General features: G+C 42.5%; 1 protein-coding gene and 3 non-coding genes across 8 annotated transcripts; all 4 read right to left on the bottom strand.

The window, feature by feature from the left end:
- Positions 1–659: 659 nt before the first annotated feature.
- Positions 660–113,250, bottom strand: Ubap2 (ubiquitin associated protein 2). Of its 5 annotated transcripts, none has more exons than XM_042696335.1 (29): positions 113,167–113,250; positions 87,276–87,415; positions 59,859–59,936; positions 57,520–57,630; positions 55,341–55,494; positions 51,706–51,783; positions 48,079–48,133; positions 46,089–46,192; positions 41,611–41,676; positions 35,916–35,968; positions 31,986–32,053; positions 28,488–28,677; positions 24,551–24,761; positions 21,757–22,031; positions 20,662–20,831; positions 18,264–18,477; positions 15,903–15,945; positions 12,841–13,024; positions 11,920–11,989; positions 7,361–7,556; positions 6,719–6,810; positions 6,375–6,422; positions 3,026–3,104; positions 2,620–2,825; positions 2,346–2,445; positions 2,148–2,255; positions 1,945–2,012; positions 1,670–1,861; positions 660–1,582 (listed from the first exon to the last, which is right to left on the bottom strand). In XM_042696335.1, exons 2-29 carry the CDS (start codon positions 87,372–87,374, stop codon positions 1,487–1,489), a joined length of 3,408 nt encoding a protein of 1,135 aa, XP_042552269.1. In that variant the 5' UTR covers positions 87,375–87,415; positions 113,167–113,250; the 3' UTR covers positions 660–1,486. The 5 variants fall into 5 exon arrangements, with proteins under 5 accessions (XP_042552269.1, XP_042552250.1, XP_042552259.1 ...); XM_042696316.1 differs by having other exon boundaries at positions 7,361–7,586; XM_042696325.1 differs by having other exon boundaries at positions 35,916–35,971.
- LOC122124439 lies at positions 13,674–13,751 on the bottom strand. The gene has a single exon (XR_006150554.1). It is a non-coding gene; the product is annotated as a small nucleolar RNA SNORD121A (small nucleolar RNA).
- LOC122124428 lies at positions 28,291–28,371 on the bottom strand. Its single transcript, XR_006150547.1, has one exon. It is a non-coding gene; the product is annotated as a small nucleolar RNA SNORD121A (small nucleolar RNA).
- On the bottom strand, positions 103,642–103,721 carry Trnaa-ugc. Its single transcript has one exon. It is a non-coding gene; the product is annotated as a tRNA-Ala (tRNA).
- Positions 113,251–144,179: the final 30,929 nt, after the last annotated feature.

The following is a 144,179-nucleotide window of genomic DNA, read 5'->3' on the forward strand; positions in this document are numbered from 1 at the left end:
CCATTTTGCTTACAAGCCTACTCTGAAGTTGTGATTTAGGATTGAAATTAAAGGCTGTAATTCTTGGAGTAACATTTTCAGACCCTAACATCACTTCTAACATGCCTCCTAACATCACTCATGAATCATCTGTCTCACCAGAGCCCCTGACTGGCAGTGTACACTATTTGGAGATACAGAGAATAGGTACACCATAGTTCTTAAGCCTGTGCTTACTCCAGGTTTTAAAGAGGTTTGGAAAAGAACTTACCCTCTCCTAGCAGTCCTATTGACAGTGCCTGATTCCCACCCCCTCCCCAGTTCTGGGGCTTGAACTCAGGGCCTGGGCACCTGTCCCTGAGATTTTTTTTTTTTTTTTTGCTCAAGGCTAGCACTCTACCACTTGGGCTACAGGGCCACTTCAGGCCTTTTCTGTGTATGTGGTACTGAGGAACCAAGGGATTCATGCATGCTAGGCAAGTACTCTACACTAAGCCACACTGAGCTGAATTGTCAAGACAAGCTGTATTAACTTCCATTAACAGTGTGGACCCTGAAACTTTTGTCTTTTCAGCCATAACATTTGGGCTGAGAAAGCCCAGCAGAGAAGGAACTACCCAATAGGCTTGCTAGGAAATTCCAGGGTGCCACCCCCTCAGCCATACCACACAGAGACGAAGCATGCTCTCAGAACTTTATTAGGTGGAATCTGGGCAAGGGGAAACCCCCAAAACAGTTGCCTACCTGGTGCAGGACAACTGGCATAGAGGAGCCTTTACTTGGAGACAGGCTTTCACTGAAGTGGAAGCAGATCTTTGATTCTTTTTTCAAAGGGGAGCTGACTGGATGAACATCTGAGACCCAGTTTGAATTATTTGTAAAATGGTCGGCCAGAAAGAGGCAAGTCTCTAGGGATAGGACTGGACCAAGCAGAAGCCCTGGGTTTATATGTTGGGTAGGGGATCATCTCTGCTATTCCCAGATCAAGATTTGGTGGAAGAGGGACCTTGACAAATGACAAAAGGACCAGTTTCTCAAAAACAGAGGTATAAAGTAATTACAGAAGGGAGAAAACAAATAATGGTTCACAGGGAGATAAGTCGTGATTCTTCATTGGTACCTGACCCCAATACTCAAACTGCCTGAACTAGTCCTCCAGTGGCTGCTGCCCCTCGCAGCTCCCAGGACAGGGGCCATATGGAATGCCTGAAGGCAGAAGAGCTGTAGGGGCTTGCTTGGCTGCAGTGAGGAGGGGTCTGCATTAGGAGAGCAGAGTTGGCTGCCACCTGAAACCATACCCCCACTCCCTCAGGCTTCTATCACATTTACAAATACATACATAAATTACATTACATACAATAGCAAGTCTGGGAGGCAGGCTCCCCGTAGAGGCTCAGCTGACATCGTTTACAAGTCTCAAGGGCACTGGGCTCCCAGAAATGTGCTCCGTGTGCTCTCTCCTGCCGAGGGTAAGCCCTGCCCCAGAGCCCACCCTTTCTTCGGGGGTCTAATTTGTCCAGTATGGTGAGTTCCCATAGGTAGGTTTGGAAGCTTGAGACTTGGGCTGCAGGGAGTTGGGCTGGTTGCGTTGACCCGAGCCACTCTGAAGAAGAAGAGGAAAAAAGGCTGTCAGAGCAGGAGGAGGAGCCCCAGGCCAGGGCCAGGAGGGCACCTGCATCACTGCACTCACCTGGGCATCCTGCGGAAGGTGGTGGTGCAGCAGCTGTGAGTGAGGCTGCTGGTGGGCTGGCAGGATATGCAGGAATGGTGGGGGTGCATAGCCAGCAGCTGCTCCAGGAGCCAGGGCTCCTGTGGAGCCCAAGGCCGAGGGTAGGCTGAAAGGTGGAGGCGTGCCTGCATGAAATCCCTGCTTGTCAAAGGTCTGCCAGGAAAAGATGACAACATGATGATCAGATTGAGCTATACTTGGATCGACCTACCTGCCCACCTTGGTTCATCCCTCACCTGTGTCTTGTTATAGACCGAACCAGTCATATCAGGGAGGCCAGTGGCACTTGAAGATGCAGATGCTCCTAGGAGGAAAAGTAGTTCCTCCTTTGGCATTTGGACGCAGCTCCAGGGCCACTGCGGTAGCCCTGCCTGACACAGGGTCAGGAAGGAGATGACTACTCCAGCATTTTATCTTGGGAAGCAGGGATAAACACTACCTTTGCCAGGCCCAGAACCAGCGGACTTGTTTGGTGCCTGTGATGATCCGCCATAGCCACCCTTGGTGTAGTCTCCTGCGGCTGTCCCCTGGGCTAAGTCGTCATAACCTAGCACAGCAGAGTGGAAGAAGCTAAGTGTGGCTAAGCAGTCCTGCCCTGCCCTGTGTGTGTGTGTGTGTGTGCTGGGAGCGCCCTTACCAGTGCTGTAGCCATGCTGGCCATAACCACTGGCCTGCTGGAAAGGGGTGGGAGGGGTGCTGAGGTTCACACCATGCTGCTTGGCAGAGGCTGGCGGGACCTAGTGGAGAAAGCAGATGAGTGCAATGTATGTTGGACATGAAGACAGATGGGGATGGTCTAGATGAGACGAAATGGGGTCATAACGCCTTCTTCCGCACTTTGCTTCCAGGATCTGTATTACAGGTCCTGGTTTTTAACCTTCTAGAGGGGAAGGAACTGCACAGATACTCACAAACATAGTGGGCCCATACTGGAAGGCACTGGGCATGCTTGTATAATAGGGGAGGCCGGTGTAGCTGTAGCCAGGTGGCAGTGCAGGATTCAAAAAGGGCTGCTGGGCTGTGTGGTGGGCCTGGGCTTGGCTCTGCTGTGGCTGAGCTGGTGTGGTAGGGGGTGCAGGAGATGCAGAATCACCTCGGCCAAACTTTGTGACATCACCTGGAAGATAAACACTGACCCTGTATGACCAGAGAAAATTCCAGCCTGGCTCCTGCAAACATAAGCAGGTCTGGCTATCAGCGTCCATATGGGCAGCTTAAAACAAAACCAAACACTCAGCACTCTGCCTTCCAGCCTCCTGTGGTTAGCTGCAGGCCAGCCCATACCCTCCCGCGCTAAACCACTGAAGTCCCACTAACCTGAATATGGATTATTAGCTAGGCTTCCATCTCGGCTGGCAAGGGCTGTGGGTGCAGCAAAAGGAATTCCATAATAATCCTAGGATAGATAAGGAGACTAATTGGGCAAGGGTGTCACCTCATTCTCAGCAATAGTACAGACAACTGTAAGTCAACGGTACCCACAGGGCTATGGCACTTGGGAGTCCCCTTGCTGACAAGCATGTGGACAGACAAGCCCTTTGGCTCACATCTATGGTATACCATGGCCAGGTACTTGATGAACATGACAGGCTCAACCAACTCTACTGGCTTTTCCTGTGTCAGAAACTCCATAAAGAGCAGCCAGAAATGTTGCTGAAACAGAATAGACCTGAAAAAGCAGATCAGAGAGGAAGAGCCTAGACAGTCTACAGGAGGACAAGGAGCAGTGCCAGATAAGACACCCAGGGCTGGACTCCCAACTGACCTCCCTACATTGCTATGGCAGCACACTGACGCTGTAGTGGACTGGGTTAAGAACGGCAGGCACGACAGTTTGGAGTCAAAAGCCAAAACAGTGGAACCTTGAAGACAGGGGAACTGCCCAGAGCCTTGCCATCTCGGGCTTTGGCAGTTTAGGACACAGCTAGTGTCTGAGTCACAGCCAAACAAAATTCGTCCTTGGAAGCTGGGCGCCAGGGGCTCACGGCTGTAATCCTAGCTACTCAGGAGGCTGAGATCTGAGGATCATGGTTCAAAGCCAACCCAGGCAAGTAAAGCCCGTGAGACTCTTATCTCCAGTTAACCACCAAAAAACCGGAAATGGCACTGTGGTTCAAAAAGAGTTCAGGGACAGCACCCAGGCCCAGAGTTCAAGCCCCATGACTGACCACCAACCCCCCTCTACACCCCCCCCCAAAAAAAATTCCTCCTTGTTAGGAATGACACCTAAATCCTTTGGCCATGTCTATAGGTCACCTAGGAAACCTAGAGAATCCCCAGCCTCAAACCCCAAGAAGTGGCGGGACTGCTGAACCGCATGGGTCTCCTGGGAACACAATCGGAGGCAGCCCAGGAGGAGGAGCCTTTTCACAGAAGAGAAAACGAGGCACAAAAATAGCAAAGGCTATGAAATGACTCAATTAAAAGTTTCATATCTCAAATGTAGATTCAATGGAAGAAAAAGCAAAGGAGTCCTATGAATAAAAACAGAAAACCAGAAAGAGCCCCAAAGGCAGCCTGAATCCTTGCTGGCACCCCACTGAGTAGTTCTTGGGGGCTTTTCATGGCTGCTCTTTAGGGGTTCTGAGGAGACCTGCTGGAGAGCCAGCAAGGCCACAGACAGCCTCTTGCCACTGAAGATGACTCTAGAAGGTAGAGAAAAAGAGGGTCCCTCCTGGTACACAGCATTGTGGGCCTGGCAAAGGACAGGTAAAACTTCACTGGGGAGAAAGCCCCCTTCCTCTGGAACAGAAAAGATGACATCTTGTGGTCCAACTGTCTCTGATGTGACTTTGGCTTTCCTAGGTTAGACCAAGTGCTTCATCCTCGTCAGCCAGGGTAATGTAGCAACCCTAGACCTACACAGTGAGACATCAAAGTGAGCATTCTTTTAAATGAAGATTAGGTACATTAAAGATGGTCAGTTCCAGCTGAACTTGCTTAAAAGTTCAAGGCCAACCTCAGCTTCTCCAGTGGGAGAAGAAAAACAAACATACAGATATAGATATATGGAGAGAGAGAAAGAGAGAGAGAGAAATAGAGTGAGAACACGAGAAAGAAAAAATTGGCTATGGAAGTGGTGCTGTGGTTCAAGTGGTAAAGTGCTAGCCTTATTTACAAAGAGGCTCAGGGACAGTGCCTAGGCCCTGAGTTCAAGCCCCATGACTGACAAAAGAAAAAAGTTGGCTTAAGCAAAGCATTAACAATGGACTGTAGATTTCTATCAGTTTTATAGAAGTAAAATGTTTGGCTGAGCAGTGGTGGCTCATGTCTGTAATCTTAGCTACTCAAGAGGCTGAGATGTGAAGATCACAGTTTAAAGCCAGCCCAGGCAGGAAAAAAAGTCCATGACACTCTTATCTCCAATTAACCACCAAAAGCCAGAAATGGAACTGTGGCTCATGTGATAGATCACTACTCTTGAGGACAAAATCTCAGGGACAGCATCCAGGCCCTGAGTTTAAGTCTCAAGACTGGCCCCCACACAAAAAAAGTATGAAAAAATAGCTCAAATACCAAGAAAGGTGGAATGAAAATATGTTCTTGAAAGGATTTTATTTTTTTTTATTGTTTTGCTGGTCATGGGGCCTGGACTCTGGGCCTGGGCACTGTCCCTCAGCTCTTCAGCTCAAGGCTAGTGCTCTACCACTTGAGCCACAGTGCCACTTCTGGCTTTTTTTTTTTCGTTTTGCTTATGTGGTGCTGGGGAATCAAACCCAGGGCCTCAGGCATGCAAGGCAAGCGCTCTACCACTGAGCCACCTTCCCAGCCCCTTGAAATGATTTTATATTATACATAAAGTGTTATAACAAAAAAAGACATGTAATGAAAAGCCCAAAACAAGCTCTAAGAAAATATATAGAACAGATGAAACAGAATAAAAATAGAAAGCAGATAGACTTAAATCCATTTCTCTGAACAATTACGTTAAATCCAAATGGTATGAACAACTCCAATTCAGAGACAGAGACAAGGAGATTAAAAAAAGAAGAAGAAGCAAGAGATTTAAAAAGGCAACAAAAAAGGCTTGACTGGTGGCTCTCACCTGTAATCCTAGCTTCTTGGGAGGCTGAGATCTAAGCATTAATGTTTTAAGCTAGCCTATGCAGACAAATCCATGAGATTCTTATCTCCAATTAACCAGCATAAAAGCTGGAAGTAAAGATGTGCTTCATGTAGTAAAGTGACAGCCTTGAGTGAAAAAGCTAAGCAAAAGCATGCATGAAGCCCAGGGGCTGGGAAGGTAGCTCAGTGGTAGAGCGCTTGCCTTGCATGCCTGATGCCCTGGGTTCGATTCCTCAGCACCACATAAGCAAAAAGAAAAAAGCCGGAAGTGGCACTGTGACTCAAGTGGTAGAGCACTAGCCTTGAGCTGAAGGGCTGAGGGACAGCGCCCAGGCCCAGAGTTCAGGCCCCATGACCTGACCCCCCCCCCCCAAAAAAAAAAGGGATGCCAAAGAGCTACATTATAGTAAGAGGTCCAGACTCAAAGGCCTTCAAGTTTCCCAGGAATAAGCGCATAATACTCATCTAATGAAACTCCAACCATCCCAGGTACACCACCAGTGGTGGTCAGGGTATTCCACAGGCCAGTGATCCTGAAGACTTAGCAGGGTAGCAGTCAAGACCAACGGAGGGAAAGACCCAGTCTAAATGGCCAACTCACCATGGGCAGCCGAGACTGCAGCATCTGGAGCTCATCATAGCCATAGATCTGCATGAGAACCAAAAACGTATTAGTGACTACAACCTACCTACCAACATCTAGGAAGTCCATGCCCATCAAGGGGTCAAAACAAAGTCAGAGGCATAAGTCACATGCAGAAATGGGACTTGGATCAGCTACTATGTGATCTGGCCTAGATGAAGGAAGATGCGTAAGGAATCAGAGGGGTAGACAGGGAGTGAAAAGCAGCCCAAGGTGGGCCCCCTTGGCCCAACCCACAACCCCCTCAGGCTCTACTAGGTGCCAGCCCCTAAGGCCAGCCAGAAGCTCCACTGGGCACTCACCGGGTAGGCAGGAAGCAGTCCTCCAGGGCCCACGAGGTACTGGTTGTGCAGCAGGGGAGGCACCCCTTGAGGCAGGTTTGGAGGTGCTTTGCCTGAAGAAGGGAAAATGAAATGAGGTGGCACAATCACCACGCAAGTGAAAATTCCCTGGCTGCTTTGGGAGGAGGCACAGGTCTCTGAGCTCACGGCTGGTGACAGTGCTGCTCCAAATGTGCCAGCTACAAGGGCAGGGCAGGGCCTGGGGCATGCGTAGGTTCATGCTAGGAAGTGACCCAGGGAAGACACAAAACATAAGTCACCATATTTTGGATGTTTCAAAGCAAGAGAGACACATTCTCTTGCCCTCCAATGCCAAAGAGCACACTGCACTGAATAAACACCCCCATAAGAAACAAACGGTTTCCTCACAACAGAAGGAAGTCATGCAGTTCTGCCCACTATAACAGTCTAGGTCTGGTGACAGACAATTGGTCACATAAAATGACCAGAAGCAGCCCATGCTAGCATGATCAGCTTTACAAGGTCAATAAATACAATGGCTAAGACAGGGCAAGAGTGAGTGTGGGATCTTCTGCTGGACAGCCTCCTACAAAGCCAAGTTTGTATATTTAAGGGAACCAGAAAGGCTCCTGGGGCACATACCTGAGGTCACCAAGGGCGTGGCCCTGGTGCTACTGCTGGGTGCGCTCACAGTGGTCCCGCCCAGGCAGAGGCTGTTCACAGTGCTCATGCTCCCAGGCAGGCTGACACCCGAGGACTGGGCACTCGAGGCAGAGGTTGCTGCCGTTGAGAAGGTGACCGAGGACTGGAGGGGAGGGGTGCTCTCCACACTGGCATGCTGGCAAAACAAAAGCCAGGACACATGGATCTAGAGGTAAAGAAGAAGATGCTGGGAGAGACTGGCCAGGCCTTTGAGCCTGCAGTCTCAAGGGAGAGCAGGCAGATGATGATGCCAGGGACTCAGGTCAGAAGCTCTATGCTCAGTGATCATTGTGGCCTGTCTACGGCCAGATTTGGGCATCAGGACTTACAAAGTAGAACATTAGGATCACTAACACTGAACTGTGATCAATGCCTCTAATCCTGCAAGTTGCTCGTGCTTTGGTATCTGAAACAGGGCACTGGAATACTAGGCAAACTTCAGACCATAAATGAACACAGACCACTTAAATATGGAGGGAGAACTCACCTCACAGACCAACTGGTCTCACAGGTGGTAACCTAGCTCAACCCATAACCTTTGGACTTCCTATTAGACTTCTTGATACTTTAGCCTGGAAACCACAGGAAGCCATGAAAAGCTTTTAATTGCAAACCTAGTAACAGCCTAGAGTCTGGATGTGCTTCACAGTTGCTACCTAAAAGGGTATAGCTAATCACTGTGCCTGTTTAACAAGATCAACCTGGGAAGGGCAAAATTCAGCAGAAAGTACCAGGTCTGCTTTCTGGAAGGGCATCAAGCACTGAGGTTGGTGGAAAAGAGGCACCAGATTGGATAAAATCCCAAAAAGGTAGGAAAACACCATAAGACCAACACCAGTCTCTATACCAGATGGTGTGCTGTACACAGACACTCCCAGAGAACATGAAGAACATGAAGACCCTAGAAGAAAGGGTAAGGCTGCCGCTACTCAGTCCCTGTGCATATCCCACCACCTTCCTCATTAAGGAACAAGCAGAAATGATTCTCTAAGCTTAAGCCAGGTGAAAGCATGATTTCCGGAGACTCTTGCTCCTTCCTTGCAGAATCAGGGTGGGGAAGGTCTCATGAGAGGCAGGTGTAGGACACATTGTTCTCTTAAGCTCCTAAGTCTCAAACTTCTGTAAGAAGCCAGACTGTCACCCCAGACTACCTGTCACAGAAATAAAGAGGTCTCTCCAAGGCTCAGAAGAGTTACTAGACATGCAACCTTACACAGAAGGAAGAAAAATTCTCCATCCAGAAGAGAAGCATCTGATTGCTGAGAAGTCATTCAGAAAGCTTTCCCTCACTGATCTGCACAGGGCCCATCTCTGCCCCTCGCACTGTGAGGACACCACACCCAGGCTCACCTGACTCATACCTGTTGGTAAAGGGCCCACTCAGCCTGCCCTGGGTAGCTAGCTCCCCAAGGAGCAAGTGAAGGAGAAAACAGTGAGATTTCCTTTATAATTCTAGAAAGATCTAAGGTACACTATGAAAGAAAAGATATATTTGACTACATTAAAAAGACAAACAATGATACGGCAAACATAAGTGGAATATATGCACCTTTCACCAAAATTGACTACTAGTATCCCTAATTTCAATGTTCTTAAGAGATTAAGGACCAAACACAAAAATGAACCTAAAAATATAAACAACTCACAAAAAAAGGAAACTCAATGTCTATTTAAATGTCCAAATGTAAAATGTAATATAAGTATAAAATATAAAATGTCAAATTAAGTTAGTTTAAAAAGAAGGCTGAGGGCTGGGAAGGTGGCTCAGTGGAAGAGCGCTTGCCTTGCATGCCTGAGGCCCTGGGTTCGATTCCTCAGCACCACATAAGCAAAAAAAAGAAAAAAGCCGGAAGTGGCTCCGTGGCTCAAGTGGTAGAGCGCTAGCCTTGAGCTGAAGAGCTGAGGGATAGCGCGTAGGCCCAGAGTTCAGGCCCCACAACTGGACCCCCCAAAAAAACAAAAATAAATAAAAAATAAAAAAATAAAAAGAAGGCTGATATGGTGTGGTAGTGCACAACTAAAATCCAAGCTACTAGAGATGCAGAAACAGGCAGTTTTGAAGCAAATGTGGGTAAAAAAGTGAGACTCTTAACAAAAACAAGACGGGCATCATGGTGAATGTCTATCATTCCAGCTACTTGAGAGGCAGAGATAGGAGGACTGTGGCTAGGAGAAAGTATGAGACTTTACCTGAAAAATTAAAAGCTAAAGGACTGGGGACATAGATCAAGTAGTTAAGTGCCTGCCTAACAAGAACAAATTAAATTCAAACCCCAGTACAGAAAAAGAAGTAGTATCTCTATCCCTGAAGGGCTATTTTTTTTTTTTACTACAAATTGGAAAAATGCCAACATACAATGAGACCACTTTAAGAAAGCTGTGGAATAAAGGCATTCTTATGTGGGCTGCCTTTGAACTTCTATCCTTAGACCTCAGCCTCCTGAGTAGCTGGGATTGTAAGGTGTGAGTCATCAGTGCTCATTTTTTCTTATAGAGTCCTATAAGAGTCTCATGGACTTTCCTGCCTAGGCTGGCTTTGAACCATAATCCTCAGATCTTAGCCTACTGAATAGTTAGGATTACAAGAGTAAACCACAAGCACCCAGGCACATTAATTTTTGGGAGGCATATTTTCATGAAATTAAGGGCAGGGAAACATTCAGATCACACAAAGATTTAAGCATAGCTGATGACAACTTGGGGTTCTTCATATCAACTGAGCTACAGAATGTTATGTGTGGAAAATAATTGTTTTTGAAATTCCTTTTAATTTTCAATATACATATATATTTTTATCACATTTGGTCAAAACTATATTTAATAAATGTGCAAATAATATAGGCTTACTATACAAGGCAACACTAGCATCAAGACAAAAAAAAAGGGAGGGGGCTGGAAATGTGGCGTACTGGTAAAGTGCTTGCCTAGCACGCATGAAGCCCTGGGTTCAATTCCTTAGTACCACATAAACAGGAAAAGCTGAAAGTGGCACTGTGGCTCAAGTGGTAGAGTGTTAGCCTTGAACAAAAGAAGCTCAGGGACAGTTTGCCTAAGCCCTGAGTATCAAGCCTCAGGACTGGCAAAAAAAAAAAAAAGCCAACTGTCAGTGGTTTGCACATGTAGTCTTAGCTTCTTGGGAGACTGAGAACAGGAGGAGGATGGTTTGAGGCCAGCCAGAGAAGAAAAATTTTAGACCCTTTCTAAATCTAGGTAGGGCTCAGTATTATATCCTGTTACCTCAAGTTACATGGGAGGTGGAGAAGGAGAGTCATGGTTTTATGCTAACACAGTGTACAGTTCACTACAAGTACAAGAGCAGGAGGCTCCCAGATATAGGGCTGGAGTCAGGGAGACAGCTCCTCAGCACTCATGGTGAGGGTGGCATGACCAAAGGCAGAGGCAGGCATCCACACTGTGCTCCATGGTGAAGATGGCATCCTATGTGTTTTATGAGAAAAGATCATGTTTGGGATTTTACTTAGAAGACTGGAATTTGAAAGCCACAATATTGGAAGGATCAGACACAGAGATAGAATTGCCACCATCTTACTTTGCAATTGATTCTTTTACTATCTTCCTGCCTCTCAAATGCATCTCTAACCAAATCCTGCCTCCTTGTGGACCTGCTACTCCAACTTGCCTGCAGCCTTGTTGCCCAGGAGCCAGCATTCTGTTGTGGCCCAGCGTTTCCTGTCTGTGCTAGCTCCTACCCACCTCCTCTCCATTCTACACCATTCCTACCTCATCACCGGCCCAACCACATCCCCTAAAACGATGCTTCAATTTCACAGATCAAATTACAGTTCTTAGTTACGAAGAGAAACCATGATCTGGGGTTACTCTTTGTACACAGAGGACACATCCTAGCTGACACCTCCACTTGGAATGTCTACTGACCTGGCTTTCTGCTTGACTTTTTGCGCCCCCCGCCCCTTCAGATTTCCAAGCTACTCAGGAGACTGAGATCTCAACATCAAGATTCAAAGCCTGCCTGTGTGAGACTCTTATTTCCAATCAACCAGCAAAAAACCACAAGTAGAGGTGTGGCTCAAGTGCTATAGTGCTTGCCTTGGGGGGGAGGGGCACGGGGAAAACAGCAAAGTGCTAGACCCCAAGTTCAAACCCTATTGGTGTCACATGTAAGTAATTTTAATGAAACATGCATGAACATAAAAAGCTCTACCCTATTGGGTAGGAATATCTCCTGTAAGGAAAGAGGAACACAGTAAGCTCTTGGGTACAAGGCTCACTGCTAAAGCCCTCCTGAGAGCACATGGGTCTGAGGCGGTACTTCCAAGGAGTCAGACCTCAGTAAGCAAGCTGGCTACCACAGAGCCCAGGAATCAGCACATAGAACCATGGAACTACATAAAGACACCTCAGCTAAGAGACTCCAGATTGTCTCAGATCTTCAAAATGCATCAACTAAAGCCTCAGCTTCACATGGGAAACTGCCAGTGTGCCAGGGAGGGGGCGGGGCGGGGCCTAAGGATACTTACTGTGTGCGGTGTGCTCGAGGAGCGTGCTGTAGGCACAGAGGAGAGGCTGCTCTGGTGGCTCGAGAGGGAACTAGAAGACAAAAGAGAGGACCAAATGTCCACTCAAACAAGCTTCTCCACACGAGTCAGGTCTCCCTGGCTTGAATGGCTACAATGAAGCTTATACCCACCCTGGGGAAGCCTGACCTTCAGACCTCCTGCCCTCAGAACCTAGTGACGAGGTCCTGGTGTTTAGGAATGACCTAAAGGATCCCTTGCCATGAGATTTGATGTATCCTGGCCAAAACTTCCACAGGCAAGTTCAGAAAACAAGAGATTCCTTTGCTCTCACAGAGATAAAAGGAATAAAAACAGTATCACACTGCCAACTCTGCCATGCTTGATTAAGAGCTCATAAAATGACGCCATATGACAGAGTAAGAGCCTGATTTCTCATCATGTCCAGAGGCCCGTCCCAACTAAAGGGGCTAAAAGAAACTGTACACTGAAGATATAGGTAACAAACAAACCCATTTTCCTACATCTTGTTCTCTGGAGCCATGGCAAGTGCAAGTCAGACCTCTGCTCAGAAATCCAACCTCATTCTTATTCCACGTCACAGTAACCTGGCTGAAAGCTGGGGACAAGTTAGGCTTATAGCATCTGCCTGAGGTCCAAGGAAGTACAGGAGTCCAAGGCCCCAACCCTTCCCAGGAGACCCAGAGCTCTATTGCAGCAGAGGCATTACAAGCAGTTAGTTTTCACATCTGGTACTTTTGAGACCTGGCCAGGCTCAAACCTAAACTAGGGTACTAAGGAAAAAGTTCAAAACATCATGTAAGGGCCTACAAATGGATTCTGTTCATGGAAACAACCCTTTGAAGGGGTTCAAGGACTTTGCCCCAATGTACTTCTCACTTTAGGCCCACAGTTCCTCCATACCTGCTAAGCTGAGAGAGGGAACTGCTGGCCAGGTCACCAGGCTGGGACAAGGAGGGCAAAGTGGCAGTGTGCTGGGATGCAGAGGGCAGAAGCGCAGTGCAGGAGGTGGTGCTGGGCAGGGAACCCACAGATGGGAGGGTGGAAGGAGGGTCTGTTGTCTTTGGAGCTGGAACGGATGAAGTAGCTGTAAGAAACAAATGCATTGAGCTCCTGAACCAACACTGATTATTGGAAATATGCTCAGTATCTTTGACATGTTAGGCTCAGATGACATATATAAAGTTATGTAACCTAGGACAATTCCCAAGCATATCACCAGATGGCTCCATCTCTGCCAGACTGTACTACTGAAACTGTGAGATGACTGGACATGCAAGATTTGAACCCAAAACAGGCAATGACATTTTAATAATTATTCACTGTCCTGTGAACATACCTGTCCCACCTACCGACACCTAACATTTGCAGCAACCAGAAAGGAAAATAGATGCTGAGACAGGTACACATAATTACAAGCTAAGGCCAATTTTCCTCCAAAGGCTCAACAGAGAAGAGTGCAGAGCTGACTAGCAAGCCACTCCATGGTGCTTTCATCTACCTCGCACCAATGCAGATGGGTATCAGCTCGGAGCAAGTGGGCACGAGAATGCAGTGTCCACACTGTGGAGATGTCTATAACTGCCTATAATATGCAGAAAGAAAACATGTTGCTGCTCGATACCTACTTCCAAATGCCCTGCAAGAACATCCTTGGAATGTGCTTCAACAGTTTACTCTCAAGGCACATAAACAATTTATTGGATTTCAGAACAGTCATGGACATAACCTGACTGGTGAGAAAGACTCAGCTTCATTTTGTCCACACATAGAATTCAGATATGTGCTTGGAAGAACATCACTGTCTTTCCCTTCTGCCAGGCTCTATATAAGCACCAGGGGCAGCACTCAACAGGAAGAACAGGAAGCAGCAGGCCAACTGTCTTTAGGTCAATTCTTGAGTCCTTTGCATTCCTAAGTCCTCCCTCTCACTGACAGGTTATTCTAAAGATTAATTTGGTTCTTAGACAATCAGATAAAGACAAAATTGCTGTACTTGCCTGAATTTGGGGATGACCTGACAATAAGCCCACAGTAAGACTCCCTCTCAAAGAACAAGAGATGGGAAGGAAGGGGAGGAACAGATGGCAGAGAGTACTGAAAATAAAAACCAATCTTAGTTGGTCAGGGTGGCTCACATATGTAATCTCAGCTACTTAGGAGACCAGAAAGATCGCATTTTGAGGCCAACCACAGACAGATGCACCAAGGGTTGGGTGCTGTGGCTCAAATAATAAGGTCCTGAGTATAAATGTCAATGCCACTTCCCAAAAAAACAAAATAATTAAAAATAAACCCAAACTATCTTAGTTGCATATGTTTTCTAGATACTTCATATATTTATTACCCCACTTAAAACTTCCAAACCATTTAGGACCTCTCTATATGTTCTCAACCCCATGACTGATCAGAAGAAATTTGTCACCATAGCTGCTGGAGGGAGTTGTCCCTTAAATCCAACAAGCTCAGCACTCCTCATCTCTCAAAACAGTTCTAACAGCCTAGCATTATCATCAAACACAAATTCTGGAGATTTAAACCTATCATTTCAACTGCAACGGAGGATTACCCTGGTCTAAATATCTCTATTCATACTCTATATCCCCAAAACTCTATTTAAAAACAAAAACAAAAACAAAACAAAACAAAAAGACAATTTGCCTTGTGAAGGTTAAAATGTGTTTGTGACTTTAGTAAGTATCACTATCTCACAATACTGTAAAATTTGTGAAATTTATGTAATCAATCTCAATTAAAAAAATTATTTAAAAAAAGGCTTTAGGGATCGAGGCGTGGCTCAGTGATGAAAGTGCCTGGCTATCAAGGTGAGCAACTGAGTTCAATTGCCACTACTGGGGAGGAAGAGGGGGTGAAGCCATCAAGAAACAGGCTTCCATGCAAGCAGATGTCTGTAATCCTAGCACTCAGGGTAGGAGTGTCACAAGTTCAAAGCCAGCCTGGACTACATAGTGAGACTCTATCTGCTTCTTCCTCCCCCACCTCAAAAAAAAAATCTGGCTTCTAGATCCACAGGGGATATCTATTTGCCTTACTTAATGATAAAAGAAAACTACTATAAACAAGCACAGACAAGCTAAAAACAACTAACAGGGATTCACCTGAGGATTCTCCAGTAATCACTGAGCTGTTATAGGTATAGAAGAAAGGGATCCTCATTTTCCTGTGCAGCATCCACAGTAAACAACACTTAGGTCTCTTCCTAAGCAATAGTCCTTCAGGTCTTGTAAACAAAAAGCACAGTCATTTTCTGTACTAAGGATAATTTCTTCTGTAGAAGTCCTTGATTATTTTAAAACATTACTGATGTGATAGCCCTTTCACCAACTTGGAATCTGTCTGTCAAAGCATCTTCGAAATGAGTAACATATATTGCACTGTGGCGCAGTCTAATATGGCAGAATAACAGAAGATCACCTCCGTTTTGTGGCTGTGATATTTCTACTATACTACCAGCTATAATTTGCTCACATAGGAACTTCATGCTAACTTTACTGATTTTGCCACAGAAAGAGGAGTGAGTCTGTCTTAATTTTTTTTGTTGTTGTCGTTCCAATGAAGTGGAAATATATGGTGGCATATTCCTGTTTTCTCAGGCAAGAGGATCTTGAGGCTAGCTTGGACTATACAGTAAGACCTGCTTCAAAAAACAAAAAAAAAAAAAAGAGGGGGCTGAGGCATGGCTGAAGTGGTAGAGCACATCCCTTGCAAGCCTGAGGCCCACAGCTTAAACTCCATTATGTCAAAAAATTACTTAGGTACTTAATTAATAGGGTAGAGAGAAAGGAAAGAGAGAAGTTTCCAAGAAAAATACAAAAGGGCTGTTTGGTTGGTTTGTTTTTTTAGTTATTCAATTGGCCAATTGGTATTTTCCTCATTATATCACCTACATCACCATGTTTCTTTGATTGATTCCTGCCAGCCATATAGTTAGCTGATATACTCACTAGTGTCTAGTGTCTGCTGACTTCGTCCACCACCATGGCCATTCTACAAGGAACAGAAGAGAAAGTAAGTGTACCCATGTACATACCCACATGATTACCCAGATGATTACTGGGATCTAGCAGTAATCATATGAAGTACAGATTACTGAAAAAACAATTCTGTTTTATCCTACAAACAACAAACTCTAATAAATCCCAAGGAGCTGACATTATTTGTTGTTTTTTTTTTTTTTTTGAGGGTCCGGTTGTGGGGCCTGAACTCTGGGCCTGGGCGCTGTCCCTCAGCTCTTCAGCTCAAGGCTAGCACTCTACCACTTGAGCCACGGTGCCACTTCCAGTTTTTTCCTTTTTGCTTATGTGGTGCTGAGGAATCAAACCCAGGGCCTCATGCATGCAAGGCAAGTGTTCTACCACTGAGCCATCTTCCTAGCCCTGCTGACATTATTTGAAAATCAGATTTAGTTTTGGGGAAGAGGACATAGCAATGAAATAGTCTTTTAATAACTATTAAAATATCCAACTATATAAGGAATATATACCCATTAAAGAACATAGTACCTTTTTTTTTTTGCCAGTCCTATTGTTTTAACTCAGGACCTGAGCACTGACCTTGAGCCTCTGTGCTCAAAGCTAGTGCTCTACCACTTGAGCCATAGCACTACTTCCGTTTTTTCTCAGTAGTTTATTGGTGGTAAGAGTCCCATGGGCTTTTCGGCCTGGGCTGGTTTCAAACTGTGATCCTCAGATCTCAGCTTCCTGACTAGCTAGGATAACAAGAGTGAGCCACTAGTGCCCAGCTGCACCATTATATTTAAATCACCAGATACCTTTATTTGTCTCATGCAAGTTCTGCCACTTGTACAAGAAAGAAAATGCTAACCAAATGCAAAAAATGTAACTCCCATACTGGGAATTAACAGGTTTGCTTGCATGTTCATTTGGCAGTACTAGGATTTTTTTAATTTTTAATTTTTGCCAGGCCTGGGGACTGAACTCGGGCCTGGGCACTGAACTCAGGGCCTGGGCACTATCCCTGAGCTGCTTTTTCCTCAAGGCTAGCACTCTACCACTTGAACCACAGTGCCACTTCCAGCTTTTTCTGTTTAGGCGGTACTAAGGAATCAAACTCAGGGCTTCATGCATGCTAGGCAAGCAGTCTACTATTAAGCCACATTCCCAGCCTCACAAAATATACTTTTATGATAACTGCATAAAATATATTTATTTTTATAGTATGTGTACCAGATTAAAAAAATCAAAAGGGATATGAAACAATATTTATCACAGCTGAGGAATATTTCACTTCACCTTGAAAATAATTTTAAAAATTAAAATGATGGACTAGTCTGTGGTTTAAGTGATAGAACAAGCAGGAGGCCTAGATTCAATCTCCAAGACCACCAAAAAAGTTCTACAAACCGTAACAGCTGGAGATGCAGCTCAGTCATACAGTGCCTGCCTTGCATGAACAAAGCCTTCAGTCTCTAGCACTATAAAAAATAAAGTACAACAGATGGACAGACACAACAGAGGGCTGCATGCTTCTAGGAGAAGAATGTAGAAGTTCAAAACACTCAAGTATCAAGGGTCCAGGGAAATCAGAATCAATAGCTGAAAACAGAATGAAATGGGCAGTGATGTGGACAAAGATAGCTTGAACTAAAGCTAGAGCTGGGACTGAAATATCCTGGAGAAGAAGGGGACTGACGTATAGATAGCAAAGGGCCTGATTATGCTTCAGAAACAGCATACCACCAGCACTGTTAAAGAGAACTTTTTGCAATAATGGAAATACCTGTTTGCATTTTTTTGTGTAAGAACTACTATTAATTTACTCATTCAGTCTCACTAGCTTTGCCTCACCTAGACTTGAGCTTACAATCCTCTGACCTATACCTTTGATTTAGCTAATATGTGTGTATGTAGTTCTGGGCACACATTCATTGTTCAAGCTGGAGATGTCTGCTATAACCAACCTCATGCATTACAAAGATTTTACTCAAATGGCTGGTCAATCTACAAAATAAAAATCCTATCCAAAGGCATAATGCCTAAACCACAAACTAACTTTTTTTTTTTTTGGTTGGTCATGGGGCTTGAACTCTAGGCCTGGGCGCTGTCCCTCAGCAATTCAGCTCAAGGTAAGCACTCTTCCACAGCACCACTTCTAGTTTTCTTGGCGTTAATTGGAGACAAGAGTCTCACCGGGACTTTCCTACCTGGGCTGGCTTTGAACTGTGATTTTCAGATCTCAGCCTTCTGAGTAGCTAGAATTACAGGTGTGAGCCACCAGCGCCCGGCTACCACACACTGACTTTTAAAGAGGATATCCAAAGAGGAGAAACTCAGAAAACTACTTACTGTGATGGTTCCAGGAGTTGACTCCGATGGACTTACAGAACTTTGGTATGCGATCCTGTTGTGCACAGAACTCTGGTCATAGGAGGAAGACGTTGTTACTGGGCTAGTAGAGCTCAGGGCTGAGCTGGTCAGACTAGAGGAGGTAATGACTGAAGTTGTATAGGTGGTGTTCTGTACAGCACTGGTCATTGGTAAAGAGGTATTCAAAGGATCACTAAAAACAGTAAAGGGTATGGAGATAAACATTATGCCATTTGATTTAAGTAAAACCACAAAATCCATTTATAGTCATCTTCTAAATTAAATGAACATATAACACATTTATATTACTATGTGTTACAATTCAATTTCAAACACACACACACACACACACACACACACACACACACACACACACGATCCACCTGATTTAACTAACAAGTAGAAATTGTTAAAACTCTAGGTAACTTTGGATTTGAAAGGGATTAAATAGGCGTATGAAAACCAGAGAAGTAGGCAGGGTGAGATAATCTAGGAATACCCAGAACCAAAGCCAAAATACTGTATTTCTCTCTATTCTGTGTATGTGTCTGGAAGTCTATGCACACATTTATGTCCATGCTGGAGATATCTGCTACAACCAAATGCATGAACTCTTGCCTCTGTATATGGAAACACTAACTGATAATACCTCAAATCTGGGATTTTTATTTGTAAAATTCCACTGGCTGGGTACAGTGGATAACACCTGTATTTCTAGCTACTCAGGAGGTAGAGATGGAGAGGATCAGAGTTCAAGGCCAACTAGGGCAAAAAGTTTGAGACCCTTATCTCTACCAACAGCTATCTGAGTTAAGATATGTTGGAACTGGAAGTGTGGCTCAAGGGGTAGAGCACCAACTGTGAATGAAAGGCTGAGTGAGGTCCTGAATTCAGACCCAATACCATCACCAAACCAAAATATACCAAATAAAAGCAATAGCTGGGCCTGGTGGTGGTGTCCTTGTCATTCAAGCTACTCTAGAAGCCTAAATAACAGAATTATAGTCCAAGACAGTCCACATCTACTCAAAAAAGAATGAAATCAAAAAGGGCTGAGAGTATGGTTCAAATGTAAGAGCCTAGTGGAGTGCGAGTTCAAACTCCAATATGTACAAATGTATATAAATTCCACTGGAGAAAAGATGTGCAAAACTTGAGCTCTTCCCACATTACTGATAGGAGTGTAAAATGCTGCAGTTGTAGAAAAAGCAAGTTATTCAAATAGTTAAAGATACAATAACCATAGGACCCACACATTCTGTTCCTCGGACATGTTCAAAAGAATGGAAAGCACACAAAATGCATAACTGAATGTACCCAGCAGCATAATTCACTATCATCAGAACAGGAAATAAACCAAATGTTTACCAACTAATGAATAGATAGGCACAATTTGGTAAGATGTATAATAATACTTTGGCAATAAAGTATAAAACTTAGCTGGGGCATTGGTGTCCAGGCCTGTAATCCTAGCTACTCAGGAGGCTGAGAGCCAAAGATCACAATTCAAAAGCCAGAAAAGTTTGTGAAATCCAGCTCCAAAATAACCAACAATTGTCAGGTACCGGTGGCTCATGCCTGTAATCCTGGCTACTCAGGAGGCTGAGATCTGAGTAAGGATTGAGGTTCAAAGCCAGTCAAGGCAGGAAAGTTCCTGAGACTTTTCTCTCTCCAATTAATCACAAAAAAAGCTGGTAGTGGCACTATGGCTTAAGTGGTAGAGTGCTAGCCTTGAGCAGAAGAAGCTCAGGGACAGTGATCAGAACCGGAGTTCAAGCACCAAGATTAGCAAACATAATAATAAGTAACAACAAAAGGCTGGGCCAGAAGCATGTCTAAGGTGGTAGAGAAGTACCAAACAAGCAAATATAGCAACCATGAGACCCTAAGTTCAAACTCCAATTTCAGGAAGGAATAAACCTTGAGAACTAGCGTGTAATGTCCAAATTAGGCAAATCCTGAGATACATTGTCAAGAGATGACAATAAATAAGAAATTCTGATCCCAATTTTTTTTTTTGGGTCCGGTCGTGGGGCCTGAACTCTGGGCTCTACCACTTGAGCCACAGCACCACTTCCGGCTTTTTTCTTTTTGCTTATGTGGTACTGAGGAATCGAACCCAGGGCCTCATACATGCAAGGCAAGCGCTCTACCACTGAGCCACCTTCCCAGGCCTAAATAAGAAATTCTGAATGTATGCTATAGGTTATGGGGGGAGGGAGGAGAAGTCCTAGAATTAAAAATCACTGATAGCTTCACATACTCATTAACACAGGATTACACTATCTCCAACAAGGAATTTCTTAGGACTGTTCTGTTGTTTTACAAACTAAGAACTAAAGTCAGTCAAAATAAGAAAAGTAGTTAAGTTTTGTACCTTACAGACTTCGAATATAAGCTGATGGGAATTTGATTACTATTTTCACTATTTGCAGATGATCCAAACTCAGAGAGAGAAGGTTCTGTTCCAAATTCCAAGGCCCCAAACTGAACATTTAATCCTGTGATGTCTGTTGAACCAGGCATTTCCACTGCAGAAGCTGGAACCTGAAAAAGTAGAGCTGTCATGTCAGGGACAGAAGTCAAGGACTCCAAATCTGAAAGCATGCACAAAAGTAACTGGGTTCCCTGGCTACACTGGCAGAATCAGGGAGTGAGAGACTAAGAGGAATTTATCTTTTAAGAAATGAGTGAAGGGAAGAGTAAAGAAGAATTAAAGGGTCACAGGGAGGTAGAGCGCTGGCCTAGAGCTGAAGAACTCAGGGACAACACCCAGGCCCAGGGTTCAAGCTCTACTAACAACAACAACAAAGAAGTTTTCAAAGGGTCACAGGAGTAGATGTTGATGTTATTAATGTAATGCTTCTTAAACAAATGCCAGCTGAATTGTTGTAATGGTGAGGAAGGAGAATGGATACAGAGTTGACTATTTTCAGGGAAATATCAATTTTGAAAACATTTGGTCAAGGAACCACACATTCTCCAACTACAGGAGAAAGCAGCATACAGAAGACCAAATGCTTTGAGCCAGATCATCAAGTTTATATATATGAATTAAGATTCTCCGGCTCTCAGTACAAATCTATTTCCTCAAATACAAACCTAACCACTCAGAAAGGGCTAAATCCTCATAAAGCAGCAATCTATGTTTTGTTTTGAACTCATGGAAGTAGTGGTGTTGCTCAAATGGTAGAGCTTAAGCCACGATTTTAAAAAAGGCAAACAGGTGTACCAGGCCACCCTGAGTTGAAGCCTTAATACTAGCACAAAAAGTTAAACAAACAAACGAACAGGTCTCACTATGTAGCCCAGGCTAGAACTCTGTAGTCCAAGCTGGTTTTCAACTCTTGATCAGCTGGGGTTACAGTTATGAACTACTATACTTAGGTTAGCAATGTGCTTACATCACATTGAGACTTATCTCACTACAAATAAATCCTCTAGGACTATGATTCCATGATAAAATTCTCACCTTAGAAGCTGGAGGTATGCGCCGCTTCGGGAGTTTGACGTGTTTGGGCTGTGGTTGGTGAGCAGATATGGAGATATTTTCCACAGCTGTGTTAGGAAGCTGCAAGAGTTTGTTCACAGTGGAGGTACTGTTTCCAGGTGCTGAATCTCGATGTTTTGCCTGAGAAGGAAAAGACTCCAAACCAGGAGGAGGAACACTGACTGTCTGGGTCTGGTGCTGTTGTCGCTGGCTCATTTGGCTAAGAACTGGGGACGGTTCAGGCTGAGATTTAAAATCTAGGAAATATGTAAAGCAACAAAGAAAAGTAACACTGTATTATTCTGTAACAAGAATTTTGAACTTCTTATATTGTTCATGAAGGGCTACTTCAGTATAAGTTCCTATAAGTCATCTTCTACTTGAATCTCAACAGGAGAGGGGAGGTGAAAGGTGGGAGAGAGGAAGAGAGAGAGAGAAAGAGAGAGGGGGGAGAGGGAGAGAGGGAGAGGGAGAGAGAGAGGGAGAGAGGGAGAGGGGGAGAGAGGGAGAGAGGAAGAGAAGGGAGGGAGGGGGAGGGACAGAAAAGGAGAGAGGGAGAGAGAGAGAGAATAAATCAAGTTAGATAATGTACTACTGGTACATGGGAAAGGATGCCTGAATTGGTTTGCCCTTACTCATCTGCACAGAGGACATATAGTTTATGCTAAAGTAATAGTGAAGTGCTATTAGTCAACAGAGAAAGGATTATGTTTTGTTTTATGATTGCACAAAACTTTAAAACATTATCTTATTATTTTGACTGATGTTTAAAAGTTGTAAATGTACAATATAATGAATATATTCTTTCTCTGTAACAAAAAAAAAATACAGACATCTTAATGTATTCCTTAATTTCTCAAGTCATTTTAATTTTCAGAGACTGTTCCACATTAATATGGAAAAGCTACTTCCCTCATATTTACAACTACATATAAATCAAGGAACTGGATGTATTTTAAACCAGTTCTATATTGTGTGAGTTCAAATTTTCCTGCCTATGCCTTAAAAAAATATGGAAATTGATATATTTGTATGTCAGATCTTTTTTTTTTAATCTAAGTACAACTATCCCTGTAGCATCAATTGCTAAAAATACATACCCTGGTTCACAGAGTAGATATTTAAAATTTTAGCAAACACTTCAAAATTGCTATATATAAGTAGGAAAACTACCTTTTAAAAACACTCTAGGGGGGCTGGGGAGGTGGTTCAGTGGTAGAGCGCTTGCCTTGCATGCCAGAGGCCCTGGGTTCAATTCCTCAGCACCACATAAGCAAAATGAAAGAAAAAAAAAAGCCGGAAGTGGTGCTGTGGCTCAAGTGGTAGGGTGCTGGCCTTGAGCTGAAGGACAGCGCCCAGGCCCAGAGTTCAGGCCCCACGACCGGACCCAAAAAAAAAAAAAACACTCTAGGGCTGGGAATATGGTTTAGTAGACTAGTGCTTGCCTAGCATGCATGAAGCCCTGGATTCAATTCCTCAGTACCACATAAAAAGGAAGAAAAAAAAAAGCCAGAAGTAGCCCTGTGGCTCAAGTAGTAGACTGCTAGTCTTGAGTAAAAGAAGCTCAGGGACAGGGAGTAGGCCCCGAATCAAACCCCAGGACTGGAAAAACTAAATAAATAAAAATAAAAACACCAGTTAGAAGCCAGTACCTATAATCCAAGCTCCTTAAGGGACTGAGATCTCAGGATCAGGGTTCAAAGCCAGCCTGGGCAGCAAAGTCCATGAGACTCTTCTCTATAATTAACCACCAAAAAGCTGGAAGTGGAGCTGTGGCCCAAGTGATAGAGCACTAGCCTTGAGACTAAAAGCTCAGAGCAGCGTGCAGGCCCTGAGTTGAAGCCCCAGGACTAGCACAAAAAAATTGAATTAAAAAATAAAATGATAATGAATGAACATAACCATCATTTCATATACTCAAAAGCTCTTTTTTTTTTTTTTGTCGATTGTGGGGCTTGAACTCTGTGCCTGGGTGCTGTCTCTCAGCTCTTCACTCATACCACTTGAGACACAGTGCCACTTCTCAAATGTTCTTTCAAATAGATTTTGTCCATATTTCATAGAGCTTTCTCTCTGTTTTTGGCCTGCTTGTTGGCCTATTTTTCACTACTCCTTTACATTAAGAAAGGTAATCCTTTGAGCTGGGAAAGTGGTTCAGTGGTAGAGTGCTTGCCTTGCATGCATGAGGCCCTGGGTTCGATTCCTCAGTACTACATAAGCAGAAAAAGCCAGAAGTGGCGCTGTGGCTAAAGTGGTAGAACGCTAGCCTTGAGTTCGGGCCCCACGACTGACAAAAAACAAAACAAAAAACAACTTAATCCTGGGTTTGGAAAGGTGGCTTAGTGGTAGAGTACTTGCTAGCACCCATGAGGTCCTGGGTTCAATTCTACATTAAAAAAAGAAAAGAGATAGAGAAAGAAACATAATGCTTTATCTTTGGTATAATTTTAAAACATGTTTTTTCACATTTTATCTTCTGACTTGGCTATGGTGTTTTCTTTCACAAAAGTACAAGTGTTCTAAAAGAAAAAAATGTCTCTGAGCTCAGTGCCAGTAGTTCACACCTGTAATCCTAGCAACTCTGGAGACTGAGATCTGAGGATCGTGGTTCAAAGCCAGCTCAGGAAGGAAAGTCTATGAGACTCTTATCTCCAATTAACTACTAGAAAAGTGGAAGTGGTGCTAAATTCACTCTAATGATTATAATTCAGTACTCTACTAATAATAATTTAGCATGTCCACAATTATGGGCACCAGAACAAAAAAGTATACTTACCAAAATGATTAAGGACTGCAGACTGGGATACTGAGGGCTTGAGGTCCCAAGATGTAGTTGTGGGGGAGCTAGTACTATTCTGTTGTGAACTTGGGGTGGCAGTAAACTGGCTCAAACTTGAAGTATTCAACTGATCCAAAATCTGAGAACTGGTTAGGTTTGTAATTTTTGATGGTGCAAGCTCTCCAAATCCTGAGCCAAGGACGGATGACTTTAAAGAGAAATAACAGAACAAATCCTCAGGAATATAGATAATGCCTGGCTCACATCATCAAAATATTTCCAGAAGTATTTTAAAGAGTATATCTTGGAACATCTAAACTAGTAAGTCACATTTTAGAAAACACTACATGAGGGCTGGGAAGGTGGCTCAGTGGCAGAGTGCTTGCCTTGCATGCATGAGGCCCTGGGTTCAATTCCTCAGCACCACATAAGCAGAAAAGGCCAGAAGTAGAGCTATGGCTCAAGTGGCAGAGAACTAGCTTTGAGCTGAAGAGCTGAGGGACGGCGCCCAGGCCCAGGGTTCAGGCCCCATGACCAGCCAAAAAAAAAAAGAAAAAGAAAAAGAAAATACCACGTGAAGCCAGCACTGGTGACCCATGCCGGTAATCCTAGCTACTCAGGAGGCTGAAGATCATGGTTCGAAGCCAGCCTGGGCAGCAAAGTCTGTGAGACTCTATGTCAATTAGTCACCAGAAAACTGGAAGTGGTGCTGTGGCTCAAAGTGGTAAAGTGATGACCTTGAGCAAAAACAACTTAGGGACAGTGCCTGGGCCCTGATTCAAGCCCCACGACTGACAAAAAAAAACTAAAATACCACATGAAAATATGATTACACTCTAAGAAGAAACTGGAAAATCAGCCACCCTTCCAGGTTCTAACATGAGTTTTAAAAGGAGCAGAAATATCTGCCATAGATTTGAAGGAATTTTTTTCAAGTGATTTTTTTTCAAAATCACAATTATAAATCACTTTTCTAAAACTAACAAGGAATGAAAGTAAATGACAAAGACATGCTTGACAAGCCAGAACAAAACTGCATCTGTCACCATAGTAGTCATCTTTTTTGTTGTTGTTGTTGGTTGTGGGGCCTGAACTCTGGGCTTGGGCACTGTCTCTCAGCTCTTCAACTTAAAGCTAGCGCTCTACCACTTGAGCCACAGCACCACTTCCAGCTTTTTCTGCTTATGTGGTGCTGAGGAATCGAACCCAGGGCCTCATGCATGCAAGGCAAGCACTCTCACTGAGCCACCTTCCCAGCCCCTGGTCATCTTTTTTGTGTGTGTCAGTCCTAGAGCTTGAACTCTGAGCCTGGGCTCTGGTCCCAACTTTTTGTTCAAGGCTATCACTCTCACTTAAGCCACAGCTCCACTTTTTGGTTTTTGGTGCTTAAATGGAGATAAAGAGTTTCATGGGCTTTCCTGCCTAGGCTGGCATTGAACGGTGATCTTTATATCTCAGCCTCCTGAGTAGCTAGGATTATAGGCGGAAGTTACCAGCACCCAATCATACTGATCATCTTTAATGATTACAACAGAACAGGTCAGATCTGAGGTCACATTGTATATCAAATACAGTATATATTAATTCCCTATATCAAATACAGGTCACAGAGCTTAGCTAATATTCCAAAATCAGACAATGAAACACACAGGTAATTGATAAGCAAGTATCTTAAAACACCAAACATGTCTGGAGCTACTCAGGAGGCTGAGATATGAGGATCAAGGTTCAAAGCTATACTGGGCAGGAACATCCATGAGATTCTCTCCAATTAACCACCAAAGTGGTAGAGCACTAGCCTTGAGCTAAAGAACTGAGGGACAGCACCCAGGCCCAGAGTTCAAGCCCCAAGACTGACCAAAAAACAAACAAACAACAACAAAAAGCCACCAAACATGCTCTGGAAAAATTAAGTACACAAAAAATAATGCTACTCCTAACTCCTGTATTGTCCTAGTTCATATATATAGATCCAAAAAGACAAGTAGTAGCACAAGCCTAGCACTCAGAAGACTCAGCAGGAAGATTACAAATTCAAGGCCAGCCACTGCTACTCAGCAAGACTCTGTCTCTAAATAATAAAATAAGGATCCAAAAAGAATGAAAGCTGACAACTAGAAAATACAGTAAAAAAGGAATGGCCCTTTTACATCTCAGTACCATTCTGACAAATTTGTTACCAAAATGATACTAGATAGCCAGGTATTGGAGGCTTATACTTGTAATCCTAGCTACATAGAAGGCCTTGTACTAGCACCAGTGCCTAGAAATAGAGCTCACTGGTAAAATATTTGACTAGTATGAGTTCCTTGGTTGGATCCTTAGCACCAGAAAAATTAAAAAATAACAACAAAATACTTACAAAAACAAACAAACAAACAAACAAAACCTCTTCCAATTCACCTAGGATAAAAACCAGAATATAAACCAGGCGCAGGTGGCTCATGCCTGTAATCCTAGCTACTCAGGAGGCTGAGATCTATAATCACATTTCAAAGCCAGCCTGGGCAGGAAAGTCCTGGTGAGACTCTTATCTACAATTAACCCCAAGAAAACCAGAAGTGTCACTGTGGCTCAAATGGTGCTAGCCTTGAGCTGAAGAGCTGAGGGACAGTGCCGAGGCCCAGAGTTCAAGCCCCATGATGTACCAAAAAACGAAACAAAAGAAAACAAAAAAACAGGGGCTGGGAAGGTGGCTCAGTGGTAGAGCGCTTGCCTTGCGTGCTCAAGGCTCTGGGTTCGATTCCTCAGCCCCACATAAGTAAAAAGAAAAAAAAAGCCGGAAGTGGCGCTGTGGCTCAAGTGGTAGAGTGCCAGCCTTGAGCTGAAGAGCTGAGGGACAGCGCCCAGGCCCAGAGTTCAGGCCCCGTGACAGGACCAAAAAAAAAAAAAAAGAAAGAAAACAAAAAACCAGAATATACTGTTTTCCATAAGAAGTAAGATCAAGGAAATAAAAATAATTTTATTTTGTCATTAACATTGAAAAACAAGGAGTATTCTAGTTGTAAGGAAATCCAAAATTGCTTCACTGTTCTACAGCTACCTTTTCACAAGCTAGTCTCTAAGCTTCTATTCCCCTCAGCTTAGCTTCTCATTCTTCTCTAATAAGTTTCAGAAATTCTTTCTGATGGGAGTCTAACTCTCACCAGGAGTTTGTAATAAATACACACACACAATTGAAGGACATTGTTTCAATGAAAACACATTCAAATATAAGAACCTCTCTTTTACTGTTTGTCACTTTAAAAAAAAAGAGCCTTTATTTTTTGGAATGAGAACAAAGAAAAGTACAAAAACACAAACACCTAGATAGATGTAGAATTAGTTCTGTAATAAGTCAAGACTGACAAACAGGGCTGGGAAGATGGCTCAGTGGTAGAGCGCTTGCCTTGCATGCATGAGGCCCTGGGTTCGATTCCTCAGCACCATATAAGCAAAAAGAAAAAAGCCGGAGGTGGGTGCTGTGGCTCTAGTGGTAGAGTGCTCAACTTGAGCTGAAGAGCAGAGGGACAGCACTCAGGCCCAGAGTTCAAGCTCCATAACAGACCAAACAAACAAACAAACAAAAAAAACAACCTGACAAACATTTGGATTTAGGTCAACTAAAGATGTTAAAAATAGGGACACATTGTTAACAAATCTGAGGGGGAAAAGTCATTAATAAAAAGGATTTTCGATTGGAGTGACTATTCCTTGAAAAAGAATTCAATGCATCATGAAGAAATATTTTTATTTTGGTCCAGGAAACTCAGTACTTAAATTCCACATAGAATCATCAGATATGTGCTTGGAAATGATCACATCACTGTTTTCTGGACTGATATCTATTGCAGTAATTTTAGTATTCATAGTACATAAGAAAAGGCTTGTATCATATTGTTGACTGTAATAGGTATATTCCTTAAAATCTCATACTGAAAGAAAAGTGAGTTACCAGACTCTGAGGAGAATAAGAGTTGGTAGTGGTGGAGTTGCCAGTTCCTGGTGTCATCTTATTATTGTGTTGAGAATTTGTGAAGACAAGGGCTTGGCCAAAGCCCTGCTGCTGGGAGGTTTCAAAGGAGTTGACTTCTGAGGGCTGACTGGGAGGAATGGGCTTCTGGAGCAAGGCTACTAGGTCGATACTACACAGACAAAATACAAATGAGAAACAAGTCATGAGCAACAAATGAATCTGAGAGGCAAATTAAAATGAAGTAAACCTAACTTAGAAATTACCAAAGTGAGCAGAAACTTTGGAAAATAAGAGTTTAAGAGAATACCTCAATCACCATAAAAAGGTTACAAAGCTATATAAATCAAATCATGGATTTGAAAAAATAAAAATATATTCTTAAAAATTTGCAGGAAAGCCGGACATCTGTGGCTCATGCCTATAATCCTAGCTACTCAGGAGGATGAGATCTGTGGATCGTGGATCGCAGTTCAAAGCCAGCCGGAGCAGGAAAGACCGTGAAACTCCTATCTCCAATAAATCACTAGAAAAGTGGCCCTCAGGCTCAAGTGATAGAGCCCTTGAGTTGAAGAGCTAAGGGACACCCAGGCCCAGAGTTCAAGCCCCACGACCGACAAAAAAAAAAAAGAAAAAGAAAAAGAAAAGAAAGATTATGTTATTTGCAGGGAAATGGATAGACCTAGAGCAAATTATGTTAAGTGAAGTACACCACGCTGAGAGAGATAAACAGCACATATTTTCTCTCATATGAGGAAGCTAGATCTAAAAAAAAACAATAAATTATACCTAACTCTAGTTATTCACACAGTGAGACAAAAGGAGGATATTTTTAGGGGAGGAACACAAAGGCACAATGCCTAGGTTATTCGGATTACATAAAATACTATTTATTGAAATGAACTCCATGATTTGGAAACAAGGTTTTATTCTTTGTGTTGTTGTATTATTTTATTTTTGTCTTGTCTGTTCATTTGTATATAAGAGGGGCACAGAAGTGGAGGGACAAGGGGTGAACAAATGCAGAAGTGGTACTCACTAGATACTATGTTGAAAATGAACTAATAAAGTTTACAACTTGTGAGTAGAGACCACAGGGAAAAACTGGGAGAGAGTGAGGAAAAGGGTGACATTGGCCAAAAAGAAATATAGTTTGTCTGACTTATGTAACTGTAACCTCTATGTACAAATCATTTATACTAACAATAAAAATATTTACAAAACAATGTTAAGTAAATTTAAAAATTAATTAAACTTAAAAATGTTTCTGAAGGGCTGGGAAGGTGGCTCAGTGGTACAGCGCTTGCCTTGCATACATGAGGCCCTGGGTTCGATTCCTCAGCACCACATAAGCAAAAAGAAAAAAGCCAGAAGTGGCGCTGTGGCTCAAGTGGTAGAGCGCTAGCCTTGAGCTGAAGAGCTGAGGGACAGCACCCAGGCTCATAGTTCAGGCCCCAAGACCGGAACCAAAAAAAAAAAAAATGTTTCTGAAGTTTGGCTTATTTATTTAGAATATTTTATCACATTTGTTACTTGGAACTAGAGTTTCCTAAATTTTGCTAAAACAGAGTGAATCTATATTCCCAGGGAATGAAAAGCTCAGCTATGCCAGAAGGCTCGGTAATTCTCACATTTATTTTAAATATTCCTACAAGTTTTATATTCTATCGTACAATATACTTGAGCATGTGTGTAACTAATTTTCTTCTGAAATATTTAGGAATAAAAGCACAACAAAATAACAAAGATTATGTTAACAAGAACTCCTAAAATATCCCTGGAAAAGGATATTCTAATTTGAGAAGCATGGCCTAACACCTTAAAGCATGACAAAGACATAAAAGCTATAGCTAAACACTACCTGCCATGTGAATGAGATGCTAACCTCTTGTAACAATTCTCCAAATCTAATAGACAGACCTGCAAGGTACACTAGATTACCTAGCAGAGTGCTCATGAATCCTTTTCAAAAACCTGTTTTCTTTTTTTATTATTTTTTTCAAAAATCTGCTTTCTAACTGAAAACTCTTAGCATTCCAGTGAGAAAGGCAGATTCTGGAAGTTGAAATAATTCAGGATTCAATTCTTTATACAAAGCAAAGATCTAACACAGAGGTCCTATTCTTAAATATTGCCATTCTCATTCTCCAGGAGCCACATTAAATTCACGAACTAACATTTTAGACCCAAAGATAATGTTCTAATTTATATCCTAATTCCAGGAATACAAATCCCTAAACTTTGTAATTGTATTTGATTGCAAAAATTGCATTACTGAGCTGGGTGCATGACTCAAGTGGTAGATGCCTATTAAACAGGCAGTAGGTATCCAAAATAGATTTACATTGAAGCATATTTGTTAAGGGGCTGGGAAGATGGCTCAGTGGTAGAGCGCTTGCCTTGAAGCATATTTGTTAAAAACAAAAGTTGCATTATCACCCAAAACCTGAGCAAGTTCTAATCTAAAAAGTTGATAAAACATATATATGAAACAGTACTAACTGTCTTCTGGAAAACAAAAGAAACTAATGACTTTATAGTTATTAAAAAAGAAAAGAGTCGGGCACTGGTGGCTCACGCCTGTAATCCTAGCTACTCAGGAGGCTGAGATCTGAGGATTGCGGTTCAAAGCCAGCCCGGGCAGGAGAGACCATGAGACTCCTATCTCCAATAAACCACCATAAAACCGGAAGTGGCGCTGTAGCTCAAGTGGTAGAGCGCTGGCCTTGAGCTGAAGAGCTGAGGGACAGCACCCAGGCCCAGAGTTCAAGCCCCACGACCGACAAAAAAAAAAAAAAAGAAAAGAAAATTAACCTAGGAAACTCACTAGATAATAAATACAATGGAGAAGGTAGATATATACATCATTTTTTCTTTCCCTATAATGAAATTTTATGTAAGTGTGAAAAGGGAACAAGGAAACATATGACAGGACTGGTTTGGGAAAAAGGAACGGGGAGGTGGGAGAATGAGAAAGAGAACTATTATGACCGAAATGTAATATATACATAAATAGACTTGTTAAACCCCCTTTGTTAAATTAAACCCTTCATGTTAATTAAAACATGAAGATAAACAATAGGTTTACAAAAATAAAAATAACCAGTAAATAAGTTAGGCTGCCCAACAGCTAACCACAAAATCAATTGCTATTTTTTTTTGTTTCTTTTTTTTATTGTGAAAATACTGTACAAGGGGTTACAATTACATGGGCAAGATAATGAGTACATTTCTTATCAAGCATTGTAGCCTCCTCCTTTGTTTCCCCTTCCAATCCGTTCCCATCCCCCTCAATTGCTATTTTAAAGCTCAAATGGATATCACCAACTAGTGAAGCTGTTAACTCTCTAGATAGAGATACTGTGTTAGTCTTAGTTAAAAGGAAAAATAAAGAGAGACCCAAAATGCAAACACATTTCCCAAGGCAAGAAATTTTAATTATGCTATGAATAACAATACAAAGATTGCCAAAATGTTTACCTTTGTCCAGGTGTGATGTGATTCTCCGCTGGAACAGATGAGGCAGTGAAGACTTTTGTTTCGGAAAGCTGTATAAAAAGTTTTTTGAAAACTTTTTGAAAAATCTTACTATAAGACCAAAATTTTCAGTCATCTGATAGTTCATGTATCACCTAAAAGATAGTCACCTAGAGGATATTCTAAAGGAAATGAAATATACAAAGGACCATGACAAGTAATTTTCTTCAAATGGAGTTAATTTTAGGTCAATAAGCTAACAAGTTTGACTTCATTGGCTGAGAATCAGTAGCTCATACCTGTAAATAATACTAGTAACCCAGGAGGCTTCAATCTGAGGGTCTAGATTTGAAACCAGCCCAAGCAAAAAGCTTGCAAGACTTGAGCAAAAGAGCTGGACTGAAAGTAGGGAACTGATGGCTCACACCAGTGATTTAGCTACAGGATTACAGGATTGATCTCAGGAAGCTGAGATCTGAGGATTTCATTTCAAAACCAGCCCAAGCAGGACAGTACATGATACTCTTGACTCTAATTAAAAAGGCTGAAGTGGCTGGGCGCTGGTAGCTCACGCCTGTAATCCTAGCTACTCAGGAGGCTGAGATCTGAAGACTGCGGTTCAAAGCCCAGGTAGGAACATCCGTGAGAGTCTAATCTCCAATAAACCACTAGAATACCGGAAGTGGTGCTGTGGCTCAAGCAGTAGAGCGCTCGCCTTGAGCTGAAGAGCAAGAGCACAGGGATAGTGCCCAGGCCCAGAGTTCAAACCCCAAAACCGACCAAAAAAAAAAAAAAAAGGCCAAGTGGAGCTGTGGCTGAAGTGGTAGAACACCAGCTTTAAGCAGAAAAGGATAAAGGACAGTGCTCAGGATCTGAATTCAAGCCCTAGTACAGGCACAAAAAAGAGAGGGGGGGGAGATTGCCTGGAGAGGGGGCTTAAGCTAGAGAGTTCAAGCCCTGGTACCTGGTTCCATCAAAAACAATTAAAAAAAAGAAAAAAAGACTTCGTCAGCCAAGCACAGTGGAACACATTTTAATCTAAGCCCACTGGAGGAAGCAGTAAGAGGCTTCCTGGTAACTAACCCAGGGAAACTTAGGAAAACATTGTCCCTAAAATTAAAATTAAAAAAAAAAAAAAAAAAAAAAAAACCATCTCACATCAGGGAAATGCTAAGAATGAAAACAACACAGTGAAACCAGGCTTCAAGTCTTAGTCTCAGCCTCAATTTGTTACTATACAAAATAAAAATAACACAAAAAACCAAAAGTATAAAACTTTTGGAGGCTGGGAAGGTGGCTCAGTGGTAGAGCGCTTGCCTTGCATGCATGAGGCCCTGGGTTCGATTCCTCAGCACCACATAAGCAGAAAAAAAATTTTTTTTTTTTAAATTTTGTTTTATTTGAGAACATACTGTACAGAGGGGTTACAATTACACGGGCAGGATAATGCATACATTTCTTACCAAGCATTGCAGCCTCCTCCTTTGTTTACCCTTCACCTCCCTTCCCAGCCTCCCCCCGCCCCCCCAAGAAAAAAAATTTTTTAAAGCCGGAAGTGGCGCTATGGCTCAAGTGGTAGAGCGCTAGCCTTGAGCTGAAGAGCTGAGGGACAGCACCCAGGCCCAGAGTTCAGGCCCCACAACCGGACCCCCCCCCCCCCAAAAAAAAAAACTTTTGGAGAATTTCACTTTTTCAACTGATGTTTTCTTTCCCTAAACTCAGACATTTGTATTCTACTGATAAGTGGTGTATATTGCTTTATTTTTTTTTTAATTTTTTTTGTCAGTTGTGGGGCCTGAACTCTGGGCCTAGGTACTGTCCTTCAGCTCTTCAGTGCAAGGCTAGCTCTCTAGCACTTAAGCCACAGTGCCACTTCCGGTTTTCTGGTGGTTAACTGAGGAGTCTCACAGACTTTCCTGCCCAGGCTGGCTTTGAATCGCGGGCCTCGATCTCAGCCTCGGAAGTAGTTACAATTACAGGAGTAAGCCACCAGTGCCCAGCTTTGTATACTGCATTTTTATTATCATGTTTCTTTTATTTTTTAATTAATTTTATTGAAGTATAGCATTTACAGTAAACCTCAAAAATGTTCAAATTAAATAACTGCATATATACATACATATCTCCCTACCTACATATATACACAAATACACATGCTACTGTGAAACTTTCATCACCAAGGTAATAACCTATTTCATTGTGTATGGGGTTTTTTTTGTTTGTTTTTAGTCGGTGGTGGGGCTTGAACTCAGGGCCTGGGCACTGTTCCTAAGCTTCTTTTATTCTAGGCTAGGCACTCTACTACTTGACACAGTGCCACTTCCAGCTGTTTCTCTTTATGTAGTACTGAGGAATCGAACCCAGGGCTTCATGCATGCTAGGCAAGTACTCTCCCATTAAGCCACATTTCCAGCCTCAAACTTTTTTTCTTTTGGTCAGTTGTGGAGCTTGAACTCTGGGCCTGGGCACTGTCCCTGAGCTCTTCAGCTCAGGGCTAGTGCTCTACCACTTGAGCCACAGCACCCACTTCTGGCTTTTTCTGTGTATGTGGTGCTGAGGAATTGAACCCAGGGCCTCATGCATGTGAGGCAAGCACTCTATTACTGAGCCATCTTCCCAGCCCTCAAACATATTCTTTACTCCTCAGAAGTTTCCTCTTCAGCTGAGTGCTGGTGGCTTACTTCTATAATCCTAGTACTCAGAAAGCTGAGGTCTGAGGACTACAGTTTGAAGCCAGCCCAGGTAGAAAAGTCCATGAGAATCTTATCTCCAATTAACAACCAAAAGCCAGAAGTGGAGCTATGGCTTGAGTAAAATAGTTCAGGGACAGTGCCCAGGCCCTCCCTGACTCTAAGCCCCAGGAAAACCCAAAACAAAGTTTCCTCTTGTTCCTAAGTACATTATTCCTACCATTTTTTGTACCTCTAAGCATGCATAAATATGTTTTCTGTTGTTTTAGTGTGTATTTTTTAGAATTTTAAATAAAAAAGTTAAAGTATGTAATCTTTCCTGCTTATTTTCCTCAGTACAATTATTTTGGAATTTCTGCATACTGAATGAACTCCAGACAATTGATACAAATGAAGGGTGTTTTCTTTTTGTGTGTGTGTGCCAGTGCTGGAGCCTGAACTCTAAGCCTCATGCTCTCACTTGGCTTTTACACTCATAGCTTCACTTTCAGCTTTTGCTGGTGAATTGCAGAGAAGTCTTGAGGATTTGTCAGCCTCCACTTATTTTGAAAATCACAGTGTGAGCCATTGGCACCAATGTCTAGAATGGGTACTGAAATGCTAGAAATGTACTAATGAGGCAACATGATAACCCAATAAAACTATTATTCAAATATTCCTATAGAACTAGGAGCTGGTGGCTTATGCCTATAATTCAAGTTATTCAGGAGGCTGAGATTTGAGGATCCTGGCTCAAAGCCAGCCCTGGCAGGAAAGTCCATGAGACTCTTATCTCCAATTAACCACCAGAAAACCAGAAGTGGCATTGTGACTCAAGTAGTAGAATGTTTGCCTTGAGTTGTGCCTTGAGTTGAAGAGCACAGGGACAGTGCCCAGGCCCAGAGTTCAAGCCGCATGACTGACAAAAAAAAAAAAAAAAGATTTTATTTAAATCTGGCGCGCGCGTGCGTGCGTGCGTGTAACGGTACCATAATGGAACCCAGGGCCTCACACAGCTCAGCAAAAACTCTTCCATTAAGCCCTATCTGCTCATTGTTACGCAGATACTTTAAGACCAAATTCAAAAAATAAAACAGAAAATACTCTTCTGAGAGACATCAGCTGAAAAAAAAAATCCATTCTCTAAGAACATGGCTAGGACAAATATCAAAAAGATGAAACAAATGTCATCAGGCTTTTCCCAAGGACAGATACCCCATAAATACCAAAGGAAAGATGGCTTGACCTGATATCAAACACTTACATCTTCAGTCCAGTCTTCTGCTGTCCACTCTTCCACAGAATTCTTCCAGGCACCTGCTAAAAACAACAATCAAAGTTTATAACACAAAATCAAATGTCATTTTATTCCCAACAGTTTTTAATTGTACACTGGGAATAAAAATTGTATCTCATTAGCAAATAATTTATAATCCAAGAAATATTAAATTCATAATCTATTTTCAAAAAGTCCGTCACGTTTTCAAATTCAACTTAGCTAATATTAAAAATATAAACTCAAATCAATGTCTTAAAATGACTTTACCTCATCTACATAACATCTAAACAATTCTGCCACAAGTAAGAAACTATGGACATATCACTTAATGATGGGCTAATACTTGTGAAATATATTAGTTGGAATGGAACAACATCATTTTAACAAAAATCTACCATAGGTCCTACTTCAGATTAGTTACTGAGTTTATAAAATTCACAGACATGATCTTCTTACAAACTATTAGTTCCACCTATTTCAAGAGAAGACAAGACAAGTTGGGAGCTGGTAGCTCACCCCTATAATCCTAGCTACTCAGGACACTGAGATCTGAAGATTGTGGTTTGAAGCCAGCCCAGCCAGAAAAGTCCCCTTGAGACTTACCTCCAATTAACCACGAGAAAAACCAGAAGTGGTACTGTGGCTCAAAGTGATAGAGCTCTAGCCTTGAGCAAAAAAAGCTCAGGGATAGCACCTAGGCCCTTAGTTCAAGCCCCAAGACCAAAAAAAAAAAGACAAAGACAAAGAGAAAAAGGAGAGGAAAGGAGGTAGTGAGAGAGAGAGAGAAATTTAAGTTTGAAAAGTATAATGGAAGCTAGAATATAAGATTTTCAGGAGAAAAAGATGAAGGCCAGGAAACAGGCAGATATACAAAGGGATCTTTCTTCAAGGAAAACAAGTATTGGGTATTACCAAAACCTACATTCAAATATCATAAAGTTTCAAATGTACATCTTTTCTTTTCTTTTCTTTTTTTGTCAGTTGTGGAGCCTGAACTGTGGACCTGGGCACTGTCCCTCAGCTCTTCAGTTCAAGGCTAGTGCTCTACCACTTGAGCCACAGCACCACTTCCGGCTTTTTCTGCCTATGTGGTGCTGAGGAATCCAACCCAGGGCCTCATGCATGCAAGGCAAGCACTCTACCACTGAGCCACCTTCCCAGCACACATTTTCTCTGTTTTTAAAACAAAATAAATAATAGATGTTATTATACATTTTCATACATGTATTTCATTTACTTTAATCACATTCACCACCCTCATTACCTGCTTTTTTTTTTTTTTTGGGGGGGGGGGGGGGTAAGTTGTGGGGTCTGAACCCAGGTCCTAGGTGCTGTCCCTGAGCACTTTTGTTCAAGGCTAGCACTCTACCACTTTGAGCCACAGAGACACTTTTGGTTTTCTGGCGGTTAATTGGAGATAAAGAGTCTCATGGACTTGTCTATGCAGGCTGGCTTTGAAACATGACCCTCAGATCTCAGCCTCCTGAGTCGCTAGGATTACAGGTGTGAGCCTCTGTTGCCAGGCTCCATTACCCTCTTTCCTTCCCCTTCCCTTCCACTCTCTTCCTCTTCTGAAATCATATATTCTCCCAGACTTCCACCTTTTCTCTCTGCTGGCTTGAACTCAGAGCCTGGGTGCTGTCCCTGGAATATTTTTTCTGGAGTTGGGGGGCGGTTATATTTTGTTTATATGGTACCATATGGTACCAAGGAATCCAACCCAGGACCTTATGCATACCAGGCAAGCACTCTACCACTAAACCACATTCCCAGCCCATCTCTGAGCTTTTACATTCAAGGGTACCAATTGGGCTATAGCTCCATTTCTGGCTATTTGGTGGTTAATTAAAGATAAGAATGTCATGGGGAATTGGAGGCATGGCTCAGTTAGTAGAGCACTAGCCAATGAGCGAAAACTTCAGGCATCAAGTTCAAGTCCCAGTCTCTGATCTAAAAAAAATAAAAAGAATGACATGGATTATCCTGCCTGGGCTGGTTTCATACTTCAATCCTCATATCTTAACCTCCTGAGTAGCTAGGATTACAGGTATGAACCACTGCACTCAGGAACCCGAGTACATTTAAATGCAGGTAGGAGTTGGGTATGGTAACACACACTTGTAATCCCAGCACTCAAAATGCTAAGAAGCAGGAGAATACTGAGCTTGAGGTCAGCCTGAAATATACATAATAAGTGCAAGTCGGGCCTGAGCTATGTAATGAGAACCTGCCTATAACAACAAAATTTTTAAAATTTCTTCCTCAAGAGAAGAAAGAAAAAATCCAGGCAAAAGAATAGTGCACACCCTACAGGGAAAAATAAGCCAACAAAGATAGTTGCAAGCAGCAGAAATGCAACATGATCTAGTGATATGACAAGAAATAGCAAGAAGAGCCTCATGTTAGGAGGAAGAGGCAAATTACAGTAACCTGCCTTACTTGTACATGCTATGAAACCACCAGACAGACTTTTAAAAGCATGTAAGTTCAAGTCCTTAAATGACTTTGAACTATTCAATTTTTACAATAAAGATTTTATCTGCTTTGCTGAATTTTAGATCTGTGGACCTATACCCCAAAGTAGATAGGAAAACATTAATGACATTATTTTCAATTTTAAACAATGGATGTAGCTCAATAGTAAAGCACTAGCCTAGCAGGAATAAACTGGATTTGAGGGCTGGGAAGGTGGCTCAGTGGTAAAGTGCTTGCTTTGCATGCCTGAGGCCCTGGGTTCAATTCCTTAGCACCACATAAACAAAAAGAAAAAAGCAGGAAGTGGTGCTGTGGCTCAAGTGGTAGAGCGCTAGCCTTGAGCTGAAGAGCTGAGTGACAGCGCCCAGGCCCAGAGTTCAGGCCCTACGACTGGACCCAAAAAAAAGAAAAAACAAAACTGGATTTGATTCCTAAAGTGTTAGGATTCAAATTAATAAAAAATTTGAGATGAATATTACTATAAAAAAAAAAAAACTTGGGGCTGGGAAGGTGGCTCAGTGGTAGAGCGCTTGCCTTGCATGCATGAAGCCCTGGGTTCGATTCCTCAGCACCACATAAGCAAAAAAAAAGAAAGCCGGAAGTGGCGCTGTGGCTCAAGTGGTAGAGCACTAGCCTTGAGCTGAAGAGCTGAGGGACAGCGCCTAGGCCCAGAGTTCAGGCCCCACGACCAGAACCAAAACAATAAATTTTAAAAAAAAACAAAAACTTCAGAGCTGGGAAGGTGGCTCAGTGGTAGAGCGCTTGCCTTGCATGCCTGAGGCCCTGAGTTCGATTCCCCAGCACCACATAAGCAAAAAGAAAAAAGCCGGAAGTGGCGCTGTGGCTCAAGTGGTAGAGCGCTAGCCTTGAGCTGAAGAGCTGAGGGACAGTGCCCCCCAAGCCCAGAGTTCAGGTCCCACAACCGGACCAAAAAAAAAAAAAAATCTTCATTTACTAGTCTTAGGAAAATATTAACTAGTCAATGGGAAATACTGGAAGCATTTTTCAGTGTGTGCGTATGTGAGGGGGAAGGGGGGGAGTTGTCGGTTGTAGGGCTTAAACTCTGAGCCTGGACACTGTCCCTCAGCTCAAGGCAAGCACTCTACCACTTGAGCCACAGTGCCATTGGAGGTAAGAGTCTCTCAGGGAAGTGGTGCTGTAGCTCAAGTGGTAGAGCGCTTGCCTTGAGCTGAAGAGCTGAGAGACAGTGCTCAGGCCCAGAGTTCAAGCCCCATGACCTACCAAAAAAAAAAAAAAAAAAAGAGTCTAGATTCTTTCCTGCCCAGGCTGGCTTTGAACTGCGATCCTAAGATCTCAGCCTCCTGAGTAGCTAGGGTTACAGCCATGATCCACCTGCGCCCAGCTCTCAAGTGTTTTTTGTTGTTGTTGTTGTTGGTCATGGAGCTTGTACAATGGGCCTGGGTGCTGTCCCTCAGCTCTTCAACTCAGGGCTAGCACTCTATGACTTGAACCACAGTACCACCTCCAGCTTTTTTCTTTATGTGGTGCTAAGGAATAGAACCCAGGCCAGGGCCTCATGCATGCAAGGCAGACACTCTACCACTGAGCCACCTTCCTAACCCTCTGTGTGTTTTTTAAACTCTCAGTACAGAGGATTAATCATAGAACCTTATCCATGCTAGACAGGCCCCAGTACCACTTAACTCTATATCTCCGTCCATTAAGTCTAAACTATGTAAATTCCTTTTTTTTTTTTTTTGGTTGGTTGGTTCTGAGGTTTGAACTCTGGGCCTAGGATAGCTCAAGGTGAGCACTCTACCACTTAAGCCACAGTGCCACTTCTGGTTTTCTAGTAATTAATTGGAGATAAGAGTCTCAGACTCTTTCTTGCCCAGGCTGGCTTTGAACCGTGATCCTCAGATCTCAGCCTCCTGAGTAGCTAAGATTACAGCCATGAGCCACCAGCACCAAACTTACATAAATTCTTTAAGTAAAACATTCAGCCCCCACCCCCTAGATAAGTCCTGGCCCAGAATTGGGCTGCCTCCCCCCCCCCCCTCCCCCTTTCCTTTTCAGCCATGCCTCTCCACCATGCGTAGCAGGGGAGCAGTTCGGTAAATTAACTTCTCCTGCCTGAATAGCGCGTGGCTACCTAATGAAACCTACCTATTTAATATACCTTACATATGGTGCTATGACTCGGATGGGGTTTTTGAGTTGGAAATGTTAGAATTTCCTAACCACCTCTTTTCTGTGAACTGAACTGCCTTGAGACACCACTCGAGACTTCACCAATACCATTGCTGCCTTCACATCCACATCCACGCCACTTCTCTACTCTGGATAACATCCCCTGCCCAGGATACCACTTGGAAACATATCAAGGCAATCCTGTTCCTACAGGCAACCAGATACATCACTTACACTGCCGTGCCTTGCCCAGCACAGACCTGCACCCTAAAAACCCAGCTCCAGGGACTCCTTGATGCCCCAGTCCAGCAGGAAGTAGCCAGAAGCCCAATACAGCCGTTACCTCTGGTACCTGTAAATATTTCTGCTATCCCTTCCTCAGGTTACTATGATCCTAAAGCAGGAAAAGTCTTACTCCCTCTCCTCCAGGATGTCAGGAGTCAGGTACCATGCTATGTCTCCAATCCAAGACAGAAAAGGCAATTTCAGGTCTTTGATAGCCCCTTCTGGGAATCAGTCCCTCCATGGCATATTCCTCTCTTGGGCTACTAACAACAATTTTTGCCTTTTATTAATTGTCTTGCATTTTAGATAACTATTGTAATGGAAAAAGGAGGACCTTTGCCAACCACTGTCAAGCAGAAGCTTCTTGGACAGTACTCAGCTGAGAAACAAAACAGGGACCCCTGACTACTTCGCCCCTTTACAGCAGGAAGTAGCTCCAGAAGAAATGACCTCTGCCCACACCCCCTGGCCTGGTACCCCCTATTTTTATTAAACAACAGAGTGGGGAATGTTAGTATTATGCTCACCTTTGGTCCTCAGCTTCACCCAGACCTGAGCTCCTCCCATCTCTGGAGTTCCTGTCATACAGCTGGCCCCTCCCTCTCTCTGCCCAGATCCACCTGGGCTCCCATCTACCTCACTTCCGACCCTCAGAACCCTCCTGGCACCTGGATGGTGATGGAGGCCATGTGTTCCCTCTTGGGGGAAATATAGCTCCTCTAATAAAACTTATAATAATCTTAAAAAAAAAAAAAAAAAACATTCATACCTTTGACTCCATAAGAAGTTTTATTTGGCAGATCTTGAGTTATACTGTGAGCCTTTGATACCATTTCTGTAAATCAACACAAAAAGGAAAATTTGAACAGTCAAAGCTAAGTACAGTATCACTTCTCATCGATAATTTACATTTCTATTGTCAGCAAGATCCAAAAATATTAAGGAAAAAAAATTCCAGAAAGATATAGAAGAAACAAAAAGACAACCACATTCACATGACTTTCATGATAGTAAAGTGTTTGAATTGTCCCACTGTATTATTATTGCTCATTTCTTACTGTGTCTTATAGTAAAGTGTTTGAATTGTCCCACTGTATTATTATTGCTCATTTCTTACTGTGTCTTATTTATTTTGTTGTTTTTTAGGGGGTGGTACTGGTGATGGTGATGGCCCTGGGGCTTGAACTCAAGAGCCTGAGCACTTTCCCTTAGATATTTTTTTTGTTCAAAGCTAGTGCCTCAGCAGCACTACCAGCTTTTTGGTAGTTAACTGGAGTTAAAGATCTCATGGGAATTAATTGCTTGAGCTGGCTCCAAACAATGATCCTCAGATCTCAGCCTCCTGAGTAGCTAGGATTACAGGCATGAACTAACAGTGCCCAGCTCTGTGCCTAACATAAACAGAACTTTATCATGGGTGTGTATAAAACACAAGATATATGATTTGGTTCTGTGTGCAGTTATAGGTATCCCCTTATGGGGGAGTCTTAGAAACGATCCCTCACAAACAAGGTGCTGGCTCTACTGCATATTCTATGCTACTATCCAAGGACAAGGAACCTGCAATCCACTCTATGAAAAATAACTGTAAAAAAATAATAACAGAAGGGAGGGAGGGAGGGGATGGTAGGGGGAAAACAATGGAGGGGGTAACAATGTTCAAGAGGAAGTGTACTCATAACCTCACTCATGTAACTGTGACCCTCTGTATAGTAGCTTTACAATAAAAAAAAAAAAAAAAAAAATAATAACAGCTGGGCGCTGGTGGCTCATGCTTATAAGCCTAGCTACTCAGGAGGCTGAGATCTGAGGATCGCGGTTCAAAGCCAACCCAGGCAGGAAAGTCCGTGAGACTCTTATCTCCAATAAAAACCACTAGAAAACCAGAAGTGGCACTGTGGCTCAAGTGGTAGAGCGTTCTCCTTGAGCTTAAGAGTTCAGGGACAGTGCCCAAGCCCAGAGTTCAAGCCCCACGACCGACAAAACAAAAAAACAAAAACATAACAAACAAAAAAAACCCCACTGTACTTCAAGTTAGGAAGATTGTATCTGCTAGCTTATGAACATTCACACTGCATACTCTGCAACTGTTTTCATTTACCACTAGAGCCTTCCAATCTATTTCAAAGACCCTATTTTTTCACAAATTATTTGTGAATAATATTGTGAAGATGTATCACTCTTTCTAGTTTGGTTAATGTGCTTTCCTCACATGAAGAATGGATTTTTTAGGCTAGCTATACGGTAACATACATCTGTAATTCCAGTAGCTGGTGAGGGCAGAGATCAGGATCACAACTTGGGGCCAGCCAGGGAAAGAAAATAACAAGGCCTCCATCAAAAAAAAAAAAAAAAAAAAAATATATATATATATATATATATATATATATATATATATATTGATGGGCTGGGAAGGTGGCTCAGTGGTAGAGCACTTGCCTTGCATACCAGAGACCCTGGGTTCCATTCCTCAGCATCACATAAGCAAAAAGAAAAAAGCCCGGAAGTGGCGCTGTAGCTCAAGTAGTAGAGCGCTAGCCTTGAGCTGAAGAGCTGAGGGACAGTGCCCAGGCCCAGAATTCAGGCCCCAAGACCAGACCCAAAAAAAAAAAAAAACCAAGAGAAAAAGAAGGATCTGTTGTCAGATTTGGTGACATACATATAATCTTAACTCTTGGGAGGCTGAAGCAGAATACTGAGTTTGAGGCCAGCCTAGACTATATTTAAAACAAGGTATCAAAATCCCTACCTAAGAAGAAGGTGGTATCAAGGGTAAATCTATACTAGATACAGTAGCATACCTATAATCCCAGGATGAAGCAAGAGAATCACAAATTTGAAGCCAGCCTGAGAGACAGTGTACTACTATGTCTCAAATCAAAATAAACAGACAACCCAAAAACACCACCACACAATGCCTGTGCTAGTCACATATATAATCCCAACTACTCGAGAGACAGAGATTGGGAAGATAGAGATTTGATGCCAGCCCAGACAAAAAATCAGGCAGGTCCTACCTCAAAAAGTATGAGAACATTCCTGTGGATCCGGTAAAAAAAGTAGGAGAAAAAAAAAAAAAAGGCAAGAGAATCATAATCTGAGGCCTGTCCAAAGCAAAGAGAGACTCTAATCTAAAAAATAACTAAAGCAAAAGGAACCAGGTACATGGCTCCAATAGTAGAGTATGGACATAATAATCAAAAGACCTGAGTTCAAAGCAGAGTCATAAATAAATAAATAAATAAATAAATAAATAAATTCCAGTAATCGTAGCTACTCAGGAGGCTGAAATCAGAGGATTGCACTTCAAAGCCAGCCTGGACAGGAAAGTCTATGTGACTCTTATCTCCAATTAATTACAGAAAAAGCACAAAGTGGATGTGCTGGAATTACAGGTGAACACCAGATGCCTATCTAAAATTCACCATTTAATCTGGGCACCCGGCCCACACCTATAATCATAGCTACCCAGGAGGCTAAAATATGAGGATTGTGGTTCAAAGCCAGCTCAGGCAGGAAAATGCATGATACTCATATCTCCATTAACCAATAGAAAACCAGAAATGTGGCTGTGACTCAAAGTGGTACAGTGCTAGAGCTCAGGGACAGAGGCCAAGCCCTGAGTTCAAGCCCTATAACTGACTGAAAATAAAGTAAAATTCACCATTTTAGGTAAACCAAGCTCAGAGAGACAAATGATACATTTTATCTCTCATATGTGGGTTATATCTAAAATACATGATAGCCGTGCAGTAGTGGCTCATCCCTATAATTCTAGCTACTCAGGAGGCTGATATCTAAGGATCGTAGTTTGAAGCCAACCCGGGCAGGAAAGTCTGTGAGACTTTTATCTCCAATTAAAAAAAAAAAAAAAAAAAACTTAGAAAAAGCCAAAAGAGGTACTGTCACTCAAGTGATAAGAGTGCTAGCTTTGGGGGCTGGGAAGGTGGCTCAGTGGTAGAGCGCCTGCCTTGCATGCTCAAGGCCCTGGGTTCGATTCCTCAGCACCACATAAGAAAAAAGCCGGAAGTGGCGCTGTGGCTCAAGTGGTAGAGCACTAGCCTCCTTGAGCTGAAGAGCTGAGGGACAGCGCCCAGGCCCAGAGTTCAGGCCCCACGACCAGACCCCAAAAAAAAAAAAAAAAAAAAAAAGAGTGCTAGCTTTGAGCAAAAGAGACAGCACTAGGGCTCAGAGTTCCAGCCCCAGAACCGGCAAAAAAATAAAAATAAAAATAAAATAATTACATGATAATTCAGGACGCTAGGCATTTACACAGAGAAGACCAAAGGCACTCTTAGGGGAGGAACACAAAAGTGCAAGCTCTGATCTATAAAATCATATTTATCAAAATGAATTCTAGAAATGGAAATAAGAGGTTTTTAATTTGGCTTTGTTTTTTGTCTTGCTTTACTTCTTAGAGGGGTGGTGGGGAAGAAAAATGGAGAGACACAGAGTGAACAAATGCAGCAACGGCACTCAGTAAAAATTATGGTAAAAATGAACTATATAACTTGTAGGTAGAAAAGGGAGGAAAAAACTGGGAGAGAACTAAGGAAGGGGTGACAGTGTCCAAAAAGAAATGTACTCATTACCTGACTTACCAAACGGTAACAGTAACTGTACATCACCTTTATAATAACAATAAGAAAAAGAAAAGAACTTCTATGTATATGTGACACACTGCAAATGAATCACAGACAGTGCTGTTCATGCAAATTCCTTATAAAGCCTCTTTCTCAGAGCACAGAAGAGAAACATCAAACTTATAATCAAGGAGGGCTTTTTGGTTTGGGTTTGTTTTCCACTGTTTTATGGTAGGGGATTAAACCCAGGACACCTTGAACATGCTAAGCAATCACTCTATCAATTGAGTCATGGCCTTCAATGAGGTTTTTTAATGAGAGACTTTGAGAGAAAGAGTAGTCTCAGAATGGTTTCCATCAGTGGGCTGGGAAGATGGCTCAGTGGTAGAGTGCTCGCCTTGCATGCATGAGGCCCTGGGTTCAATTCCTCAGTACCACATAAGCAGAAAAAGCCGGAAGTGGGTGCTGTGGCTCAAGTGGTAGAGCGCTAGCCATGAGCTGAAGAGGAAGAGCCGAGGGATAGTGCCTAGGCCCAGAGTTCAGGCCCCACGACCGACCAAAAAAAAAAAGAATAGTTTCTATCAGCATACTTCCCCTATGTATGAGAATGTAAAACTCTTAATAGTGCAAACTTTAAATCATCTTTTACTGAAACAACTCTTACCAGGTCCCTCATCTGCACCATTTTGAGCAGCTTCCCAAACTACTAGCTTTGTTCCACAGCCATCTGTAGATGTAGAATCTGAATAATCTGCAGGATTAAATGTCCTGTGATTTGAAATAAAGAACAAAGGCAAAGAAATGGATTAATCCATAAAGCCACAAAATTAACTAAACACAGTCTTCTCACCGGCCCCTTCAAACAGCTACCACATGATTACAATTCTTCTGGCCATCAGAATGCACATCTCCTACAACAATCATATGCAAGATATACTGACATATAGCTGAGGATTTTTTTGTCCTCATTTTCATTTGATTCTAGTTCTTTATTTCCTCCTTGGTTTCTTCAATGATGTACTGGTCATTCAAAAATGTACTGTTAGCCCAGAGCCAGTGGCTCACACCTGTAATCCAGATCTCAGGAGGCTGAGATCTGAGGATCACGGTTCAAAGCCAGGTGACAGTAGCTCACGCTTGTAATTCTAGCTACTCAGGAGACTGAGACCTGAGAATCACAATTCAAAGCCAGCCCAGGCAAGAAAATCTGAGACTCTTATCTCTACTTAACCACCAGAAAACCAGAAGTGATACTGTGGCTCAAGTGGCAGAGTACTAGCCTTGAGCTGAAGAGCTCAGGGACAGCACCCAGGCCCAGAGTTCAAGCCCTGTGACTGACCAAAAAAAAAAAAAAAGTGCATTGTTTAGTCTCCATGTGTTTGTTTAGTTTCTTAAGTTTTTCTTATTTTCCATTCTCTCTTTTGTTTGCCTATTTTCATGAAATGTGGTCCATTGTATCCTAAGCAGAGAACTGGGATCTTTCAAAAGGACTCAATAGTTAAGTCTTTTTTTCTCAAGTCTGAATCCAAGCTGATTTTGAGCCTTTGTCAAGAGAATTATATCTTTTTTTGGTGGGGGAGGGAGTGGTGCTGACCATGAGCAAGAAAGTTACAGGACAGTGCAATGACCTGAATTCAAGTCCCAGTGCTGGAAAGATAAAGTAAAAAGTACTAATTATAATACCTATTCAGTATGTCATCTTTTACTACTTTCAATTCAGGGGGAAAAAGTGTCAGTTACATAAACATTTTAAGTATTTAGCAATCAATGACAATTTTATTTATCAGCTCTCATGCCACGGCTTTCAATTAAGGCTATTTAGGCATACACAAATAGTTCCCACAATCTAAGGAAAATTTGCCAATGTGTGTAGACTTTTTTTTTTTTTGGTTGTGGGGCTTGAACTCTGGGCCTGGGCACTGTCCCTCAGCTCTTCAGCTCAAGGCAAGCACTCTACCGCTTGAGCCACAGCACCACGTCCAGTTTTCTAGTGGAGATAAGAGTCTCACAGACTTTCCTGCCTGGGCTGGCTTTGAACAGTGATCCTCAGATCTCAGCCTCCTGAGTAGCTAGAATTACAGGCGTGAGCCACCAGCGCCCGGCTGTCTTAGACATTTTGATTATCACAACCTCAGAAAGGTGTCACTGTATCAACTAGAGAGAGGAAAAGGATGATGTTATACAGGACATCCTACCACCTCAATGAGTATATCTGGCCCCAAATGTCAATTATGCCAAGGTTAGAAACTCTGCTCTAATGTCTATTGAAACATCAATGTTGCTTATTCTATTCCACATAGTCAATCTTTCTATGTACATAAAACATCTGGTTAACCAGTATAAAGAAACTTGGGGGGCTGGGAAGATGGCTCAGTGGTAGAGCGCTTGCCTTGCATGCTCGAGGCCCTGGGTTCGATTCCTCAGCACCACATAAGCAAAAAAGAAAAAGCCGGAAGTGGCGCTGTGGCTCAAGTGGTAGAGCGCTAGCCTTGAGCTGAAGAGCTGAGGGACAGCGCCCAGGCCCAGAGTTCAGGCCCCACGACCGGACCCAAAAACAAAAAAAAAAAAAAAAGAAACTTGGAACAGGACAGAGGAAGGAAGAGTAGAGTAACAACAAAGGAAATAACTACAAAAACAAGATGGCTGTGACTTACCCCATGCTTTGAGTTGAGAATCTCCCTGCTCCTCTCCCTCTGCCACGTCCAAATCCTTTAAAAAAAAAAATAGTATACATCACTATCAATATCACACACATTTAAACTTCTATTAGTTTCTACACCCTATATTCATCACTGAGACAATAATCAGACACTACTGGCACTGATTATCATCCAGGTCATGGTTGCCCTTTGTTGACATACTCAGTTGTAATTTGACTGAGGCCAAGATTAGACCCCAGTACCACAAAAAGAGAAAGAAATTCTGACATATGAAACATGAACAGAGCTAAGCTGATGTACATAATACTTAGATCAAATACTTGATCCAACTGGGGAGAGAAAAGAGTAGAAACTGTCATCCTAACCAACAGTATTTAAATAAAGAAAACAGGCAAATTTAAAGTGAAGATTCTGCTAAGAAAACATGAATAATATTTACTTGGGCTGGATCAAAATGCTCAGGAAAAAGGCAACAATAAATTAAAAAACAAGAAAATTAAAGAAATCCTGCAAGTCCCTAGGAAACAAATTAACTATATCTATCTTCCTCCAAAGAACAGCAACTATACTCAAGTATTAATCACAAATACCACTTTATAAAATATAATATACCTTAGTCACAAATAGCAAAGTAAAATTATCCTTTCCCAATTATCTAGATGGTAATGTTACCAGTAGCACTGGTTTTATACATATAACATTAACCTACTATTGTTATTTGAAACAAATAAGTTCATCTAACACCTCAGCATAAAGATCTACAGCCACTAGATATGGTAGAAACAACTAGGTTCAAGAGTTTAAACCATGTACTGGTAGCTCACACCTATAATCCTAATTACTCAGGAGGCTGACATCTTAGGATTGTGATTCAAAGCCAGTCCAGGCAGAAAAGAGTCTGTCTCCAATTAAGCAAAAGGTGAGCTAGGAATGTGGCTTAGTGGTAAAGTGCTTGCCTAGCATGTGTGAAGCCCTGGGTTCAATTCCTTACTACCACATAAACAGAAATACATAAACAGAAAAAGGCAGAAGTGGAGCTGTGGCTCAAGTAGTAGAGTGCTAGCCTTAAGCAAAAGAAGTACAGGAACAGTGTCCAGGCCCTGAGTTTAAACCCCAGGACTGGCATAAAAGAAAAAAAAAGGGAGGGGGGGAGAAAAAGAAAGAAAAGAATCTGAATTCCTGTTAAGCCAAGACTCCAATCCCAACTCCTAATCCTTTCCGGGCTCACAGCTCAACATATCAGGCTCTCACAAGGACCAGAACCACTGCACACACACATACCCTCCTCCCCCCCCCCCCCCAAAAAAGGCCAAAGTGGAGCTTTGCTTAAATGGTAGAACACCAGCCCTTAGGCAAAAAAGCCAAGAGTGCAAGGTCCTGAGTTCAAGCCTTGGTACCAGCACCAAAAATAAATTAATTAATTAACGGGAGCCAGTGCTTCACACCTGTAATCCTAGCTATTCAAGAGGCTGAGATCGATCTAACCTAGGCAGGAGAGTCCATGAGTCTCTTACCTCCAATTAACTACCAGAAAACTGGAAGTGGCACTGTGGCACAAGTGGTAGAGTGCTAGCCTTGAGCTAAAGAGATCAGGGACAGCGCCCAGGCCCAGCATTCAAGACCCACAACTGACAAAATAAATAAATTATATATATATATATCAAAGCTGGGCATTGGTGGCTTACTCCTGTAACCCCAGCTACTGAACAAGCTGAGCTTTAAAGAATGAAGCCAGCCTGGCAGAAAAGTCCATCTCCAATTAGCCAATGTTAATTGAAGGGATGGCTCAAGATGTAGAGTGCCAGTCATGAGCAAGAGTTTAAGGCCCTCTGAGTTCAAGTACCAGTATCAATACACACACACACACACAAAATAACTGAGGTCAGTTTGAACTACAGAGAAGTAGCCAGGTGAACAGTTGTGTACTGTTGGTGAGAATACAAATTAGTGCAGTAATTATGGAAACCTTTGAATAGTGGTCCTGTAAAAAAAAAAAAAAAAAAAAAAAACCAAAACACTAAAAACAGAGCTAAGCCAGGCACTGGTAGCTCAGGACTCACTACCTACTCAGGAGGCTGAGCTTATTTAAGGATCAAGGTTTGATGCCAGTCTGGGCAGTAAAGTCTGTGAGATTTATTTAACCACCATAAAACCAGAAGGGGCTCTGTGGCTCAGAGTGGTAGAACACTATTGTCAGCAAAAAAAAAAAAATTCAAAGACAGTGCCCAGACTCCAAGTTCAAGCCTCATGACTGACCCAAAAAAAGTCCAAAAAACCCAAAACAAAACAAAAAATCAACTAAATAAGGCTCAGCAACCCCTCCTAAGGAACTGAAATCACTATGTTAAAGAAATATCTATACCGGGCTGGGAAGGTGGCTCAGTGGTAGAGTGCTTGCCTTGCATGCATGAGGCCCTGGGTTCCATTCCTCAGCACCACATAAGCAAAAATAAAAAAGCCGGAAGTGGCGCTGTGGCTCAAGCGGTAGAGTGCTAGCCTTGAGCTGAAGAGCTGAGGGACAGCACTCAGGCCCAGAGTTCAAGCCCCATGACCGGATCCAAAAAAAAAAAAGGAGTATCTATACCTATTTTCATTGAATCACTTATAATAACTAAGATAAAGAAGCATCCTAAGGGTCTGGTACATCAATGGATGAATGTATAAAAAATAAGTGATATAGATGGACATCATTGGCTTATACTTGTAATCTTAGATATTTGGGAAGCTAAGATCTGAGAATCACATTTCAAAGCCAGCCTTGGCAGGAAAGTCTGCAAGACACTTAACTCTAATTATCCACCAAAAAAGCTGAAAGTAGAGTTGTAGCTCAAGTGGTAGAGTGCTAGCCTTGAGCACAAAAGCTCAGGGACAGTGCCCAGGTCCTGAGTTCAAGCACCAGGACTGGCACAAAATGGAAGAGGAGGAGGAGGAATAATGGTATAGTACACAATACTACTCAGCCTTTAAAAAAAAGAAAAAAGAACAAAACTTAATCATTTGGAACATGAATGAAACTGGAGGATATATTAAGTGAAAATAAGCTAGGCACAAAAAGCCAAGTACTACATGATATCACGATATATGGAATCTTTTTAAAAGTTGAATTCAGAACAATGAATATAGTTCAGTGATAGAGCATGTACTTATCATATTCACAGCATGAGGGAAAAAAGTTTGAATTTATAAAAGACAAAAATGATAGTTTCTAAAGGATGGTTTACAAAAAGATATGGACTAGTTCCAGATAGACAGGAATAGCAAGTTTTGTGATCCATTACAAAGAAAGGTTGACTTTAGTTGGCAATAATACATTATGTATTTCAAAATAATGAAGAGTACATTTCAAATGCATCGCCACAAAAATCATCGAGATGATATTTCAGCGTGGTTAATTCCACACTGTATATATTATCAAAACATCACACTGTACTCTATAATGTAATGAAATTCTTTGTCAACCAAAAGTACTATTTGCCAGAGGACAGTGGCTCACTGTCATAACATTTTAGAGAGTCAACCATTCTTTCGGGTTATGCTGTCATCCTGCCTCAGGGCCCTGTAAATCAACAGCTTGCCTTCTCCCCTCTGCTGCCAAGCATTTCCTCTGAGCTCGCAGCTTACCTCTACCACGAGCTCGCTTGCCGCGGTCTGAAGGCTTATCCCCTTGGTTGCAATCAATTCCATTCTCTTCACCTCTAACTAAGGAAGAAAGAAAAGGAAAAAAGACTTACTTTTCATTCACAAACCTTTGACATAACCTTACTAAGGTGGGAGGGAAGCTTAATAAGCAGGTTGCAATATAAAAAATGAATTCAGAAACCAGGAAAAACTAAAAGTGGTTCAAAAGCAACATTGTACAATTCATAGTGTGAAATCGCAAAAGAAATGAAAATAGGGCTGAGATTGTGGCTTTAGTGGTAGAGTGCTTGCCTAGCATGCATGAAGCCCTGGGTTTAATTCCTCAGTACCACATAAACAGAATAAGCCAGACGTGGCACTGTAGCTCAAGTAGTCCAGTGCTAGCCTTGAGCAAAAGATGCTTAGGAACAGTGCCCAGGGCCTGAGTTCAAGTCACAGGACCAGCAAAAAAAAAAAAAAAGAAATGAAAATAATGCAAGAATTTTCTTTCCTTCTATGTGGATTTGTTCTTTCCTAAATTAATCTGCAAAAAAAAACCCTACACATTCATTATGTAACCATCTAATAGACCACAGAATTTGTTCATAAGTTGAGTTAGAACCCTGGAATGGCAAAGAATCAATCAAAAGAACAATAGCAAGGAAATACTAAATCCGTGGAAATGCTAAAGTATTAAGAGAGGATTTATAGAAGGTCATCCAGAAGATGTCAACACTTTTCTCTTTTCCTCTACACTGGTATCCTTCTACCTTCATTAAAATATAAATTTCACCTAGGCACTGGTGGCTCACGCCTATAATCCTAGCTATTCAGAAGGCTGAGATCTGAGGATCCAGTTCAAAGCCAGCCCAGCCAGGAAAGACTGTGAGACTCATATTCAATTAATCACCAGAAAATCAGAAGTGATGCCATGGCTGCTCAAGTAGTAGAGTGCTCACCTTGAATTGAAGAGCTGAGGGACAGTGCCCAGGTCCAGAGTTCAAAGCCTCACATCCAGCCTCACCTCCAGCAAATAAATAAACTTATTTATAAATAAGTATTTATTTATATTTGTTTATATTTAAGTATTTATTATAAATAATTATTAAAGTTTATTTATCTGTTTATTCAAAGCTGGGCATCAGTGGCTCATAACCATAATTCTAGCTACTCAGGAAGCTGAGATCTAAGGACTGACTGCAATTCAAAGCCAGCCCAGGTAGGAAAGTCCATGAGACTCTTATCTCTAATTAACCAGCAAAAAAAACTGGAAGTGGGGCTATGGCGGAAGTAGTAGAGTGCTAGCCTTGAGCAAAAGAAGCTCAGGCACAGCAACAAGGTCCTGATTTCAAGCCTCAGGACCAACAAACACACAAATAAATATGTAAATAAATTTCTTTTGAGTGCTGGTGGCTCACACATGTAATCCTAGCTACTCAAGAAGAGCTGCAGTTCCAGGCCTGCCTGGGGAAAAGTTCACAAGGCCCCATCTGAACAGAAAAAGCTGTTGGCATAAATGAGGGTTATAGTCCAAGCCAAACCAGGCAAAAATGTTTGTGAGAATTCATCTCAAAAGAATAAGCCAGGGCTGGGAAGGTGGCTCAGTGGTAGAGTGCTTGCCTTGTATGCATGAGGCCCTGGGTTCAAATCCTCAGCTCCACATAAGCAGAAAAAGCTAGAAGTGTTGCTGTGGCTCAAGTGGTAGAGCTTTGAGCTAAAAAAAGCTTTTAGCTTTGAGCTAAAGAGCCTAGGGACAGCGCCCAGGCCCAGAGTTCAGGCCCCACAAAGGAAGGAAGGAAGGAAGGAAGGAAGGAAGGAAGGAAGGAAGGAAGGAAGGAAGGAAGGAAGGAAGGAAGGAAGGAAGGAAGGAAGGAAGGAAGGAAGGAAGGAAGGAAGGAAGGAAGGAAGGAAGGAAGGAAGGAAGGAAGGAAGGAAGGAAGGAAGGAAGGAAGGAAGGAAGGAAGGAAGGAAGGAAGGAAGGAAGGAAGGAAGGAAGGAAGGAGAGAGAAAGAAAGAAAGAGAGAGAGAGAGAGAGAAAAAGAAAAAAAAAAAAAAAAGCCAGCCAGGTGCAAGTGGCTCATGCCTGTAACCCTAGCTACTCAGGAGGCTAAGATCTGAGGATCACGGTTTGAAGCCAGCCAGGAAAAAAGTCCATGAGACTCTACTCTCCAACTAATCACAAAAGAAGCCAGAACTGGCACTGTGGCTCAAATGGTAGAACGCCTCCCTTGAGTGAAAGGAGCTCAGGGACAGCGTCCAAGCCCAGAGTTCAAGCCCCAGGACTGGCAAAAGAAAAAGAAAAATCTGTTGGTATAAATAGTAAGATAGCAGTCCAAGTCTTTCAGGGCAAAAAGTGAGACCTTTATGTTAGAAATTATCAGAAGCCAGATTCTAGTGGTTCACTCCTCCAATTCTAGTTACTCAGGAGGCTAAAATCTGAAAATTGTGGTTCAATGCCAAACAGGAAAATTGGTGACTCATCTCCAATTAACCACTCTCTACCAAAAAGCCAGAAGTAGAACTGTGACTCAATTGGTACAGTACTAGCCTTGAGCTAAACAATCTCAGGAATGGTGCCTAGCCCTGAATTCAAGCCCTAGGACTGACATGGAAGGCAGGTAGGCAGGCACTCTTCTCAAAACCTAAGAGCAATTAACTACTTATGACCCAGGTCAGCACTGATATGAAACTGCATCACAGGGCCTAATGAACTACTAAGCTGCAACATATTTCTAGTATTAACTATTATAGGAACAATTTTGCATTTTTTTTTGTTTGGTTTTGTTTTTCCTTTTTGGTGCCAGTTCTAGGGCTTGAAATCAGGGCCTGGGAACTGTCCCTGATCTCATTTTTTGTTCAAGGCTGGCGTTCTACCACTTGATTCACAGATCCACATGCAGTTTTTTGGTGGTTAATTGGAGATGAGTCTCATGGACTCTTCTGCTTGACATGACTTTGAAAAGTGGGCCTCAGATCTCAGACACCTAAAGTAGCTAGGATTACAGGCGTGAGTCACTGGCACCAGGCTTACGGGCATTCTTTTGATTATTCTTTCAACTTTTCAGGATGCCTGAAAACTCAGAAAAACTTAACAAGAAAAATATGTACAAGCTGGGTGCCAGTGGCTTATGCCTATAATCCTAGATAAAGAGCTAAGAATTGAGGCTGGAAGCCAGTTTAGGCAGACAAATTTGTGAACTCCTCTCTCCCATTAACCAGCAAAAAGCTAAAAGTGGAAGTACTGCTCAAATGGTAGACAGCTAGCCATAAAAGAAAAGCCTAAGGGGTCAATGTGGCTTAGTGGTAGAGTACTTACCTAGCATGCATGAAGCTCTGGGTTTGATTCCTCAGCACCACATGAACAGAAAAGGCTGGAAATGGCACTGTGGTTCAAGTGGTAGAGCACTAGCCTTGAGCACAGAGAGGCTAGGGGACATAGCCCAGGCCCTGAGTTAAAGCCCCAGGACCAGCAAGAAAAAAGAAAAGAGAGAAAAAAAGAGAAAGAAAGAAAGCACGCGCGAGAGAGAAAGAGCGCCAAATGATAGCATGAGACCCTGAGTTCAAGCTCCAGTACCCGCATACACACAGAAAAAAGTATACTTATTACACTCTACACACACACACAAAAGTGAACTTACATTCTCTGCCTCGATTGCCACCTCTTCCTTTCCGGTTGTTGTTTCCACGTCCACGACTTGCTTCTCTCTCTATTTTCTTCTCTCTGTTCTCTTTGTTTTCTGAATTCTCTTTTCCAAAATTCTTTTTCTTTCCTCCAACAGTCTCCCATGATGTCTATCAAAAAAGAATTTTTAATTGTTATTCAAAGGGTATACAATTATAAATAGTGCAAACATGAATCTTTCAAACATAATACTTACAACTTGCAGTTTCCTTTTCCATTTACTTCTACTTTAATAATAAGATATCAACAATCTTGCTAAATTCTTGTTTCTATACAGTACATAATTACAAGTATTAGCTAACCCCACAATTTACTGCTCCTCCTCAGTCCTTTTCTATGCTGACTTACGAACTAAGTTAATATGCCCTTTTTTTCTTGTTGTGGGACTTGAACTCAGGACGTGGGCACTGTCCCTGAGCTTTTCTGCTGAAGGCTAAGTGCTCTACCACTTTGAGCCACAGTACTACTAGTGGTTTTCTAATGGTTAACTGGAGTCCAATTAACCACTTAAAAGCCCTAAGTGGTGCTGTGGCTCAAGTGATAAGAGTGCTAGCCTTGAGCAAAAAGGAGCTCTGGGACAGTGCCCAGGCCCAAAGAGTTCAAGCCTTAGGATCAATAAAAAACAAAACAAAAAGCCAGGCACTGGTGGCTCACATCTGTAATCCTAGCTACTCAGGAGGCTGAGATCTAAGGATTACAGTTCAAAGCCAGCAGGGGCAAGAAAGTGCCTGAGACTTATCTACAATTCTTTTTCTCTCCTCCAACAGTCTCCCATGATGTCTATGAAAAAAGACCAGAAAACCGGAAGTGGTAGAGTGCTTGCCTTGAACTGAAGGGCTCAGGGACAACACCTAGGCCCAGAGGTCAAGCCCCACGACCGACACAAAAAAATAAATAAAATACAGTACAATTTCCAGATAGAATTAAGAGAGTAAGGCCTGACAACAACCTGATACAGCTTCAGTTCCTTATTTCCTAAAATCAAAGGGATTATCATTAATGTGCCTATACATTCACCAAACTTTAAATTGTTTTTATAATATTCATTTATATTCCTTAATTTCTCAAATATATAGATGATTTTTAAGGACACACTACTTAATATAATTTCCTGAAAATGTAAGTGAAAAGCCAGGAATTGGTGGCTCACACCTGTAATCCTTGCTACTCAGGAGGCTGAAATCTGAGGATTGAGGTTCAAAGCCAGCCCAGGCAGGAAAGTCTGTGAGATTCTTATCTCCAAAAAACCACCAGAAAACCAGAAGTGGTACTGTGGCTCACGTGGTGGAGTGCTTGCCTTGAGCTGAAAAGCTAAGGGGCAGTGTCCATGTCCAGATTTCAAGCCCCACAACCGACCCCCCCCCAAAAAAAAAAGAAAGAAAGAAAGTGAAGATTTTAAGGTGCTGGGAATGTAACTCAGTGGCAGAGTGCTTGCCTAGGATTCATGAAGTCCTGGGCCCAACCAATCCCCAGTATTGAGAACCATTTTTTAAAACTTCTTTCTGTCTGTATGTGTCAAAGTGTTATTAAAAACACATCCACAGAATACTCAACATAAGCAAATAAATGTATAAGCAAATTGTTTATTAGTCTATAAAAAGAAAGAATAGAGGTAAAAACTAAGATGAAGACACAAAAGCAGTGTGTGGACAACTGAAAATTTTCAGATGATCTAAAGGGAAACTATGGGCTGGGAAGGTGGCTCAGTGGTAGAGCGCTTGCCTTGCATGCATGAGGCTCTGGGTTCGATTCCTCAGCACCACATAAGCAGAAAAAAAAAACCGGAAGTGGCACTGTGGCTCAAGTGAGAGAGTGCTAGCCTTGAGCTGAAGAGCTGAGAGACAGTGCCCAGGCCCAGAGTTCAGGCCCCACGACCGGATCCAAAAACACAAAAAAAAAACAAAAAACAAAAGGGAAACTATGTAAGGCTAGAGTAGATTACCAGGTTAGTGTTTTTTCTGGAACTTAAATATGGTACTGGCCTAGCATGCAGAAGACCCTGGGTTTATTGCTTAGCACATTCCCTCCTCCCCACTAAAAAAAAAAAAAAAAAATACAGAGTAGCACTCACAAACCACTCTACTATAATACAAAACTGGAAACAAATCTTAGCACTGCAAATGACAAACACTTACCGTATCTGAATTTCCTTCCAGCAATATATTGATAGCTTTGTTCACATCTCCATTACAGTCATGTAGGGCCACTATGCATTCATCCTGATTTTTTCCTGTCACTTCCATAAGCTATTCAAAGTATTAGAAAATAGTTACATGGACCAAAAAATAGCACTTGATATTTTTAGATTCTTCCATGTAAATATAGAAAATATTCAATCCTTCTACATAAATATAACCTTTTTCATTCGGTTTATGATCTGACAAGAAGTTAACTTGTATTTTTGAGGCTACCCTATGTCCTAATACTAATCACTAAAAATCAAACTCCTCCAAGCTGACCAAATATTAGAATACTAAATAAGTACCACATACACATACACACTCAGGATCTGCTCACACTTAAGTTTAATGACACAAGATTCTCAAAGTTTTGAACTTAAATATTAAGTGGAACTATATAAGTACAGTCACCAGTCACAGAAATCATAGTCAAACATTTTGTACAGCAGCAACATTTCATACACTATCACTGCTTATTACATAAACTTAGTTATAACAGCCTAAAATCTTACAAAAAGAATTTTGTTGCTGTCACAAACTATGCTCCTCAGACATATTTTCTCAAGAAGCTTCAACAGGGTATTATGTTCGAATAAACAAATCCATTCCTTTTTTCAAGGGAAGGTTGGGAAATGACAAGATCTTATTATGAAGCCTAGGCTGGCCTCCAATTTGCAATGCCTCCCAAGTGTTGGGATTACAGCACATAATCTAGCATTAGACCACTTGCTTTTTCTTTTTTGTTTATACCTGTCCTGGGGCTTGAACTCAGGGCCTTGGCACTATCACTGAGCATTGTTTTGTTTTTGTTTTTTTTGTTTTTTTTTTTGCTCAAGGCTAGCACTCTACCATTTGAGCCACAGCTCCAGTTCTGGCTTTTTGGTAGTTAATTGGGACCTAGGAATCTCAAGGAATTTCCTGTTTGGGCTGGTTTCCAACACTGATCCTCATGGGCTCATGTGATTAATACTCTTCAGCCTCCTGAGTAGCTATGATTATAGGTAGCTATCGATGCCTGGCTTGTCCATTTTCTTTAATGAGGGAAACTAACCACTTAGTTTTTTCTTTGCTAGAATCATCACAGACTAGGCACAAGTTCTTCAATTATCAGTGTACAAACCTATGATTTAATTATATGTTGTTATTCTAACATATACTAAAGTTCAAAATAGCTTGACTCTTAACATTTCAAGGGATTTGTGCCTATGCCATAAGATTAATTAGTAGAAAAGTCTGACTAAATCACAAGTCTCCTGATCTACCAATCACTTCTTGCACCATACCTCAATTTGGTATCTTCCATTTTTCTCTTCTCATTTAACAGAAAAAGTTCTATCAACTCTGTAGTTTCCCAGTATTTTTATGCAATCAGAATCAAAATTTTTTAATTGATTGGGTGCATTAAAAAGAACTAGAGTTAGAATTTCATTCTCTGAAATATGTCTATTTTTTATCTGCTATTCTATAGAGATAACAAGTAATACAATATATGGGCAAGTATCTCTCAAACTGTAGCCACATCTCATTCTCGAGAATGAGGAATGAAGTTTATGGGCTTTGTTTTGCTTTTTTTATGTCGTTTTGGGGGAGCAGGGGGAGGATTAGAATGAGAAAGAGAAGGAGGACAGGATCTACGTTGCCATTTGATTCTCTAGCCTCAGACTCCTAGGTAGCTAGGATGATACAAACATGTAGCACCACAACCATGAGTTATGTGTGGTGTGTGTGCTGGTCCTGGGGCTTGAACTCAAGGCCTAGGTGCTATCTCTGAGATTTGCTCATGGCTAACACTCTACCTCTTGAGGAACAGTTCCACTTCTGGCTCTTTGGTAGTTTACTGGAGATGGGAGTTTCATGGACTTTTCTGTCCAGACTGGCTTCGAACTGCAAACCTCACACCTCACTTAACCTCCTGAATAAGTAGGTGCTATCCTGAATAAGCCTGAGTCATCAGCACCTAGCTTATAAGATTTTTTATAAACAATTTCTCTGGCCCTCAAAAAAATACTTTTAGGTTAACAGTAGAGCTACAAAGAATTATGTAGAAACAAAATAATTTGTGTAATAAAGTAGTACACTATGGGACACACACAAATAACTCAAAGATTTTAATGTCAGGCAGATGACATTTCTTCACCTAGCTACCAGTATATATAATCACACATCCAAAATCCAGTATATGGATGAGTATGCAAGAAGAAGGCTTGAAAATGAAAATCTTTAGTCAAAATTATCTTCTTAAATGCACTAAGAAGAGATTACAACAATAATAGTATCCTTTGCCAGAAACATACCTGTTTAACTTTAGCTTCAAAATCTGAATCATTCTTATCAAAGATCACTTGAGCGAGACGCATCTGTTCGGCTGTTGCCTGGAAAGCATGTACAACTGGTTAAGATTTGAGCAACAGAAATATAAGTTAGAAGCAAAAATCTGGATCAAGTTGATGAAGATCTCAAGTTCCAAGCACTATAATAACAAATATTGATAAACCAAAAGAGGGGGCAGATTCTGGTTTTAGGCCTATTTGTATAAAACCTTTACTCACAAAGAAAGTAAGAATTAAATAGTTTACAGAAGACTTTATTTTGGTAAAATGACCTAAAATTTGTTTTTTGCTTTTGGTTTTTTTTGCTGGTCTTAGGGCTTGAACTCTGGGCCTGAGTTCTGTCCCTGAGCTTCTGTCAATTCAAGGCTAGTATTCTACCACTTGAGCTACTTCCAGTCTTTGCTGAGTAGTTTATTGGAGCTAAGTGTCTCAAAGACTTTCCTGCCTGAGCTGGCTTTGAACCACAATCCTCAGATCTCAGCCTCTTCAGTAGCTAGGATTACAGGCATGAGCCACCAGTGCCTAGCTTCACTGGTGATGTGCCTTAAATAGATTTTCTTTTTTTTTTTTTCTTTTCTTTTTTTTTTTTTTGGTCAGTCATGGGGTTTGAACTCTTCAGCTCAAGGCTAGTGCCCTACCACTGGAGCCACAGCGCCACTTCTGGTTTGTTTCTGCTTATATGGTGCTGAGGAATCGAACTCAGGGCCTCATGCATGCAAGGTAAGCAATCTACCACTGAGACAACTTCCCAGCCCTTAAAATGAATCTTCTTTATGTCCAGAAAAGAAGAAAAGTATAACAAGAAGCAATGGAAACAAATTGCCCATACACAGGAGTACAATCAGGCTGCTGATAGAGTAAACTGTCAACTCTAAAAAGTATACTAATCAGCTCTGAAGAGAAAAGGCTCCAATGCTTAGCTAAGTGAAAAATGTTTTGTTAAGTCACCTCTTTTTTAAAACACAATTTTATAGTTTCTATTATTTTCCCCTTAGGTAGTGAGGCTTGAACTCAGGACCTGGTAATATTCTACCACTTTGAGCCACACCACTTCTGGTTTTCTGGTGGTTAATTGGAGATAAGAGTCTCCTGGCCTTTCCTGCTGGCTTTGAACTGCAATCCTCAGATCTCAGGCTCCTGAGTAGCTAGGATTATAGGCATGAGTCACTAATGCCCACCAGAGAAACTTTTAAACACTACAATTAGTCAAGTCTGCAGAAAACCATAAGTTACTTTCTTCATTCCAAATCCTGTTTTCATAAACCAAGTTACTGAATACTTAAGATATTTTTTCCTACCACAAGTATTTTATAAAGTTAAGCAGTTGACACATGTCTGTAACCTATGAAAAGCAGGAAGATTATGAAATCAAGGTCAACCTAAGAGTAAGACCCTATCTCAAAAAAAACTACATGTGAATGCAGTATTAAGTCTATATTGTGAACAGAAAATATGCCAAAATAGAGTACTGAGGTAATTTAAATTGAAAAGTAAAATATGAACTATATAAACAATGTAATAAATTTGAATTTATTAAACTTGGTATCTGAACTCTGCTTTACAAAGCAACATCCTTATTCTCCAAAAATATACACTTTATAGGCTTAAAAGGAAAATTAGGTGATAATGATAAATGCTTATAATCCTAACACTCAGGAGACAAATCCTGAATTTGAGGCCAGCAGGGCAACACATTGAGATATTGTCTCAAAATTAAGCAAATAAAAATTTTTAAAGTTTACTGAGTTGCTCACTCTTGTAATCTTAACTACTCAGGAGATGAAAGGGATCATGAGTTAAAGCCACCCTGGGCAAAGAGTTTGCAAGGCAATATTGCAACAGAAAAGGTTGGAGGCATGGTGACATGTGTCTAGCATTCCAGTTATAGCAGAAAGCATAAACAGGAATGAGTATCTTAGTACTGGTCAGTCCAAACAAAAAGGCTCTTAGGGTTTTTGGTTTTTTGGTGGGGAGAGTCAGTTGTGGGGCTTGAACTCAAGGCCTAAATGCTTATCTTATCTCAGAGCAAAAAACCTTATCTCAGAGCAAAAGGGTTAGGAGTGGCTCAAGTTGTAGAACAATTATCTATCAAGTACAAGGCCTTAGGTTGAAAACCTTGAACTGCAATACACACACACACACACACACACACACACTTGTGTGTGTGTGTGTGTGTGTGTGTGTGTGTGTATATATATATATATATATATATATATATATATATATATAATTTTGAAATTCCAAGACAATCCACTATCCTAAACTTTTCAAACTTAATCAGCCAGGGTTCCTAGGATGAGAAACTAGAGTATAACATCAAAACTGAACAAAACATACAGGACAGGAAGGAAACTGAAAAGGGAAGGAGAACAGAGGTGAGAAAGCTCAGAAAGCAGGTCAGCAGGAGGGAAGTTGTTGAAATTAGAAAAGCCACCCTAAATAATGTCCATAAAAGTCATTCCATATAAAAATGAAGAAAAAAATCAAATCCTATACAAAGTTAATACAAAAGGAACATGAACCAAGATAAACACTCTATCACAATAAAAGCACACACGGAAAAACATGATTAAGAACAAAAATAAGTCCGGGTATCAGTGGTTCTCGCCTGTAATCCTAGCTACTCAGGAGGCCATGATCTGAGGATCAAGGTTCAAGCCAGCCCGGGCAGGAAAGGCCATGAGACTCTTATCTCCAATAAACCACCAGAAAACCAGAAGTGGCACTGTGGCTCAAGTGGTAGAGCGCTTGCCTTGAGCTGAAGTGCTGAGGGACAGTGCCCAGACCCAGAGTTCAAGCCCCATGACCAACCAAAAAAAAAAAAAAAAGCCAGGCATGGTGGTTCAGCCTATAATCTTAGCTACTCAGGAGGCTGAGATCTGAGGATCGCAGTTCAAAGCCACCCTAGGCAGGAAAGTCTGTGAGACTATCATCTCCAATTAACTACCACGAAAGTGGAGCTGTGGCTCCAATGGTAGAGCATAAGCCTTGAGCTTGGGACAGCACCCAGGTCCAGAGTTCAAGCCCCACAACTGACAAAAAGAAAAAAGAAAAAAAGAAGCAGCTATTGTCTGTTCAAATGGAGCTAAAAGATACTACGGACTGCCAGGCACCAGTGGTTCATGCTCGTAATCCTAGTTACAGGAGTAGCTGAGTACAGGAGACAGATCTGAGGACTATGGTTTAAAACCAGCCTGGACAGGAAAGTCTAAGAGACTCTTCAATAAACCACTCAAATACTGGAAGTAACACTGGGCTAGAAGTAGTCAAGCACTAGCCTTGAGCAAAAGAGCTCAGGGACAGCATCCAGGCCTACACTTCAAGTCTTATCAACCCTCCCCACCCTACCCCACCCCACTCCATCCCCACACACACAAAGGTAATACAAAGCAACAAAATAAGACACTAATGAAGCTATCAGATAGCTAGGCACTGGAACTCAGCCAACAGTCCTAGCTACTCCAGAGATTGAAATCTGAGGATCAGTTTTCTAAACTTAGCTACTCGGGAGGTTGAGATCTGAGGATCAGGTTTCTAAGCCAAGCCAGGCAGTAAAGTCTAAGAGACTCTTATCTCTAATAAACCATGCAAAAACAGGAAGTGACCCTGAGCCCAAAGTAGTAGAGATCTAGCCTTGAGCAAAAAAGCTCAGTGGCAGCAATTAGGCCTTCAGTTCAATCTCCACAACCAACAAAGACAAAACAAAACAAAAAAAAAAGGATACTATGAATCAACAAAATAAAGATACTAATCAAGAAATCAATCATAAGACACCAGATAGCTGCCTATGGGAGGTCTTGCCTGTAATCCTAGCTACCGAGACTGAGATTTGAGGATCACAGTTCAAAGACAATCTGAGCAAAAAAGTCCAGGAGACTCTAATCTCCAACAAATTACCAAACAAAACAGAAGTGACACTGTGGCTCAAGTAGTAGTGTGCTAGCTAAAAAAGCTCAGAGACAGCACCCAGGCTCTGAGTTCAAGCCTCAGGAGCAGCACAAAAAAAAAAGACAACTGATAGAATAATACCATAGTGTAAATTTTTGTTTTCCAAACTCATCTTCAATTTCTAAGCTTAAGCAATCCTTCCACTCAACCTCTAGTAGCTGAAAAAACAGAAGCACAACACTGTACTCAGCTAGGAAACTTTAAAGTAAAAATGAAACTGATAAAAGATAAATTAAATGATCAAAAACAAATTAAGGAGGCAAATAGTCAAATACTGAAGCTAAAAAAAAGACAAACCAACCATTAGTGAGAGATAATACAAGTCTCTGAAGAAAAGTACACATACCAAATAGTTACAAATGTTTAAAACTAAAATTCAGGCTGGGTACCATGACAAATGCCTTTAAACTCCAGCAGCTTGCTAAGCAGATAAATGGAAGACTGTACTATGAAATCAGTCAGAGCAAAAAGCTGGTGACATCCCATTTCAATCAATAAACCAGGTGTAGTTGTTCACACACTTGTGTTCCCAGATACTAACGACAGTAGGCTGAGGCTAGTCCCCTAGAGACAAATGTAATATCCTATCTGAAAAGTGATTAAAGCACATGGACTAAGGGTCTGAATGATAGAGAGCCTGCCTACCTAGACCAAGAAAATCCTGAGTTTAAATCAGTACTACTCAAGAAAATTTTAAAAAGACTTAAACTCAAATAAATTATGAGGAAAACAAACAAAAAATGTTTATGTAAAGACAACAAGTTGATCATCTCAACTTGTAATAACCCACATTGACAAAGAACAGTTAAAGAAATGGATTGTACAAAGCAAACATTAGGTATCAAGGCAGAAATGGCAAGAGATTTATTGAGCAAAACATAACAAAAAGCCAAGCAGGGGATGGGAATGTGGCTTTGTGGTAGACAAAAAGCTGGAAGGGCGTCTGTGGCTCAAGTGGTAGAGTGCTAACCTTGAGCAAAAAGAAGGTCAGGTACAGTGCCCAGGCCCTGAGTTCAAGCCCCAGGACTCGCAAAAAAATAAAAAAGGCCAAGCACTGGTGCCTCAAGTCCATAATCCTGGCTACTTAGGAGGCTGAGATCTGAGGAGCAGGGCTCAAAGCCAGCCCTGGCAGGAAAGTCCAGGGGACTCTTATCTGCATTTAAAAACACCAAAAAAAAATGGAAGCAGAGCTGTAGCTCAAGTGGTAGAACACTAGTCTTGAGCACAAAAGCTCAGGGAAAGCACCCAGGCGGAGCTCTAGGACCAGCACATACACACAAAACTCATAAATAAAACCCAGATTATGTCAAAAGTGATACTGTCAGCAAGCATCAAGACACTCATTATTTATAATGAACGAAGAGGGCCCTAAGGGAGAAGGACCACAAATTCAAGGTCAGCTTGGGCTGCCTAAGCCATTTCCAGGATAGCATGGACTACATAACAATATCTCAAAAGGCAAAGACAGCTACTCAGGAGGCTGAGATCTGAGGATTACGGTTCAAAGTCAGCCTGGGCAGGAAAGACTGAGACACTTTGGTGCTGTGGTAGAGCACTCACCTTGAGCTGAAGAGCTGAGGAACAGAGGCGAGGCCCAGAGTTCAAGCCCCACAACCAACAACAACAACAATAAGATAATAATAAGATTAAAGGGCTAAGAATGTGGCTCAGTGGTAGAGTGCTTGCCTTACATGCATGAGGCCCTGGATTTGATTCCTCAGTACCACAAAAGCAGAAAAAGCCGGAGGTGTTGTTGTGGCTCAAGTGGTAGAATGCTAGCCTTGAGCTGAAGAGCTGAGGGACATGGGGCTGGGAAGGTGGCTCAGTGGTCAGCGCTTGCCTCGCATGCATGAGGCCCTGGGTTCGATTCCCCAGCACCACATAAGCAAAAAGAAAAAAAGCCGGAAGTGGTGCTGTGGCTCAAGTGGTAGAGCACTAGCCTTGAGCTGAAGAGCTGAGGAACAGCGCCCAGGCCCAGAGTTCAGGCCCCACAACCGGACCCAAAAAAAAAAAAAGAACTGAGGGACAGCACCCAGGCCCAGTGTTCAGGCCCCACAATGGAGGGAGGGGGGAGAAGGAGGATTATTTAAAATATATAAAGAAAGTCTGAGGTTTGAGGGTATGTCTCAGTAACTGCTAGGCAATCTCAAGGTCCTGAGTTCAAACCCAGTAATATTAAAGAAAAAAAAAAAAGCTATGGTGAGCCTTTAATTCATACCCAGTAAAACTAGCCTTAACTCCTGTCTAGCTAGCATGAAGCCCTGAGTTCAAAGTAATTAAAAACAAAACAAAAACTGTTTTTAGTACACACTTCAGCAACACCTATACTAAAATTAGAATGACACAGAAATTAGCAACAGCTCTGAACAAAAAGATACACAAAATCACTAGGTACCAATGGCTCATGCCTATAATCCTAGCTACTCAGGAGGCTGAGATCTGAGGATCACAATTCAAAGCCTTTCAGGCAGCAAAGTCCATGAGACCCTTCTTTCCAATTAATCACAGAAAAAGCCCTAAGTGCTAGCCATGAGCAAAAGTTGCTCAGGGACAGTACCCAGGACCAGGGTTCAAAAGCACCAGCAGTCATCATAATCATCAGAATCTTCTTCTTCTTCATCATCATCAATCATTTTAAAGAGACATATATCCACAAATGTATAGATATATAGATATACACACAATGGGTACATAAACAATGTAGACATCATACATTACTTTAAAAAGAGGTCAAGTGTACAGGGGCTGAGAATTGGCTTTGTGGTAAAGTGCTTGCCTGGCAAGCATGAAGCCCTAGGTTTGATTCCTTAGTACCACATAAACAGAAAAAGCCAGAAGTGGCGTTGTGACTCCAGTGGTAGAATGTTGGCCTTGAGCAAAAGAAGCTCAGACACAGTGCCCAGAACCTGAGTTCAAGCCACTGGAGTGCTCCCCTCTCCCCACTCCTGGTCAAGTGTGGCACACATCTCTCAACTTCTTGAAAGGAGGAGACTGCAAAGAACAGGCTGGGTGTAGTGATACATATGTAATCCACAAGGAAGATGAATATAGGAGCATAGAAGGCAAAGGTAAGATCACAATTCAAGGCTAGCCCCATGCAGGGAGGGAGGGAGGGAGAGAGGAAGGAAGGAAGGGAGAGAGGGAGGGAGGGAGGGAGGGAGGCCACTTGAGACTGTAACCCAAAAAATGATATAAGCAAAAAAGGACTATGGGGATGAGTGACTCAAGTGGTAGAGGGCTCTGAGGCTCTGAATTCAAATCCTAGTACAGATAGAGATAGATAGATAGATAGATAGATAGATAGATAGATAGATAGATAGATAGATAGATAGATAGATAGATAGATAGATATTGCATAGAACAGAACAAAACAGAATACAATACAATACAATGATGAAAAAAAATCTATGACTTCCAGCAGAAGCTAATCTACCTAAAACAATAGGTGTACCAATCTGTTGCTCAGGATCTCTGGATTTCCTATTTTCACTATTCACCTGAGGGCTACTACTAGCAAGTAAAATGTTTCAAAGACCCTTAATTGAGATGGCTGAAAGTGGGTCCCAGATTCTGAGAAACACCATTAAATACCATTAATTGTAAAAACAAACCAAAAAAAGCCTGAGATCCCTGTTGTATAAAAGAATCTAATACTTGTTAGGTCCATGCACAGAGTGCCTCTTTGTTGTAGAACATTGTTCATTATTATTAATAAAAACTAAAGCATGCTACTGCAGAAGTAAAAACAAACCAACTGGTTTCCTTGAAAAACATATACAGAACATAAGACATTTGTTTTATCAACTGATTTTAATCTATCTGAAATATATTAGGAGGAGTTAAACCTTTATTAAGCCAAGATTTATGGAAACCTATGGAATGAATAAGCATCTGCTTGCACTAATTCAGTATAATTTTAAACATAATCAGGAAAAAAAAAAGACTGGAGAAGTAGCTCAAGTGGTAGAATCCAAGGCCCTAAATTCAAACCCTAATACTGGGGGGGGAGCGGGGGGGAGAAATCCCAAAGTCCAGAGCAGTGATAAACCACAGTGGTACAGTGCTTGTAGTAAAATGGCCTAGGTTCATCCCAAACACCACAAAAAGGGAAGGAAGGAAGAAGAGAATTGTGCTATGTCTAGGATGAGTGGAACAACACAAGAGGAAGTACCAACAGATGATGCAGTGTCATGGATGAATCACAATATAATTATGCTAAGCAACAGAACCATTAATAGAAAATTGTAAGAAATAAAATTTATCTGTCCTTAGTACCACCAAAAATAAAAATTGAAAAAAGAACAGAGAGGCTCAGCGACAGTGCCCAGGCCCTGAGTTCAAGCCCCCCAGGACTGGCAAAGAAGAAGGAGGAGGAAGAAGAGGAGGAGGAGGAAGAGGAGGAGGAGGAGGAGGAGAGGAGGAAGAGGAAGAGGAGGAGGAAGAGGAAGAGGAGGAGGAAGAGGAAGAGGAGGAGGAAGAAAAGAAGATAGAGCGCTCGCCTTGAGTTGAAGAGCTGAGGGACAACGCCCAGGCCCAGAGTTCAAGCCCCACGACCGACAAAAAAAAAAAAAAAAAAAAGAAAAGAAAAGAAGAAAAAGAAAAGAAAACTAATGGGAAAAAAACTAACCTTGTAAAAGAAAGCAGTTAGTACTTGCATGGAGTGCAGTGAAAATAGGAGACATTACTAAGAAGCACAATGAATCTTTGGAAGGTGATGGACATGTCACAATTTAATTATGGTCATGGCTACACAAGTGTATATGCATATAAAAATTATCAGATTGAGCTGGGCATGGTGACTCATATCTATACTCCCAGCACTCAGGAGGCTAAATTAGGATCATCTCCAATTTAAAACCAGCTTAAAGCCCAGCTCTGGTGGCTCATGCCTATAATCCTTCTCAGGAGGCTGAGATCTCAGGATCACGGTTCAAAACCAGCTCAGACAGGGAAGTCTGAGAGACACTTATCTCCAATTAATCACCAGAAAACTGGAAGTGAAGCTGTAGTTCAAAGTGATAAAATAGCAGCCTTGAGCAGAAGATCTCAGGGACAATGACCAGGCCCTCAGTTCAAGCCCTACAACTGGCTCTCCCTGCCCCCCCCCCCAAAAAAAAATAAAGCTAGCTTGAGCTTCATGAAAGTTATGGGAAAAAAAATACAAAATAAAAAACATGTATACTTAGCCAGGCACCAGTGGTTCATGCCTGTAATCCTAGCTACTCAGAAGCCTGAGATATAAGTATCGTTGTTTGAAGCTAGCTCAGGCAGTAAAATCCATGAGACTCCAATTAATAACAGACTCCAATTAATAACAGAAAAACCCAGAAGTAGAGCTGTGGCTCCAGTGGTAAAATGCTAGCCCTGAGCAAAAGGAGCCCAGGGAAAGCTCCTAAGCCCAGAGTTCAAGCCCCAGGACCAGCCAAAAACAAGAATAAATAAGTTATATACTTAATACAACAGCTTATTTTATGTCAATTATACCTAAATAAGCCAGTTTTTAAAATGACAGACTGGGTTGGAAATGTAGCTAACTGGAAGAACACTTGCCAAGCAAAGCCCTGGGCTCAATCTCTGGCACTGTCAAAAAAGAAAAGATTGCAGCCACTTGAAAAACCCAGTCAGTACATTATTTAGATACTAAACATCAACCTGGAGATTGCAAGTGGTATCTTCAGGGAACAGGGAGAATTGAGAGATTGAGGAGCTCAGCCCTTAACCTGTGAATCAGGTCAGTATCCTCACATAGGAAGTGTTTGAATTAGATTGGATTAGAGGACACCCACTAGTGTCTGTGGCACACTTAACAGTTCACTTGTTGGTTGGGAAAAAAGCCCATTTTATTTTCTTTTTGAGACTTGGTCTTGACCTGTAACTCAGTCTGGCTTCAAACTCATAATCATCCTGTCAGCCTCCAAATTCAAGGATTACAGATGTGGACATCACAACTTTTTAAGGTTACAGGCTGTTTCTTGGGTCAGGTCATGGGGCCTGAACTCTGGGCCCTGGGTGCTGTCCCTCAGCTCTTCAGCTCAAGGCTAGCGCTCTACCACTTGAGCCACAGCGCCACTTCCAGTTTGGTTTTTTTTTTCCGTTTTTGCTTATGTGGTGCTGAGGAATCGAACCCAGGGCCTCATGCATGCAAGGCAAGCGCTCTACCACTGAGCCACCTTCCCAGCCCCATTACAGGCTGTTTCACAAAAAAAAAAAAAAATCTTTGAGGAAAAAAAAAGGATGAGCCATAAATCATCACAGCAATACCTGTAATCCAAGATACCCCTGAGGCATTGAGGCATAGGTAGGAGGATCTTGAGTTCAAGGCTAGCCTAAGCAGTTAGCGAGAGCCTATGTCAAGACTTAACAAAAGTGCGATGGGTTCAGCACTAATGGTATAGTACACTTCCTCAGCAAGTGTAATGCCCTTCAGTGCATTCCTCCTGGGGCAAGGGAGAGACACAGAAAACCAGATTACGTCAGCTGTGAGTTTTTGAGGAATAACACAACTGGAGTTTGCACTTGAACTCAGAGCTTACTAAGCAGGTTCTCTACCCCTTGACACCCCCTAGTCCTTTTGACTTTATTTTCAGATAGCATCTCATATTTTTGCGTAGGGCCAGCCACAGACACAATCTGCTTCCCAATGCCTCCCTTATAACTAGATTACAGGCATCCCTCACCACATTCATCTTAGATGGGGTCTAGTTAACATTATGCTAGTCTCAAACACCCATCCTCCTCCTGATTTCCACTTCCCAAGTAGCTGGAATTATATGTGTGTACCATCTCACACAATATGATTTTTATTTTTTTTAAGAAATAAAGACAGCAAGATGCTAGTGACTTATGCCTATTATTCTAGCTACTCAGGAGGCTGAGATCTGAGATCAAAGTTCAAGGTCAGCCCAAGCAGACAAATCTAAGAGTCTCTTATGTCTAATTAACTAGCAAAACGCCAGAAGTGGATGCATGGTGGGTCACTAGCTGTGAAGAGCAAAAAGCCAAGTAAGAGCCCAAGGCTGAGTTCAAGCCCCATGCACAAACAACAAACATATAAAGAAACAAAACATCATGTCTGATAGCCATATTGGTATCTGATAAAAAATATTTTTCATTAAAATCAATACAAAGAGACAAGGAAGGTCATTACATATTAATAACAGGAATGATCCAAGAAGAGGAAATCACAGTGGTCAATATTTATGCACCAAACAATGGAGCACTTAAATATATTAAACACTTCGGACTTACAGAACATGATAGATCTCAACACAGTAATAGTAGTAGACTTTAGTACTCCACTCTCACCAAAGGACAGGCCAACCAAACAAAAGATAAGCAAAGAAGCTCAGAACTAAATGACACCATAATCCAAATGGTCTTAACAGACATCTACAGAGTAGACCACCCAACAACGCCCCAGTTCACATTCTTCTCAGCAGCCCAAGGAACATTCTCCAAAACTGATCATATCATAGGACACACAAAGAACCTAAGCAAATAAAAGAGGAGTGAGATAACTCTTTACAGCCTATCTGACCACAGTGGAATCAAACTAGTTCTCAACAACAAAACATATTGCAGAAAACACTCAAACACATGGGGATTGAATAACACACTACTGAATAATACCTGGGTCACAGAAGAAATTGAGGAAGAAACCAGAAACTTCTTACAATTCAATGAAAATGAATGGAACCTTTGGGATGCAGCAAAAGCAATGCTGAGGGGAAAGTTTATGCTCTAAGCACACACATACAGAAAACAGAAACAGCTCAAGTAAATATCCCCATGTTGCAACTAAAACTGCTAAAAAGACCAAACCAAACCCAAATCCAGACAGAGAGAGAGGGCAAAGATTAAGGCAGAAATTAATGAAATAGACTTTTAAAACTACACACAGGGGCTGGGAAGATGACTCAGTGGTAGAGCGCGCTTGCCTTGCATGCATGAGGCCCTGGTTTCGATTCCCCAGCACCACGTAAGCAAAAAGAAAAAAAACAGGAAGTGGCGCTGTGGCTCAAGTGGTAGAGCACTAGCCTTGAGCTGAAGAGCTGAGGGACAGCGCCCAGGCCCAGAGTTCAGGCCTCAAAACTGGACCCAAAAACAAAACAAAAAAAAAAAAACTACACACAAAATCAATGGAACAAAAAGCTGATTTTTGAAAAAATAAAATAGACCACTAGCAAGATTGATGAAGAGACAAGATTCAAATCAATAAAATCAGAGATGCCACAAGAAACATTATAACAGGGGGGTAGGGGAGAAGGGTATGGGAAGGGATGGATGGGAAGGGGAAACAAAGGAGGAGGCAACAATGCTTGATAAGAAATGTACTCATTATCTTGCCCATGTAATTGTAACCCCTCTGTATGGTATTTTCACAATAAAAATAATAATAAATGTGAAAAAAAAGAAACATTATAACAAACTTCCAAGAAATCCAAATGATTATAAAGGACTACTTTCAAAAACTACACTCAAAAAAGGAAAACAGTGGAAATAGACAAATTTCTAGAGACATATAAACTACCTAAGCTAAACCAAGAAGATATAAACCAGTTAAAAGAGCAGTAACATGCAACTAGACTAAAGAAGCAGAAGTCTTCCAACAAGGAAAAGCCCAGGCCCTAATAGATTCACTGCTGAATTCTCTAAGAGTTTTAAGGATGAACTAAAACCAATACTCCTCAAGCTTTTCTGTGAAATAGAAACAGAGGGAACAATTCAAATTCATTCTATGAAGCCAATATCACACTCATCCCCAAACCAGTAAGTATCCAACAACAAAATAAAAAGAACTACAAACCAATTTCTCTGATGAACACAGAAGAAAAGTTCAATAAAATATTAGCCAACAGAATCCAGAAAAACAAATCAAAAAAGTAGGCTTCATCCCACAGATGCAAGGCTGGCTTAACATACACAAATCATTGAATGTAATTCACCTTGTCAACTGGAGCCAAAGACAAGAACCACAAGATCATCTCAATAGAGGCAGAGAAGCCTCTGACAAAAAAAATCATCCATTTAGCTGGGCACTGGTGACTCACGCCTGTAATCCTAGCTACTCAAGAGGCTGAGATCTGATGATCGTGGTTTAAGACCAGCCCGGCAGGAAAGGCAATGAGACTCTTATCTCCAATAAACCACTCAGAAAACTGGAAGTGGCAGTGTTGCTCAAGCTGTACAGCCCTCGCCATGAGCTGGAGAGCTGAGGGACAGCATTCAGGCCCAGAGTTCAAGCCCCACGACCCACCCCCCCACCCCCAAAAAAATCATCCATTTGTATTAAAAGCTTTGGAGGAGCTAGGAAGGAACATTCCTTAAAACAATAAAGACTATATGACAGACCAACAGCCAATATCATACTCAATGGGGAAAAACTAAAACCATTTCCCCTAAAATCAGGAATAAGGCAAGGATGTCCACTCTCTCCACTCATCTTCAATACCGTTCTGAAATTCCTAGCCAGAGCAATAAGGCAAGAAAAAGACATAAAAAAAGAGATTCACATAGAGAAAGATGAAATCAAACTATCCCTAGAGCAGATATACCATAAGGACCCAAAAAACTCCACCCTCAAACTCCTAGATCATCCACTTTGGCAAAGTAGCAAGATACAAAATTAACCTACAAAAATCAGTAGCTTTTCTGTATCTCAACAATGTACAAGCAGAAAGGGAAATCATGAAAACAACTCTATTTGCAGTAGCCTTTAAAAAAAAATACCTAGAGCTGGGTGCAGGTAGCTCTCGTCTGTAATCCTAGCTACTCAGAAGGCTGAAATCTGAGGATCGCTGTTCAAAGCCAGTCCAGGCAAGAAAGGCCTTGAGACTCTTATCTCCAATAAACCACTCAGAAAACAGGAAGTGGCACTGTGGCTCAAGTGGTAGAGCGCTAGCCTTGAGCTGAAGAGCTGAGGGACAGTACCCAGGCCCAGAGTTCAAGCCTCACAACTGACAAACATACCAAAAAAACTAGTAATTAACCTATCCCAAAACACAAATGATCTTTATAGCAAAAACTATAAAAATATGAAGAAAAAAGGACACTCTTCCATATTTAGGGATAAGTAGAATCAAAATTGTGATAGTGGCCATATATTGCCCAAAGTGATATACATATTCAATGAAATCCCCATTAAAATCCCAATGACATTCTTACTGAGATAGAAAAAAAAATCCAAAATTTTATACAGAACAAAAGACCTACAATAGCCAAAGAAGGAAAAAAAGCAACAATGCAGGTGGTATCACAATACCACACCTCAAACTCCACTGCAGAGCAATAATAACAAAAACAGCGGGTGCTGGGAAGGTGGCTCAGTGGTAGAGCACTTGCCTTGCATGCTCAAGGCCCTGGGTTCGATTCCTCAGCACCACATAAGCAAAAAGAAAAAAGCCAGAAGAGGCGCTGTGGCTCAAGTGGTAGAGCGCTAGCCTTGAGCTGAAGAGCTGAGAGACAGCGCCCAGGCCCAGAGTTCAGGCCCCACGACCGGACCAAAAAAAAAAAAAAAAACAAAAAACAAAAACAGCTTGGTATTAGCACAAAAATAGACCTGAAGATCAATGGAACAGATTAGAAGACCCAAAACTAAAACCAAACACTTAAAGTTATCTGATATTTGCTAAGGGGCAAAAGTCATACAATGGGAAAAAAATAGCCTCTTCAACAACTGGTATTGGGAAAACTAGACAGCCATATGCAGAAAATTAAAAGTGGATCCTTATTTGTCAGCATGTACTAATATCAATTCAAACTGGAACAAAGACCTTAACATCTGGGGTGGGAATGTGGCTTAGTGGTAGAGTGCTATGAGGCCTTGGGTTTGATTCCTCAGTACCACATAAACAGAAAAAGCCTGAGGTGTCACTGTGGCTCAAGTGGTAGAGTGCTAGCCTTGAGCGCACAGAGGCTCAGGGACAAAGCCCAGGTTCAAGCCCCAAGACAGGCAAAAAACAACAACAACAACAACAAACCATCAGACCCAAAACTCTGAAACTACTCAAACTACTGGAGAAACATTAGAACTTAACAACAACAACAAACCATCAGACCCAAAACTCTGAAACTACTCAAACTACTGGAAAAACATTAGAACTTACAGGTAAGTATAGGTAGAGTCCCAGGGGTATAATAGGAGAGACACTTGACAAGTGGGACTACACCAAAATAAAAAGTTTCTGAAATAGTTACTAAACTAGAAAGACAAGCCACAAATGTGGGGAAAAGATCTTCACCAGCAATATCTTTAAAGAAAATATCTTTACCAGACAAAGGCCTATATCTAATATAAACAAGGAGTTCAAGAAACTAATCCCTCCTAAGCCTAATAAACCAATTATTAAAAGGGCAAAAGAATTAAAGAGAGACTTCTCAGAAGAAGAGATAAGAATTGTAAAGAAATACATCAGGAAATTTTTGTTTTGTTTTGTTTTTTGGTCAGTTGTGGGGCTTAAACTCTAGGCCTGGGTGCTGTCCCTCAGCTATTCAGCTCAAGGCTAGTACTCTACCACTTGAGCCACAGTGCCACTTCCGGATTTTTCTGCTTATGTGGTGCTGAGGATTCGAACCCAGGGCCTCATGCATGCAAGGCAAGCACTCTACCACTGAGGCACCTTCCCAGCCCCAACAGGAAATGTTTTCATCCCTGGCCACAAAGGAAATGCAAATCAAATCAACCCAGAGATTCCATCTTACCCCAGTAAGACTGGCCAACGTTGTGAATTTGAATAACAACAACAACCAACATGGGCAGGGATGTGGGGGAAAATCAATCTACTGCACGGTTGGTTAGAATGTAAAATAGAACAACCACTCTGGACTCTGGAGGTTCCTCAAAGAATTAAACATAGTGGTAGAGTGCCTGCCTAGCATGCATGAAGTCCTGAGTTCCATTCCTCAGTAGCACAGACACAGAAAATGCCGGAAGTGGCACTGTGACTCAAATGGTAGAGTGCGAGCCTTGAGCAAAAGAAGCTCAGGGACAGAGCCCAAACTTTGAGTTCAAGCCCTAAGACTGGCAAAAAAATAAATTAAAAACAACAACAACAACTAAACATAGCTGGGTGACGGTGGCTCATGCCTGTAATCCTAGCTACTCATGAGGCTGAGATCTGAGGATCACGGTTCAAAACCAGCCCGGGCAGGAAAGTCCATGAGACTCTTATCTCCAATAAACCACTAGAAAACTGGAAGTGACACTGTGGTTCAAATGGTAGAATGCTCACCTTGAGCTGAAGAACACAGGGACAGCACCCGAGCCCAGAGTTCAAGCCCCACAACCGACCAAAAAAAAAAAAAACTAAAAACTAAACAGACTTTCCCTACAACCCAGCCATACCACTCCTAGGCATCTACCCTGAACATCATAAGCCAAAATATGATAAGGACACCTGCATATTCATGTTCACTGCCACACTATTCACAATAGCCAAGATACCGCAACAGCCAAGATACCCCACAACAAATGAGTGGATCCAAAAAATATGGTACCTATACCCAATGAAATTTTTTTTTCTTTTCTGGTTCTGAGGCTTGAACTCAAGGCTTACGTGCTGTCCCCCTGAACTCTTTTTGCTCAAGGCTAGCTCTCCACCATTTTGAACCACAACTTCACTTCGGGATTAATTGGAGATAAGAGTCTCTTAGGAACTTTTCTTCCCCTGGCTAGCTTCCAATTTTGATCCTCAGATCTCAGCCTCCTGAGTAGCTAGTATTACAGGCGTGAGCTACTGGTGCTGGCTACTCAATGGAATTCTACACAGCCATTAGAAAGAATACAATCATGTCATTCGCAGAGAAATGGGTAAAACTAGAACAAATCATGTTAAGTGACAAATGGGGCATGTTCTAATGTAGAAGTTAAATGCACTGGGATATGACAAATTATACAGATTTCTAGATACTCACACACAGTGAGACCAAAGAGGACACTCTTAGAGGAGAATCACTAAAGCACAGTGCCTAAGTGCCTCCTCATATTTATATAAAATAATATACATACTGAAATTAACCCTAAGATATGGAAACAAAAGACTTCCTTTTTTTAAGTTTTTAGTTTTTGATGATTCTGTCTGCTCAGGACTGACTAAATAAATCCATCATCACCATTTTTTTTTTTTTTGTCAGTCTAAAGGCTTGAATTCAGGGCACTGTTCCTGAGCATTTTTGCTCAAGGCTAGTACTCTACCACTTGGAGTCACAGCTCCACCATCAGTTTTCCATGACTAATTAGAGATAAAAGAGTCTCATGGATTTTTCTGCTGGTTTTGAAACACAATCCTCAAATCTTGGAGGGAACTAGGATTACACAGGCATGAGCCACCAGTATCTGGTGTTTGACCAATCAATAGCCCCTTTGGTATGGGGGAAGGAGGGGTGTATACATGTACATGCATGCTGATCTTAGGGCTTAACCTCAGTGCCTTAACCACTGTTCTGGCTTTTGGTGAAAAATACTTGAGCCAGCCTCCACTTCCAGCTTTTTGCTGGTTAACTGGAGGTAAGAATGTCATGGACACTTGGTAAGAAATGTACGCATTATCCTGCCCATGTAATTGTAACCCCTCTGTACAGTATGTTCACAAATAAAATTAAATTAAATTAAAAAAAAAAAAAAAAAAAGAATGTCATGGACAGTCAGGCACCGGTGGCTCACTAGCTACTCAGGAGGCTGAGATCTGAGGATCAGGGTTAACAAAGGCAGCCCAGGTAGGAAAGTCCATGAGGTTCTTATCTCCAATAAACAACTAGAAAACCAGAAATGGTGCTGTGGCTCAAACAGTAGAGTGCCAAACAGTAGAGTGCTCACCTTGAGCTAAAGAGCTTAGGGACAGCGCCCAAGCCCAGAGTTCAAGCCCCACGACCGACCAAAAAAAACCAAAAAGCAAAAAACATTGAAAAGATGCAGAAGAACCTGTGGTCCTGACCTCAGACAAACAGACCTCTTAAAGGAGATCTGAGATCATTGGACAAGTATTTCCTTAATCTTTTTCCTCAACTTTTCTTTTTTTTTTTTTTTTTAGGTTTTTTTTTTTGGGGGGGGGGTCCGGTTGTGGGGCCTGAACTCTGGGCCTGGGCGCTGTCCCTCAGCTCTTCAGCTCAAGGCTAGCACTCTACCACTTGAGCCACAGTGCCACTTCCGGCTTTTTTCTTTTTGCTTATGTGGTGCTGAGGAATCGAACCCAGGGCCTCATGCATGCAAGGCAAGCGCTCTACCTCTGAGCCAACTTCCCAGCTTTTTTTTTTTTTTGGTTGGTCGTAGGGCCTGAACTCTGGGTCTAGGTGCTGTCCCTCAGCTTTTCAGCTGTAGACTAGCCACTCTACCACTTGAGCCTCAGCCCCACTTCCGGCTTTTTCTGCTTATGTGGTGCTGAGGAATCGAACCGAAGATTCTCATGCATGCAAGGCAAACACTCTATACCACTGAGCCACCTTCCCAGCTCCTTTTTCCTCAACTTTTATATTTAATCAACAAATGGTAAAAGAATCCTTTAAAAAGGCCAAAAGAAAGAAGAAAAACACCTAAGAAAATTAAATAATGGATAAGTTGTAGACTACATTCACAAGAATGTGACATTTTCAGACAGAAGACACTTTCTATACTAATGTCAGACAAGACAGACCTTCACTTCCAAAAATGGCATTAAAAAAAAAAAAAAAGTAGTGGGGGTTATGGCAGAGACCAGAGCAACAAATGTGTCTCTATGTAAAAGCACTTATACTTTGCTTGCCATGCACCCTAGAGATTGAACCCAGAGCCTTACTATGCCAAGCATGAGCCCTATCAACTCTGTGCCTACCAACACAAGAGAAATTTAAACTTAAAAAAACCCTCTGAGAATTGCCAGTGCTTTGTAAATGTAAAAATACAAAGTTTATTAAGAACAACAACAAAAAAAAAACCCTATCCTAATCCTGTTAAGATAGAAAATGGTATTTTTAAAAAAAACAATCTAGTTTAAAGGTTTTGTTTTTTCCAGTCCCAGCCAGGGCTTGAACACTGAGCCTGGGCACTGTCCTTAAGCTTCTTCTGCTCAAGGCAAGCACTCTAACAATTGAGCCACAGCATGCCACTTCCAGCTTTTTTTTTTTTTTTTTGTCGGTCGTGGGGCTTGAACTCTGGGCCTGGGCGCTGTCCCTCAGCTCTTCAGCTCAAGGCGAGCGCTCTACCACTTGAGCTACAGCGCCACTTCCGATTTTCTGGTGGTTTATTGGAGATAGGAGTCTCACGGTCTCTCCTGCCCGGGCTGGCTTTGAACCGAGATCCTCAGATCTCAGCCTCCTGAGTAGCTAGGATTACAGGCGTGAGCCACCAGCGCCCAGCGGTCTTTGTTGAATAGTTTGTTGGAGATAAGAGTTTCCTAAGGGGCTGGGAAGGTGGCTCAGTGGCAGAGCATTTGCCTTGCATGCATGAGGCCCTGGGTTTGATTCCCCAGCACCACATAAGCAAAAAGAAAAAAGGCCAGAAGTGGCAATGTGGCTCAAGTGGTAGAGCGCTAGCCTTGAGCTGAAGAGCTGAGGGACAGCACCCAGGCTCAGAGTTCAGGCCCCACGACCAGACCAAAAAAAACTCTCCTGAGTTTCCTGCCCAGTCTGGATTCGAACCTTGATCCTCAGATCTCAGATTCCTGAGTAACTAAAATTACAGGCATGAGCTACCGGTGCAGTGCCAGCTAAGCTCAATGTTTTAAGCAGAATAATCATTAATGAGATCATATATGCTAAGCAGTAGTTCTACCATTTAGTTACATATCCAACCTCTATATATTTCTGTATTTTTATTTTGATATTGGTCCACCCATACATCTTTAACTAAAAAGGCAACTACTTATTGCCTTAAATACCACTTATTGATTTATCAGACTTAACCCTTTAGCTTAAGAATTATGATTCAATATTTTTTGCATTCCTCTTCAGTGATATCATGTTTTATTCCTAACAAGGCACAGACTAGACAACTTCCAAAAGCACAGCTGATATACTTAACAGCTGTTAACAAGCACAGTACTGCAACACTAGAAGTATATTAATATTAATTTTTAATCAAAATGTTAATTTTTTACCTTTTAAGATACCTATATCTTAGTCAAGAAGAAAATTACTTTGTTCAATAAACAATTCAACAAATATTCAAAAACAAAGCACCAAACATAAATTAAGAGTATAATAGGGAAGTTACCAGGCTGAGCTCTAGAAGTGTCAAGAGGTCTGTACAGCTTGGGGGAAAAAAGAGGAAAAAGCAGGGTCAACTGGTAATCCAACTTAAACATGTTCAGTGTACCCTCCCCATTACTGACATTCATCAGGCCAAGTCACAAATTAAGAGCAAGTATGGCCAAGAAAAGCAGCATTGCCTTTTCATTTCTGAATCTCTCTGCCACTCACATGGTTTATAAAAAGCAAAGTTGCTTTCTTAATGAAAAACGGTGCTGGCAGCTTTTCTAGTAAACCAAATGTTTTTTATTGGACATGTCAGCCAGAAATTTTGGAAAACATAATAAAATAGCTTTCATTTAAAACATCCTCATTATGCCCACCACCACCAATCAATATTATTAACATAGTCTAATAGCATTTTTCTTTAATATTCAATAGTTTGCTATAGCTTACATCTTTTTTCAACTAAACAGAAAACCATTGATTTTCTACAATATTTTGTATAATTGGCTTTTAAAGTTTTTTAATTATTTACTTATTTTTGAGACAAGGTCTTACTATGTATCTCAAATTCATTGCAATCTTGCTAGCAACCTGGGCTACATGCCCAGCACTTGAAAGACAGCACTTAAAGACAGAGGTAGGAGGATCTCAAGTTCAAGGCCAATGTATGCTCCAAGGTAAATTTGAGGACAACCTGGACTATAGAAACTGTGTCTCTAACCAAAACGACAAAAAAAAGCCCAGTCTGGCATAGAACTCGAAACTCTCCTATCTTTATCTGTGTCCCCACTGCTGTGATTACTCAAATTTCAAATATTATTAAAATCACTTCATAATTTAAGTGGAATACATAGTAACAATAATCATTTCCTGATCACAGTCTTAAACAATTTCTAATTCCTTACAATCATCCTGCAAAAACCATGTACCATAATCTATTTTTATACTTTTAAAAAATTAATTGGTTAGATCTCCAACAAATACTACTTTAAGTAAGTGGTAAAACAGATCGTTAGTGTATGGGACAAACTTACATACTTTTACAGCATGCTATAATGCAGTAACCAGATCAGATCTGGTTGGGAATGTAACTCAGTGGTAGAGTATTTGCCTAGTATACCCAAGGTCCTCAATTCAATCCATACCACAACCACACAGACAAAAAACAAAACAAAAAAAAACCCTCACATCTAGGGTACTTCTACCAAAAATGCATGAACCAATTCTAATGATGAGGAAGTATCAAACAAACCTAAACTGAAGATACTGTACAAAACAACTGGTCTATATTCTTCAAATAACTATCATGAAACTGAGGAACATTTCCACCATAAAAGAACCAAACATGGTAGTGAAAATGAAAGGTTGGAGGATCAAGAGTAGTTATAGGCCACTCTGAGCCATATAGCAAGACGTTGTCTTTAAAAATAAAATTTAAAACCCAAAAGGGAAGAGGAGCATAGGTTGATTGAAAGGACTAAGGATATAGCTTAGAGATAGAGCATGTGCTTATCACAACCAGAGTGGAGTGGAGAAGGAGAGTGAGAGGGAGAGAATGAGAGACAGACATACTGAAGAGTCCTGACACCTAAATACAATGTAAGATTAAGGACTTACCTAAAACCATTATTGCCAGTGATAAACAAGTACACAATTTTAGCTTTCCAGAAGCTGACTACAAGTTCAAAGTCAGGCTATTGTGCCAGCCTACACTATGTACCGATAGTGAATGATAGGGTCTCAACAACACAATAAAAAGATATGGCGCCAGTGGCTTACACCTGTAATCCTAGCTACTCAGGAGGCTGAGATCTGAGGATTATAGTTCAAAGCCAGCCCTGGCAGGAAAGTCTGGGAGACTCTTATCTTCAATAAACAACAAGAAAACCAGAAGTGGCGCTGTAAGCTCAAGTGGTAGAGCGCTAGCCTAGAGCTGAAGAGATGAGGGACAGCGCCCAGGCCCAGAGTTCAAGACCCAGGACTGACAAAAAAAAAAAAAAAAAAAAATATATATATATATATATATATATAGAGAGAGAGAGAGAGAGAGAGAGAGAGAGAGAGAAAGAGGCGGGGCACCGAGGGCTCACACCTGTTATCCTAGCTACTCAGGAGGCTGAGATCTGAGGGAAGTCTGTGAAACTCTTATTTCCAATAAACCACTCAGAAAACCAGAAGTGGCGCTGTGGCTCAAGTGGTAGAGCACTCGCCTTGAGCTGAAGAGATGAGGAACAGCACCCAGGCCGAGCTCAAGCCCCACAATTGACAAAAAAAAGATATGGAGACAACTAAGATAAATATAAATATAATAATCTATAAATTAGATAATAACCTAATTTTCTGACTTTGGATAATTATACTGTGACTATGTAAAGGAAGATCTAAGGATAGTAAATTCAAGGGTAGCCTGAGCTATGGTGAGTTCAATGCCAGTTAGGCTGAAAAGGCCCTGTCTCAAAAATCAGAGGGAGCAGCCAGGGGCCAGTGGCTCACTCCTGTAATCCTAGCTACGCAGGAGGCCAAGATCTGAGGATCACGGTTCAAAGCCATCCTGGGCAGCAAAGTCCATGAGACTCTTTCTGGCTTTTTACTTTTTGCTTATGTGGTGCTAAGGAATCGAACCCAGGGCCTCAGGCATGCAAGGCAAGCGCTCTACCACTGAGCCACCTTCCCAGCCCTCCATGAGACTCTTATCTCCAATAAACCACTAGAAAACCAGAAGTGTCACTGTGGCTCAAGTGGTAGAGCGCTGGCCTTGAGCTGAAGAGCGCAAGGACAGCACCCAAGCCCAGAGAGTTCAAGCCTCACGACCAACAAAAAAAAAAATCTTGGGGAAAGACATAGTTGTAAAGTCATGGTCCTGAATGCATCCCCAGCATTACAAAAATAAGTAACATTCTCGATAAATTATCAAAATAGTACAGAAAAAAGTTAAAAGTTGATAGATAGGGGCTGGGAAGGTGGCTCAGTGATAGAGTGCTTGCTTTTTGCATGCCTGAGGCCCTGGGTTTGAGTCCTCAGCACCACATAAGCAAAAAGAAAAAAAAAAAGCTGATAGATATACATACATCTGAGGGATCTAGAAAAAAGAGTCTGTAGAAATTATATGACTATCTTTTTTTAATGTGTGCTGGTCCTTGGGCTTAGACAAAGGTCTCAAGCTCTCACTTGACTCTTTTGCTTCTTGCTGGCATTATACTACCTGAGCCATATATCCATATCTAGCTTTTTTTTGAGGGGTGCGGGGGGGAGGGGGGGGAGAATCCAGTTGTAGGGCCTGAACTCTGGGCCTGGGCGCTATCCCTCAGCTCTTCAGCTCAAGGCTAGCACTCTACCACTTGAGCCACAGCACCACTTCCGGCTTTTTTCTTTTTGCTTATGTGGTGCTGAGGAATCGAACCCTGGGCTTCATGCATGCAAGGCAAGCGCTCTACCACTGAGCCACCTTCCCAGCCCCTATATCTGGCTTTTTGCTAGTTGATTGGATAAAAGACTCTTGGAATTATCTGCTTGGACTGGCTTCAAACTTTAATCCTCAGATCTCAACCGCCAGAGTAGCTAGGATTACAGATGTGAGCTACAGGTACCTAGCTTTTATATGTGCTACTTTTGAAACTCTTTTGAGGCTCAGTGGTAGAGTGCTTGCCTACTATGCATGAAGCCCTGGGTTTGATTCCTCAGTACCAAATAAACAGAAAAAGCTGGAAGTGGTGCTGTGGCTCAAGTGGTAGAGTGCTAGCCTTGAGCTAAAGTACTCAAGCACAGCGCCCAGACCCAGAGTTCAAGCCCCTGGACCAACACAAAAACAGCAACAAGAGTGTGTCCAGGCTGGGAATATGGGTTAGTGGTAGAGAGCTTGCCTGGTGTGCATGAAGCCCCGGGTTAGATTCTTCAGTATGACATAAACAGAAAAGGCTGGATGTGGCACTGTGGCTCAAGTGGTAGAGTGGTAGCCTTGAACAAAAGAAGCTCAGGGACAGAGCCTAGGCCCTGAGTTCAAGCCTCAGGACTGGCAAAAAAAAAAAATAGTGTCCATGTATGTAATTTTAAAAATTATATTCAAAAGAAAGAAAAGATAGTTTGGTAGCAGCCTATAATAACAATGTCCATGATCCTAGCATTTAGGAGGTTAGGGCATTTGCTGAGTTGGTTAAGTAAGGATCTAAAACTGACCTGCACTACTTAAAGAGTAGAAAGACATTGTCAAAAAAAAAAAACAGCTGAGTTCTGGTGGTTCACACCTGTAATATTAGATCAAGATTCTAAGCCAGCCCAGTCAGGAAAGTACATGAGACCCTTATCTCCAATTTTTGTTTTGTTTTCTTTTCTTTTGTTGTTTTTTTCTGTGTGTTTTCTTGTGGGTCATGGGGCTTGAACTATGGGCCTGGGCACTGTCCCTGAGCTCTTTAGCTCAAGGCTATCGCTCTACCACTTGAGTCACAGTGCCACTTCTGGTTTTCTGGTGGTTAATTGGAGAAAAGAGTCTCACAGACTTTTCTGTCTGGGCTGGCTTTGAACCATGATCCTCCAATCTCAGCATTCTGAGTAGCTAGAACTACAGGGGTAAGCCACCAGTGCCCAGCTAACGCCAATTAACTACAAAAACAAAAACAAAAACAAAAAAACCCATACCAGAAGTAGAGTTGTGGCTCAAGTGGTAGAATGCTAGCCTTAAGCAAAAAGAGCTCAAGGTCAGCATCCATGCCTTGAGTTCAAGCTCCATGACCAGCACAAAAACATCAATAAAAACAAACAACTAGGGGCTGGGATAAATCTCAGTGGCAAAGCACTTGATAACAATGCAACATCCTGGGTTTGATCCCCAGTGCCAAAAAATAAAAATTAAAAAACTTAGCTTGTCTAAATTGTAAAGTGACTGGCCAGAGATCCAAATCCAGATTTATACAAATTCAAAAGTGCTGTGTTCTCTTTCAGCATGAAACTTAGGCGGGTTCAATCAGAACATCACTACTCTATTACAATAGAACTGGGCACTTTTTGCTCAAGGCTAGCACTCTACCACTTGAGCCACAGCACCACTTCCCTTTTTTTTTTGGGTCCGGTTGTGGGGCCTGAACTCTGGGCCTGGCCGCTGTCCCTCAGCTCTTCAGCTCAAGGCTAGTGCTCTACCACTTGAGCCACAGCACCATTTCCAGCTTTTTTCTTTTTGCTTATGTGGTACAAAGGAATCGAACCCAGGGCCTCAGGCATGCAAGGCAAGCGCTCTACCACTGAGCCAACTTCCCAGCCCACCATTTCTTCTTCTGTTTATATGGTACTGAGGAAACTAACCCAGGGCTTCACACACACTACCATTCTATCACTAAGCCACATTCCCAGCCACTAAATATATGTAGTTTTTGTCATGAGATTGCACTTAAGATTACTCTTAAGGGGCTGGGAAGTTGGCTCAGTGGTAGAGCGCTTGCCTTGCATGCCTGAGGCCCTGGGTTCGATTCCTCAGCACCACATAAGCAAAAAGAAAAAAGCTGGAAGTGGCGCTGTGACTCAAGTGGTAGAGCGCTAGCCTTGAGCTGAAGAGCTGAGGGACAGAGCCCAGGCCCAGAGTTCAGGCCCCACAACCGGACCCAAAAAAAAAAAAAAAAAGATTACTCCTAATATATTTCTTCTTTGGTTAGAGTCATTTATGAAACAACTTTTTCCTTAAATACTCCTCTATCAAGGGATGGTGTTAACTGGGTAAACGTGACTCATGCCTATAATCCTAGCTATTCAAGAGGCTAAGATTTGAGGATCACAATTCAAAGCTACACTGGGCAAGAAAGTCCATGAAACTCCTATCTCCAATTAACTGCCAAAAAGCTGTTGCTCAAAGTGGTAGAGCTCTATCTTTGAGAACAAAAGATCAGGGTCAGCAATCAGGCCTTGAGTTCAAGTACCAGGACCAGCACCAAAAAACAAAGGGATGGCCTTACTCCCCCAAATACAAAATTTTCCAACAGTAACAGTTTTTCTTGATCTATTAATGAATAAATACTTATCAGAGTAGGAGTACTCAGGAGAAAGCACTGAATAGCAATGATGTGTTTCTGTTAATACTAACAAAATACAAGCTAGCTTCACATTGAATTTAACAGGACAAGTAAATAAATAGTCTACTGACTATCAAATAGTCTACTGACTATCAGCAGGGCACTTGGGTATGAACAATTATGATAAAAGTACTTATAAGGGAAAGGGATGGAACTCAGCGGTATAGTACTTGCCAAGCATGTACAAAACCCATTACCCCCCCCTAAAAAAAAAAAATCACTTATATTTAACTATCAAAATTCAGTCAAAGCTGGGTATGATGACACAAGCCTATCATGAATTTGAGGCCAGTCTGGGGTGGGTGGGTGAGAGAGAGAGAGAAAGAAAGAGAGAGAGAGAGAGTGAGAGTGTGTGTGTGTGTGTGTGTGTGTGTATAAATATTGAGACCTTGTCTTTGAAAAATATAGAAAAGCCCTCAGTCTGAAATTAGGATGAACCAGGTAAGGTTTATTTATTTACTCACTTACATACTGCCTCTGAAAAGATACTTGCCAATCTATAGAATGTTAACTTTGTACCAGATTACTGTATGTCTGACTTCATTTAAAATAATAATTATAGGGGCTAGGAAAGTCGCTCAGTGGTAGAGTGCTTGCCTCGCATGCATGAGGCCCTGGTTCGATTCCTCAACATCACATAAACAGAAAAAACCGAAAGTGACGCTGTGGCTTTAGTGGTAGAGTGCTAGCCTTGAGCTGAAGAGCTGAGGGACAGCGCCCAGGCCCAGAGTTCAAGCCCCCACGACCACCATCTCCAATGATAATAATAATAATAAATAATAGTAGCTAGAGTTGTAGCTCGGTAATACAGCATTTGTCCAGTACACAAGAGGCCCACATTTAATCCCCAGCACTGAAAAAAATAAAAATAATAAAAAAGAAAAAGGAAAGTAGAACGAATGAATGGATGGACAAACAATGAACAAACAAAAGAAAGAAAAAGAAAAGAAATAGGAAGGGACAGAAAGGATGGGAACTGAGAACAAAAGGGTATGACCTAGATGATAATAGGTAGCTTGAATTCAGAATTAAACAGTTTACACTGAACAACATTCATTTGTATCTGAATCATCAATATTACCTCTTTCCTAGTATTTAACTGTATAGTTTTTAAACACAAGTTCAAAATCCTGAAGTTTCCTGCAAAGGAAAACATTATTTATGTTCTTTTCATTTCATTCTAAACAAGAGAAACAAAAGTTCCACAAACTCTTACCTGGACCACTTGTTTCTGTGGTTGTGTTGCCTGTGTTGCTGAAATCTGTGTTTTTTCCCGAGCACCTCGGCAACGATCATTGCTCACCGAAGTCATCATGTATAGTATATACAAAATAATGTATGTACAAAGTAGAAAATCTGCAAGAAAATAGACAAGAGTAAGCAAAACCTTCAAATCATGGTAAAAAGAAAACTTAATTTAAGGACTAGATGCCACATAAAAGTGTCAGGTACTGGTGGTTTCACACTTGTAATACTATTAACTAAGGAGGCTGAGATCTGAGGGTTGTAGTTCAAAGCCAGCTCAGGCAAGAAAATCCATGAGGCTGTTATAGCCAATTAATTTGCAAAAAGCCAGAAGAGGAGCTGTGGCTTAAGTGGTAGAATGCCAGCCTTGAGCTAAATAGCTAAGAAAGAACATGAAGCCCTGAGTTCAAGCCCTAGTACTGGCACGTATACACACATACTCTCTCGAATAAAAATTTTCAAGAAATATCCCTTTCATATTAGTAGGTTAGTATTAGGGTTTTTTTTAATTGTTATTATAAAGGTGATATAGAAGGGGACAGTTGGCTGGGCGCTGGTGGCTCACGCCTGTAATCCTAGCTACTCAGGAGGCTGAGATCTGAGAATCGCGGTTCAAAGCCAGCCCGGGCAGGAGAGACCGTGAGACTCCTATCTCCAATAAACCACCAGAAAACCGGAAGTGGTGCTGTAGCTCAAGTGGTAGAGCGTTCGCCTTGAGCTGAAGAGCTGAGGGACAGCGCCCAGGCCCAGAGTTCAAGCCCCACGACCGACCAAAAAAAAAAAAAAAGAAGGGGACAGTTATATAAGTCGGATAATGAGTACATTTCTCAATGTCACCCCTTCCCTCACTCTCTCCCAGTTTTTTGTTTTGTTTGGTTTTTGGGTCCGGTCGTGGGGCCTGAACTCTGGGCCTGGATGCTATCCCTCAGCTCTTCAGCTCAAGGCTAGCGCTCTACCACTTGAGCCACAGCACCACTGCCGGCTTTTTTGTTTTTGCTTATGTGGTGCTGAGGAATCGAACCCAGGGCCTCATGCATGCAAGGCAAGCGCTCTACCACTGAGCCACCTTCCCAGCCCCTGTTTTTAAAGTTCTTAACCTTTTAAATTAAGTATTTAAAATTAAGCACCCAATCAAAAACTGTTTGGTGTTCAGTGGTGCTAAAATCTTCAAACAAATAATCATTAGTTTGCTTATAGCTATCCAACAATTCTGTTCACTGAACTATATGTTCCGATTTATCTTTTGAACTGTTTATTCCTCAGTGCTTTGTGAAAATATTTAAAAATACACTGTAACAAAGTAAGAATTTCTCCTTACAGGATGCCATCTAGTGATAAATCTTTGCATGTGCACAGAGCTTAAGATTTACACTGAGTTGAATAGATGCTACAATGGAATTCTTTTACTGACCAAAAAGTCTTAATTTTTTATAGCCTAATACAACCAAACATTATTTTGCCATAATGTTCAGTTATCAGTAAGGAAAAACCATAAGACTTTCTCTATTTCTCTGAGTATAAATATTAACAGTTCATATTTCCTTTCTAATCAGCAATCCTTAGTATAAAACAGTCCATAATGACTAATTAGGCTATAAATAAAGGTCCTAGTTCCATAATGAAGTCAGATTAGCTGTTTTTTGGTGAAGCGTAAGTACATAGCATACTTTATTCTTAAGTGTTGTTTAAAAATAACATATTTTTCCATTTTTAATTAAGGTTTAGTGTTGCTACATATTAACAAGTTATTAGCATTATTATATATTATTACTATGAAAAGCCTGTAGCTTATAAATAACATAGAAGCTGGACTCCAGTGGTTTATGTCTATAATCCTAGCTTCTCAGAAGGCTGAGATCTGAGATTTAAGATTCAAGGTCAGTTCAGCCAAGCACACAAATCCAAGAGATCCTTATCTCCAATTAACTACATAAGTCTAGAAGTAAAGGGCTAAGTCAACAGTCATTATTAGAAAAAGCCAAGGGACAGCATAGGGCCCAATTTAAGACCTAGTACTGGTGTACATACACGTACACACACACGTACACACACGTACACACACACGTACGTGTACACACACACACACACACACACACACACACACACACACACACACACACACACACACACACACACACACACACACACACACACACACACACACACACACACACACACACACACACACACACCCCCCAGATCCCATGGGGGAAAAAAACACTTCAAAGGACTATTGAAATGGGTGCAGATGGCTCATACCTGAATCCTAGCTACTCAAGGCTGAGAACTGAGGATCACACTAAACAGGTAAGTCTGTGAAACTCATCTCCACTAAACTACCAAAAAAGCCAGAAGTGAAACTGTGGCATAAGTGATAGAGTGCTAGCCCTGAGCAAAAAAGCAGCTCAGGGACAGTGCCTTGGCTCTGATGTCAAGCCCCAGAAACAGCACCAAAAGAAAAGAAGAAAATGAAAGCAAGAGTAATGAAGTCTTATGTCTTCAGGATAAGTATGTCAAAATATTCAGATTAGCTTGTTTTCTGGAATTATGGCTCTCCACATTTAAGACTGAAATTTCAGAATAGCTGACTTGCTCTTCATAAAGAATTTTGTCTTGATGCTGAAGATGTCCAGCAAAAATATTTTCAGAGCTGGCCACAATGGTATTCGCCTATAGTCTCAGATACAAAGTATTGGAGTACAGCCCTGGCAACAATGAGACCTCATCAGAGAAGGGAAAAAAAGAAAACCTTCCAGAGACCAAACTGAGGCTCTCCAGAAGAAGAACAGAAGAAAATATAACTAAAACACAGAGAACAGAAAATACATAAAGTTAATGACATGACTCAACAAAATTTTCTCATATGAATTTTATATGGAACTTCTAAAGATTATGAATCAAAGTTACCAAAGTAACCATCAATAACCTTTAAGTTTTTTACTCTGCACTGTAAAAATAATAGTCATGGGAATTAAACTGTAAGATTCAACACCTTCAATTAACATACTGTTATCTATGCATAAACTCCAGAAACAGAACTAGATGTAATAAACAGAATTGCTTCTGCCAATAAGTACCCAGTTGCCAGATCATAGGAATTCAAATTATTCTTGTGTTCCATCCTCTCTATTACTTCTCTATCCTCAAGAGCTCTATTACTAGGGAACAGGTTCCAAGAGATTGCTTAGAATAGAAACAGACAAGAGCAAGAGATTCTAAAAATAATCTAGCAGAAACACAAACATGCATATCTCAGGTTCTTTAGCTGCAAGACACACAAGGTTACAATTCAACAAAATTTAGAGCCTTATGTATCTCACTTTATTCAAAGTAAATGAAAGCTGTGACCGATTTTAACACAAGTAAGAGTTGCTGGTATATTTTTAATTTTTTTCCCTTCATTTTCTTGTCAGCACTGTGGCTTGAACCTAAGTGTTGTCCTTCAGCTTTTTCACTTAAGGCTGGCACTCTATCATTTGAGCCACAGCTCTACTTCTGGCTTCTTAGTGGTTAATAGAGATAGAAACCTCAAACTTTTCTGTCTGGGTTGGCTTCAAACTGAGACTCTCAGATCTCAACCTCCTGAATAACTAGAACTACAGACAGGAAGCATCCTCTGTTTTTAACTTCTTTAAAACAAAATCAGGGCTGGGAATGTGGCTTAGTGGTAGAATGCTTACCTAGAATGCATGAAGCCCTGGGTTCAATTCCTCAGAACCACATAAGCAGAAAAAGCCAGAAGTGGTGCTGTGGCTCAAGTGGTAGAGTGCTAGCCTTAGGCAAAGAGAGGCTCAGGGACAGAGCCCAGGCCCTGAGTTCAAGCCCCAGGACTGGCAAAACAAAAACAAAAACAAAAACACCCAATTGTAGTGGCATACACCTGTAATCTCAACACTCAGGAGACTGAATCAGGAGGATTTTGAGTTCAAGGCCAGCTTGGGAATATATAGTAAGACACTATCTCCAAAAGAAAAGAAAGAAAAAAACAAAAGAAAATCAGCAAATACAATATAAATTTCCAGTTATCTAAGGTATAAAAAAAAAGGTCAATATAATGTATAATATAAAAAAACAGCATAATAAACTAACTTGATTGGGCTAAAAATACTTTTTCTAGAAAGAGGTTTGTTGGGATTGGCCAGTGGGAGAGGGGTTGGCATACTAGAGTTTGGACTCAGCCTTTCTTGGGCTTGCTAGGCAGCTCCACCACTTGAGCCACACCCCCAAAACTGCTATTTTTTTTTTTTTAAGGACTACTTTGAAAATTAGATACTTCAAAAAGCTGTGGGGTTTTGCTGTTATTGTTTGGCCAGTCTTAGGGCTTGAACTCAAGGGCCAAGGCACTATCCCTGAGCTTCTTTCTGCTCAAGGCTAGCACTCTACCACTTGAGCCACAGCTCCACTTCCAGCTTTTTCTGTTTATGTGGTACTGAGGAATCCAACCCAGGGCTTCGTGCATGCTAGGCAAGCACTCTACCACGAAGCCACCTTCCCAGCCCACAGCTGTGTTTTCAAAAGATATCAGTTCAGAAAAAGAAAAAAAAAATTTTCCGTTTGGAATGAATAGAAGATGGTTAACAGTCACCAATGCTTAATTATTAAAGCATATATAAACTAATACCACAGATTTATCCTGAGGACACTAACTTTTTTTTTTTTTTGGGTCGGTCGTAGGGCTTGAATTCTGGGCTTGGGCGCTGTCCCTGTGCTCTTCAGCTCAAGGTGAGCACTCTACCACTTGAGCCACAGCGCCACTTCCGGTTTTCTAGTGGTTTTTATTGGAGAAAAGTCTCATGGACTTTCCTGCCCAGGCTGGCTTTGAACCACAATCCTCAGTTCTCAACCTCCTGAATAGCTAGGATTACAGGCGTGAGCCACCAGCGTCTGGCTTGACACTAACCTTAAGGTATACAAAAACACTATGGGATAAAAATATTTAAAACTGCTATCAGCCAGGCACCAGTGGCTCACACTTGAAATCCTAGCTATTCAGGAGGCTGAGAGCTGAGGATAGTAGTTTCAAAGCCAGCCCAGGCAGGAAAGTCCAGGATTCTTAACTCCAATTAACAACCAGAAAACAAGAAGTAGCACTGTGGCTCAAACTGGTAGAGCACAAAAGCTCAGGGACAGTGCCCAGTACCTGAGTTCAAGCCCCATGACAGACAGGAAAAAAAAAAGTTATCATATCATATCCTAAAATAAAAACATTGACAATCACATTTGATCACTTTGAAATGTTACAGAATACTTGTTGATAACATTTTGAGACTAAGGAAGATTTCAACAGTCACTGATACACTTGTGCATCAGCTACTAAACCAAGTAAATATTACAGGAATAACAAAATGAATGCCTTTTTTAAACAAGCATGAGTTACTAAGTGAACTAAGAGCTCAACTGAAAATAGGATAGAAGTTGGGAATGTGGCATAGTGGTAGAGTGCTTGCCTAGCATGCATGAAGCCCTGGATTCCATCCCTCAGAACCACATAAACAGAAAAAGCTGGAAGTGGCAGTGTGGCTCAAGCAGTAGAGCACTAGCTTTGAGCAGAGAGAGGCTTGGGGAGAGATCCCAGGCCCTGAGTTCAAGAATTGGCAAAAAAATTAAAAAAAAAGTGCACATGCACATGCACGTACATTACATGCAAGTACTACAACTTGAACTCAAGAGCATCTCACTTGTGCTTAGCTTTTTGGCTCAAGGTTGGTGTTCTACCACTTCAGCCATACTTCCACTTCTGGCTTTTGACTAGAATTTGTCCTTGTTGGATTCAAACCTCAATCCTCAGGTCTCAGCCCCCAAGTAGCTAGGATTATGAGTAGTTAGGACTATAGAGCTAAGATTATGAGCCACGGATATCCAGTTTAGGATGTATAATTTATGTTCAAGAAGCCAAACTCAGCCAGATGCCACTGGTTCATGCTACTTCTCAGGAGGCTGAAGTTTGAAGCCAACCTGGATGGAACAAAATCCAAGAAACTTCATCTCCAAAATAACCAGCAAGGGGCTGAGAAGGTGGCTCAGTGGTAGAGCGCTTGCCTTGCATGCATGAGGCCCTGGGTTCGATTCCTCAGCACCACATAAAAAAAAGAAAAAAGCTGGAAGTGGCGCTGTGGCTTAAGTGGTAGAGTGCTAGCCTTAAGCTGAAGAGCTGAGAGACAGTGCCCAGGCCCAGAGTTCAGGCCCCACGACCAGACCCAAAAAAAAAAAAAAAAACCAAGCTAGAGGCATAGCTCTAGTGCCAGCTGAGCAAGCAAGCTGAGCCAAGTGCAGGGCCTCAATTCAAAGCCATCCTGCAAAAATAAAGAAGCAAGTCTCTAAGAATGCCCATAGTGGGCTAGGAATGTGGCTTAGCTTGCCTAGCATGCATGAAGCCCTGCGTTGAATTCCTCATACCACATAAACAGAAAAAGTCAGACGTGGTGCTGTGGTTCAAGTGGTAGAGCGCTAGCATTGGGCACAGAGAGGCTCAAGGACAATGCCCAGGCCCTGAGTTCAGTACAGGCAAAAAAAAAAAAGAATGCCCATAGATTCTGTTCACTCAATTATGAGGCCAGTGTTACAAGGGCTATGTATCCAACTAGTTAGGATGGGCACAGCTGTACATTTATACACAAGTCTAAAATTATTATGTAATGATACTTCAATTGATCTTGAGTTTAGCCAAGAAACAATAAATAATGGTAATAATGATGGCAAATACATACTATCCACCATGCACTATGTTATGGGATATATCTATATATACACACTCAACACTCTAGGTACATAATATTCTAGGTACATAATAACACATAATACATAATACTATATTTGTTGTTGTTAAGAGTTCTGCTATACACTTGCTAATTAGGCATTCTACTACTTGTACCATGCCCACAGCTAATTAAAAGATGAAGCTAAGGATTCAAACCAAGGCCATCTAACCACTGGACCCTTAACCACTGTGCTATGTTAACAAAGTGTTCAGTTACAGATAGACAACAGTCCCCAGCTCAGCCTCCTCTTCTACAAGGCAACAGAACTACTGTGTGTGACCTGCATTGCTAATGACTAATGAGAAAGAACTGCTATGAGCCAAAATCTTACTAAGCTCTATGATCTTCCAGATACCTCTCAGTACTACCTTTGGGTCTCTATGAACTCTTATGACCAGTTTTACTACTTTTGTTTGTTTAATTTCCAATCTGTGCTCTTGATATTTCTACTAAGAAAAGATCCATTATTCTCAAACTTTTCTAGAGAAAATTAATTTAAAAGAATCTCAATTGGTTTGCAAAGTGCAGAACAGGCAGTGAGAAGAAGATAATAATGGCCAATCCAGGAGAGAATTAAGGCAACGAGGATGCCAAAGTACGAAATTATGAGACTAATTCCATGCAGCTTAACTGCCAGTGTCCTGAATGCCAGGAGCTGACCAAGCTAATACTTTTATTCTCCACAGCTGTAGAGGGCAGGGTCAGGCTTCTAGCAACTGGTGGACAAGGATGAATTTCTCTACACCCACTTGGCAGACAGTAGAGGGACAATGTTATCAGCTGTCCCATGCATATAACCTGTCCATGGAAAAAATGAGCACTGGTGAACTCTTGAACATTACAGAACATCAAATTTCATTTGTTACATTCACATTTCTCATTTGGGTACCTAAGATCCAGGAGGGGATGGGCTGGGAAGGTGGCTCAGTGGTAGAGCGCTTGCCTTGCATGCATGAGGCCCTGGGTTCGATTCCCCAGCACCACATAAGCAAAAAGTAAAAAGCCAGAAGTGGTGCTGTGGCTCAAGTGGTAGAGCGCTGGCCTGAGCTGAAGAGCTGAGGGACAGCGCTCAGGCCCAGAGTTCAAGCCCCATGACCGGACCCAAAAAAAAAAAAAAAAAAACAAGCCGGGCGCTGGTGGCTCACGCCTGTAATCCTAGCTACTCAGGAGGCTGAGATCTGAGGATCACGGTTCAAAGCCAGCCCGGGCAGGAGAAACAGTGAGACTCCTATCTCCAATAAACCACCAGAAAACCGGAAATGGCGCTGTAGCTCAAGTGCTAGAGCGCTCGCCTTGAGCTGAAAAGCTGAGGGACAGCGCCCAGGCCCAGAGTTCAAGCCCCACGACCAACAAAAAAAAAAAAAAAACAAGATCCAGGAGGGGAAAGTATTCTCTATGACTATTTCCATACATGTGTCCTATTCCTACCTTGAATTCCCAACTCTAAATCCTGCCTCCCTTTTTCTTCCATTCTTTCTGGTGATTTAGAGAACTTAACTCAGGGCTTGACATATACTGAGCAAGTATTTTATCACTGCGCTACACTTCCAGTATTTAAAACTTGTCTTTAAGCTGGACGCCGGTGGCTCACGTCTGTAATCCTAGCTACTCAGGAGGCTGGGATCTGAGGATTGCAGTTTAAAGCCAGCCCGGGCAGCAAAGACTGTGAGACTCCTATCTCCAATAAACCACCAGAAAATCGGAAGTGGTGCTGTAGCCCAAGTGGTAGATTGCTCGCCTTGAGCTGAAGAGCTGAGAGATAGTGCCCAGGCCCAAAGTTCAAGCACCACGACCGACCAAAAAAAAAAAGAAAAAACTGTCTTTAGGACTACGAAGGTGGCTCAGCGGTAGAGTGCTTGCCGTGCATGCATGAGGCCCAGGGTTCAATTCCTCAGCCCCAAGTAAGCAGAAAAGGCCAGAAGTGGCACTGTGGCTCAAGTGGTACAGCGCTAGCCTTGAGCTGAAGAGCTGAGGGGCAGCGCCCAGGCCCAGAGTTCAGGCCCCACAACTGATGCAAAAAAATTAATTAATTAAAAATTAAAACTTATCTTTAACTCAGCAGCTGCTAGGATTCCTTGTCTTTCAGTTACTCAAAAAGTCTCTTCATTCTTTACATCTTTACTTTTACTTTTTCTTGACTTTTTTTTTTCTTTTTTGGAAATACCAGGGTCTCAAACTTGCTAAGGCAAGCAACGTATCATCTTAGCCGTACTCTCAGTCCTTTCTTTGGAGATCAGGTCTTGTTAATTTTGCTGGAGCTAACTTAGTCAATTTCTCTTACCTCTTCTCCACAAGTAGCCAGCACCACCACGCCCAGCCTCCTAACCCTAACCTCTTTTTTTTTTTTTTTTTTTGATCCTGTCGTGGGGGCTGAACTCTGGGCCTAGGCGCTGTCCCTCAGCTCTTCAGCTCAAGGCTAGCGCTTTACCACTTGAGCCACAGCGCCACTTCTGGTTTTTTCTGCTTATATGGTGCTGAAGAATCGAACCCAGGGCCTCATGCATGCGAGGCAAGCACTCTACCACTGAGCCAAATTCCCAGCCCTAACCTCTTCTTAAAAATAAAAATTTTAAAGACCTGCACTAGCTCAGTGCTGGTGGCTCATGCCTATAATCCTAGCTACTCAGGAGGCTGAGATCTGAGTATCTCGGTTCAAAGCCAGCCCACGCAGGAGAGTTCATGAGACTCTCATATCCAATGAACTACGCAGAGAAGGTCAGAAATGCTGTTATGGTTCTAGTGGTAGAATCGTAGCCTTGAGCAAAAGCTCAAAGACAGTGGCCAAGCCCCAAGTTCAAGCCCCAAGACCTGGGGATAGGGGCAAAGGGAGAAGCCTGTACTATATATAGTTTTTATTAATAAGGCTATCACATTAAAGGAAAATGTAGGTTTGAGATTGAACAGGGGAGCTGCAAAGGTGGCTCAGTGGTAAAGCCTTGCCTTGCATGCATGAGGGCCTGGGTTCGATTCCCCAGCACCACATAAGCAAAAAGAAAAAAAGCCAGAAGTGGTGCTGTGGCTCAAGTGGTAGAGCGCTAGCCTTGAGCTGAAGAGCTGAGGGACAGCGCCCAGGCCCAGAGTTCAGGCCCCATGACCAGACCCAAAAAAATTAAATAAATAAATAAATAAAAAGACTGAACAGGTAGCTCAGTGGTACAGTGCTTGCCCAGGTATCCAGCACACACACAAAAACACATATACTTCAGATTACAATCAAACAAGCACTTCTCAATTAATACAAAGTTATTTCCTTAAGAGATTACTTGTGGCCTAGTGGTAGAGTGCTTGCCCTGGGTTCAATTCCTCAGTACCACATACACAGAAAAAGCCAGAAGTGGCACTGTGGCTCAAGTGGTAGAGCACTAGCTTTAAGCAAAGAGAGGCTCAGGGACAGTGCCCAGGCCCTGAATTCAAGCCCCAGGACTGGGGGAAATAAAGATTACTCCTGGGCTGGGAATGTTGCTTATTGGTAGAGTGCTTGCCTAGCATGCATGAAGCCCTGGGTTTGATTGCTCAGTACCACATAAACAGAAAAAGCTGGAAGTAGTACTGTGGCTCAAGTAGTAGACTACTATCCTTGAGCAAAAGAAGTTCAAAGACAGTGCCAGGGCCCTGAGTTCAAGTCCCAGGACTGGAAAAAAAAAATTTACTCCTCTGAGCTAAGAGTGTGGCAAAAGTCTATACTCCCAGAACTTAAGAAGGTGGGACAAGAACCTAAATTCCGGCCACCTTGGATAACACAGAGCCAGTCTCAAAAAAAAAATAAAGGTAAAGTTTAGTTGGGTACCAATGGTTAATACCTGTAATCCTAGCTACTCAGGAGTCTGAGATCTGGGGATCACAATTTGAAGCCAGGTGGGCAAACAAATCCAAGATTCTTATCTTCGGTTAACTTGTAAAAGCCAAAAGTGAAGATGTGACTCATCTGGGTGTGGCTCCAGTGGTACAACACCAGCTTTGAGCAAAAAAACTAAAGGAGAGCTGGGTCAGAGTACAAGGTCCTGACTTCAGCAATAAATAATAGTGCCAGCAATAACTATCCTTCCAATGGTCTTTTTTGCATCACTACCAGGATGTAATCTACCAGGAATAGCTGCATTATGCTTTTTGTCACTGAACATTAATGAACTATTACATAGGACTGGGAATATAGTGCAATAATTTAAACATTTGCCTAGCAGGCACAAAGCTAAAAGTGGTTAACCCACAACTATGCTTCCATAAGAGACAAAACTTTACAAAGCTTCAATTCTGCACTGGGGATATATAATTCAGTGGTAGTCTTTTTAGGAATAAACAGCTCTCAACATTATACACTACTCATTGAGGTTTTGGTGCTAGGTATAGAACCTTGTACATGCTAATAAACGTGTTCAACATGTGTTCCATCACTGAACTATAACTTCAATCCTTGTACATAAAGTACCAAATTTATAGTCTTGTTTTCAGTAGTTCTCAAAGCTTCCTTTGAACTCCTGGGTTCATGTGATCCTCTACTCTGAGACTCCACAAGTAGCTGGGATTACAGAAGCCTGATACAATGTCCAATGAGGGTTTGTTTTTGTCAGGTGTGGGGCTTGAGCTCAGGGCCTGGGCACTGTGGCTGAGCCTCTTTGTGCTCAAGGCTAGCGTTCTACCACCTAAGCCACAGCACCACTTACAGTTTTGTTTTTTTGGGGGTCTGGTCGTGGGGTCTGAACTCTGGGCACTGTCCCTCAGCTATTCAGCTCAAGGCTAGCGCTCTACCACTTGAGCCACAGTGCCACTTCCGACTTTTTTTTTTCTGCTTATGTGGTACTGAGGAATCGAACCCAGGGCCTCATGAATGCAAGGCAAGTGCTCTACCCCTGAGCCACCTTCCCAGCCCCACTTACAGTTTTTGAGTGGTTAGAGAAATCACACAGGAAGTTTTCTGCCTGGGCCGGTTTCAAACAGAGATCCTCAGAGCTCAGGCTTCTGAGTAGCTAGGATTACAGGCGTGAGCCACCAGGGCCCAGTTACAGTATTTTTTTTTGTTTTGTTTAGTTCTGGTTGGTTGTGGGGGCTGAACTCTGGGCCTGGCCCCCCCCCTCAGCTCTTCAGCTCAAAGCTAGCACCCTACTCCTTGAGCCACAATGCCACTTCCAGCTTTTTTCTGCTTATGTAGTGCTGAGGAATTGAACCTAGGGCCTCATGCATGCAAGGCAAGCACTCTACCACTAAGCCACCTTCTCAGCCCACAGTATGAGTTTTGATTATGTCAGTTTGTCACATATATAACCCTGGAATAATATTTTAATCAACCACAATATCAGTAACTGTCTCCTCTATTATACTGTTTTCATGCCCTATTTACCTGCCTGACCTCTCAATTATAAAACTGCTAGTAAAGTATACAGTTTACTTTGCTAATAATACTGCCAACACTTTCCTATTCCCTATTCCCAACACTTTATTCAACCTTGCCATTATCCCAAATTACACCTTTTTTTGTTTTGTCAGTCATGGGGCCTGAACTCTGGGCATAGGCGCTATCCCTCAGCTCTTCAGCTCAAGGCTAGTGCTCTACCACTTGAGCCACAGCGCCACTTCCCACTTTTTCTGCTTATGTGATGCTGAGGAATCGAACCCAGGGCCTCATGCTCACAAGGCAAGCACTCTACCACTGAGCCACCTTCCCAGCCCCTATACCTGCTTTTTTGCCTCTATCTTCTCCAGGCACATTTTCTCAACAGCACTGGCCACACTCTCCATTCTCTCATTTCCTGTTCCTCAGTGTGAACGCTACTTATTTCTACATGACATCAATAATAATTGGGACATTTTTGTTCAGGGTATATAGCTCAGTGGTAGAACATGCTTTAGTCTCTGGATTCTATTTCAAACACCACACACAAATAAAGAACTGGAGTACTTTGTAATCACTGAATATACTAGTGTCTATCAGTGGGTGAGTAGCTCAACAGTATAGAACTTATGGCAGACAAAGTCCTAGGACAATCCCCAGCAACATGGGGTGTAAAAGGATGTATGGCTAGGTGCTAATGGCTCACACATGTAATCCCACTTATTCAGGAGGCTGAGATCTAAAGACTGAAGTTCAAAGCCAGCCTGGCAGAAAAATCTTGAGAGCAACTCTATCTCCAATTAAGCAGCAAAAATGCCAGGTGGTGTCATGGCTCAAGTAATAGAATGTCAGCTGTGAGAGGAAAAAAATCCAGCAATAGTGTAAGACCTTGAGTTTAAGCCCCAGTGTTTTCTCTCTCTCTCTCTCTCTCTCTCTCTCTCTCTCTCTCTCTCTCTCACACACACACACACACACACACACACACACACACACACACACAAAGTATAATAGGTATACTATAAAGCAGACTGGGTCATGAGTATAACTTTAGAGACTTCTCTCTTTTTGTAGTATGCAAAAATAAAACATTTTAGGCTGGGAAGTGGCTCAGTGGTAGAGTGCTTGCCTTGCATGCATGAGGCCCTGGGTTTGATTCCTCAGCACCACAGGAGCAGAAAAAACCGGAAGTGGCACTGTGGCTCAAGTGGTAGAGCACTAGCTTGAGCTGAAGAGCTGAGGGACAGCACCCAGGCCCAGAGTTCAGGCCCCATAACTGACAAAAAATAAACTAAAATAAAAATAAATAAATAAATAAAACACTTCTCAGTGTTGTGTGCCTGACCTCCTCATAGAACACATCTAAATTGTCAGAGGGCTTAAAAGTCAGTTCACTGTGCTGATTTGAACAGCTACTAAAATCAGAATGGAAAAAAAAAAAAAAAAAAAGCATGGTTTAAAACAAGACAAAAACCCCACAAAATTAAACAAATCTGACTAAACCTCAGCATTTTTTAAAAAATGGATAAAAGTTAAACCATTCTAGTGGCACTCCCAAGGGGTTCTAGAGTCCCACTTCTGTATCTCAATCCAGTTCCTCATCTAGTTTGAAGCTTTACCTTTTACATTACAAGCATGTTAATTTTTCTCTCTTGCTTAATACTTCCTGACACAGCTAACACCAGGCTATATTCGCAAACAGCAGTACTTCTGATAGTCAAAGTAGTACAGTAGTGTGATTAACAGCACAGGTTTAGCAATCAGACAGATATGAAATCTATGAATTTTGAGATTAGATAACCTTGGCCAAATACTTCACTGTTTTCCAAGCCTGTGGGGAGCAGCAAACAAGATAATGTGCTTCAAATACTAAGTTTCCCCAAAAGGCAGTAGTATACATTGTTTCCTATGTAGTCTGCTTATTCCAAAACATCATTCTAAAAAGAAAATAATTGAGTCATTTTACTGAGGTCTAGCATACCAAAAAATTCATCCACAAGTGTATATAATTAAATACTTTTAGCATATTTATTAAGCTATGCAACTAGTAACACGGTCTGTCATCCAAATAAAAATCTTTGTTGTTTGTTCCACAGCTGGCCAGACTGTTAGAATATCTTTGTTTAGATATATCCCATTGTGCTACTATATTCCGTTATAGCTGGAACCTCTGGATAGTCTCTAAAAATGAACACTCCTGGGCTGAGAAGGTGGCTCAGTGGTAGAGTGCTTGCCCTGCATGCATGAGGCCCTGGGTTTTCTATTTCTCAGTACCACATAAGCAGAAAAAGCCAGAAGTGGTACTGTGGCTCAACTGGTAGAGCACTAGCCTTGAGCTGAAGACCTGAAGGACAGAGCCCAGGACCAGAGTTCAGGCCACGACCGACAAACTCCACCATCCGCCACAAAAAAAAAAAAAACACTCTCCTCTGTGCTAATAAAATAATTAATGGCTTATTTTTAATGAATAAGGTTTTTAATTTCTGCAAGACATGGACTGTTCTGCAATACACAGGAATATTTTTCCACTATTAACACTTCCAATCATAAATTGAAAGGTTACTCAATAAGCTCAAGGTTTTTTTGTTTTTTGTTTTGTTTTGTTTTTTTGGGGTCCAGTCATGGGGCCTGAACTCTGAGCCTGGGCGCTGTCCCTCAACTCTTCAGGTCAAGGCTAGCGCTCTACCACTTGAGCCACAGCGCCACTTCCGGCTTTTTTCTTTTTGCTTATGTGGTGCTGAGGAATCGAACCCAGGGCCTCATGCATACAAGCAAGCACTCTACCACTGAGCCAACTTCCAAGCCCAGCTCAAGGTTTTTTTAATTAAAGATACTCTATTAAAAGTAATTGTAAAAGGAGTTACAATTCCATAAATTAAGCTAAACTAGTTTTTTTGTTTGGGGTTTTTTGGCTTCTTTTTTTTTTTTTTTTTGCCAGTCATGGGGCTGAACTCTGGGCCTGGGCGCCGTCCCTCAGCTCTTCAACTCAAGGCTAGTGCTCTACCAGTTGAGCCGCAACATCACTTCCAGCTTTTTCTGTTTATGTAGTGCTAAGGAATGGAACCCAGCCTCATGCATATAAGGCAAGCACTCTACCACTGAGCTACCTTCCCAAGCCCCAAGCTCTCCAAGCTCAAGTTTTAAAACTAAGAATTTTTATCCCATTCTGTATAACTAATGAAGCTAATAACAAAAAAAAAAGTAAGAAAAAGAATTGTCATGGGATGGTCCGCTCTCTAGTAATTCAAAGAAACATTATACCAAGTAATTGATATTTAAACAATATATTATAGTGTAGTGACATATACCTATAATCCCAGCACTTGGGAAGCTAAAGTATGACTCAAAGCCATACTGGGTTATACAGCATATTCCAAGCTGTCTTAAGACTACATACCAAGATCCTGTCTCCAAAAAAAAAAAAAATTAAAAATAGAAATAGGGGTGAGGAGTTCCCATGAATTATCCCAGGAACCTTCTCTTCCTCTTCCTGTAAGTAGCCTGAGGTGACCTGCAAAAACAGTTTGCTACTCTCTTGACACAGTAAACCCCACAAAAATCATGCAAATCAAGAGTTTCAAATCTTCATGCTCACTTTAAGAACACCTGAGAAATCGCTCAGGGTATGTATATCAGAAAAGTTGCTAAGTGGGGCTGGGAAGGTGGCTCAGTGGTAGAGCCTTGGTGGCTCACACTGTAATCCCAGCTGCTCAAGAGGCTGAAATCTGAAGATTGTGGTTTGAAGCCAGCTCTTATTTCCAATTAACCACCAGAAAACTGGAAGTGGAGTTGTGACCCAAAATGTTAAGAGAGCTAGCCTTGAGCGAAAACACTCAGAGATAATGCACAGGCCCTGAGTTCCAACCTCACCTCACAACCAAAGCGGGGGGGGGGGGGGGGGGGGGGGGGGTGGCGTGTATGAAGGGTGAAGGTTAAGACACGAGGCTCATTCTTGTGGCCCCAAGTTACTAGGAAGATAACATCAAAGGATTTTGGTTCAAAGCCAGCAGAACAGCCGGGAGTAGGTGGCTCACACCTATAATCCTAGCTACTCAGGAGGCTGAGATCTGAGGATCAAGGTTCAAAGCCATCCCAAGCAGGAAAGTCCCTGTGAGATTTTTTTTTTGGGGGGGGGGCGGGGGGGGTCTGGTCGTGGGGCCTGAACTCTGGGCCTGGGTGCTGTCCCTCAGCTCTTCAGCTCAAGGCTAGCGCTCTACCACTTGAGCCACAGCGCACTTCTGGCTTTTTTTTATTTTTGCTTATGTGGTGCTGGGAATCGAACCCAGGGCCTCATGCATGCAAGGCAAGTGCTCTACCACTGAGCCAACTTCCCAGCCCCCACTGTGAGATTCTTATCTCCAATTAACCCCGAGAAAGCCAGAAGTGGTGGTGTGGCCCAAGTGGTAGAGCTCTAGTCATGAGCAAAAAGAAGCTCAAGAATAGTGCCTAGGACGAGTTTGCCCAGGACTGTCAAAACAAACAAACAAATAAAGTGAAAAATAAAACAAAATCTTGACTGGGAAGAAAGATCTGAGACTTTTTCTTATGGAAGAAAAAAAATTTTTAGGCCAGGTATGGTGCTGCACACCTGCAGCCCCAGTTCCTCAGAGAACTGAGACAAAAGAAATCTGGTGTTTGACGCCAAGAGGCCAAGGATTGACCAACCTTCCAAACAGGAAGGGGGAAAAAACACTCTTTCGCACAGTTCCACAAAGATACTATCAGCCAAGGACAAAAAAGAGATAGTTATCATATGCTAATTAAAATAGCTGCAAGGTTGGGAATATGGCTACCGGGTACAGCTCTTACCCAGCACTCACTAAATTTTGGGTTCTATTCCCAGAAGAAAGGAGGGGAGAGAAAGGAAAAGACAGACAGCAAATTCTAATAAAATTGAATTATGAATACAAAATTCAAGTGTTTTAACAACCTAGGATTACAGGTAAGAACCAGAAGCACCAGGCTAAAAAAAGATTTCCATCATTGTTTCAAAACACGGGATCTGGGGGCTGGGAAAGTGGCTCAGTGGCAGAGTGCTTGCTTTGCATGAATGAGGCCCTGGGTTCGATTCCTCAGCACCACATAAGCAAAAAAAGCCGGAAGTGACACTGTGGCTCAAGAATAGAGTGCTAGTAGCCTTGAGCTGAAGAGCTGAGGGACAGCACCCAGGCCCAGAGTTCAGGCCCCACGACCAGTAAAAATAAATTAATTAAAAAATAAAAATAAAGGGGCTGGGAAGGTGGCTCAGTGGTAAAACTCTTGTCTTGCATGCATGAGGCCTTGGGTTCGATTCCTCAGCACCACATAAGCAAAAAGAAAAAAGCCGGAAGTGGCGCTGTGGCTCGAGTGGTAGAGCGCTAGCCTTGAGCTGAAGAGTTGAGGGACAGTGCCCAGGCCCAGAGTTCAGACCCCACAACCAGACCAAAAATAAATAAATAAATAAAATAAAAAAATAAAAATAAAACTGTACAGCAATATTAGGATAAAGCACATAGCATTATTTTGTGTGTGTGCTGGTCTGGGGTTTGAACACTGGGGCTTGAACTCAGGGCCCCAGCACTGTCCCTGAGCTTTTGTGCTCAAGGCTTGTACTCTACTACTTGAGTCACAGCTCCACTTCTGGCATGGGGGTATGGGGGGATGGTGGGGGGGGGGGGGAGAAGGTGAGTAATTGGAGATAAGGAAATCACAGGTTTTTCTTGTATGGGCTGGCTTTGAACTGCAGTCCTCAAATCTCAGCCTCCTAAATAGCTGGGATTACTGCTGTATCCTAATATTTCAGTACAGATCAGTTTTATTTTTATTTTTTAATTAATTTATTTTGACTCAAGTGGCAGAGCACCTGTTTAGCAAAAGCACAAAGCCTTGGATTCAAACCCCAGGACCAATCATTAAAAAAAAAGGGGGGAGGGGGGAGGGATGGCTGGGAATGTGACTTAGTGGTAGAGTGCTTGCCTTGCATTCATGCAGCCCTGGGTTCAATTCCTCAGTACTACCAAACAGAAAAAGCCAGAAGTGACACTGTGGCTCAAGTGATAAGAGTGTAGCCTTGAGCAAAAGAAGAAGCTCAGGGACAGTGACCAGGCCCTGAGTACAATCCCCAAGACTGGCAAAAGAAAAAAAAAAAAGAGGGAGCTATTTTTCAGGCAATAAATATATGTATTAGATATGATACATAGATCTATGTATATCAGTATCATATAGATTACAGATACATCTATACATGATTCACATCTATACATAAACACATATAATTAAATCATTACCTATTTCCTAGTTAAGACATCATTGTGAGCTTTTTGTTGTAGAGAAAGTCTCTATATAAGTTCCTAAGGAACTATTTGGATGTAAACATCAAAATGATTACACTACATTGTCAAATCATTTAGTCTCAAAACTATGTCTACTGCAGTGATACATGCTTATAATCTTATAGTACTCCAAAAGCTGAAACAGGGGTATCACTTCAGCCCAGAAGTCTGAGACCAGCCTGGGCTATATAGTGACACCTTGTCTCAAAGAAAAAAGAAGGGGGGACAAAATATTAAGTAGTGACTCCAGTAAAGAATATGGAAGAGCCGGGCGCTGGTGGCTCACGCCTGTAATCCTAGCTACTCAGGAGGCTGAGATCTGAGGATCGCGGTTCAAAGCCAGCCCGGGCAGGAGAGACCGTGAGACTCCTATCTCCAATAAACCACCAGAAAACCGGAAGTGGCGCTGTAGCTCAAGTGGTAGAGCACTCGCCTTGAGCTGAAGAGCTGAGGGACAGCGCCCAGGCCCAGAGTTCAAGCCCTACGACCGACAAAAAAAAAAAAAAAAAAAAGAATATGGAAGAGGGGCTGGGAAGGTGGCTCAGCGGTAGAGCACTTGCCTTGCATGCATGAGGCCCTGGGTTCCATTCCTCAGCACCACATAAGCAGAAAAAGACAGAAGTGGCACTGTGGCTCAAGTGGTAAAGCACTAGCCTTGAGCTGAAGAGCTGAGGGACAGCGTGCAGGCCCAGAGTTCAGGCCCTACAACTGGACCAAAAAAAAAAAAAAGAATATGGAAGAGCTGGGGGTGCAGCTCAGCGGTAGTGACTACTCAGCATTAGTGAGGTCCCAGCACAAAAATAATAAACACAAAATGTAGAGGTCACCTCTGGAAAATGGAAAGAAGTATCATGGGAGATGGTGTAACTATATTTCCAGATATTTTAATATTCAATTTTCTGGCTGTTCATTTATTGCTTTTTAAAGTTCTACATACTTTTTTTTAACTTATGTAACTTCTACTATTTGTATGCTGTTATTTTTCAATAAAAATCAGCAAATACGATCCCACTTTTGTCAAAAGTACAGGGCTGGGATGAAGCTGAGAAGTAGCCTGCTTGCCTAGCACTCATGAAGACCAGTTTTAGGGTTTTTTTAATGAGTATATACTTTATGTAAAAAAATAAGGACCTATACTAAAATCTTAAACCATGCAGTATTTTTATTATCATGATCATGTTTTGTTTTCTCTAATTTTCTTTTTTTTCTTTTCTTTTTTTTATTTTGTCCAGTCGTGGGGCCTGAACTCTGGGCCTGGATGCTATCTCTCAGCTCTTCAGCTCAAGGCTAGTGCTCTACCACTTGAGCCACAGCGCCACTTCTGGCTTTTTTCTTTTTGTTTATGTGGTGCTGAGGAATCAAACCCAGGGCCTCAGGCATGCAAGGCAAGCCCTCTACCACTAAGCCACCTTCCCAGCCCCTTGCTTTCTCTAATTTTCTAAGGTTATTTTCCTAGGTAAAATAATGCCTGATGGCCTGAATGAAAGCCCATTCCAGAGGCTAAGGCTCAGTAGTAAACACTAGGAACTTAGGAAAGCCCTGGGTTCAAGTCATAGCATTGCAAACAGAAACAAATTTTTTGCATAAATAGAACTCTAAAGTGGACACTTATACATTAATTTAAGAAGGTAGGGGCCTAGTGAGAAAAAAATTTTTTTTTTCCTGTGTAAAGAATGAACTCAGGACCTTAAGCATGCTTAGCAAGTACACTAAGCTACTAGAAAACTACTCAGTACTAGATTTTCTAATCAACCCGAAATAGACTTCTAATCCCTACTTCAGTTAAATTGGTTTGTTTTGGGGGGTTGTTTTTATTGTTGTTTCTTGGCTTGTAATATTAGGGTTGAACTCCAGATCTCCTGCAGGCTATACTATGTTTCCAGACACTAAACTTGCATTTTTCTTTTGGTTGGGCTGGGAGGGGGAAGGTTTTGGTTTGGGGGGTTTTTTTTTTGGTCAGTCATGGGGCTTGAACTCTGGGCCTGGACACTGTCCCACAGCTCTTCAAGGCGAGCACTCTACCACTTGAGCCAATGCGCCACTTCCACCTTTCTGGTGGTTAATGGGAGAGATAAGAGTCTCATTGACTTTCCTGCCCAGGCTGGCTTTAAAACTGCAATCCTCAGATCTTAGCCTCCTGAGTAGCTAAGATTACAGGCCTGAGCCACCCCAGCATACCCAGTATTCTTGTTTAAGAATTTGACAGGGCCAAAAACTTCACCCTTCAGAATGCACCCAATCCAGCCAGGTATGCATACATAATACAGGTAGCCCTAAACACCTTGCTCAAGTCTGAGGTTCTAAAGGTATTTTAGGTTTTATTACATTTGCCTGGGAAGCAATATATTATGGTGACAGCTAACAGAGCCAGAAGCCCACTTTGCAGGGCTGAGGATGTAGTTTAGTAGCAAGAGTGCCTGGCCCTCACATACACAAAAACCTTGTTGAAATCCTCAACACTGGGGGAAAAAATTCCAAAGAAACAGGGGTCCACAATAACCTCAACTGAAAGTTAGTGATTATTCAGTGTTATTGTAAATGAGATGAAGGCACAAAAAAGAGAGAAAAGAGTAAAGGCTAGAATTAAAGAAGGTACAGAGAGAAATAGACATTAACAAGAAGCATTTCTCTGCCTCCAAAATTTCAGTAAGTATACTTATGATTAATTTGATGAGCAGATTGAAACATTAAAAAAAGCTTACATAAATTCTTTTAAAAGATGATCTATTGGATCATGTATATACAACAGAGCTTAAATTGAGGAAGTACCCATGTGATAGCTTAGCTAGAGACAAGTAAATAACACTATCAGGAAAGTCACAGAAGATTAAAATCCAAATGAAATATTCTCCAAGAAAAAAAAAAATCACTGAAAGTATTCTCAACTAATTTTTTTTTAAGTTTTAGACCTCATATAGCATTCCTACAGAGAGAGAGAGAGAGAGAGAGAGTGTAAATCCAAATGAAAACCTGGGTGCTGTCCCTGAGTTCCTTTGGCTCAAGACTTGGGCTCTACCACTTGAGTCACAGCTCCACTTCTGGCTTTGTGATTAATGAGAGATAAGATTTTCCCCAACAAACCAAGCTGGGCAAGCAGGGTTCTAGTGGCTCGCCCCTGTAATCCAGTAGTCTGGGCAAGAAAGTCCATGAAACTCTTATCTTCAATTAACCACCAGAAAACCAGAAGTGGAATTATGGCTCAAAGTGGTAGAGGACTAGCTTTGAGTAAAAACGCTCAGGGAAGGCACCCAGGCTCCACAACAAACACACATATCTCATAGACTTTTCTGTCTGTGCTGGCTTTGAACCGTGATCCTCAGATCTTAAGTCTCCTGAGTATCTAGGGTTACAAGCATGAGCCAACTGCACCTGGCTTCTACAATAATTTTTAAAGTACCAAATTGGAGGGCGGGGGAACTACACATTCCTTTAAAAAGAAAAATTGCAGTACTGGGGACTGAACCTAGAACTTCTTGCATAAATCCCAGGAGTTCTATCACTGAGTTATTACCCCCACACAAACATTCCTAACAATTTTCAAAAGAACATAGCCTAGTCTTAGGAAAAACCCAATCCTTTAATGCAAGTACTTTTTTGTTCCTCAATTTCAAATATTTAATTAGGTTCCAAGTCAATGAACTCATTTAGTATGAAAATGAGTTATGTGGGGCTGGAAGTGTAGCTTAAGTGGGAGACTGCTAACTTATGAAGTGCAAAGCTCTGAGTTCAAACCCCAGTACTGTTCTCTGTGTATGGAGAAAGGAGGGGGGGGGGAGGGGGGGGAGAGGGGGAGAGGGGGAGAGGAGGAGAGAGGAAGAGAAGGAGAGGAGAGAGGGAGAGAGGGAGAGAGAGAGGGAGGGAGGGAGGGAGGGAGGGAGTAAAGAAGGGAGGGAGAGAGGGAGAGATATCTCCTGAAAAACTGAAACAAATCAACTACAACTGTAACTATAGTCCATGCCAGAAATGCACAACCCTGGCCTTCAATGCCAAAAATCAGAAAATTCCTGAACTAAAATAACTTCCTTTCTTTAAATAGTACAAAGAACTAAGGGTATAACTCAATGTTGGACCACATACTTAGCACTTGTGAGGCCATCAATACAATCCCCAATACCAAAAATAAGTAAAAGAGAAAGCATAGGGTATACACTAAGTTTGGGAGAAACACAATCAAGGGGGGAAAACGTAGGAAAATATCAGCAAAAGCGGTTTATATTCCAATTGTGGAAACTGAAAGATCTGTTTCTTTAACTTCAAAAAGAAAAAAACTGGGGGCTGGGAAGGTAGCTCAGCGGTAGAGCGCTTGCCTTGCATGCATGAAGCCCTGGGTTTGATTCCTCAGGACCACATAAGCAAAAAGAAAAAAGCCAGAAGTGGTGCTGTGGCTCAAGTGGTAGAGCACTCGCCTTGAGCTGAAGAGCTGAGTGACAGCGCCCAGGCCCAGAGTTCAGGCTCCATGACCAGACCCAAAAAAAGGAAAGAAAGAAAAACTGGATAGTTGGTAGTTGGAGTAAAAAATATTTTAAAATCTACCAGAGGCTTACATGGGGAAATGGACAAATCTGTCTTTAAGTTCATCTCTACTCTTCATTTTACAAACAGCAACAAAAACAGCTTACTAGCTTACCATCAACACCATGGGTGCTGGAATATTTATCAGAGATTACTAGCTTACCATCAACACCATGGGTGCTGTAATATTTATCTTTTAAGGACACTCCATTTACTCAAAATAACAACTAAGAATGACCTGGTATTTGCTGACAACCTGGGTTACCTCGCAAGAAGACACAAACACAAATGAAACAGTCAAGAGCAGAGAATCTTCCCTACCTATGAATTCATGCACAGCTTCTTTTGAGCAAGAATTAGCCATTCAACATAACCTTACCTTCCCCCAGTAAAAGTCCTATTATAACAAAGAAAATATACATAACTTTTTTGAGTTAGGGCTTATCCATGTAGCCCAGGCTAACCACACTTGGTCCCCAATCCTTTTTTAAATGATGAGCTACTAAGACTTCCTTTGATCAGGCATGGTGCATGCTTTTAATCTCTAATAGGGGGTTGAGGCAAGAGGAGCTAGAATTTCAGGTCAGCCTAAACCAGAGCAAAGCTGTGTCTCAAAAAAAAAGACTACACACACACACACACACACACACAGAGCTCATGGTGACTCAAACGTGGAATTTTAGCATGTTTTGAGGAGATCTGGGGATCTCAGTTCAAGGCCAGCCCAGGCATAAAAGTTCTTGAGACTCCATCTCAATCAACCACTGGGTGTGGTGTTTCCTGCCAGTCATTCCAGTGACAAAGGGAAGCATAAATAGGAGACTCAGTCCAGGCTAGCCCAAACATAATAATGCGAGACCCTATCTTGAGAATTACAATTCAGAGAGTTGGCAGAGAGTGGCTCAAATGATATAGTGTCTGTTTAGAAACCCCAAGGCCTTGAGCAACCACAAAAAAGAAAAGAAAAAAAAAAGTGCATACTGAAATAAATCCACTCTCATGACAATGCTCTCTCCCATTTCTCCATAAATAATAAAAGTCACTCAAACTATTACCCAAAAAAGATACTCCCGCTAAATACTGCACAGGCTCCACCAATTACCAATTACCAGGAAGGCAGGCCAAGGTGTTGTTGTTCCAGTATAGATCTAAGGAAAGCTCCATGTGACTACTGCTGATCCAGCCCACATTTAAAGAGGCCAGAGGAAACCAGAGCAGCAGGAAACAGTCAGGAGAGGCAATTATCACAATCCTTTTCCATGGCCTCATTCTCTCTCATGCCACCACTTCCAGCCATATTTCAAAAATCTCCCTTCTCTGAAATGTTTCTTAATTATTCAGGGTCAGCGGTATCAAGGAAGCAAATGGGGAAAATAAAAGGATGTGAGAACACAGTGAGTGGGAGTGGGGAGGAGGTCTCCTACAACACCTGTGACTCACCCAGAAGTCAGAAAATCAGGGAGAATACCTTGACACTAAGCACAAAAATTATGCAGGAAACTGAGATCTCTGCTAAGAGAAACCTTTACAGCCACAGACCCTAGCCAAGAGGCAGGCCCTACAGGCAGGTAGGAATTGTTACTGGCCCATCGCTAAGACGGAAGAATTCATCCCCTGTTCTAAGATTACAGAGACCAACATAACCATCAACTACCTAAACTATAAAAGGCTAGATATAATGTTCACCTTCTTTCCATTTGTGAGAAACTAACAATGAAAAGGGCACATAATTCATAGGAAAACGTGAGGAACATACTAAGCAAGGGTTAATTTAAAAAGCCTTCAAATGTAAGAGAAAATGCATGAATAGTGTTAAGGGAAAAATGTATGAAGTGTTCACTGAACAAGTTAACTGTAGGCTTGGCATGGTAGTACACACCTGTATTCCAGCAGCTGAGGACAGAGCTGGAAGTGAGTGTGAGCTACATAATGAATTCAAGACCCACCTGGGCTACAAAGCAAAAACCTGTCTAGAGGAAAGGAGAAACTCTTCTCAGTAGTTAGGATACATGGATGTGAAACAAAGTAAACCTAAATATTGGTAGATTGTATTCCTTGGACATAGGTAGAAATAACATCCAAGAGTGGGTAATCAACTACAGGATTATGTCAACCAAGAAATAACAGGAACTACAGAATCAATCCCTAGAGAGAACATGGGTAAGAGACCAGCGTGGTGACTCTCCAGATGCCTGGGTAACTATTTAAACTTAATACTCCACGGAGGGAGGTGGGAAAACCTAGTGGAGTGAAGTGAGTGGCTAAGAACACTGAGTTGTAATGCACCAGTGAAAGAATAAACATTTTGAATCTGTAACAGCGCGCCTTACAGTTTACCAAGCGCTCTAAACCGACATTAAAGAATAGAGTAACCCAACCGGACTACAAGAACCGGGAGTAAGGAGGAAAACTGAGTCCAAACGGAAACCAAAGCCCCTCAAGGAATGCAAAGGACAAGTGGAACTGAGCTGGGACTCCAGGGTAAGCTGGGAAAGGCTCCGAAGTTGAGGTTCTTAGAGGGTCAGTCTCAGGACTAACGCCAGAGGTGAGAGCGAGAAGATCGGGAAGGGAGCGACGACAGCGTGGCGGGGAGCTCCGGGCGACAGGCAGCAACCCAGGAGGTGGGAGAGAAAAACCACACCCTCCAGGACTGAAACCCAAAGGGGGGGAGGGGAAGGCGCCCCCTGGGGCTGGGTGCGGCCCGGTCCACTCGGAGGGGGGTGGGGGGAAGACAGGAAGAAGAGGCACCAGGAGACTGGAGCACGGGAGGAAGGAAGGTGCCCGGGCCTGGACCTAACGAAGGAAGCGTGGAGCCAGCCAGGGAAGCTCGGCCCGGTCCTCACGGGGTGGGCGCTAAGGAATCCTGAAGGGGGTTGGGAGTTGAGAGGACCTGAACGCAGGTCTAAAAAGCTCAGACTGCGGCGCTCGGGACCCTAAAGGGGAGAGGGTGGCAATTACCGCTGCTGCTCTTGCTGGACTCGGGACCCGCCGCCGCCGCCGCTCGTTACCTGCCAATGTGCCTCTTACAAAGCGGCGGCGGCGGCAGAGGCGACCCTGCCCGTCACGTGACCTTCACGTCGCTGGGGGGCGGGGCTTCACCACGTCGCTCGTGCGCAGCACCGCCTCCTCCCAGCCTCCCCCCCCCCCCCGCAGCTCCCCTGACTGGGCGTGGCCAGCCGCGCCGCCGAGGAGGAGACTACAGATGGATGCAGCCCGCCGCGGAGTGTGTGGCATTTCTCGCATTCGGAATTAGGGAGGTTATTGCTGCAGACGAAGTGTCCAAAGTGCAGCGCAGCCGGTTCCTCGTCGCGCGGTGATGACTTCACGAGGCAGCATAAACTACTGCCTGGTGGCAGTCTCTGACGTGACCTAACCACTCAAGGCAAGCTTGGCCTGTCCATGTTGCCGGAAGGGACCACGACCCCCACCGCGCCGCCCTGCCGAGGCGCCCGCCGCGGCTGGCGCTCCCGCTTGCGGTGCGGCTCCGGGGCCTCCAGCGCGCTAGGCTGGCTTCCGGGACTCACACCCGCGGGTGCCACCTGCCGGGAGTCCCTGCGTGCTTCCCACTGGGAGATGTAGTCCTGGCGGGGAGTGGGCTCTGCTACCACGTGGCCGGGCTCGAGCTCACGCTGTCCCCGGCGCGGGAAAGCGCTAACGGCTCGCCGCGGAACCCCGAGCCCGGGAACGTCCACCCCAACCCAGACCTCGAGACTTCGGGCTGGCTAAAACTGCACTCAGGCCCCAACGCTGGCGGCCCAAGCCTAAAATCCCAGCTAGTCAGGAGGCTGAGACCTGAGGGTCTGCGAGATTCCGATCGCCAATAAACTATCAAAAGAGCCTGAAGTGGAGCTGGGGCTCCAGTGGTAAACATCAGCCTTGAGCAGAAGGAACTAGGGACGAAACCTACGCCCCAAGACTGACCAAAAAAGAAAGTAGATTGAGTTCTGCACTCCCAGGTGCTTCTGCTTGATTAGATCATTCACAGGACTCCTACACGATGTCAACCGTTTATGCAATTGTTTTTGTTTTACCAGCGCATTGAAGCTAAGATTGGCCCTCTTTTCATGATAAGGAAAGCGGCTGAGAGACATGGGGTTTGGGGCTTAGGAAAACTGAATGGCCAACTTCTCAGTAAGAACCTGTTAACTCGAGTTAATCATAAATGATAATAGTGTGTAATTGTAGGAGAATGGCTTTATTTGATCCTCAAAGGTACCATCCAGAGCGGGAAATGTAGCTCAGTGGTAGAACACAACATGCACAAGGTCCTGGTGGGTTCTATATGGAGGCAAGATAGAGTAGGGAAAAGTGAGGCATGGTAAACAGTAGCCATGAATTCAGAAACTGTATTTAGAAACATAGATACGATCTTCCTTGCTTCTAAATTCACGGTTTCTATCAAGGATGAGTCTGATTTATGACAGGAGCATTCCTTATCTCAAGGATAAAAATCTCTTTTATGGCCAGATTGAGTTCTTTTCTAAAAGGGATGCCCAAACATAATGATCAAATATTTAAAGTACAGGTCAGTCTTAGAGAGACCCTGAGCCCAAGTAATAAAAGTTTAACACCAACATAAATGCCTATCTTTGCAGACCTTGCCTTTATTGTTGCTGATTTTTTTTTTTTTCCATTCTTAGGGCTTGAACTCGGCCTGGGCACTGTCCCTGAGCTTTTGCTCAAGGCTAGCATTCTACCAGTTGAGCCACAGTGCCACTTCCAGCTTTTTCTGTGTATGTGGTAATGAATCGAACCGAGGGCTTCATACATGCTAGGCAAGCACTCTACTATTAGGGCACATTCCTAGTTCCAGAACCTGGTTCAAATACCCCTGATATAAAGGAACTCAAGGTCCGGCTAGCATGTAGCTCAGTGGCAAAGTGCTTGCCTAGCAAGTGCAACATCCTACGTTCAATCCCCAGTGCAAAATACAAAAATAAAAGCTCAGTGCCTCTCTCTTTAAGAGCACCTACCCTCAGAGTATGCCTCTGCCTTCTGCCTGTCTGCCTTATTGCTTGCTTGCTTGCTTAGTTACTCAATAAAGCTCCTCCCAAGTTTTCCTACCATTATGACTTGTCTGGGAATTCTTATTCTGTGGAAGTGAAGGACCCTAAGTGGAGAGAGTCTCTACTTACAAAGGGAAACTTCATGAACCCTCACCTGCACCTAGTGACACTATCTCTAGCACCAAAAGAAAATAATGTGCACATGCAAGAGTGTGTGTATTCCCACACAGTAACCTTGACCTCTTAAAACCACTTATTTTGGAGTCCAGCAGGCCTTATTTCAAAATCACTTGTTTGTAGCTTGGCACTAGCTCATGCCTGTAATCCTAGCTACTCAGGAGGCTGAGATCTGAGGATCACAGTTCAAAGCCAGCACAGGCAGGAAAGTCACTGGTTTGTGAAAGTTTAGTAAAATTCTGTAAAGTATCTCAAATATTACAATTGTTTTCACACTCAGTTTGTATCCATAGGAGCCAATAATTTTTTTTTTTTTTTGTCGGTCATGGGGCTTGAACTCTGGGCCTGGGCGCTGTCCCTTAGCTCTTCAGCTCAAGGGGAGCGCTCTACCACTTGAGCTACAGCGCCACTTCTGGTTTTCTGGTGTTTTATTGGAGATAGGAGTCTCACGGTCTTTCCTGCCCGGGCTGGCTTTGAACCGCAATCCTCAGATCTCAGCCTCCTGAGTAGCTAGGATTACAGGCGTGAGCCACCAGCGCCCGGCAGGAGCCAATAATTTTAAGTAAGGTAGACAGGGAATTCATTTATTACTGAGCTTGGTGCAGGGCATTACTAATGACTAACTTGCTAATTACTGTTTTTTTTTTCTGTTTTAAATTACCTTTTGAAAACTTAAAAAGTCCTGCTCATTTCAAGGAAATCCTTTTGTTTTTCATCAACTCAGTCTAAGAATCTCCACCTGTGCCTCTTTCTAACAGAACTTATTATCATGTGTATTCGGGTTTAGAAAATATCTAATCTTTTCTCTTTTGCTGTAAGCTAGGATTGTGCCTAGTCAGTTCAGCCTTCCTCCTGTTTGTATACTTGTTTTATAGAAATGTGTGGGAGAGTATAAGATAAAAACTAAAAAGAGAGAGAGAGAGAAGCCAAAAGTGGCATTGTGGCTCAAGTGGTAGAGCGCTCACCTTGAGCTGAAGAGCTGAGGGACAGCGCCCAGGCCCAGAATTCAAGCCCCATGACCAACCCCCCCCCCAAAAAAAAACAAAAAAAAACTAAAACTAAATTAGCCAGGCACTAGTGGCTCATGCCTGTAATCCTAGCTACTCAGGGGGGCTGAGTTCTGAGGATTGTAGTTCAAAACCAGCCCAGGCAGGAAAGTCCATGAGACTCTTTTTTTTTTTTTTTTTGGGTCTGGGCGTGGGGCCTGAACTCTGGTCCTGGGCACTGTCCCTCAGCTCTTCAGCTCAAGGCTAGTGTGCTACCACTTGAGCCATAGCCCCACTTCCGGCTTTTTTTCTGCTTATGTGGTGCTGAGGAATCGAACCCAGGGCCTCATGCATGCAAGGCAAGCACTCTACCACTGAGCCACGTTCCCAGCCCATGAGACTTTTATCTCCAGTAAACCACCAGAAAATCGGAAGTGGCACTGTGGCTCAAGTGGTAGAGTACTTGCCTTGAGCTGAAGAGCTGAGGGGCAGTGCCTAGACCCAGAGTTCAAACTCTAGGACCAGTAAAAGGACCAAGTTCTAGAACCACACACAAAAAAATTAACTTTAGTTGGCATGGGATTATATACCAGATTTCCCAGTAGTGAGGAGGCTGAGGTAGGAGATCCATGATTGTAAAGCTAATCTGAGCTACAAAAAAAGATGCTGTCCCTAAAAGAGACAAAAAAAAGTAAGCAAGAGAAGGAAAAAAAGAAAATAGAAGAGGTGCTGGCAAGATGCCTGTTATCCTAACAAACACTTGAGGGTGAGGCCAAAGCTGATGGGAGGCGGGGGAGAGAAGAGGAAGGGAGGTGCTGAGATTGTAGCTGGGTACAGCAAGTGCCCAAGGTCCTTTCCACGCAGGCTAACTAGAAGACCTTACCTCTGAAACACATCCTGTGACTACAAAAAAAAAGAGCTTTTTACAAGCTCTTCTTTGCTTAAGTCTTCCTGACTGAACTGAGGTAAAAGCCTAATGTAATAGGAAATACACTGGAAAATTCCTCAAAAGTCTGTTCATGTACACATGGATGCAGTAAAGCAAGTCAATGAGGCCCATTCTCAGAAATCAGGAATAAGTGGCAGACACTTAGGAAGATGTACTCAAAAGTGCATAAACTACAAAGCAGAATTTTCACAAGTTAGATAAAAACTAATTACAGTTCAAGTCTAATTTACTTACGCAAAATGAATTATCATGATCAAATGTACTGTATGCTACCTGAAGAATGGGATTACTGAGAACAAATAGATTTTATTAAATTTTTTTTTCTTATAAAGAGAATGGTAAGAAGCCAAATTGTACAGTGTATAGAAAAAGGGTAGCCTGACCAGCACATGGAACATTCTGGTCCCACTGGCAGGTCTCTGCCTTTAATCTCCTGGAAATGGTCATTCATATTTATTATCTTTAAAGATCACCAAAACTCCCTGACCTGGTGATCTATGTTGCCAGGCAATGTTCTGATTAGAATTTGGCTTCTCATTAAGACTTTTATCCAGGCTGGGAATATGGTTTAGTGGTAGAGTGCTTGCTTAGCATGAATGAAGCCCTGGGCTCAATTCCTCAGTACCATATAAACAGAAAAAGCTAGAAGTAGTGTTGTGGCTCAAATGGTAGAGTGCTAGCCTTGAGCAAAAAGAAGCTCAGCGACATGCCCAGGCCCAGAGTTCAAGTCCCAGGACAAGCAAAAAAAAAAAAAAAAAAATATATATATATATATATATATATATATATATCCAGAGAAGTGAATATGTCATTGACCAGAGGACCACATTATTTTTCTTGGCATAAAATTAGTACACCGACAATGACAATTTTGAATATACTGCCAGTTTCTGGTGTTTATAATTATAGTCAGTTGAGTGTGGACATGTTAATCTTTGAATCCAGTAACCAAGCCCAACCACCATATGAAGCCTGTTCAGAATAACCAAAAAGCCTCTAGTAACTCTATACTGTCTCATTTCCCTAAAAGTGAGCACATTCCCATCTAATTCTATTAATTAATAGCTTATCTTTGAGTTGAAGTGGGTATGTAGCTCACTAGGAAACCCTGAGATAAATCCAGCACCAAAAAGAAAACAAAATAAAATAAAGAAGCTTAATTCCAGAAGAGATGGTCGCTCATGCCTGTAATCCAAGCTATTGAGGAGATCACTGCAGTTTGAGGTCAATCAGACAGGAAAGTTTTCTAAATTCAATTTAAAAAAAAAAAAAGCCAGGCGCCGGAGGCTCATGCTTGTAATCCTAGCTACTCAGGAAGCTGAGAACTGAAGATCACAGTTCAAAGCCAGCCTGGGTAGGAAAGTAACGTGAGACTCTTATCTCTAATAAACCATTAGAAAACCAGAAGTGGAATTGTGGCTCAAGTGGTAGAGTGCTCGCCTTGAGCTGAAGAGCGCAGGGACAGTGCCCAAGCCCAGAGTTCAAGCCTCACAACCAGCCAAAAAAAAAGAAAAAGCTAGACACCAGTGGCTCTGGAGGCTGAGATCTGAGGATCACACCAGCCTGAGAGGTAATTCTGTGAGACTCTTATCCCCAATGAACCACCAAAAAAGACAGAAGTGAAGCTGTGGCACTAGCCTTAAGCAAAAATATCCCAGGGACAGGGCCCAGGCCCTGTCTTCAATACCATGACTGCCACAAACACACTAGCAAAAGTAAGGCTAGAGGTGTGGTTCAAGTAGTAGAATACCAGCCAAGCATGCAAGCTAAGCAAGCATGAGGACCCAAGTTCAGGTCCCAATAACTCAAAAAGTAAAAAGAAGCCGGGCGACGAGGGCTCACCCCTGTAATCCTAGCTAATCAGGAGGCTGAGATCTGAGGATCACAGTTCAAAGCCAGCCAGGGCAGGAAAGTCCATGAGACTCTTATCTCCAGTAAACCACTAGGAAGCCGGAAGTGGATCTGTGGCTCAAGAGGTAGAGAACTCACCTTGAGCTGAAGAGCACAGGGACAACGCCCAAGCCCAGAGTTCGTTTGTTGTTTTTTTTTTTTTTGGGGGGGGGGGGGTCCTGACCTCTGGGCCTGGGTGCTGTCCCTCAGCTCTTCAGCTCAAGGCTAGCACTCTACTACTTGAGCTACAGCGCCATTTCCCGGCTTTTTTTCTTTTTGCTTATGTGGTGCTGAGGAATCGAACCCAGGGCCTCATGCATGCAAGGCAAGCGCTCTACCACTGAGCCACCTTCCCAGCCCCCAAGCCCAGAGTTCAAGCCCCGTGACCGACAAAATAAAAAATAAAAAGAAGAATCAGCAGCCACAGCAGCAGCAGCAACAGCAGCTAAGTTTTATTTACTGTATATGATGCATTGTCAGATTCATGCAAAATAATGTCAGAGAGCCAGGTACTGGTGGCTCACACCTGTAATCTTAGCTACTCAAGTGGCTGAGATCTGAGGATCGAGGTTCAAAGCCAGCCAGGGCAGGAAAGTCCAAGAGACTCTTATCTCCAATAAACCACCAGAAAACTGGAAGTAGCACTGTGGCTCAAGTGGCAGAGCACTAGCCTTGAAGTGAAGAGCTGAGGGATAGCTCCCAGGCCCAAAGTTCAAGCCCCACGACTGACAAAATAAGAATAATAATAATGTCAGAGACTTCAGAAGATAATAACAATTATAGGAGGCTGGGAGTGTAATCAGAGGACATACTTATAGTTCTCAATATCACAAATACATATATGTGTGTGTATATACACATGTGAATGTATATGTACACAAATATGTATGATATATTGTTACTATTATCAAAAAAGAACTTAATCTGGTTAAACAAGTACTTATATAGTCAGTGGTTAAAGCATTCAGAAAGGCCTGGATTGTAGAATAGACTAAAAAAACAAAAAACAAAAAAAACAGGAGCTCATAGACTAAATCCAGCCAATTCTATGAATGGCCAAATAATAGTTCTTACATATTTAAGACTAAGGGAAAAAGTAAAAAGAATGTTATTTCATGACATATAAAATATTTAGAAAATTCCAATTTTAGTGTCTATTGTTTTGTTCCAATGTAACTAATGCTTATTTACTTATTGTCTGTGACCATGTTTGTGCTGTACAATAATAGCAGAGTTGAGTAGTTGCAATAGCAATTGGGTAGCTTTCAAAGCCTCCAAAATTTACTGTCTGACCCTTTACACAAAACTTTGCTAACCTGTGTTCTTGAAAAATGTAGGTGTGTGACCTTAGACAAGATACATAATCTCATGATCCTCAATTTTCTTATCTGCCAAATAGAAATAATCATTAATTCGGAAGATTATTGGAGAACTAAGGAGTTAAACTGTGCCAGGCACAAAGGCAGCCTTGAGTAGTCCATGCCACTTGGAAAACTGAGGCAGGAAAGTAGCTTGAGAAGTTCAGGGGCAGTCCGAGCAATATAGCCAAGACTGATCACTAAAAACAATAACAACAAAAAGTTAGGTTTTATTGGGTTTTACTTTTTGGAGAAAAAAATGTTTTTATATATTGGTCCTGGAACTTTGAACTCAGGACCTGGGCACTGTCCCATAGTTTTTTTGTGCATGGCTAGCACTCTACTACTGGAGCCACAGCTCTACTTCTGGGTTTTTTGGTGTTTAATTGGAGATAAGAATCTAATAAGGGATAGGCACCTGGGACTCAAGCCTGTAATCCTAGCTACTCAGGAGGCTGAGATCTGAGGATCAGGGTTCAAAGCCAGACTGGGCAGGAAAGTCTGCGAGACTCTTATCTCCTATAAACCACCAGAAAACTGGAAGTGGTGCTATGGCTCAAGCATAGAGCCCTCACCTTGAACTGAAGAGCCCAGGGACAGCGCCCAAGCCCAGAGTTAAGTCCCATGACAGACAAAAAAAAAAAAAAGAATCTAACAAGAGGACTGGGAAGGTGGCTCAGTGGTAGAGTGCTTGCTTTGCATGCATGAGGCCCTGGGTTTGATTCCTCAGCACCACATAAGCAGGAAAAGCTGGAAGTGGCACTGTGGCTCAAGTAGTAGAGTGCTAGCCTTGAGCTAAAGAGCTGAGGGACAGCACCCAGGCCCAGAGTTCAGGCCCCACGACTGAAAAAAAAAAAAGAAAAAAGAATCTAACAAACAAACGCAGATAGGTCTTTTGTGTAATCCTAGCTACTCAGGAGGCAGAGATTTGAGGATCATGGCTCAAAGCTAGCTGGGACAGAAAAGTCCCTGTGAAACTCTTACCTCCAATTACCCACTCAAAAACCAGAAGTGGTGCTGTGGCTCAAAGTGGTAGAGTACTAGCCCTGAGAAAAAGAGCTTAGGGACAGTGACTAGGCCCTGAATTCAAGTCCCATGGGTGACCAAAAAATAAATAAATAAATAAAGCTAACAGCCTTTCCTGCTCCGGCTGGCTTTGAACTGTGATTCTCAGATCTCAGCCTCCTGAGTAGGTAGGATTAGAGTTATATGCCACTAGCACCCTGCAGAAAAAAAATAATTAAGTTACCATACTCATGTAAATACATATTACTCTCCTATAGTATTTGGGTTTAAACTCAGAGCCTCAGGCTTGCAAGACAGGGAATCTACTACTTGAGCCACAAACCTAACTTATTTGTGTTTTTATCTAACAACTGTGGGCCAAGAATACCATTTCTCTTTCTTGATAACCTTTTTTTTTTTTTCAGTGCAAGTGATCAAATCCAGTATCTTGCCCAAAACAGGTAAGCATACTACCACTGAGCTACATTTATCATCCCTAAAACAAACCTCAAAAATGTTGGGCTGGGGTTATGACTCAAGTTGTACAGTACTAGCCATGAGCAGACATTCAGGACTTTGTACCTGCTTGGCTTATTTGTTTATGAGTTCATGGCCCATAAGGACATGAGTTCAAGTCCTAGTACTTGTACACACACACACACACACACACACACACACACACACGCATGCATGCATGCATGCACACAAGGCAAATATTTAAGGAGAAATCAGATACTTGCATAGCCTCAACATTTCCACACATCCCCCCCCCTCCAGATTATTATTATTATTCCCATGAGTTAAATCATGGACTGCTGGCCACAGTCCATGACAATTAAAGAAAAACGAAAAGCACAACCATAAAAAAATCACAAAAACATACACACAAGCAAGCACCAAACATATACAATGCCATACTTAACACCCAGCACTGAAAAGGAAAAACAAAAAGCCCAAACTAAATCTCTGAGTAAATATACCTATAGAAAACACTGTTATGGTTTGAATATGAAATGTCCCTCACAGACATGTTGAATTTCATTAAGTCTTGGTTCCCTACTGGTGGCACTATTTTGGGAGGTGATAGAAACTTTAGGAGATAGGGCCTGGCTAAGGAGGAAGTAGGTCGCAGGGGAATGCCTTTGAAGAGCATCTTGTCCCTGTTTCTTCTTGCCTTTATCCATTTTCCCACCACAATTAGGTGTGCGGTTCTTCTACATCATGCTCCTGACTCCAGGCCATTCTGCCTCAGCTCAGGCCCCAAGCAATGGAGCCAGCTGTTAGTGAATTATCTCCTCTATATGAGGAACCCAAATAAATCCTCCCTTTAGATACTTGTTCCTGGCAAGACTTCCTCACAAGGACAAAGCCCTGACAAAAACAGTAGAAATACTGGTATTAAATCCAGGGCACTGGGCTGGGCAGGTGGCTCAGTGGTAGAGCACTTGCCTTGCATGCCTGAGGCCCTGGGTTCGATTCCTCAGCACCACATAAGCAAAAAGAAAAAAGCCGGAAGTGGCGCAGTAGTTCAAGTGGTAGAGAGCTAGCTTTGAGCTGAAGAGCTGAGGGACAGCGCCCAGGCCCAGAGCTCAGGCCCCACGACCGGACCCAAAAAAAAAAAAAATTCAGGGCACTGCACAGACTAGGCAGGTATACTATCATTTAGCCACATCCTCAGCCATTCTACTTTTTTTTTTTTTTTTTTCATCAGACATGGGGCTTGAACTTTGGGCTTGGGCGCTGTCCCTGCTCTCTTCAGCTCAAGGCGAGCTCTCTACCTCTTGAGCCATAGCACCGCTTCCGGTTTTCTTGTGGTTTATTGGAGATTAGAGTCTCACAGACTTTTCTGCTCCGGCTGGCTTTGAACCATGATCCTCAGATCTCAGCCTCCTGAGTAGTTAGGATCACAGGCGTGAGCCACCGGCGCCCAGCTCCATTCTACATTTTTAATTTTAAAATAATGACCTCACATACAAGCACACACACACACACACACACACACACACACACACACACACACATCCCTAACTGAAGGGCTGACAGTAGAGCTTAGTGGTTGACTGTGAGCTTAGCACATATGAGGTCCTCTGTTCATCTCCCAGCACCACACACAAAATAAATAAATAAATAAATAGCTAGCTGGAGTGGAATCCTATAATAGTTGAGAGTAGAAAGAACATTTGTTCCAGAGATTAGGGACAATGGAGGTGGGAGGGTTGGAGGAAGATTGCTCAGTGGGGACTGTTACAGTTCGAAGGAACAAGAAGCTCTAGGGTACAGTGGCACAGTATGGTGACTCTAGATAACAATTATGTACTCTACATGTCAAGACGCTACAAGTACAAACTTTGAAGGTTTTTTTTGCCACAAACAAATGATAAATGTTTGAAGAGAGGTGTTGGAGGCATGGCTCAGTTGATAGAATGCCAGCCAATGAGTGAAAACATCACTAAGTTTGAGTCTTGAATCAAAACAACAACAACAAAAATATTTGAGGAGCAGGGTGCCTGTAAGTCTAGCTACTCAGGAGGCTGAGATCTGAGGATCACAGTTCAAAGCCAGCCAGGGCAGGAAAGTCTTTGAGATTCTTATCTCCAATAAACCACCAGAAAACTGGAAGTGGCACTGTGGCTCAAGTGGTAGAGCACTAACCTTGAGCTGAAGAACTGAGGGACAGAGCTCAAGCCCCACAACCGACAAAAAAAAAAAAAAATGTTTGAGGAGATAAACATGTTTCCTGATTTAATTGTTATACGATGTATACATGTATGGAACATTTCATGATACCCTGTCAAGATATAACTGTCATGTTTTTGTGTACCAGTTAAAAATAAAAGTAAGTAGGTGTTCTGGCCCATACTTTTAATCCCATCACTAAGAAAGGGGAAGCAGAAGGATCCAGAGTTTGATTCAAGCCTGGGCTCCAGTATGAGACCTCATAAAAATAAACAAATAATGAGGCCAGGAATGTGGCTTAGTGGTAGAGTGCTTGCCCTGCATGCATGAAGCCCTGGGTTCAAATCCTCAGCACCACATGCACAGAAAAAGCCTGAAGTGTCGCTGTGGCTCAAGTGGTAGAGTGCTAGCCCTGAACACAGAGAGGCTCAAGGGATAGTGCCCAGGCTTGAGTTCAAGTCCCAGGACTGGAAAAAAAAAAATCAACAAGAACATATAACTGGGTACTGGGTGTATAGTTCAGTGGTAGAATACCTACTTACCATACACAAGGTCCTGAGTTCAATTTTCAGCACCAAAAGCCATTTAAAATTTTGAATGAGGATATTTAGTCAGTAATAAGACTGTGTGTTTAACATGTATGATGTTCTGGTTCATTCCCCATCATTAGAAAAAATATTAATTATGTGTGTATACATACATGCATGTGTGTGTGTGTGTGTGTGTGTGTGTGTGTGTGTGTGTGTGTGTGTGTGAACAACACTATTTTTTTTTTTTTTTGATTGGTTGTAGGGCCTGAACTCTGGGCCTGGGTGCTGTCCCTCAGCTCTTCAGCTCAGGGCTAGCATTCTACCACTTGAGCCACAGCATCACTTCTGGCTTTTTCTGCTTATGTGGTGCTGAGGAATCAAATCCAAGGCCTCATGCATGCAAGGCAAGCGCTCTACCACTGAACCACCTTCCCAACCCACAAAACTGTATTTTTAGTTTTAATTTTATTTTGATGTAAGAGTGATGTCAGAGGCATCACATTTACATTACTAGGGTAATAAGTATGTTTCTTGTCACACACTGTTACCTCCTCTCTTGTTATCTCCCACTTTGCCTCTCTCCCATCCCCCCCCCCCCAAGTTGTAAAGTTCATTTCCAACATAGGAACACTATATGTTAAAAACAACGTAACTTCTCTGCTTACTTCTCAAAGCCAGAACTCCATCTTATATGTCACAGTATTTCCCTCTTCTATCCCTGGAGCCCTTCCACTGTATCTCAATTTAAAAAAAAAGAAAAGGTCCTTCTAGTCTCCACTCTCCCCACAACACCAAACTTCTCACTTTCCTCTGAAGGAATCGGAGGCACGTTTGACCTGGGGTTTAATATATGCCCATACCATGTGCTCAGATGCATTCTGAATCCTGGGAGAAATTTTAAAAGTGGAAAGTTGTAGACCAGTGGGAGAGCACTTAGCACTGAGCTAGCTAGCATATGGGAGGCCCTGGCTTCTATCCCTAGCACTACAAAACCTTTTTTTTTTTTTTTTCGTCGGTGTAGGGCTTGAACTCTGGGTTTGGGCGCTGTCCCTGCACTCTTCAGCTTAAGGCGAGTGCTCTACCAATTGAGCCACAACGCCAGTTCCAATTTTCTAGTGGTTAATTGGAGATAAGAGTCTCATAGATTTTGCTGCCCGGGCTGGCTCTGAAGCGTGATCCTCAGATCTCAGCCTCCTAAGTAGCTAGGATCACAAGCATGAGCCACTGGCGCCTGGCCATCCACAAAACTTTTTTGTTTTTTGTTTTGGTCCAGTTGTGGGGCCTGAACTCTGGGCCTGGGCGCTGTCCCTCAGCTCTTCAGCTCAAGGCTAGCGCTCTACCACTTGAGCCACAGCGCCACTTCTGGCTTTTTTCTTTTTGCTTATGTGGTGCTGAGGGATTGAACCCAGGGCCTCATGCATGCAAGGTAAGCGCTTTACCACTGAGCCACCTTCCCAGCCCCACAAAACTTTTTTTGTGTGGTTATGCTAGTGCTAGTGCTTGAACTCAGGGCTTAGGCACTGTCCTTGAGCTTTTGTGCTTAAGGCTAGTGCGCTACCATTTGAGCCACAGCTCCACTTCCACAACTAAAACTTTTATTTATTTATTTATTTATTTATTTATTTATTTTTGTCAGTTGTGGGGCCTGAACTCTGGGCCTGGGCACTGTCCCCCAGCTCTTCAGCTGTAGACCAGCGCTCTACCACCTGAGCCTCAGCCCCACTTCCGGCTTTTTCTGCCTATGTGGTGCTGAGGAATCGAACCGAGGACCTCATGCATGCAAGGCAAGCACTTTACCACTGAGCCACCTTCCCAGCCCAACTAAAACTTTTTAAAAAATCAATCTGTAACACAATACCAATATACTAGAATATATACTAAGTCAATGTCTACCAAGAAAGGAAGCAGGACGTAGAAGACGTAGAAGACTCTCCAGGCAGGGAAAATTGTGTGGACCACAGATACAGGAACTTGTTAAGCCCAATTTGGTTTTTTTTTTTTTTTTTTTTTTTTTTTTTTTTTATTGTAAAGCTACTATACAGAGGGTCACAGTTACATGAGTGAGGTTATGAGTACACTTCCTCTTGAACATTGTTACCCCCTCCATTGTTTTCCCCCTACCATCCCCTCCCTCCCTCCCTTCCCCGAGGTTCTTTTTTTTTTTTTTTTTTTTTTGATTGTGATTAAATGATTACATAATTTCAAAGTCACAAGTTCATTCTAACTTCCCTGGAGCAAATTGTCTACCACAGTCTGTAATGTATAACAGTGTTCACATGTTATATACCATATTTGTGATCAGCAGCATGAGGATATTTAGTAGTGGTTCAACCAGATGAGCGGGAGTTCTTTGTTTCTTAAGTCCTGTTAGTTTTGTCGTATCACTAACCTTTTGGATTTAGCATCCACTTATGAGGGAGACCATGTACCGTTTGTCTCTTCGTTCTTGGCTTACCTCGCTCAACATGATTCCTTCTAGCTCCATCCATTTCCCTGCAAATGCCATTATTTTGTCATTTCTAATGGCTGCTTAATATTCCATTGTGTATAGATACCACAATTTTTGGATCCATTCATCTGTGGTGGGGCACCTAGGTTGTTTCCATATCCTAGCTATTGCGAACAGTGCTGCAATAAACATGGAGGTGCACGTGTCCTTGTATATTGGTTCCTGTTGTTCAGGGTAGATGCCTAGAAGTGGTATGACTGGGTCGTAAGGGAGGTCAATCTTTAGCTTTCTAAGGACCCTCCAGACTGCTTTCCAAAGTGGTTGTATAAGTGTACATTCCCACCAGCAGTGTAATAGGGTTCCTCTTTCTCCACATCCCCTCCAGCATTTGTCGTTGGCTGATTTGTGGATGTGGGACATTCTGACTGGGGTAAGGTGGTATCTCAGGGTTGTCTTTATTTGCATTTCCTTCACCACCAGGGATGATGAACATTTCCTCATGTGTTTCTTTGCCATTTTTATTTCTTCATTTGAGAAGTCCCTCTTTAGTTCCCTTGCCCATTTAGTAATTGGTTTGTTAGGTTTGGGAGGGATTAGTTTCTTGAGTTCCCTGTATATACAGGATGTTAACCCCTTGTCTGATATATTGCTGGTAAATATTTTTTCCCAATTAGTTGGTTGTCTTTCTAGCTTAGTTGCGATAGATTTAGCTGTGCAGAAGCTTTTTATTTTAAGGTAGTCCCATTTGTCGAGTCTCTCTCCAACTTGTTGTGACCCTGGGACTCTGTTCAGGAAGTTCCTTCCTGTGCCTATTAGTTCAAGTGTCTCTCCTACTCTGTCCTGCAGTAGTTTCAGAGATTCAGGTTTAATGTTAAGGTCTTTAATCCATTTTGAGTTGATGTTGGTGCATGGTGATAGGCTGGGGTCCACTTTTAGTTTTCTGCATGTGGCTGCCCAGTTTTCCCAGCACCAGCGGTTGAAGAGGCTGTGTTTCTTCCATTGTATGTCTTTGGCTCCTTTGTCGAATATCAGCTGGCTGTAGGCCTGTGGATTTATATCTGGATCTTCTATTCTGTTCCATTGGTCTTCGGGTCTGTTTTTGTGCCAGTACCATGCTGTCTTTGTGATTATAGCTCTGTAGTAGAGTTTGAAGTTCGGCATGGATAGCCCTCCCATATTGTCTTTATCCCCTAGAATTGTTTTGGCTATTCTAGGTCTTTTGTTGTTCCATATAAATTTTTGGACTGTTTTCTGTATTTCAGTGATGTACGTCATTGGGATTTTAATAGGAATTGCATTGAATTTGTATATTAATTTTGGAAGTATCACCATCTTTACTATATTAAGTCGGCCTATCCAGGAGCATGGGAGGTCTTTCCATTTCCTAGTGTCTTCTGCAATTTCTTTCTTTAACTTTTTATAGTTCTCATTAAATAGTTCTTTTACATCTTTGGTTAGGTTAATTCCTAAATATTTTATTTTTTGGGAGGTTATTGTGAATGGGGTTGCTCCCTTTATTTCCCTCTCTTCCTGTGCGTTATCAGTGTATAGGAAGGCAACTGATTTTTGTGGGTTTATTTTGTATCCTGCTATTTTGCCGAAGTGACTTATGATTTCTAAAAGTTTGGGGATGGAGTTTTTGGGATCGTGGAGGTATAGTATCATGTCGTCTGCAAAAAGGGATAGTTTCACTTCTTCTTTCCCTATGCGGATCCCTTTAATGTCTTTTTCTTGCCTTATTGCCCTGGCTAAGGGTTCTAGGACTATGTTGAAGAGGAGTGGAGACAGTGGACATCCTTGCCTTGTTCCTGTTTTTAGGAGGATTGGTTGTAGCTTTTCCCCATTAAGTATAATATTGGCTATTGGTCTGTCATAAATGGCTTTTATTGTTTTTAGAAATGTTCCTTCTATTCCTATTTTCTCCAGAGCTTTTAGCATGAATGAATGTTGAATTTTATCAAAGGCCTTTTCTGCATCTGTGGCGATAATCATGTGATTCTTGACCTTGGCTCTGTTGATATGCTGGATTACATTTATTGACTTACGTATGTTAAACCATCCCTGTGTCTCTGGGATGAAGCCTACCTGATCATAGTGTATTATTTTTTTTATGTGTTTCTGGATTCTGTTAGCTAGAATCTTGTTAAGGATCTTTGCATCTGTGTTCATCAAGGAGATTGGCCTGTAATTCTCCTTTTTGGTTGGGTCTTTGCCTGGTTTGGGGATGAGTGTGATATTGGCTTCGTAGAATGAGTTTGGGATAGCTCCCTCCTTCTCTGTTTCTCTGAAGAGCTTGAGGAGTATGGGTATTAGTTCTTCTTTAAAGGTCTTATAGAATTCTGCTGTGAATCCATCTGGTCCTGGGCTTTTTTTTGTTGGAAGACTTTTGATAGCTTCCTGTATCTCATTATAGGATATTGGCTTATTTAATTGGTTAACTTCTTCTTTGCTCAGTTTGGGTAACTTGTATTTCTCTAAAAATGCATCCATTTCCGCCAGATTTTCTTCCTTTAGAGAGTATAGCTTTTGAAAGTAGTCTGTTAGAATTGTTTGGATATCTTGGGTACGTGTTGTGATGTTTCCCGTGGCATCCCTAATCCTATTAATATGGGTTTCCTCTCTTCTTTTTTTAATTAATCTTGCCAACGGGCCATCAATTTTGTTTATTTTTTCAAAGAACCAGCTTTTTGTTTGGTTTATTTTGGTTATGGTTTTCTGATTTTCTAATTGGTTAATCTCTGCTCTCAATTTGGTTATCTGGCTTCGTCTAGTAGCTTTAGGTCCCATTTTTTCTTGTTTTTCTAGCTGTTTTAGTTGCAACATGAGATTATTTACTTGGTCTGTCTCCATTCTCTTGATGTGGGCACTGAGGGCAATAAATTTGCCCCTCAGGACTGCTTTTGCTGTGTCCCACAAGTTTCTTTGTGAGGTGTTTTCATTTTCATTGAGTTCTAGGAAATGCTTTATTTCTTCTCTGATCTCTTCTGTTACCCAGGCCTTGTTAAGGAGTGTGCTGTTCAATTTCCATGTATTAGAGAAATTTCTGCGGTATGCTTTGTTATTGAGAGCTAGCTTGATTCCACTGTGGTCAGATAGGATACAGGGGATTATGTCGATCCCTTTGTATTTGCTTAAGTTCCTTGAATGAACTATGATATGGTCTATTTTGGAGAAAGTTCCATGAGCTGCTGAGAAGAATGTGTACTGTGTTGTTTTAGGGTGAAATACTCGGTAGATGTCAGTTAATTCCGCTTGAAGTATGGCCTCACTTAATTCGGTAGCTTCTTTGCCAATCCTCTGGTTGGTAGACCTGTCCTTTGGTGAGAGTGGCGTGTTAAAGTCTCCTAGTATTATCGTATTGGGATCTATTTTATTCTGTAAGTTTGAGAGCATTTGTTTAACATATCTGGGTGCACCGATATTTGGGGCATATAAGTTGATGATGGTTATATCCTCCTCTTGGATTGTTCCCTTTATTAATATGTAATGTCCGTCCTTGTCTTTCTGTACTGATTTTAATGAAAAGTTTATTTTGTCAGATATCAGGATAGCTACACCTGCTTTCTTATTGGGGGAATTTGATTGGTAGATCCTTTTCCACCCCTTCACTCTGAGTTTGTTTGTATGTTTGGCTGAGAGGTGGGTCTCCTGAAGGCAACAGATGGATGGGTCTTGTTTTCTGATCCAGTCCTCAGTTCGTTTTCTTTTAATTGGCGAATTCAGCCCATTTATATTAAGAGAAAGTATAGAGAGATGCATTGTTGTCCCTGCCATTCCGTTTTCCTAAGTTTTTCTTCTTTCCTTTCCTCCTGTGCTTGCTCAGTTAGACTTTGAGTAATGCCTGTTTGGGGCAGGTCCCAGTTCCTGGTTGCTTTCTTCAGGTTGTGTCCCCCCTCTTAGAATTCTTTGTAATGCTGGCTTAATGTTTATGTATTCATTTAGTTTTTCTTTGCTATTAAAAGTTTTCAGTTCTCCATCGAATGTGAATGCTAGCTTTGCCGGGTATATCAGTCTGGGTTGGCAGTTATTGGCTCTCAGGGCTCGTATGGTGCTTTCCCAGGCTTTTCTTGCATTCATTGTTTGTGTGGAGAGATCTGCAGTGATTCTAATTTTTTTCCCGTTGTAGTATAGCTCCTTCTTCATTTTTGCTGCATGCAGGATTGTTTCCTTATTATTCAGATCCATCATTGTTACTATTATGTGCCTAGAAGTGTTTCTCCTGGGATCTTGCTTGTTGGGTGTTCGATAAGCTTTTGTGATGTAGTTAAGATGGTCGTTTTTGAGGTGGGGAAAATTTTCATTGACTATCTTGTTAAATAGGTGTTGCATTCCCTTGCTCTGGAATTCCTCACCTTCGTCCACTCCGATTATGCGAAGGTTAAATTTTTTAGCATTATCTGCTTGCTCTTGAATTTCCCTTTGGTTTAATTTGAGTGATTTTTCCATATCTGTCACTTTTTGGTCCAGTTGGTGTATTCTGTCTTCTGTATCTGACACTCTACCTTCCATTTCATTCACTCTGTTGACCGTGGCTTCTATTGTGGTTTGCATGATGGAAATGGATCCCTTTATGGATTCAATGTTGGTTCTCAGAGTACTGATCTCACCTCTCAATGAGGTGATATCAGTATGCATTACCTCTAATTTGGCGTTTATCTCACTTCTTACTGAGGTTTGTGCAGCTTCTATTTTTGCATCCAATTTTTGTTTGATATCCTGTATATCTTTTGATAGTTCATCCTTGTGCTCTTTCAATTTCTGATCCATTTCTCGCTTTATTTCTTGAGTCATTGCCTCCAGCAACCCTTGGATGTAGTTTTTGTCTTCCATTCCTGCTTTGCTCCCACTGGGGCTCTCCCCTGCGTGGCTGCTGGCTTTTGAGGTGAGCTTGCTGTCCTGGGTAGTGGTAAACCTTGTGATTTTTCTCTGTGATTTTCGCATGGGGGTTCAGGAGACTGCTCTTCAATCTTGTTTTGGTGTGTCTGTCTTTGCTTGGTTGCTGATTCTCTATTGGTAGAGAGAGTCTGTGTCTGATCTGGATTCTGTTGGGAGCCTATTTCCAGCTGCTATTCACTTAGGATTCTCAGCTCTCTGCTGTAGCAATTCCCGCCTTTGGAAGGGTTGAGCAGCCTAGACTGCTTGTGTTTGCTCCTGCGGGTGCTCTTGGGAAGATCAGATGCTCTGGATGCACTCTCCCAAATACTGGAGTCTGCTATGGGCTCCTGATGTGTTTTTGTTTGTTTTGGGCTGGTTGTGGGCTTGAACTCTAGGTTTGGGTGCTGTCCCTCAGCTCTTCAGCTCAGGGCTGGCACCCTACCATTTGAGCCACAGCCCCACTTCTGACCCTTTTTGCTTTGTTCAGGCGCCGGTCCCCTGGCCTGGTTCCGGCCCCAGCCTGGAGCGCGCTCGTTAGGCCTGTGCTAATGTGTATACCACCTTGGTTATGCAGCCTGGAGGACACAGTTCAAATTTCTTCTACTGTTGGTAGTCTTGACCCAGGGGCACTGTTCCTGGCTTGAGCATTTAAGCTCCCTTCCCGGGGCGCTCTTGCTCTGGCCTGGCCAGCAGAGTGTGCTCCACCGGCTGGTGGGGCTCTCGAACAGTTCCCAGTTTTAGTGGGTCCTGTGGTCCGGGTGTTGGGGTAGGGAGTCTAGGTCAGGGTCTGGGGATTCCCTCCAGCTCTGGTCTCCCTTGATGGATTCCCTGTCCCCTGATGGGTACTCACCCTGTAGGTCGTCAGTTGTTGTTGCAGTCCGTCAGTTGTTGTTGCAGTCCGAGTTCAGTTGGGGTGGTTGCGGGCTGGGTTGGGCGGCCCCCCGCCGGGTCGTTGCGATCGCGACAGGTCCCTTTGTGGCGCTGCTGGTGCCGGGCGGCTTTGGCGGGATGGAGCCTCTCCGCTCCGGTGGAGAGTGATGGGTGGGGTGGGATCCTCCTGGAGACTCCCGGCTGGTAGGTTTCTCTGTTCCTGGCGATCCGCTGTTCTGCAATCCGGTACCTGGTGATCTGCAAGCAGCCCCCTGTGTCTCTGTGGCTCCGGCAGCCCCCGCCGGGCCGGCTGGCCGGCGGCTTGGCGCACTGCCGCGCGGCCAGTAAAGGTTGGGGGAGGGGTCTTCGCTCTTCTCTGTTCTGAAATTCTTCTTTTCCTCTCTTTCTTTTTTTGTTATTTTCCACCTCTGGTTTTTCTCTGAGTGTTCGTCTTTTTGTTGTTGTCGGTCTCTTGGGGAGATTAAAGGTTGGAACTCGAACTCTCTTTTTGGTTGGAGAGAGCTGTGGCGTTTCCCTACTGCCCCGTCGCCATCTTGAGGCTTCCCTCCCTCCCAATTTGGTTTTATTAAATGTTTTGGTAGTCAATGTAAAGAAAGATAAAGTTGTTGAGGTACACAGTATCTGTGCAATTCTTACATGCCAGGCTAAGGAATTTATTTCCTCCTGTTAGTAATCCTACTAAAATGCTTTCCCATAAGAATTTCAATGGTAGTAGGAGACTTTAGAAGCAGGAAAGCCTCTTTAGAGACACTAGGACTTAAGTTCTAATGGTGGAATGACAGGTGGTTGGTTGATATTTTAGATGGGGAAGCTCCCGCCCACCCCCAGATCCTCTGCTGCTGCTATGGCACCAGTTCTGACAACTTAAAGATGGGCCAATTGTAGTCCCTAAAGAAAGAAAACTTTCCCTTAACACTCAATTGCATGTGGACTTTTTTCTTTTTAATCCAATTGCATTGGATGTAAGCATTTTTTTTCTATTGAGCTTACAAGACTATACAAATGGTAGTTGTCAGAAGCAACCTGCTCTGATGAGGATGAATATCATACCAACACAACTGTGAAAGAAAATATACTTCTCACAGCATACTAGGGAGGAGAGGAGGGCGCTCAGCAGCCTGTTCAGCCCAGACCTTTCTTGACATTCCCCCAGTCAAGGCTAATCTCCCAGAGGCTCAGGACCCTGTTTTGTGCCAAAGATAGTTCAGTGTGGCATTTTGCAGGAACAGAATGGCTACACCTGTTGTCTTTCTAAAGCAAGATCAAATGCCTTTTGGTTGAAGGATATGCCACAATACTTTTGACTTTTCTGACACTGGGCACTGCTTTAGGAAAAATTTCAAAGTAGGTCACCAATCTGGGAAATGATATCTGAGCTCATATTCATCAGCTTCTTGGCAGGCAAGAAAACATTATTCTTTTCTTTTAAGTTTAGCAAAGATTTATTTACTAAAACAGGTTAAAGTTAGGAGAACTAAAACCAGATGATGATGGCTCATGCCTGTAATCCTAGCTTCTCAGGAGGCTGAGATCTGAGGATCACAGTTCAAAGCTAGCCCACGCAGGAAGGCCTATAAGACTTTTTTTTTTGGGGGGGGGGGGGCGGGGGCTGGTCATGGGCCCTGAACTCTGGGCCTAGGTGCTGTCCCTCAGTTCTTCAGCTCAAGGCTAGCACTCTACCACTTGAGCCAAAGCACCACTTCTGGCTTTTTCTGCTTATATGGTGCTCAGAATCGAACCCAGGGCCTCATGCATGCAAGGCAAGCACTCTACCACTGAGCCACCTTCCCAGTCCTGCCTATGAGACTTTTATCTCCAATTAACACCAGTGAGAAGTGGAGCTGTGTCCCAAGTGGTAAAGTGCCAACTGTGACAAAAAAAAAAGTTATGGGACAACACCCAGGTCCTGAGTTCAAGCCCCAGTACTGGCACACACACTCACACACAGTTAGTGGAATTAGGAAAAAAGAAATTTCTCCTGTGCAGGAGATGAGAGTAAAGAAGACTCCTAAGTCAGACGCTGGTAGCTCATGCCTATAATCTTAGCTACTCAGGAAGCTGAGATATGAGGATCACTTGGTTCAAAGCCAGCCCGGGCAGGAAAGTCTGTGAGACTCTTTTTTTTTTTTTTTTGTCGGTCGTGGGGCTTGAACTCTGGGCCTGGGCGTCGTCCCTCAGCTCTTCAGCTCAAGGCTAGGGCTCTACCACTTGAGCTACAGCGCCACTTCCAGTTTTCTGGTGGTTTATTGAAGATAGGAGTCTCATGGTCTCTCCTGCCCGGGGTTGGCTTTGAACCTCGATCCTCAGATCTCAGCCTCCTGAGTATCTAGGATTACAGGCGTGAGCCACCAGCGCCCAGCTGTCTGTGAGACTCTTATCTCCAATAAACCACCAGAAAACTGGAAGTGGCCCTGTGGCTCAAGCTGTAGAGCACTCACCTTGAGCTGAAGAGCTGAGGGACAGCGCTCAGGCCCAGAGTTCAAGCCCCATGACCGACAAAAAAAAAAAAAAAAAAGACTCCCATTATATTTATATATATATTTTTTTTTTTATTTTTTTGGGTCCAGACGTGGGGCCTGAACTCTGGGCCTGGGCACTGTCCCTTAGCTCTTCAGCTCAAGGCTAGTGCTCTACCACTTGAGCCACAGCGCCACTTCAGGCTTTTTTCTTTTTGCTTATGTGGTGCTGAGGAATTGAACCCAGGGCCTCATGCATGCAAGGCAAGCGTTCTACCTCTGAGCCATCTTCCCAACCCCTATATTTATATTTTAAAAATGAAGATTTGAGCCAGGCACCAGTGACTCTTGACAGTAATCCTAGCTACTCAGGAGGCTGAGATCTGAGGATCATGGTTCAAAGCCAGCCTGGGCAGGAAAGTCCTTGAGACTCTTATCTCAATTAACCACTAGAAAACTGGAAGTGGGCTGAAGAGCTCAGGGGCAGCACCTAGACCCATAGTTCAATCCCCACAACTGACCAATAAATAAATAAGACTTGAGACTCAGAGAGGTTAGCTGTTATTCTGATTGTCCTTGACCTGTCCCTATCACAAGCAATTACTTGTCACATCTACTAAATAAATGCATGAGAATTTTATTAGGTAATGCAGAAACAATGAATCAGATTCTGTCTTAAAAGCATCATAATCTATCAGAAAAACAGATATGCAAAGCTTGGGATCAAACCCAGGGCCTCATGAATACTAGGCAAGTGTTCTGCCATGAAGCAGTAAATTCTTCACATGTACAGAAACAATTCATTGTTTCTAGAAAGAACAAGGTACAAGCTAAGGCTCAGAGGGGAGACACTGCAGCATATGAAAAGATAAACATTTCACTATGTTAGGAAGAGAGAGATTTTTATAATTAGGTTAGGTTGTCACTTATCAATTATAATTTTTTTTTTTTTTTTTTGGTTAGTCGTGGGCCTGAACTCTGGGCCTGGGCGCTGTCCCTCAGCTCTTCAGCTCAAGGCTAGCGCTCTACCACTTGAGTCACAGCGCCACTTCCGGCTTTTTCCTTTTTGCTTATATGGTGCTGAGGAATCGAACCCAGGGCCTCTGGCATGCAAGGCAAGCGCTCTACCACTGAGCCACCTTCCCAGCCCCTCAATTATAAATTCTTGAAAGATATTCTTTTATTTTTTTTTTTGCTAGTCCTAGGGCTTGAACTCAAGGACACTGTCCCTGAGCTTTTTTGCTCAAAGCTAGCACTCTATCACTTGAGCCACAATACCCCTTCTGGCTTTTCTATTTATGTGGTACCGAGGAATCGAACCCAGGGCTTCATGCATGCTAGGCATGCGCTCTACCACTAAGCCACCTTCCTAGCCCTTGAAAGATATTCTTAAGAATTTCACTCCACTTGGGGCTTGGAAGGTGGCTCAATGGTAAAGTGTTTGCCTTGCATGCATGAGGCCCTGGGTTTGATTCCTCAGTACCACATAAACAGAAAAGGCAGGAAGTGGCACTGTGGCCCAAGTGGTAAAGCGCTAGCCTTGAGCTGAACAGCTCAGGGACAGCGTCCAGGCCTAGACTGACGAAAAAAACAAATTTTTTTTTTGCTCAACTTGTCAAGCCAGGCAATTCAGTATGTCATTGGTCACTACAGGACACAGAAATGTCCATCTCTGATCCATTCAATGGAAGCTAGTGGGTCACGTGACCTGCCTGTCATTTCAGTAGGAACCACTGGTGGCCATGGTTTGTTTTTGTTTATTCTCCCTATGTAGCCCAGGCTAACCTCAAACTTGCTAAGTAGCATAGCCTGGTCTCAAACTTATAATCCTCCTCTTTCAAGATATCCCAAGGATTATCTTAGCTTCTGAAATATGATTGTATAGGTATCAAGAATGAGTTCCTGTAAGGTGCTGGTGGCTCATGCCTGTAATCCTAGCTACTAAGGAGGCTGAGATCTGAGGATTGCAGTTCAAAACCAGCCCAGGCAGGAAAGTCTGTGAGACTCTTATCTCCAAGTACCAGAAAACAGGAAATTGTACTGTGGCTCAAGTGGTAGAGCTCTCGCCTTGATCTGAAGAGCTCAGGGACAGGGCCCAGGCCCAGAGTTCAAGCCCCACAACCACCAAAAAAAAAAGAATGAGTTCCTAAATAGTGTCAAGACCTACTCAGCCAAAGTTCCCAGGTATTGATACAGTGTAGCTCCAACAAGTATCAGGGCCTTAAAAAAGATGCTCTCGGGCTGAGAAGGTGGCTCAGTGGTAGAGCGCTTGCCTTGCATGCCTGAGGCTCTGGGTTCGATTCCTCAGCACCACATAAGCAAAAAAAAAAAAAAAGCCAGAAGTGGCGCTGTGGCTCAAGTGGCAGAGCGCTAGCCTTGAGCTGAAGAGCTGAGGAACAGCGCCCAGACCCAGAGTTCAGGCCCCATGACCAGACTCAAAAAAAAAAAGATGATCTCAAGCCACCATACCTATAATACCAGAACGCAGGATCACAAAAGGCAGACTCCTTAAGGAAGGTCATGGAGCTTGAACTCTGGGCCTGGAAGCTGTCCCTCAGCAATTCAGCTCAAGACGAGCACTCTACCCCTTGAGCCACAGTGCCACTTCCTGACATAACTTTCTTAAATCCTCATTTCTCTTAAGATTCACTTCGAGGGCTGGGATGTACGTCAGTGGCAAGGAAGGAAGGAAGGAAGAAAGAAGGAAGGGAGGGAGGGAGGGAGGGAAGGAGGGAAGGAAGGAAGGAAGGGGAAAAATGCAATTATAAAAAAAAAAAGGAATCAGCTGGGCGCTGGTGGCTCATGTCTATAATCCTAGCTACTCAGGAGGCTGAGATATGAGGATCGCGGTTCAAAGCCAGCCCGGACAGGAAAGTCCGTGAGACTCTTACCTCCAATAAACCACTAAAAAACCAGAAATGGCACTGTGGTTCAAGTTGTAGAGTGCTGGCCTTGAGCTGAAGAGTGCAGGGACAGTGCCCAGGCCCAAAGTTCAAGCCCCACAATAGACAAAAGAATCACAGCCGGACGCTGGTGGCTCACGCCTGTAATCCTAGCTACTCAGGAGGCTGAGATCTGAGGATCGTGGTTCAAAGCCAGCCCGGGCAGGAGAGACCGTGAGACTCCTATCTCCAATAAACCACCACAAAACAGGAAGTGGCACTGTAGCTCAAGTGGTAGAGCGCTTGCCTTGAGCTGAAGAGCTGAGGGACAGTGCCCAGGCCCAGAGTTCAAGCCCCATGGCTGACCCAAAAAAAAAAAAGAATCACTTCAAGGAGCAAGACCCAGGGTAGATATTACTATGTGCCAGTGGCTGGTGCTCTATTACTTAAGCATGCCTCCAGTTTAGTTTTATTTTGCTAGTTAGTTAGTTAAAGTCAGGCTTTTCAACTTAAGCTGACTTCAAATCATGATCATAAGATGTCAACCTCCTGAGTAGCTAGGATTTCAATCCTGAACCACCAGCACCTGGTGAGGGATTTATTTTGAGTCATGGTTTCAGACATTTTAGTTTATAGTTGGCTGGCTCCATTGTTTCTGGGCCATGGTGAGGGAGGGCATCCTAGCACAACAGGAAGGAACAAAATTGCTCATCTCATAGTAACTGGAAAGAAGAAAGGGCACCAGACAAGATATTCTTTCAGGGCAAGCCCCAACTTTCTCCATCTAGGTACTATCTCCTACTTTTCACCTTTTCCCAATAATGCCATCAAATATTGTTAATCCATCAAGGAGTTAATTTATCAATTAGCTTAGAGCCCTCAGAATCCAATTGCTTGCCAAAATCATCTGGCAACCAAGTCCCCAGTATATGAGCCCACTGGGGGGCTCAGGTTCATATTCAAGCCATAACAGTTACCTTTAGTGACTTTATTTTTTTGAAAAGCTATCTTTTTTAGGAGAGTGGGTTGGAGATAGGGTTTCAGTATGTTGTCCATGCTGATCTCTAACTCAAGAACCTCCTGCCTCAGTCTTCTGAATGCTAGGACTATAGATGTGTGATACTTCAACCAGGCCTGAAATACAATGATATATATTTATTCGTCCTGGGGTTTGAGGAAAGAGCCTCACACTTGCTAGCAAAGTGTTTACTACTTGAACCATTCTACCAGTCCTTGTTGTGTTGTTTATTTTTGAGCTAGGTTTTCATTTTATGCGTGGGAAGGCCTAGACTTTGTGCTTCCTTGAATAGCTGGGATGACAGATAGGCACACACTACCATCCATACCCAGCCGTTGGCTAAGTTAGAGTCTTGTGAACTTTTTTCTCTAGGCTGGCCTGTAACTATAATCTTTCTATCTCTGGCTTCCAGGTAGCTAGGATTACAGGCTTGAGCCATAACACATGCTGAAATACATTTTTAGTCCAAGGTATTATTTTGTTTTCTTTCTTCTTTCTTCTTTTTTCTTTTTCTTTTTTTGTCAGTTGTGAGGCTTGAACCCTGGGCCTGAACACTGTTCCTCAGCTTTTCAGCTCAAGGCTAGTGTTCTACCACTTGAGCCACAGTGCCACTTCCAGTTTTCTGGTGGCTAATTGGAGAGAAGAGTCTCATGGACTTTCTCTCTGCCTGGGCTGGCTTTGAGCTGGGATCCTCAGATCTCAGTCTCCTGAGTATCTAGAATTACAGGTGTGAGCCACCAGCTTATTTTGTTTTCTTTTGTGCCTATACTGAGACTTGAACTCAGGGCCAAGATGTTCTTGCTTAGCTTTTTGCTCAAGGCTGATACTCACCACTTGAGCCACAGCTATATTTCTGGCTTTTTGGTGGTTAATTGCAGCTTCCCCTTATGATGTATTACTAAGCTACTTGTCTAGCCCCTCCTTCACGTCTGTGGGTGTGTGTGTGCACATGCATGCATGTGCATAAGTGTGCGCAAGTGCACGCATGTGCACATGCCCATACTTAGACTTGAACTCAGGGCCTTATGCTCTCTTATTCAGCTTTTTCCACTCAAGGCTAAGCACTCTACCACGTAAGGCACACCTCTACTTTTGGCTTTTTGCTGGTTATTTGGAGATGATAAACAAGTGAATTTGTCTGCCAGGGTTGGCTTCAAACTGTGATTCTCAGATCTCAGCTTCTTTAGTAGCTAGGATTACACATGCAAGCCACTAGTACTTGGCTTCTCTTTTGATTTTGAGAGACTTCCTCCTAGGTCTAAGAAGGGAGGTTCCTTACTGATGACATATGTAGCCACTTGGGTACAAATGCCCAATGTTGTGGAGAAACTAAAATTCATTTTATGTCTTCCTTTCTATCTCTATCCTCAATAAAGACTTAAACTCCTAAATCCTAGAGACTTGTTGGGACTTGACCCAAAAATTGATTAGCTGTAGGTCAGGTGATCTAGACTTCCAGTGACACCGCCTAGACAATGTCTCTCAAAAGTAGTTTTGCTGGGGCTGGGAAGGTGGCTCAGTTGTAGAGCGCTTGCCTTGCTCCTTGCATGCCTGAGGCCCTGGGTTCCATTCCTCAGCACCACATAAGAAAAAAGAAAAAAGCCCGAAGTGGTGCTGTGGCTCAAGTGGTAGAGCACTAGCCTTGAGCTGAAGAGCTGAGGGACAGCGCCCAGGCCCAGAGTTCAGGCCCCATGACCGGACCCAAAAAAAAACAAATCAAAAGTAGTTTTGCTTTTTCTGGACTGCAGCTATTCTAACTGGTAATTTTGCCATTTTTGTTTCATTTCCTGAAAGTCATCTAGTGAAAAGTTGTTAAGCAACATTCTAAATGTGGGCTGGGAATGTGGCTTATTGATAGAGTGCTTGCCTAGCATGAAGCCCTAGGTTTGATTTCTCAGTACCATATAAACTGAATAAGCTGGAAGTGGCACGGTGGCTCAAGTGGTAGAATGCTATCCTTGAGCAATAGAAGCTGAGGGACAGGCCTTAAGTTCAAGCCCCAGGATTGGCAAAAAAATTCTAAATGTGAAATGTCAATCTTCACTCTATAAACTTTCCCTGTTAAGGGCATCTGATGAAGATTTCATAGCAGCTTTCTTATTTTGTTAGCCTTTATTAAAGGAGTTTGAAAGTTGTATGCTCTGTTTAAGAGTGGCTGTACATAGTCTGAGTTGCTATGATTGTTTATTATGATAAAGCTCAGGAGGTTTGTGCATACTTATAAACTCAGAACTAAGGTAGAATGATCACAAGTTTGAGACCAGACTTGTCTACACCGTGAAATTCTGCTGGTTTATGTCTGTAATCCTAGTTACTGGGGAGACTGGGAGCAGGAGGATTGTGCATTGAGACCAGTCCCAGCCAAAAAAAAATTCTGGAGACCCATTTTCAACAGATAAGTCTGAGCATGCTAGCATATGCCTATCATCTTAGTTATGCAGGAAGTATAAGTAGGAAGATTTCAGTCTAAGCCAGCCTGGAAAAAAGCAAAACCCTATTTAAACACACACACACACACACACACACACACACACACACACACTCACAAACACATACATATAGAAAGCAAACAAAATAATTCAGTGGTGGAGTGGTAGAGAGTGCTTAGCATAGATAAACTTCTGGATCAGATCTCCAGAATTGCAAGAAAAAAAGACCAATAGTAAGAGCCCAGGATTATAAACCTTTCAGCTTTTTTTGTTGTTGTTGTTGTTGTTGGTCATGGGGCTTGAACTCTGGACTTGGGCGCTATCCCTAAGCTCTTCAGCTCAAGGTAGGCACTCTACCACTTGAGCCACGCGCCACTTCAGTTTTCTAGTGGTTTATTGGAGATAAGAGTCTCACAAGACCATAGTAAAGCTACAAGCAAACTATGTTTATTGCAGCATTATTTACCATAGCTAAGATATGGAACCAACCCAGATGCCCTGCAGTAGATGAATGGATCAAGAAAATGTGGTATATATACACAATGGAATTCTATGCCTCCATCAGAAATGACATTGTCCCATTTGTTAGGAAATGGAAAGACTTGGAAAAAATTATATTAAGTGAAGTAAGCCAGGCCCAAAGAAACATAGGCCCCATGGTTTCCCTTATTTGCAATAACTAGTATATGTCTGAGACAAGCAGAAAAGGTCAGATAAGTTGATGTTAGGTGAAATGAACCCCAAGATAAGTATTCAAATGTTTTTTCTTTCATGTATTCATGGGGCTGGGAAGGTGGCTCAGTGGTAGAGCACTTGCCTTGCATGCTCGAGGCCCTGGGTTCGATTCCTCAGTACCACATAAGCAAAAAGAAAAAAGCCGGAAGTGGCGCTGTGGCTCCAGTGGTAGAGCGCTAGCCTTGAGCTGAAGAGTTGAGGGACAGTGCCCAGGCCCAGAGTTCAGGCCCCACAACCGGACCCAAAAAAAAAAAGAAATATATTCATTGCCCATGTAATTGTAATGCCTCTGTACATTATTTTCACAATTAAAAAAAAAAAACTAAAAAAAAAAAAGTCTCACGGACTTTCCTGCCCAGGCTGGCTTTGAACCATGATCCTCAGATCTCAGCCTCCTGAGTAGCTAGCATTACAGGCGTGAGCCACCAGCGCGCAGCTCCTTTCAGCTATTGTAAGCTATACTATTAACCATGTGACCTTATGAAAGACCCTTCTCTCTGGATTTTCTTCTTTTATCACTTTATTATAAATAATCTTTGATGTTCTTCTAGTTCTAAAAAATCTTGGGCCCATCTATGGCTCCAGTTACGGAGAAATCTTAGCTTCCTTCTCTTGTTTTTAAGTACTTTTCCTGAAATCACGGGTTTAAGACATCTGGGTGATACAAGAAACAGCCAGGTGGATTCTGTCCAAAGTGGATTCAGTCCAAAGTGTAAACTTAAAACTAATTGTCCGGTTTGGCCTCAATCAGTCTGGGAAAACTTTTCTGGGGCCAAAACTTTCCAGCATGTGGTACTCTTCCTTTGACTGACAGCTCCAGGTGCTGGTCAGTTATGGCTGCTTAGTTTGTAAGCTTGCCAGATGTCTTTGTTTAGGAACTTATTGATTCTGCCCTGCTGATGAGGCTGGAGGTGGGGTAGGAATCTTTTGCTTTGCTTTGCTTAGTTTTAGTGGAGAGAAGCAGAAAAACAGAAAGAAATACAAAGAGAAGTAGAGGCACAATTAATAGCAAAGGACTGAGTAAAAACACCAGAAAGATTTTCTGACGTTTTCTATTGAGAAGAAAAAGACTAACAGAATCAAATAAGAAATAAAAGCTGATTCCTATCACAATTCTAGAGATTTTTTCTTTCTTTCTCCTTCCTTCCTTCCTTCCTTCCTTCCTTCCTTCCTTCCTTTTTTCTTTCTGTCGTGAGGCTTGTACTCAGGACCTGAGCATTTCCTGAGCTCTTTTGCTCAAGGCTAGTGCTCTACTACTTTCAGCCACAGCTCCACTTTGGGTTTTCTGGTAGTTAATTGGAGGTAAGAGCCTCATAGATTTCCCTGCCTGGGCTGGTTTTGAACCATGATCCTTAGACCTCAGCCTCCTGAGCAGCTAGGATTACAGACATGAGCCACCAACACGCAGATTCTGGATAATTTTTCACAAAATGCCATGTTTAAAATAAATATGCAGCCAGGCACTGGTGGGTCACACCTGTAATCCTAGCTACTCAGGTAGCTGAGATCTGAGGATCCAGGTTCAAAGCCAGCCAGGGCAGGAAAGTCCGTGAGACTCTTATCTCCAATAAACCACCAGAAAACCGGAAGTGGTGCTGTGGCCTAAAGTGGTAGAGCGCTAGCCTTGAGCTGAAGAGCTGAGGGACAGTGCCCAGGCCC

The sequence above is a fragment of the Dipodomys spectabilis genome, unplaced genomic scaffold (genome assembly GCF_019054845.1).
Source record: "Dipodomys spectabilis isolate Male_0828 unplaced genomic scaffold, ASM1905484v1 ptg000006l, whole genome shotgun sequence".
Lineage (NCBI taxonomy): Eukaryota > Metazoa > Chordata > Mammalia > Rodentia > Heteromyidae > Dipodomys > Dipodomys spectabilis.

Coding starts and splice junctions, on each gene's coding strand:
- Ubap2 (XM_042696311.1), bottom strand. CDS start 87,374: ATGATGACTTCGGTGAGCAATGATCGTTGCCGAGGTGCTCGGGAAAAA. Junction 46,193..48,078: donor TTCTCAACTCAAAGCATGGG/GTAAGTCACAGC, acceptor TTCAAATCACAG/GACATTTAATCCTGCAGATT. Junction 13,025..15,902: donor TCAGCAGACACTAGACACTA/GTGAGTATATCA, acceptor TGTTTCTTACAG/CTACTTCATCCGTTCCAGCT.